Raw genomic sequence first — 144,179 nt, forward strand, 5'->3', positions numbered from 1 at the left:
CTACCACAGGTACACATTCATGTCTGCGTTATTGGAATAGCCCCTCTTACTCCTATCAATTAGATTGACTTCTTATTTAAACTGATCAGTTCAAATGGTTCAAATGGCTCTGAGCGCTATGGGACTTAACATCTATGGTCATCAGTTCGCTAAAACTTAGAACTATTTAAACCTAACTAACCTAAGGATGTCACACAACATCCAGTCAGCACGAGGCAGAGAAAATCCCTGACCCCGCCGGGAATCGAACCCGGGAACCCGGGCGCGGGAAGCGAGAACGCTACTGCACGACCACGAGCTGCGGACACTGGTCAGTTAATCAACCTCACCCACTCTGGTAAACCCCCTCCCCTCCCACCCTTCCTCTCGGAAATTGGCGGGAAGAAGACTCAGCTGATCGGTCGTTTGGAGGGAATTCGATTGTAGTGTATGCAATACTGTTTATACAATTTAGACAATGTATAGAATATTGTTTAGTTATTTATGGCAGTGTATGGAATACAATTAATTTATTCAGTTAAAGAATTTGTCCAGAAATCGATGGCTGTATCTAGAATATTGCTTAAACAATTTAGACAATGTGTGGAATATTGTTTGGAGTGGCCAAGTGGTTCTAGGCGCTACAGTCTGGAACTGCGCGACCACTACGGTCGCAGGTTCGAATCCTGCCTTGGGCATGGTTGTGTGTGATGTCCTTAGGTTAGTTAGGTTTAAGTAGTTCTAAGTTCTAGGGGCTGATGACCTCAGATGTTAAGTCCCATAGTGCTCAGAGCCATTTGAACCATGTTTTTGGTATATTGTTTGAATAAACAATTTACGGAATTCAAGGCAGTGCTTGGAATATCTGAAGTTTATTTAAAGAATTTTTCAGGAAATCGATCACCAACCCCGCCACCCCATCCCTGACACTCTCGCCCCCTCCCCTCTCTCCGTCCCCTCCTACACCTGGAAATTGGCGTCTCTGCAGTGGAGTTGCAAGATCTCACGAAAGATAATTAAGGGTATGAAGTTGTTTTATAAAATAAAATCAGTTTGCGGGACTTGGATTTCTCTTGCTCATCATTCTCTGCTGTTTGGAAAGAACCAGAACTTGTGAAAAGTAATTACATTGATCGCATTTCTTTTGATATTCTGATTGCACGAGGAATACCGCCATGAAACACACGTCACACGTAATTACACACAGTTAAAAATCTTCCGATCGCGAAGCACGCACCGCCCTCCATCCCCTGTCCATTGGACAGCACAGGACGTTACCACACACACTCCCAGAGGTCGGGATGCACCGGCGGCCTCCGCAAAGTGACGACGCGGCCGTCAGCTACCCAAACACAAGCAGTTGTCAGTTCGGGTCCCGCAAGGATAAGGCGGCGGCATCCCTTTTACACATGACACCTGAGAAATATCTGCTGAAATACGTGTTCACCTAGGCACCGTCGCTGGTGGGATCACTCAGAGCGGCTGGTCCAGCGCTCAGAGAGATGTAACGGGACTGTCTGTCCGTTACTTATCAGTCCCTTGCCGCAATTCGTGAAGTACTGCAGAAATAGTTAACCGTCGCTTTTATAGGAGATTTCGTGATGTCTCAGCTTGCCTGCATGGGGATTCTTGCTCTAACAGGATCTGTTTACAAAAATAGCCCAAAAATGGTTCAAATGGCTCTGAGCACTATGGGACTTAACATCTGAGGTCATCTGTCCCCCAGAACTTAGAACTACTTAAACCTAAATAACCTAAGGACATCACACACATCCATGCCCGAGGCAGGATTCGAACCTGCGACCATAGCGATCGTGCTGTTGTAGACTGTAGCGCCTAGAACCGCTAGACCACCGCGGCCGGCGCCATGTAGTTCATCATCCTTGTCGGACAGGGAACCAAAAATCCCGTTTCCAGTGAAATACAGTAAAGAATAGTCATCCCAGGAGCGGGTGCTAAATATAATTATGTACTTGGAAGATTATCCGCAGCATAGTAAGAAAACAATTACGAACAAATTTAGAATGACTGTGCAATACGCAAGAAAAACTACAGGTATTCAAGGGAGAAGAACTGGTGTTCGCGTGTTTCAAGGAATCTCAATGCAATGCATGATAGGGACATACTACGCTCTGCATATCAAATTACGGGCGACGTAGATCACAGTGATTTTGAGGGAAGTAATGCACGGCTGCGTAACTTCAAACAGTGCTACAGAACTGGAACACGTAAGATAACGAAGTTTCCCAGAAATCGTAAAATTGACGATGCACAGCAAACTGCGCAATCAGCCCAAAAATTTGTAGGTGAAGTAAGAGAATTTACCCCCTGTACAGTAAGCATTTTGTTTTCAACTCCAACCAATCGGGATCTGAAGAGGAAATGTATATGAAAGAAAAATTAGAGGTGCCAAGAGAATTGTATCAAGATTAGTTAACATCAATGCCTTAACGCGTTCGTGTACAATTACGCCGACTGTTCACCTGGATGGTCCGTTGGCTGGAAAGTTATTTATTGTACTGCGAGAACTTGGAGTTGCTGTGCCCCCTACCATTGCTCCTGTGACTCATTTTGCAATGGCAGTAGGGAATATTTATGTCACAGCAAGCAGGAGAGGGAAAATGGGCATACGAGAACTACAACTATGATATGAACATTGCTTTTGGCCAATAGCTGATCAAAAAATAACTTGCTTTGGCTTGATTTCTGGTTTGCATGTAAAAATTGTACGACCTTAGAGCAATCTGTCACTCCTGAAAAGCGTATAACATTGCAGTTCATCCACCTGGAACGGCTGGACAAAATTAAGCCTCTGGATGTGCCTATAAAACATAGTATCTCACTATCTTCAACTATGGCTTGAAGGATAGCCAACTTCACGATAAGCTCCACTATATACTGCTTGGCATTCGGTTGCATGCCGTCACATGCCATTAGTTCTCATCATCTCGTTACACTAGTAACATTCTACATGCATTCTTTAAGAGTGGATACCTATCTGCACGCCCTGCACGGTTTGTAACTCCCAACGGGTTCGCCTTCAATCTTGATGACGCAAACCTTTGTGATCACCGTGGCGTGCCAGTTTTCATTCGGTATTCATGGTGCAAAAAAATGGTTCAAATGGCTCTGAGCCCTATGGGACTTAACATCTGAGGTCATCAGTCCCCTAGAACTTAGAACTACTGAAACCTACTGATCTAAGGACATCACACACAGCCATTCCCGAGGCAGAATTCGAACCTAAGACCGTAGCGGTCGCGCGGTTCCAGACTGAAGCGCCTAGAACCGCTCGGCCACACCGTTCATGGTGCCAGTTAATGGTTTGCATTGAACATTTCTTGAATGTTAACGATGTCCGTTTTGCGAAATGTAATATACCTACATGTATCTCATAGAAGATTGGTCACTGAATCTCCCAGACACTTATTTCCTGTCGCCCTCCTGATACACATGATGAATAATTAACAGCTAACGTTTTTTCTGTTACAATTGTTAACACAGCACATTCAAATGAGCATTATTGAAGAGTGAACTTGCGTTCTCGCACTCAAGGAGTTCCTTGTGAGCTGCTCCCTCGACGACGGCAACCGTATCACAGAACTTTCATTTCAGGGTGTTTGCTCTTCTTTGTGTTGTACGTTTTGGCGATTGCAGATTACATGCGCCTTCAGTGCTGGGAAGGTACTTTCACAGAATTAAAAGTAATTGAAGTAACGAACATAATAATTCAAAATTACACGATTTCTCGTAACGAGCCGACGGAGACAACGAAACGCTTATACTGAAATACACAGAAAATATTCCTGAACAATCTCCGGCATTTTCTCCACGAAGGTTGGCGTCAACCTGCATAGTTTCGTTCAAGACTTCCGTTGTGTTTCACGCAGTTATAGAGCCAGCTTGTTCTTTCGCCTGATCGCATGTTTGCTTCTGTGCGGTTGACGATACTTTTAATGCATATCTCACAGATCATAAAGGAAATATTGACAAATACAGACTTTTTTATACCTAGCTTGACTCTTTTCTTGTAACGTACAAAAATTACAGCATTTTTTTTTAGTTTTCGAAGATTCTCATCCTTCGCCGACATTGTGTAAACAATTTAGTAAGTTTCTCCTGGTTTTCTGTAACTACGGTTTTAATACACACATCAAAAAATGTTTCCCATCATCTCGGTTCCGAGAGTTCCGGAACCTGTACAGGAAATGGAATAGAGATCAACATAAAATCATTTCCGTCCTTTTTATTACTCATGAAAACCACACATTGCACGTTGTACAACCATACAGCGAGACCTTCAGAGTTGGTGGTACCTCTAATACCCAGTAGCACATCCTCTTACATTGATGCATGCCTGTATTCGTCGTGGCATACTATCCACAAGTTCATCAAGCACTGTTGGTCCAGATTGTCCCATTCCTCAATGGCGATTCGGCGTAGATCCCTCAGAGTGGTTGGTGAGTCTTGTCGTCCATCAACAGCCCTTTTCAATCTATCTCAGGCATTGTCGATAGGGTTCATGTCTGGCGATCATGCTGGCCACTCTAGTCGAGCGATGTCGTTATCCTGAAGGAAGTCATTCACAAGATGCGTACGATTTGTGTGCGAATTGTCGTCCATAAAGACGAATGCTTCACCAGTATGCTGCCCATATGGTTGCATTATCGGTAGGAGCATGGCATTCACGTATCCTACAGCCGTTACGGCGCCTTCCACGACCACCAGCGGCGTACGTCGGCCCCACATAGTGCCACCCCAAAACGGCAGGGAACGTCCAGCTTGCTTCACTCGCTGAATAGTGTGTCTAAGGTGTCCAGCCCGACTGGGTTGCCTGCAAACACGTCTCCGACGATTGTTTGGTTGAAGGCATATGCGACACTCATCGGTGAAGAGAACGTGATGCCAACCCTGAGCGGTTCATTCGGCATGTTGTTGGACCCATCTGTACCGCGCTGCACGGTGTCGTGGTTGCAAAGATGGACCTCTCCATGGACGTCGGGAGTGAAGTTGTGCATCGTGCACCCTATTGCGCACAGTTTGAGTCGTAACACGACGTCCTGTGGCTGCATGAAAAGCATTATCCAACGTGGTGGCGTTGCTGTCAGGGCTCCTCCGAGCCGTAATCCGTGGGTAGAGGTAATCCACTCCGAGACACCTGGACACTTATCTTATTGAGAGCCATGGCTGGCACAAAGTAACAACGCGGACGCGATCGAACCTCGATATTGACTGTCTAGGCATGGTTGAACTACAGACAACACGAGCCGTGTACCTCCTTCCTGACGGAATGACTGAAACTGATCAGTTGTCGGACCCCCTCCGTCTAATAGGCGCTGCCCATAGGTGGTTGTTTACATCTTTGGTCGGGTTTAGTGACATCTGTGAACAGTCAGTGTCTGTGATACAATATCCACAGTCAACATCTATCTTCAGGAGTTCTGGGAACCAGGGTTATGGAAAACTCTTTTTGATGTGTGCAATTTTTTTGAAACAGAAGTGATTTCTGACGTTCGCAAAGATAGTGTTATAGGGCCTCTGGTGCTCTCTATCTATATAAACGATTTGAGAGACAATCTGAGCAGCCGTCTTAAGTTGTTTGCAGGTGCTGCAGCCACTTACCCTCTAGATAAGTCATCAGAAGATCAAAACAAATTGCAAAACAATTTAGACAAGATATTTGTATGGGGCGAAAAACTATCAGTTGACCCTAATTAATGAGAAGTGTGAGGTCATCCGCATGAGTGCTAAAAGGAATCCGTTAAAATTCGTTTACACAATAAATCAATCAAATCTAAATGCCGTAATTTCAACTAAATACCTAGGAATTACAGTTACGAAGAACTTAAACTGGAAACAACACACACAAAATGTTGTGTGGTAGGCAAACCAAAGATTCCATTTTACAGGCAGAACACTTAGAAAATGTAACAGATCTGCTAATGAGACCACCTACTTTACGCTTGTCCATCCCCTTTTGGAGTACTGCTGCGCGGTGCGGGCTCCTTACCAGATAGGATTAACGGACTACATCGAGAAAGTTCAAAGGAGAGCAGCACGTTTTATATTATCGGGAAATAGGGGAGAGAGCGTCACGGACATGATAGAGGAGCTAGGGTGGACATCATTAAAATAAAGCCGTTTCTCGTTGCGGCGGGATCCTCTCGCGAAACTTCAATCACCTATTTTCTCTTCCGAAAACAAAAATATGATATTGATGCCGACCTACAGAGGGTGAACTGATCATCGTAATAAAATAAGGGAAATCAGAGCACACACGGAAAGATATAGGTGTTTCTTTTTTCCGGAGCGGAATAATAGAGAATTATCGATGAACCGTCTGCCAGCACTTAAGTGTGATTTGCAGAGTGTTCATGTAGATGTAGATGTAGAAGCAGATTTCTAGCCCTTTCTCTTTCATACTTCGAATGGACATCATCTAATACAGTGGGTGCAGAAAATTGTGGAAACATCAAAAGCACAATAAAAAACCTGCGTAATAACGTTTAAAAAAATCGTTGCCATTCAAAACAGCTTCCCGTCGTCTCGGAATGGGTAAATACAGGTCCTGTATGGTTTTCAGTGGAATCTTATACCATTCATTGAGTGAAAAATAGCTGCAATGTGAGGTAACGATGCTGGAGACGAATGGCAATCACGCACCCTCCTCTCCGGGCTTCTGAACAAGTGGTGTGTCGTCTTGGAACACATCATCACCACTGGGGAACAGGGATGGACGGCAAATGGTTCAAATGGCTCTGAGCACTATGGGACTCAACTGCTGTGGTCATCAGTCCCCTCGAACGTAGAACTACTTAAACCTAACTAACCTAAGGACATCACACACATCCATGCCCGAGGCAGGATTCGAACCTGCGACCGTAGCAGTCGCACGGTTCCGGACTGCGCGCCTAGAACCGCGAGACCACCGCGGCCGGCAACAGGGATGGATCTGATCAGCCAAAGTGGTCACATAATCCTTGCAGAGCAAGCAGGGAGTGCATGGAATACCACGATATGGGTGCCCAAATCATCACTGACTTCGCGCCACGTTTCACTCTTCGGACTCTCAGCCTAAAGCTGGAAACGTTGCAACAAGATTCATCCGACCACACGACTTTCTTGCATTGCTCCATACTGCACGTTTTACGGCTTCGGCATTACCTTCTCTTGTCACGGGTACTGGCATCACTGAAGGGTGGTTTTCGAATTCAAGATCGCCCTGCTTATAGAGATTTTTCGTGTTGTTTTGGTGCTGGACGTGAGTGCAACATTCAGCTCTGCAGTCGTCCGCTTTTTTCTTCACTGTCCTCTTTAATGAGCGTTTGTCACGATCGCTCATCACGCACTATCGTCCGAGTTGTGGGATAGCGGATGATGTTTTTCCGCTTTTCCCCGTTACGGTGTAAATCTTTGATACGGTGCCTCTTGAAACATGAGACACTTCGGCTCCCTTGGATACGGAAGTGAAATAGAAGTGGATAGTTCCTGAGAATTATTATGGGTGAAGGTTATACTCAACAACTGAGCTAGGTTAATAATTGGCTCCTTTTACCGACCTACCGACTCCGCAGCATTAGTGGCAGAACCACTGAGAGAAAATCTCGCATACATTTCACATAAATTTCCTCAGCATGTTATAATCTTAGGTGGAGATTTCAATTTACCAGATATAGACTGGGACACTCAGATGTTCAGGACGGGTAGTAGGGACAGAGCATCGAGTGACATTATACTGAATGCACTATCCGAAAATTACCTCGAGCAATTGATCAGAGAACCGACTCGTGGAGATAACATCTTGGACCTACTGATAACAAACAGACCCGAACGTTTCGACTATTTAAGCGCAGAACAGGGAATCAGTGATCATAAGGCCATTGCACCATCCCTTAATATGGAAGTAAATGGGAATATAAAAAAAGGAAGATTTATCAGTTTAACAAGAGTAATAGGAGGCAGATTTCAGACTACCTAATAGATCAAAACGAAAATTTCTGTCCCGACACCGACAATGTTGAGTGTTTATGGAAAAAGTTCAAGGCAATCGTAAATGCGTTTTAGACAGGTACGTGCCGAGTAAAACTGTGAGAGACGGGAAAAACCAAACGTGGTTCAACAACAAAGTTAGGAAACTACTGAAAAACTAAAGAGAGCTTCACTGCAGATTTAAACGCAGCCAAAACCTCTCAGACAAACAGAAGCTAAACGATGTCAATGTTAGCGCAAGGAGGGCTATGCGTGAAGCGTTCAGTGAATTCGAAAGTAAAATTCTATGTACTGACTTGACAGAAAATCCTAGGCAGTTCTGGTCTTACGTTAAATCAGTAAGTGGATCGAAACAGCATATCCATACACTGTGGGATGATAATGGCTTTGAAACAGAGTATGACACGCGTAAAGCTGAAATACTGAACACCTTTTTCCAAACCTGTTTCACACAGGAAGACCAAACTGCAGCTCCTTCTCTAAATCCTCGCACATACGAGAAAATGGCTGATATCGAAATAAGTATCCAAGGAATAGAAAACCAACTGAAATCACTCAACAGAGAAAAGTCCATGGGACCTGACGGGATACCAATTCGATTCTACACAGAGTACACGAAAGAACTTGCCCCCCTTCTAACAGCCGTGTACTGCAAGTCTCTAGAGGAACGGAAGGTCCCAAATGATTGGAAAAGAGCACAGGTAGTTCCGATTTTCAAAAAGGGTCGTCGAGCAGCTGTGCAAAACTATAGACCTATATCTCTGACATCGATCTGTTGTAGAATTTTAGAACATTTTTTTTTCTAGCTTATCATATCGTTTCTGGAAACCCAGAATCTGCTCTGTAGGAATCAACATGGATTCCGGAAACAGCGATTTTGTGAGACCCAACTCGCTTTATTTGTCCATGAGACCCAGAACATATTAGATATAGGCTCCCAGGTAGATGCCATTTTCCTTGACTTCCGGAAGGCGTTCGATACAGTTCCACACTGTCGCCTGATAAACAAAGTAAGAGCCTATGGAATATCAGACCAGTTGAGTGGCTGGATTGAAGAGTTTTTTGTAAACAGAACACAGCATGTTGTTCTGAATGGAGAGACGTCTACAGACGTTAAAGTAACCTCTGGCGTGCCGCAGGGGAGTGTTATGGGACCATTGCTTTTCACAATATATATAAATGACCTAGTAGATAGTGTCGGAAGTTCCATGCAGCTTTTCGCGGATGTTGCTGTAGAATACAGAGAAGTTGCAGCATTATAAAATTGCAGCGAAATGCAGGAAAATCTGCAACTGATAGGCACTTGGGTCAGGGAGTGGCAACTGACCCTTAACATAGACAAATGTAATGTATTTCGAATACATAGAAAGAAGGATCCTTTATTGTGTGATTATATGATAGCGGAACAAACACTGGTAGCAGTTACTTCTGTAAAATATCTGGGAGTATGCGTACGGAAAGATTTGAAGTGGAATGATCATATAACATTAACTGTCGGTAAGGCGGGTGCCAGGTTGAGATTCATTGGGAGAGTCCTTAGAAAATGTAGTCCATCAACAAAGGAGGTGGCTTACAAAACACTCAGTCGACCTATACTTGAGTATTGCTCATCAGTGTGGGATCCGTACCAGGTCCGGTTGATGGAGGAGATAGAGAAGATCCAAAGAAGAGCGGCCCGTTTCGTCACAGGGTTATTTGGTAAGCGTGATAGCGTTACGGAGATGTTTAGCAAACCCAAATGGCAGACTGCAAGAGAGGAGCTCTGCATCGCGGTGTAGCTTGCTGTCCAGGTTTCGAGAGGGTGCGTTTCTAAATGAGGTATCGAATATATTGCTTCCCCCTACTTATACCTCCCGAGGAGATAACGAATGTAAAACTAGAGAGATTCGAGCGCGCACGGAGGCTTTCCGGCAGTTGTTCTTCCCGCGAACCATACGCGACTGGAACAGGAAAGAGAGGTAATGGCAGTGGCACATAAAGTGCCCTCCGCCACACACAGTTGGATGGCTAGTGGACTATAAATGTATATGTAAATGTAGATGTAGAAGCACCCACCTTATGAGCACCAATAATTTACCAACGTTCCAATTCACTTAGCTCCAACATAATGCACTCACACCTACAAATACTCTGTTCTGGCCACGACTGACACTTGCAACCTATTGAGGACACTGCACTGGTGCCGTTCGTGATCAGATACAACACTGCGACCTGCAAGCTTTATTCTACAGGTTTAACACAGTAAGACAAATACTACATTTAGAAGCTCTGTCTGTGTCTTCAGGCAGCGTAACTCAAGGCGCGCATGTTAGCCAGACTGAATTCATCCAGTATTTCACAATGAGAGACTTAACGACTTCCAACAAACTTTACAAATAAACGAAACTTTTTTTCTCTGATACCCCCTGCAAAATGATGAGAGGATAAGGTTTATCGCTTGCTGCATGACGTTTTAAAGGGATACTTCTTTACTACAAAATTATTATCTATCTGCAAATTATTTTGCAGATAGAATCCACATATACCACTGAATGTGCCTGCAAAACTGTATCTCATTTTACGCCCCATAGTTCAGGAGATATGACCTCATAAAAATCGAGATGCATGAAAATCCAGCTTTTGCTAAAAACGGAACATAAATTGCCCAGACTATTCTCGTCCAATGTTTGATAATGATTGGATTTAGGGATTTACAATAAACTTTAAACGTAATCTCAAATCTTTTCTGAATTGCCTGCCGGAGTGGCCGAGCGGTTCTAGGCGCTACAGCCTGGAACCGCGCGACCGCTGCGGTCTCAGGTTCGAATCAAAATGGCTCTGAGCGCTATGGGACTTAACATCTGTGGTCATCAGTCCCCTAGAACTTAGAACTACTTAAACCTAGCTAACATAAGGACATTACACACATCCATGCCCGAGGCAGGATTCGAACCTGCGACCGTAGTGGTCACGCTGTTCCATACTGAAGCGCCTAGAACCGCATGGCCACACCGGCCGGCAGTTCGAATCCTGCCTCGGGCATGGATGTGTGTGATGTCCTTAGGTTAGCTAGGTTTAAGTAGTTCTAAGTTCTAGGGGACTGATGACCATAGATGTTAAGTCCCATAGTGCTCAGAGCCATTTGAACTTTTCTGAATTTTTCCGGCTTTCATGCTTATCGATCAATATTTAGCATATGACCTGATTTCTAAAGTAACCAGACCCTTAAAGTTGTTTTATACATGGGAATTCAATGCCTTAGAGAACTGTGGTGGTTTTTTTTACTGATATTCGACGAGCAACATCGCGTCCTATGAAATATGGAAATGTAAGTACATTTCAGATGTCTGGGAAAAGTTGGAACATCACTCCTGAGGCAACGGCCATACATATCAGTTTTGGAAACTGGAGACAATATTACGCGCCCTGCAGCTGTTTTCTATCCACTGCAGAAACACCAATGTGTCCGCCAAATATCCTCAAATGACAATACATGTGACGCCTCACACCTTCTGGCTGACAAACAGGTTGTATAATCACTGCTTTCAGCTGGGAAAGGACTACAAAGTGGTCCGCAGTTCAGGTATTTCCGGGAAGCTAACTGTTTTCGAACCAGAGGGCGTGCATCGTAATGTTTACGTTAGAGAACCAGAGGGGCAGAAATACAAACTAGATACGCACGGGTTTTGTTACAAGCAAAAGACTGTCGCACACCATCCGAGAGTACGAGCGCTAAAGTGACTCAATGCAAACAGACATCTTTTTTCCACTGCTAATCGAAATGTTTAGTTGGCAGTCCCTGTGCACCTTGATCTGACGATGGTATTGTCAACTGCGACTGTGGAACTGCACAAACCATAACGACTCCTCGTGTCGGTACCACCATCATTAGTGTGTATTAAGTTAAATTGTAGATACAAGCATGTGTCATACGTCAGTCATAACACACTTTTATAGCACCATCTACTGATTACCATGTTCAATTGAAAAACTTACAACATAAAATCTGTAAGTCCTAAAAGATACGCGCTACCTGTTGTGTGATAGCAAATAGTCTATTTGCAAGATTCAAAGCAAATTGTTCCCAATATGTCTCCCGCTACAAATGCTGTCAGAGAGAGTTAAATATGGGGGATTGCCAATAGGTAGTGCAACACATTTTTTCCTTGGCGAATTTTGGTTGAAAAAACGCAAAAATAGTTGTGGGACATCGTGGAATATTCTCGCTTCAGCCTCTATAGTTTCATAAACTCCCGATATGTGACGAGGCTATCAGTAACCTTCAAAATGGCATCTGTAACCGAGGTGCGTTCCAAACAGAGAGCTTTCACTGAGTTTCTTTTGACGGATAATCAGAGCACCGCAGTTATTCGTAGGCCTGGCAGAATGTGTAACTAGGCCTGGCAATGAACAAAAGCTCACTGAGTCGTTGGGCGAGGCCCTTGTCATAATCGCAAAACGGTCGAGTAAACCCGTCCGATCTTCCGTGTACCGGCCAGCCGCACACGGCTGTGTGATTCCTGCAATGTTGCTACGTGCGGACACTCATTTGAAGTGCTCGACGGATCGCAATCAAACTCTTCGCTGCCCAACTGGGCATATCTGCTGTCAGTGCTTGGTAGTCCTTGCATTCTCGTCCACCATGTGTGGTACATAAAGATGTTTGGCCGGTGGGTTCCTCGCTATCTAACAGAAGACGATAAGGAACAACGAAGGGCCATCTGTGCGAAATTGCTTGCGTCTTAAGAAGCTGATCTAGGTATTTTTTTGTCGAACATCGTCACAGGCGATGAAACATGTATTCATCACTCAGAACCGGAAAAAATGGCAATCCCGGAGTGCCGCCACACCACCTCTTCTCCTAAGAAAAAGTTCAATGTCCTACTTATTCTTGGATTGCATGGCCAGACTAGAAAAGTTTATTTACTGACTGTTAATTTGTTGTTTAAACGTTTTCTGTGGGAGAATATCACGATGTATGCAAAGCTATCTAGTGGTTAAGTTCTTACGATCGGTGCGCGCCTACATAACGTCCTAGCGACCGACCCAACAGAGGGCGCTGATCATTGATCTGCGTTTCTTCAGCTGTCATAGACGACATTTTATCTTTCATTGGTAATTTATAGGTTGTTACAGGTAATGTATTACGTATATTAATTTTTGACGGTAAATTGACCATAAAAGTGTCAGACCTATTATCTTTATATATTTCCTTTTAATAATTTTACATGGTTAACTATATTCGTCCTTTACTGTATCACAATTGGTTTCTATAATAGTTATCAATGTTTAAAGTCTGTTAGACGTATTTTATCTAATATGTTTTTATCAAATTATGTTTCTTACATAAATGATGACTACATCTAAGCCCACAGCTAGCGACATCTATGTAGGAGTAGGCAAACATATTTCTGGTAGCTACTGTGCTTCAGTAGCCAGTTGCAAAAATGACTGTCTAAACATTCATGGTGATATCTGTTTGTTCTATATCGTGTCTCCCTACCACTTTCGCGCAACGACGCTCTGAGCGTGTTTTTTAGGGAATTGACTAGTTTGAACCTGGAGCCTGTTGCTGGTAAGGAGACGCCAGACCACACATGACATGTAGAATTCAGAAGAGTTCAGTGAGACTAGCGATGATATAACCAAATACTAAATGATCTCAGCGTCAGCTCCACTGCACTCCCTGTAAAAGAATCTTAATACTAACTAAATATAGTGGAAGGGGTTCAAGGCTTTCCTATTTTTAGTTAGCTGGTAAAATAACGTCGAAAAAGCAGTTAAGTTTACCATTGGAAATTTTATTCTACTCACAAAACATCGTTTATAAATTGCACTATTGATAAAAGGAAATGTTTTAATACAGGATGGTAAAAAGCAACTGCGTTCAACAAAAATGTGAACGAATATTCCCTGAATGGGTTTCCAAGTTCTACAAAGGATCGAAGGATGACCTATGCCATGTCACATCTATAATCTAGGTTTAAATTAGGTTTCACAAAAGAGAAAACTATCAAAATGGTCTACAGTGACCCTCAATTATCTTTAATAACTTATCTAACTTGTCGTAAATTACAGTGGCTGATGTGGCTTCTCAATAACTATATAACAGAGAAATCATCGCGTTTCAGATTTTTACTTCAAGTGGCAAATGTGAACACCATGAGCTTTAATTTACGATCGACACAAGTATTACGCAAAAAGGGGGTGTAACAAATGAGACTTCTGCAGTTCTGAATGAAGCTTTATGCTCTCAAAAATGCGGCATCGCGTGCGTTCATTACCTTGTCGGTGTGTAGGTAGGGTCAGGGCAGCGGCGGGCAGCACAGCTCCGCTCACCTCGCCATCTCGGAAGCTACTCCTCTCTAACTTCTCCTCACTGCATTTACCGAAGTTGGTTTAAAAAAAAAACTATCTGGCAATGTTTTCATCTGACCAATCAGGGTCTCAATGTTAACCTTAAGCTCCGCCTACAAAAATTCTGTCTATCCAATGAGAAACGTTATACTTTTCGTGGTGGGGCAATGTTTTTAAAGTTTGCAACGTAACAGAGACGAGAAAAAGTCTCACGCTAAAACCTGCAGCTGGTGTAGTCCTTTTAGCGTTATCGTAAGATCTGTACTGTTCTTCTGGAGGGCTCTATCTTTTAACATGGGCTGGAGGGTGGTCCTAATGTAACAGACACGCGAAAAAGTCTCGCGCTAAAACTTGCGGGTGGTAGTGGCCCTTTTTGTGTTATAGTAAGATCTATACTGTTTTTCTGGAGGGCTCTAGCTTTTAACATGGGCTGGGGGTAGTCCTTTACGTAACAGAGACGCGAAAAAGTCTCACGCTAAAACGTGCAGGTGGTGAGGCGCTAGTTGTTAGCTGGCGACGTGGGTGTCCAGTCCATCCCTTCTAGTTTAACACGGTTCTGCTCTCGGCTTCTGTTCTCGTTTCTCCCCTCGGAACTGCGTCGGTCTCGCGGTTGCAAGGTACGACATGCATTTAGACATTCTTGTGTTGGTCTGTGGTATTCCATTTGCTCACTCGTTACTCGTATTACTTTTGTTAATTTAATGTCACGATTTATTCGGAGCTATGTGACATACTACTGGGTTTGCTTATCATGTCAGGGTTTTCATGGAAGGTGTTGAATTTGACTGACACCTTACAACTGTGTGGACGATGTGGCCTATTCTACACCTTATTTTAGATCTCTGTGATGATGCTGTGCTGAGTATATTTATATGTTTTGACGATGTCATTACGGCCTTATCACTTTAGGACATGGTGTAGAAAAGGTACGTTTTACCGTATTTTATCTGTAAATTTCCCTGGTTGTATGATGTATATTATGATACATAATGCTGTATTGTGTTAAGACACACTGCTCACTAGGTGTATATGTTTTTATATTGTAGATGTGAGGATGGTCATTAGTGACTGAAACCGGTCACCGTCAAAAGGATTGATGTCGTGATCAAAGATTGGAATAAAAAACACATTTAAAAAGTTCAAAGGCGCACCCTCAGCCGGTACAGTAATGGCGACGGTCTTTTGGGACTCTGAGGGGTGTATTCTGTTTGATGTCCTCCTTTACTGTGTAACGATCGACTCTGAAGTGTATTGTGCTACCCTGAGGAAACTCAATAAACGATTGAAGCATGTTTGTTACCACAGTCCGCCTGCTTGGCTGAGCGGTAACGTACTCGCCTTCCATGCAAGCGGGCCCGGGGTTGATTCCCGGCCGAGTTGGAGATTTTCTCCGCTCGGGGACTGGGTGTTGTGTTGTTCTCGTCATGATTGCCGCGCGGTGTAGCCGCGCGGTGTGAGGCACCTTGCCACGGTTCGCGCGGCTCCCCCTGTCCGAGGTTCAAGTCTTCCCTCGGGCATGGGTGTGTGTGTGTGTGTGTGTGTGTGTGTGTGTTGTCCTTAGCGTAAGGCAGTTTAAGTTAGATTAAGTAGTGTGTAAGCCTAGGGACTGACGACCTCAACAGTTTGGTACCATAGGAACTTACCACAAATTTCCAAATTTTCGTTACCACAAAAACACCAATGAACTTCTCCTTGACAACGCAAGGCCTCGCAAATGTCAGGGCACGCGAGATGAGCTCACAACACTTTATTGGGTCACTCTTTCTCATTCACCCTACAGCCCGTCCAGACTGGATCACTGAGGAATGTACTCCTTGGAAAGCAGTAAGTGCGAGATAGGCAGGTTATTGATGCAGAGAGAAGTGGGCTCCGACATCGACTAGTGGAGTGGTACCATGCGGGGGCACAGGCTCTCCCAGTAAGCGGCCGTCGCATTGAACTGAGCCTCAAAACCAGTTTGTAATAATTCAGGGTTTCACTTCTTGACCCGTGGTTTTAAAGCTATTTTAACATCATACACGAATAAAGTGTACGAGGACGCTGTAACTGACATCATTAATGTGAAGTGTTCTGTAAAGACGTTTGGTAACAGAGGAACGAACATTGCAGAGAAGCCGAACAGCGGCTGTCCGACAACATCTGTCACAGATGCCAATCGAGGAAATGCTGATGAAGTGATTCGAAGAGACAGATGCGGTAAGAGTTCACTATCAACAGCGGAACCTGGGTTTTTAAAATCATGTGTAGGGCAGAAAAACCCTGAACTTTTCAAAGCTGGTTTTGATGCCTGGGCATAAGGATCGTGCTAATGTGTACATATGCATAGTGACTATATTGTATGGTGGTGTTGTGCAGAGGATAGTTAAGGCAATGATGTCTACTAATTCCAGTGTTATATGTTCATTGTAAATTCTTGTGTGACATGGGGAGCATTACTTTTTGATCCGCTTTCGTATATTTCATATGAATGACCTAATAAGCATTTCCAGCGTGACGCCAAATTACATCTTGGAACCACAGGTTGGCGATTAGGTCCTGCCGTTAGAACATTAACATTCGTCTACACTGGAACCTTTTAAAACGGAATGTCACTGCCAGAATTTTTGTATCATAGCTTCAATCCTTTCCTGTAAGACCACATAAATGAATGATAATTTTCCAAAAAATTGGTGTCTCATTGCACTGTTCAAATGGTTCAAATGGCTCTGAGCACTATGGGACTCAACTGCTGTGGTCATTAGTCCCCTAGAACTTAGAACTACTTAAACCTAACTAACCTAAGGACATCACACACATCCATGCCCGAGGCAGGATTCGAACCTGCGACCGTAGCAGTCGCACGGTTCCGGACTGCGCGCCTAGAACCGTGAGACCACCGCGGTCGGCTGCACTGTTCCAAATAAAAGAAAAACAGCTGTGTTTTCTCACAGTAATGAAGTGCAACTTTACAATATGTAAATGAATCTCATTTGATTTTGCTTTTCCCCTCTGAAAACGAAATTCGGATTCCAGTAGCCGTAATGCAGTACGCGCTGTTTCGTATTTTGCACTTAGCCGTCTTATAACATCGTAACGATCTTCCAGGCATTTTTAGTCTCATCCTTTTGCTTGATTGTGAAACCTGTAACCTCCCGCTACATCCATTTCTGTCTGAAATTTAGCTCAACTTTACCTCCAACTCTGCAAAATCTACGTATTGCCAAAACTATGCACCCACAAACTGTTATCCGACTTACACTAGTATGCTAACCTTTGACTAACAGAATCTAATCTGAACTGAACTGTAACTGATCTGAATGAAAATTGTCTTTATATTAAATGCGCAACTGAAATGAAACATCTGGCCCATGATCAAAATTTACACCTACCTTGCATTTTGACAACACTGTTACAGGTTTCTCGAAAGCACAATAGCAAACAGCAAGCAGACAGTGGCTAAGCTAGATTTATGTTTCAAAATAAAATTACAAACTATACTCAAAACTGTTTCATACCACATATTGTAATATGGTAACGCTTAATGATAAACAGTGGGATGGCAAGAGTAACTATCCCTATGAAACGATATTCCAAGACAAAGATTTTAGAATGAAATATATATTCAAAAAGACAGAGTACACCTACATCTATATGGATACTCTGCAAATCACATTTAAGTGCCTGGCAGAAAGTTCATCGAACCACCTTCGCAATTCTCTATTATTCCAATCTCGAACTGCGCGCGGAAACAATGAACACCTATATCTTTTCGTACGAGCTCTGATTTACTTTACCGTGGTGATCGTTCCTCCCTATGTAAGTCGGTGTCAACAAAATGTTTTCGCATTCGCAGGAGAAAGTTGGTGATTGGAATTTCGTGAGAAGATTCCGTCGCAACGAAAAACGCCTTTCTTTTAATGATTTACAGCTCAAATCCTGTATAATTTCTGTGACACTCTCTCCCATATTTCGCGATAATACAAAACGTGCTGCCTTTCTTTGAACTTTTTCGATATACTCCGTCAGTCCTATCTGGTAAGGATCCCACACCGCGCAGCAGTATTATAAAAGAGGACGGACAAGCGTAGTGCAGGCAATCTCCTTTGTAGGTCTGTTACATTTTATAAGTGCCCTGCCAATAACACGGAGACTTCAAGAAGAATATTATAATTTCAATCCCAAAGAAAGCAGGTGTTGACAGATGTGAAAATTACCGAACAATCAGTTTAATAAGCCACTGCTGCAAAATACTAACTCGAATTCTTTACAGACGAATGGAAAAACTAGTAGAAGCCGACCTCGGGGAAGATCAGTTTGGATTCCGTAGAAATACTGGAACACGTGAGGCAATACTGATCTTACGACTTAACTTAGAAGAAAGATTAAGGAAAGGCAAACCTACGTTTCTAGCATTTGTAGACTTAGAGAAAGCTTTTGACAATGTTGACTGGAATACTCTCTTTCAAATTCTAAAGGTGGCAGGGGTAAAATACAGGGAGCGAAAGGCTATTTACAATTTGTACAGAAACCAGAGGGCAGTTATAAGAGTCGAGGGGCATGAAAGGGAAGCAGTGGTTGGTAAGGGAGTGAGACAGGGATGTATATTCTCCCGGATGCTATTCAATCTGTATATTGAGCAAGCAGTAAAGGAAACAAAAGCAAAATTCGGAGTAGGTATTAAAGTCCATGGAGAAGAAATAAAAACTTTGAGGTTCGCCGATGACATTGTAATTATGTCAGAGACAGCAAAGGACTTGGAAGAGCAGTTGAATGGAATGGACAGTGTCTTGAAAGCAGGATACAAGATGAACATCAACAAAAGCAAAACGAGGATAATGGAATGTAGTCGAATTAAGTCGGGTGATGCTGAGGGAATTAGATTAGGAAGTGAGACACTTAAAGTAGTAAAGGAGTTTTGCTATTTGGGGAGCAAAATAACTGATGATGGTCGAAGTAGAGAGGATATAAAATGTAGACTGGCAATGGCAAGGAGAGCGTTTCTGAAGAAGAGAAATTTGTTGACATCGAGTATTGATTTAAATGTGAGGATGTCATTTCTGAAAGTATTTGTATGGAGTGTAGCCATGTATGGAAGTGAAACATGGACGATAAATAGTTTGGACAAGAAGAGAATAGAAGCTTTCGAAATGTGGTGGAAGAGAAGAATGCTGAAGATCAGATGGGTAGATAACATAACTAATGAGGAAGTATTGAATAGGATTGGGGAGAAGAGAAGTTTGTGGCACAACTTGACCAGAAGAAGGGATCGGTTGGTAGGACATGTTCTGGGGCATCAAGGGATAACCAATTTAGTATTGGAGGGCAGCGTGGAGGGTAAAAATCGTAGAGGGAGACCAAGGGTTGAATACACTAAGCAGATTCAGAAGGATGTAGGTTGCAGTAGGTACTGGGAGATGAAGAAGCTTGCAGAGGATAGAGTAGCATGGAGAGCTGCATCAAACCAGTCTCAGGACTGAAGATCATAACAACAACATATCAATGGTTCCTTTATCTATGTTCTTCCTGTGTTCAGCCTGCACCCTTTGTAACTGAAGCCCTTCTTGTGTTTTCACGAGACCCTGTAACTTAAAAGATCGCCCAGTCGCCCAGTCGCCGCCTGCATATAGTGGACACCTAACGTATTCAGATTGAACCTGAAACCCAACCACCCATTGGCCCAAGTAGAGGAATCTGCAGCCTACACCGTCGCAGAACCGTCTGAGCCTCTGATTCAGACCCTCCACTCGGCTCTGTACCAGAGGTCCGCAATCGATCCTGTCAACTATGCTGAAAATGGTCAGCTCTGCTTTCATCTTGCAAGCAAGACTGGCAGTCTTTACGACTTCTGTTAGCCGCTCGAAACCAGAAAGAATCTCTTCTGATCCAAAGTGACACACATCATCGGTGCCGAGGTGAGCAACCACCTGCAGTTGGCTGCACCCTGTGCTCTACGTGGCATCCGGGAGGACCTTTCAACATCTGGAATGACTCCACCCTGTATGCACACGGAGGTCACACTGGTTTTCTTACCCTCCTTGTCAGCCAAGCCCCTAAGGGGCACCATAACGCGCCTAGCGTTGGAGCTCAAAAAAATTCACGTGATCTTCAAGCATAACATAGGTCTTGAAAATACTGTGCTTAACAAAGTGAACCAAGACTTGAAGAGTATACAATGTTAATAGAAAATTTCTTGAAAAATCAAGCAGCTTAATCAGTTAATATGTTAATGCATGACTCAAGGAAGTGGGATCAAAAATCAAAATGACATGAGCACCTTATTTATCCTCCACCTTCCCACAATGGAATTTTGTACAAGGGCAGTTTCAGAGAGCAATGGGACGGGGACAGAATTCTAAACATTACTGTTGTGGCAAGTTATGTGGAAGTCGAATCAATGAGTCTAACACAGTTCTCAACTCCACACATGCACAAACAGCAAAATGTAGTACCTGCTTGAAGCAGACAGTTGATCCACTGATAACTCCGAAGCCATCCTGTAGTATCCCGGAGTTTCTTATGAAAGTCAGTAACAACTTGTATCAGTGAAGCGTGCCAGCAAGGTCCAGAGAATATTTCAACATATAATTAATGGACATGTTTTTTTCTAATTGGTTCAAATGGCTCTGAGCACTATGGGACTTAACATCTGAGGTCATCAGTCCCCTAGAACTTAGAACTACTTAAACCTAACTAACCTAAGGACATCAGACACATCCATGCTCGAGGCAGAATTCGAACCTGCGACCGTAGCGGCAGTTTTTTCTACCCTGACAAGTCTCAATCATTTGTGGTAAATGGTCAATCAGTTACAATTTTTTAAATTTACAGTATACAGTTATCTATGGTAAGACAGGAGTAATAAGATCTTATTTCTATGTCCATAAAAAAGTAAGAAAAAATGGCATCGTGGTTTTACAATGATGAGTTACGGAAACATCAGTGAAGTAAACCTTGTGAAACAGTGTACAGTAATAGGCATGACAACAAACAATGGTTATACGTGTACAAAATGACCTAAAAAAATTCTAAATCTATTCAAATAAATATGTATGTGTGGACATCAAATTCTAATTCTATTCAAGTAAACATGTTTGTGTCGACACAAAAGGGTGGACAGTAAGGAAGAAAGAGTCACTTAAGGAAAGTTATCAAACACAAGAAATAAACACATGAGGATACTGGTCATATACACAAATATGGAGAACATGAACATATAACTAGAAAAAAATGTGGATCAGGGAGTAACCAAGGTTCAGATCAAAGAATAGTATAAGTCAAATGTCAGTCTATTATTGCATCTAATGTGGTCAGTAATCAGAATGCTATCTAGTTATATTTCTTGCTTTAGTTTCTGCACCATTTAATCCTTTTGTCCATAATTTCATATAACTTCAACAGGTACCACTGTTTACTTTATCTCTTCGCTTCTTTCTGTCATATGTTTCATACATTCTCATAAGTTCATATTATTTAGCTCCGTTGCCGTACCTAACCATTTGTCATCTTTGCCCTACCTAACCATTTCTCATATTTGCCCGTCTTAATCGTTTCTCATATTTGCACTATCTAAACATTTCTGATATTTCGTTACCCTAACTAACCATTTCTCACATTTCATTTTTGTAACCGTTTCTTTGCTCTTTCTTATCTTTTTCTCTTTGTTTCCTCCTTAGATATCTTTCATGATTTATTGCACATCGTCCATGTCTTATGACAGCTCGCTACAGTAGTACATTTAACATAATTGTTATAGCAATGGCGCCGCATCCTACAGTAACAGTTTACCCAGAGAACATGCATTATGAAGAAACTCACTGACTGACATAATCATAAAAGGCAAATACAACGTGAAAATTCCTTAAGCTAAAGCAATGTTACATCATATGTAAATATAAGAAGACAGTTGGTTTTCAATGTCAACCGTGTTAGTAGAAACATATTTATAAAAGAATCTCATTCTATGCTATGGCAAAAAGAATAAAGCTGAAAAGCAAGGAAAAAAATATCATTAGTATCGCTTATACCTCATGCATATTGTCTGTCTATGTCACACCTTGCGACTGATCGAATTTCATCTACAATTGCAAAATTTAAGATTTCCCGAACACCTAGACTGATGGACGATATTTTATAACATTGTTTCATTTATATGTCAAGTTTATCCGTTAATCCAAGAAAAGGCAGATTAGTTCAACAGAATTCAGCATAAGTTATATATTGCGCGCATGGAGCTATATATTAATCAGAAAAAAGTCATTCATCAGCATAAACAAGAAAATAGACACTAACACAAAAAACAAGTCACAGAAAGTTCAATGAGGTACCATACGCTAGAAGAGTATGTTACAGTACAGTGTAGCAAACGATGCTGAGCCAAATCTTTGCAAAACATTTTTCTTTCACAAATGGAGACAAAAAGTGCGATGTTCGAATTATTCAAATTTTTCAAAACTGTTACATGTTCAGTTGCTCTGATGAAAAAAAAATTAAGAGTATATATTTAGTAAAAAGGTTGAATAATTTGCATCAGATGATTATAAACTGCATATCAAAGAAGTAACTGTATTGTCTCAAGTGACATTACTTTCGTTCCCTATTGTCATCCTGCCACATCTTTTCAAAAACTTAACTTATACGCTTATAAACACGAAATGCATCCACATGGCATGAAACTGACTACAACAAAAAACAGGGTCCTAATTCCCTAACCACTATTCACTCCCTCTTTCTCTTCCTTAATCAGTATAATCATTGCCTTATTCTGTTACAGTATGCAACATAACTCTTATAATTATCATCTCATGTACCTCACCAAGATGAATTCATTTTTCTGTTACATCAACAACAATATTCGCTGTCTTCGTCTCAATATGCACTTCAAATAACATTTCCCTGCTCTGTATCGTCCACTCATTTCCACATTGACAACACCTCTTAGCTATAACCGTAAATATTACAGTTCAGTAAACAAAACTTCACTTCCTCACAACAGATCCTGAAAAATTTCTTATCAAAACACCTATTACTCTTTCTTCCAAACAATACATTTACAATCTTAATAGTCTGAATATCTCATCAAAAGTGGTATAAAATGTTATATGTTTCTGTATTATCATCACGGTGTACAGCCAAAAATATTTCTCAAGTGAACAACATATCGCTGATAACCTGTATTTTCTCTCAGAACTGGTTTAAAAAATATTGTTACTGTTCATTTTATTAGAAATTATTTATTCTTATTCGGATTCTAGATGAAATTTCGAAGTTCGTAGCAGTTTGTTTAGCGTAAGCGTCGTAGCACCAAATCGCCGACTCTTGTCAAAAGTTGCGTGTCTCGCGACGAGAGTCTCATCGACATGCGGTGCAATAGCATTTCTTTTCGCTAATTGTTGCTGTGAGCTTTAATGCAAGAAATATTTTCGGAATGGGCGAAATGTAGTTTTATCATCTGCGTACAGCTTTGGTAAATAGAAAAATAAGGACGTCCCTTGCTCCTGTGTATCCGAATCGTTTCAGTTTCGTCCTGCATTTCTTCGTGGTCGTTGATTTTCTTGTGGATTTGGCGATTTGACTTCAACTAATGCTAGCTGTCTCGCTGGGCTTGTCCTTCGACAATTTTGTTGCTGTGAGTTATGACATTGATTACTGTGACTGCGTTGGTTTTGTCTGTGTTAGTTGCTGTATGTATAATTGTTGTTGTGCCATCTGTTTTGTGGATTTGGTCACCTGAATTATGCCCGTGAAAATACGCATGATTACCATTTGAGTTAGAGTACTGTCTTTGATTATTTTGATTGTTATGGCATTTGCGATTGCGTCTATTTCCTTTGGTGTAATTCCTCTGACGTCTGTTATTTTGTTCATAGTCAGAGCTCTGATAATTACTTCTATCACAATAATCATTCGTCAGCTGCGAGAACTGTGCGTCATACGCACGATGTCGGTTATCCTGTCTGGAATTGTTTCTGTGATTGTGTTTGCAATGTTAGTTCCCATAGTTTTTGTTTTCACATGGTGCAAAACCAATCTGATGTTATAGTATTTGTTGTGATTGTTATCGTGTTTTTTTGGATAAGTCGTTGTCACTATCGAATTACAATTCCTGAAGTAATGTTCGAAATGCTTCTAAATCATATTTACGTCAGCTGGCCAAAATTATGTGCCTGAAATGAGTAGGTAGCTTTGTTAAACAAATGCAGATTAGCTCTGACGGGCTGTATGGGTTTGATAAGTACTGATTTATACGTACCATGTCTTCAAAGATTTTTGCTGGTCCCGAGAAGTCAGGCGGTTCAAAGTTTCGTAACGTTATAATGCTATGTTTTATCCGATCCTGTGTGGCCGCGACCAGTCGGCTAACAAAAATGTTCCATATGAATCATTTGCGCTTTGGCAATCTCTCATTATTAAGCACAAAAATAAAATGGTTCAAATGGGTCTGAGCACTATGGGACTTAACATCTGTGGTCATCAGTCCCCTAGAACTTAGAACTACTTAAACCTAACTAACCTAAGGACATCACACACATCCATGCCCGAGGCAGGATTCGAAAGTGCGACCGTAGCAGTCACGCGGTTCCTGACTGAGCGCCTTAACCGCGAGACCACCGCGGCCGGCCATTAAGCACATTCTTACCATAGCTTCGTTTCCAAATAACTGCAGAGGTATTCTAATTTGTGTTCAAGTGGCTAATTTGGTGGCAAAGAACATAGGAACCGATCAGTCCAAACTTGGGAGTGAATTTCGTTACTGCAATTCCTGAAAACTTTGAATTTATGTAGTGTCAGAAAGTGTTTGTAATCGAATTTATCACTTCCGTGGGAACCAGATTGTTCTTTACTGCACAACGTCGGTGATTCATTGTCTTATCCGGATGTGTGATGTTGTTTTCGTGGAAAATCTCCTAAACGCCACAAATTTGTACTGTCACCAAAGTTTCCAGAATATGAACGTACACGGTCAAATTTATCCTTTTCGTAGTTGCAGTGAAGCTTAACTTTCAATACACTCGACCTTTTCATTCCTAGTGTTCTCATGGCTGTCTTTAAAATTTATTAATGACTGCAAACTGTACCGCATTGTGTCATTTGAATCACTATCTGTATTGGTTGGCAAATTTGCCATTTTCGTTGTCTGGTCAGCAACTTTTTCTTTAATTGTCCTTAGCTGTTCTTTTGGTTCCACAGAATGTCATAATTTCCACTTTTTTGCTAATTTCATTTGCCTTTCTGTTGAGATGTTCGTTCTGTTGTTTTATCTCTGTAACTATCGCACTCGGAACTACAACGTTAACTTTAGCTAACAATTCGTCCTTTTCATTACGGTGGTTTGCTTTCAGGTTTTCGTGTTCTGTTTCAAGGTCACGTAATCTAGTTGTAAAACTGCTAATTATTGCTTGAAGGTACTTTTAATTTCTTTCCTAAGTGATTTACGGTTTCCCTCCGGGAATTTTTTGTTTCTTCCCAATGTGATTTTCTTCCTTGATTTCCTATTTTCATCTAGTGTTTTGTCGATTTTCTTATTCATTTCGTCTTGTGTTTCTTTAAGCATCTGGCGAACTGATACTAGGAAATTAGTCGGATTCGTGCAGTGCGGTTCTATGTAACTTTTCACTGAAGGTGATGCGTGTTGTGTTCGTTCAAAACACACTGACGCAATACCTGTCTGACAACAGTTGTTGTAAGCTTTCACAGGACTGTGGCGACTTTTGCAAGCTTTCGCTAGACTGTGGCGACTTATCAACAGCTGACTCAATCTCAGATTTCACGCGTTAATTACTCATCGTTTGTTCTGTTACGATGTTGTTCGTTAAATTAGTTAATAATCATGGATCCGCGCAGATTCCTGCAATCTTATGTAAACTATTAGTATTTGCTAATTGTTCAAGGTGTTTGTCTCATCCAGTACCGATCGTTATTTTACAACAACAACTGTTTTCTTGTGCTATAACGGATCTTCATATTGTTTTCTGTTTTAGCAACACGATGAAACACTATTTATTGGAAAAACAGAATTGCTACAATGACCAAACAAACAAAAATTGTACTATTGTGCACACAAACACTCAACAAAGAATGAAATCCACACATAACTTGTACTATTATACAGACAGTTTATGTAATAACATAATTAATAATCGTCACACGACACAAAATTTTACGAATTGAACACAGAGTTTTAAATGGACTGCCAATGAAAGAAGTTCAACATTAGTAAAATTAGCACAGTGGTATTTCTTGCTTTTGAGAAATCCAGAACCAACGAGCCATCCTATAAGGAAGGTCAACATATGTAACTTCCGTACTTTATTTTGCCTCTGTATGGAATTTAGCCCATCTTTATCTCCAACTCTATTAAGTCTGCGTCTTATCAAAACTAGATGCCCACAAATCATTATCCAACTTAATTTCGTATTCTGATCTTTGACTGGACAGTACCTAATCGAACTGAACTGTAACTGATCTGAACACTACTTGTCTTATATTAAAAGCTCAACTGAAGTAAAACAGTTGTCTGTCCCATAATAAAAATTTCCAATTCCTTCACGTCTTGGCAACATTGTTGCAGATTTCCCGAAAGCACAACAGCAAATAAGAAGCATGCCATGGCCAAACTAGATTTCTATTTCTAAATAAAATTTTCAAACTATACTTAAACTGTTTCATACTATATATTACAACGCAGTAATGCGCAATGATAAACAGTGAGGTATGGAGAGTAACTATACCTGTGAAATGATATTCGAAGACAACGATTTTAGAATGAAGTATATATTTAAAGAAAAAGCAGAGTAAAACTTCGTGTGATCTTCACACATAACATAGGTTATGATTTAAAGAGGGTACAATGTTAACAGAGAATAGAAAAATCAAACAGCTTAATCAGTGAATATGTTAATGCATGACTCAGGGAAGTGGGGTGGTCTTTCTCTCAGCTCTTAGCAAGTTAACTAGCTGAAAATCATTATTCTACAAATTAGCTGCGCAATGCAGCAGTCTTATCTCAAAATTTTTCTCTTCAAAAAATAATATTATTCAAAATTTATATTATCTTCACTTTCCAATATATATATATGTATATCATACTCATCCTTCATGTCCTTTACAATAAATCTCTGTCTACAAGTCAACACAGCACTACTACGTCCATCACCTACCGCACTTTAGCTCGGTATATATTAAATTCATCAGAGACTTGGGAATGTGAATACAAGTCAATTTTGTTAATCAGTGAATAAAAGTCGATCTACACAGTGTGTAATAAATGCACTCAGCTAAAACTATTTGGTGACGATAATCTACTGTAGGATAGTATTAAAGTAACTAACATCAAAAGACAAAGGCAGCGGTTGCGAGAGCGGACACCATAAATATTAAACATTATATAACAGTTGTTCAGGATTACTTGACAGTTGTGTGAGAGTAATTGTAAAGAAAACTTATGAACTAGGACAGATGAATTCGATAAACTGCGCCTCGTTCAGGTGCAAGACTGAATTCAGGGGAAAGTCAGTATGATTTGGGGATGAGTTACACGCGTAGCACTTAACTGAAAAAAACATAACCAGTGCTATGTACGGCAAATGTAATTGGTCACGATACACTCTTCATAGTGTCCGATTTTTCAGGCCAATGACTGACTCTCAATGTGCACTAAGAGCGAAGAAAACATGCACTTCAAAGTACATAAAAATACTATAAAATGAACTGATTTGTGAAATCCTTCAGCAACATCCCGATATAAAGAATGCGAAATCAAATAAGAGCTCCACAGCGTAACACTACGACCGTATCTTTAGCTGAAATGGAAAATTTACTGATGGTGTTGGACAAAATTATTACTAGCTGTAATTATCGTAGCCATATCGTGCAATAGAAGTATGCGTTGCGATCGGCTGTGACATGCTTACGACAAACATTGTAGAAGCGAAATGAATCATCTTTACGTAAAACGAGTCACCAGCTGACCGCGTGTCTACTACACGCCTTTATACCCTATCATCTGCCGCAAACGCTGAGATATTAACATCGTAATTCATTTGTCAGCTACATAGATCAAAATAATGACTATACCTTGAAGGTTGCATTCAGAACTGATTTTCTGAAGCGTTATTAACAATGGATGAACGACAGCAATTAACATAACAATGGCGATGTAGAAAACGATGTTTTAAAAAAGTCTTATTGGCAAGCAAACTTTAATAAAGGACATGTACAAGAAATCTCATCCGAAATTGAAATACATAATTACTGATTTAATCGAGACATGCTATAAAGGAAAATTTAGTAGGGGAGAGTGCTGCATCTTATAATACGTTTCAGAGATTCTTCTGTAGTCATGCCTGTAACAGAAGTTTAACATATTTCCTAATTCCATTTTTAAATGACGGCATTCCACTTTTTATGTGGCGCATTTTTTTCTGTAATACCAGAAGTTAGCCCGAAAAATTAAGGTTTTTCGAGACGTGAAAATATGTTCCAAGGTATAAGATGCTTATATACCTAGGAACAAATATTATTTGTAAATTTAAATCGTTGCAATCGAGAAAACCTTGTCAATAATGTATTTAGTCGTCTACATGCGACTTTATTACTGTAATACACAGCAATAAGCAGTAAGTGAAATAAAAGTAAGCAGAACTGTTACCAAAAACCAGTAAAAACTTAAATACATTGTGAAATGGAAGCTGTTGGAAACTTACACAAATTTCCATTTTCAAGACAGCAAAACTGTTAAGAGATTAACTAAACTCATTTAATTGCAAATATTCCATGTTTCATATTAAAAGACTGTCCTCTATTTTAGGGTAAAAACTGATGCACGACCGAAGAAGTACGGTATTACCGTCCACACGTTATATAAGTTTTAAACGTGTATGTAATATTCCTTGCTGTAGAATTAACAATTTATTCCAGAAGATTTAGTTTATTATACAGGACTTAAATGTGTAGAAGTCGAAATACTTACAATGCTGACAAAAAACAACGTCATTTGTTTCAACAACAAAAACATTAAAAAAACGGCAGAAACTGCTTATAGTGATCTCTTATATGCATCCTTTCGCATGATTCTAAAACTAGTCGCTAGATGGAAACACGGACCAGGAAACATCCGGAATTCGGAGAATGGCCTTAGCTGAATTGTCCTCTACGATTATTTTGTGAAAAGTTAACCTTAGTTTGCAGACGTTTACAGGATGTCCATAAATTATCTTTACAACTGAAGACTAAGATTATTAAAACTATACTAGATATTAACGTATGATTTTCAACATGTGATAAGAGAACTCATAAAATTTTGTTTCCTCATTCACTCACATCAATGTGCATCCCCTTAGTGGCACGGATAATGTCTAGTTGGAATTTTATTTCTCCGCTCTTACGATTCAAGATCTCCACGGTCACATGTTAAGATGCCTTGTGAATGTATGCCTTCAAGTCGTGTAGATTTCTAACCCTAGTTCGATACACCGGAACTTTTACAAAATACCGCAGGAAGAAGCCTAGTGGTGTGAGGTAAGAGGATCGTGGCGGCCATCGAACTGGACCATCTAGTCCAATGTGCATGCAAGACAGTTCTTGTCGTTGAACCACGAAATAACGATTTCTTCTGTTCTATTTTCGGAAGTATTATGTAAGGAACAATTGTGTAGTTCTTATAACCCTCAGATCAATCTATTACAGATTTGATTTTGTTTCTGTGGTGCCTACAAGAGGAATACTTTGATTTGCACCCTCTCTCTTCCCCCGTAAGACTGATAAGTGAATTTTTCCGAGTAAATTAAACGGAACATTGTGCGCCTTTCTTTCTGAAAATGATTTCCATTTGACATGATGCAGCATTAATATCAGTCTCTCACAGCAATTAAACAAGCTTGGTATCACTCGCATCATTCTCCTTGGAATACACTCGATGATCCCTGATATAGTCCAATGTGATACGAATTTTGCTCAGTTGAACAATATTCTAGAACGGCATTGTTTCCTTGACCCAAATCGCACTTTCACAGAATCCTACCAAGAAACTGATGGCTTCATCTGATTCACGTGCATCCTGCGTGACTGTTGCGCTTCGTATCCTCAGACATTAATACTCACTTGTATTTGAATGAGATGATTCTGTTTGTGATTCATTAACTTGGCTGTTAAAGGCTACCACTTTTGCTCTTGATTAATACGTGACACCCTGATTGGATATTGCTACAGTGTAACTGGACATAGTTAACATAGTTAACCGCATCGTCTGCAGGAAGTATGGCACAGCAATTAATACTGTCCAATAGGTCATTAATACGTAAAATGTACGGTAAGAGCCCTGGTTGACAGTCTTTGGGTGCTACTCAATTTATTTGTGCCTGTGGAGGATTCTTCATTCAGGAGCAACAGCTGCGTCGTGTCTATCCCGAAGTTTTCACTCCATTATTACCAAAACCTGATTAGAAATACTGTAAAGGCACTTTTTCATTACTTTTTCTGATGCTACATCGCACACTGCTTTCGACATGAATATGTAACTAATGGCTACATCTCATCTGGTCCCCACCTAAATTGAAATGTAAATCGTCAAACCTTCTTACCATGCTAATCATGTTTCTGTTATTCCCCTGTGCATAAAAAAGTATTACGAACCTGAAACTCCGAAAATCCGTCGTATTCTACAAGAGTGTGCGGCGAAGGTATAATACGACAATAATTCCTTGTTGTAATAGCGCTGCACCGAAGAATACGCAGATTATATATTTAAGTTATATTGTAACGAGTAGTAACAGCAAGCAAGCCCCACCCCAATGAAAATCCCCAGTGTCAGGAAGACTGATTTCAGGACATCAGTACCGTTAATTCCATTCCATGACAGGATTCAACTCACAAGAGGCAGTCAAATAAAAAGTGGACAGATGAGAAAAAAGCAAGTAAAATGTTTATTGCTGCAAAAGTTAATGCCAAAACTTAACGCATTTATCCCACTATGAGACAAGATGGTCAATGCCTTCATGAAAAAATGTTTGGGGTTGCCTAAGGAACCATGATTGCACCCAGCTGGGGATCTCTTCCTCCAAAGCAAATCGATGGCCAGGGCTCCAAAAATATAACAATCGCATGCGGGTCCACTCACATGTAGCCAAGTTTATTTCGCATACACTGCAGAGGTTTCGCTGGCCAGCCCTTACAGATCCTCCATGCAGCGCCGATCTCCCCCAATGAGGTTTCCATATTTTTGGAGCCCCCGAAGAGAGACATTTGTGATTTATGTTCTGGTACAGCTGAAAAGAAACGTAACCACTTCGATACAACATTACCATCCTTGTTCACACTTTCATTTCAGAGAATTCTTCTCTAGATATTGAAGTAAAATGCAGTAAAATCTGCAGAATTTTTGGTAAGTAAGGAGATAAGCCATCGTTTGCCTAGCTGCCATAAAAATCATTCTTCTGCCTCTGTTTAAGCTTATCAGTTAGAAGACGTATTTGCTTAAAAGTCTTCAAGACATTCAAATCACAACCTTCTAATGTTAGGTTAAATGTATCCGGCAGATTTTCAATACTGCTCACAAAATGGAGGTATATTCTGGAATGATGTCTTGCTCAGGGTTTTCATTGAGAAAAACTAACCTCCAAAACTTCAGACACTCATCAATATTTTGAAAATAGCTCTTGATGGCATCCCAGTTCAGAAAATCCTGTTTGCAGAAAGCCGTCTTCTGGGAACATGTGTGAATATCTCTGTCCATTCCAGCTCCACGAACTGCTAAAAAAGATTTCAGCTCCTCTCTTCTTTCTGCAGAAACCATGAAATGATTATAAATCTTTGTAACTATGCTTTCCGTATCCATGTCTAATTTATCAGTCGCATTCCTCTTTGCATTGTGGAGTATTCGATTAGTGCCTTCATAATATTTTTATTCTTATTGAGAAGTGACTGCAAAACTGACTTACTTGTGCCTAAATTAACGCTTGCATTACCAGCACTGTGTGGAGACCCTTATTTGCACTCAACTTGTGAATACACAAACTTCGTAATAGCAAAGCAGTCACTCCAGAAGAGATTTCATCAGCATTTTCAATGACACTCAAAAGTTTATTTTGTACTCCTTACAGTAGGTCAAAATAGCGAATGCAGACTGGAAACTTCTTTCTGTTGTCCTTATTTCATGCTTCTGTTGCCAATGGAAAAACTGAAGTTTTACTCAGCCTCTTAAAATGTCTAAAGTCATTCACATTTTTAGGAGCCAGCACGTTCTTCCACATTTCCGTTTCTATTTGGCAATAGGAAATCTTTGAAGCCGTCGCAGAATCTTCAAAATGTATGAAACGAAATTATTTCCACAGTCCAATTTGGAGTTACCGTGACTGTGTTTCACTCCATGATACAGTAAGACATGTCTCCCAGAAGCGACATTGTGATGCTCCGTTGAATTCTCTTTACTTACAAAATAATTCTGCAGTTTCTTTCATTCAATACTGCATTTTGATTTTAACGCAAGTCCCTTTCATTCTGCGTATTGGCGAAAGTCATTTTGTCCGCCGTGGCAAAAGGTAAAATCCTTTCTGCATAAACCCAAAAGGCCCGATCTTCGTTTGGTTCCTATTTAACCCAAGAAAACGTATTTTCCTATCTTCAAGTACACTTGAGTGTGTTTTGGATTTCCGTTTTTACTTTGCGGAAGTCTTGTGCGAATCTTCAGTTCCATGTTAGCTCATTCTAAAAATAATTAAAACAGCCAATTTACTACAGTGGTACGTAAAGTATCTTGTTTAATACTGATGATGAAAATACGAGAAAATAGGCTACGCAACAACGGCTTGTGGCTGCTGCAGTGTGTGCACGGAATCCCGCCCACGACGTGCGTAATCGAAGGGGTAGTGATTGTTGCTGCGAGTTGACGACAATGAAACCACGAATAATTTCTCTCTCTCTGTCTCTCTCTCTTGTACGCTGCTCCCACCCCCTACCTCATATAACTTACCACCTCCTACGGTAGAAATGACGCGCACCTAACAAAGTTTTCGGAAGTGCAATTATGTTCGTGTGTAGTAAGAAATATGATTGAATAAAGCCTTCTGTATTAAATAACTGTTAGATCGCTACGGATGTCAGCAACCGAAAATTATACTTTGTAGTCTCGAAGCGTACCAAATTGTACCGATAAGTCTCAAGCAGAACATGGGCAAAACGCCTGCTGTAAGAGCACAGACTGTAGTCTGACGCTAACCGTTATGTATTTATTCTCAAGAAGTGACTGGCTGTATTACCAACTCATACTTGTAACCACCATGAACATTTATATATTTAAGCAAACAACCAACAACCACGTCATGGTTGAACTTTTCTTTTAAACCGGGATATTAGCTGCTCCGCGGTAAGAAAAAAATTGAAGACCAAAATTAGACAAGAAAAAAGGGTAACTCTGAAAGAAAACGGAATATCCGACAACTTTAAGACTTGGAAGTTTATGATTTGTTACCTTAGTTTTATCCGTATTTGTCCCTGTTTTCATTAGAAACAATTAATAATTATTTAACAACTAAGCTCCTCTCATGCTTTAATGTGGCTTATTTATTAGTCCTGTTTGTATAATTTGGCAAAAACTGTACGTTATTTGAGAAGTGAAATGTAAGCGAGGAGCCACTGGTTTGGGTGTACGGCTCCTGTCTTCTTGTTCAGTGTCCTTTATTTTATTTTACTGTCTAGCGTTTTAAAATCTTATACCAGTGACAAAGAGCGAAAAAAAATTAGTTACGTTAAACAACGTCCGTAGCAAATGCTTGAAGAAGACTGTAAATAATGAAACGCAGCAGTATATGCCAACGAATATAGTTCTGTTTTAATGAAAGAATATTCTGGAGAGTTTAATGACTGTTCGTTATATGAAATAAATAAGGTGTTCTTCATTGTAGTACGCAGTACTCTACTCTCCCGGCTTGCCCGGCTTGCTTAGAGTACGTTGCGGTTCTCCTGTAGAAAGAAAAAAATGATGTGAATCGAGATAGTAGTTCCACTATGGCTCACCAGATGCCACTACGAATCGGAAGCTTGCTCTGCTCTGCCATCTCTCAGCAGCACTCACTACTAAAACCACCAGTTGACTGCTGCTGCTATCCAGTGGCTGGTCGTGGAACTACGTAGACGGAGCGGAGTTATCATCGGACCGCGGCAAATTTTTGGAATCTTATACGGCTTTGTAATCCAGCTGAGTGACTACGGAAAAATATGAGAAAAGAAAAAACTATTTCAAAGTATGTATGTCGGTAAAGAATCGTTCAGACCTTGGTATCAGGAGATACGATCTTCACGTTCAAAGGGCAGCAGAGACAGCAGTGCTAATGATACCTTTATGACGGTGCTTGCAAGGAGAGTTCCTACTCTGTTCAGCTCATATACTGTTTGAGGAAAAAAAAAAAAAAAAAACAGGAAATTAAGGGGAGACACACCATTACACCAGGAGTAGCTGTCAGTTGTGACCGAATAAGAATGCAGCAATATCTGAGAGGCAACTGTTCCTGCAGGACTTGTGAAAGCAAAGTTAAATTCTTTGTATGTCACGAACGGATGTGCCTAGTCAATCGGTCCGGGCGGCTCTCCCCCGTAGGAGGTTCGAGTCCTCCTTCGGGCATGGGTCTATAAAACTTTTTCAGGTGAACAAATTTGATTCTATACGTTCTTGGTTTGTAGTACGTCATACATTTAGATGAACGACAGGAGATGAACCGAATTTGAAAATGTGAGGGATTGTGGCACCTCTTCCGCACAAATAGTGACTTTTGAGCGAATTGATTAAACGGTAACACTGGTGCAGCCAACACCCTGAGACAAGCTAACTGAGATTATCATTCATACGGCATGGCTTGTAACAGATGTAAATAAATTTCTCATAATTGTCCGTGTATTCCATCTGCCGTTATGCTACTACTGTAAATAGCAAGATGAACATTGTTGCCTTACTTTGATATTTTCGTATTTTATACTGGCTTCATACAATTCCGTCAAACGAACGTCTTGCAAACTTACATTTAATTTGAAACTACATGGATGAATGTTTCGCCTTTTCTTTCAATTGCATCGCAATCAGCGCAAAATCTGAATGTTCAGTCATCTTACAATAACTGACCTTAATGTCTGTCGACTGGAAAGAATGCAGTCTAGTAAACAACTGACTGATGCTCATTAGTAGAATCCTATGACTGTGAACAATCAGACACTGTAAGGAGAATTAAAGCACAGAGGATGAATGTGCTTCAAGGAAAATTGAATTTCTTTCACGAACGCCGAACTCGAACTGCATTTATTTCCATTTTTAGAATACATGTGGCACCAATTACTGCGTCCCCTGTTAAAATGCATAACTCGTGTGATTATTCGCGTAAACATTAAAGCTTTTACGAACCGCATCTCATCGTATGATAGCATAACGTTTTTCGGCTCTTCTCGTGTCTATTTTTGCGGAACAGTTTACGTCATGAATGAGTTATACATACACCGCAACATTAAAGAGACTGTCACAAAGGTATCACTCGAAGGTGCAATGTCATTGACGCCACACATGAATCAGAATGATAGACAAAGAGTTACGCTTTCAGATCAGTAGTATTAAATTCCTGCCAAAATTTAACAAACATCGCAGTACCAGGTGGGAGGTACTTTATGACCTCCTTTTGAAAATACTGTAATCTAGTCATGTACTTTATGTTTTAAAATTTTGAAAAAAAATATTTATTGTTTTTTATCATTTTATATACCAGATTTCGTAACTGTTTTGAATTTTTCAGTTAAATGTAACCCAATAAACCAAAAATTTAAGCATTAGTAGTAAATGTGACTTTTTGCAACAACTGTCATACTCTTCTTAACATCTGTACACCTTTAAAACGTATGTTGTGAATGAAACTTAGCGATAGTTAAGAAAATATAAATTTTGAAGCATTTTCTTTTTGTGTGTACAATACGGCAAATGCGTTGGTACTGCTAAGTTCGTATTAAAAGACATTTTAAGGTCCTGGACCGTTCTCTCATACATCAGCACCTCTTCAAAATAACAATGAAGTTGTTAGTAAAAATTAACAATTAACGAAATTTATTTCCTTTTTAATTTTTTGTGGTTTTACGGAAAAATTGTTGGTATTGTTTCGATTAAATGATGAAGATTCAGTGTGCTGATACAGTAAGTTATACACGTGACAGTAATGAATCACAAAGGTAGAACATAGAATAAATTGAAAGGTGTAGCTACTGTATGTTGTAATTCTTCCCTGTATTCTATTTATTACTTCAGTCTCGTGACCAGTCTTTGCTGCTTATATCTGTGGCACATTGACCGACTTCCACATATTCGGTTTGCTATTGCTACACTTGTTTCTCTGCCTGTAGTCTCAAAGGCGAGTGTGCCGTCGGCAAATGAGTAGCGACACACTGTATGCCGGTTTTTAAGGAAAACAGAGCGTTCTGATTCATGGCTAATCCATTCGGGATGCACTGAAGTGAACGTGTGTTGTACTCCTGCATGATATAGTGTACTCTTGAGCGACGCTGCACTAAATTACACTGAGAAAGATGGAGAGCGAAAACTAAAAGCAGCTTATGGTTTGTATTCATGTGTGGTACTGAGAACTGTATGTAATATTTTTTTATATATTGACTCCAGAATACACGGGAAAGTGTTTCTTTATTTCACGACCTGTAAGCTGTGTTGGAAAAGTGCGGTTGTTGAGAAAATGTCATTTAATGAGGAGTAGAGTGACAGTTGCTGTTACGATGGGGTCAGGTCCCGCTCTGATTAAGTGTTGCTTCTGATACGTGATCGGATTCAACAAGACAGTATTTCATTCACCAAAAGGTTTTGTGTCTTATATATTTTTCAAATATACTTCATGCAACAGATCTTTGTATGATTGTACTGAGAGCACAATGTCAATTGTTGTTGTAGTGGTCTTCAGTCCTGAGACTGGTTTGATGCATCTCTCCGTGCCACTCTATCCTGTGCAAGCTTCTTCATCTCACAGTACCTACTGCAGCCTACATCCTTATGAATCTGCTTAGTGTATTCATCTCTTGGTCTCCCTCTACGATTTTTACTCTCCGCGCTGCCCTCCAGTACTAAATTGGTGATCCCTTGATGCCTCAGAACATGTCCTACCAACCGATTCCTTCTTCTGGTCAAGTTGTGCCACAAACTCCTCTTCTCCCCAATTCTATCCAATACCTCCTCATTAGTTATGTGATCTACCCATCTAATCTTCAGCATTCTTCTGTAGCACCACATTTCGATAGCTTCTATTCTCTTCTTGTCTAAACTATTTATCGCCCATGTTTCACTTCCATACATGGCTACACTCCATACAAATGCTTTCAGAAACGACTTCCTCACACTTAAATCTATACTCGGTGTTAACAAATTTATCTTCTTCAGAAATGCTTCCCTTGACATTACCAGTCTACATTTTATATCCTCTCTACTTCGACCATCCTCAGTTATTTTGCTCCCCAAATTGCTAAACTCCTTTACTACTTTAAGTGTCTCATTTCCTAATATAATTCCCTCAGCATCATCCGACTTAATTCGACTACATTCCACTATCCTTGTTTTGCTTTTCTTGATGTTCATCTTATACCCTCATTTCAAGACACTGTCCATTCCGTTCAACTGCTCTCCCAAGTCCTTTGCTGTCTCTGCCAGAATTACAATGTCATCGGCGAACCTCAAAGTTTTTATTTCTTCTCCATGGATTTTAATACCTACGCCGAACTTTTCTTTTGTTTCCTTTACTGCTTGCTCAATATACATCCCTGTCTCACTCTCTTCCCAACCACTGCTTCCCTTTCATGTCCCTCGACTCGTATAACTGCCATCTGCTTTCTGTACAAATTGTAAATAGCCTTTCGCTCCCTGTATTTTATCCCTGCCACCTTAAGAATTTGAAAGAGAGTATTCCAGTCAACATTGTCAAAAGCTTTCTCTAAGTCTACAAATGCTATAAACGTAGGTTTGCTTTTCCTCAGTCTTCCTTCTAAGATAAGTCGTAGGGTCAGTATTGCCTCACGTGTTCCAACATTCCTACGGAATCCAAACTCATCTTCCCCGAGGTCGGCTTCTACTAGTTTTTCAATTCGTCTGTAAAGAATTCAAGTTCGTATTTTGCAGCTGTGGCTTATGAAACTGATAGTTCGGTAATTTCCACATCTGTCAATACCTGCTTTCTTTGGGATTGGAATTATTATATTCTTCTTGAAGTCTGCGGTAATTTCGCCTGTCTCATACATCCTGCTCACCAGATGGTGAGTTTTGTCAGGACTGGCTCTCCCAAGGCTGTCAGTAGTTCTAATGGAATGTTGTCTACCCCTGGGGCCTTGTTTCGACTCAGGTCTTTCAGTGCTCTGACAAATTCTTCACGCAGTATCATATCTCCCATTTCATCTTCATCTACCTCCTCTTCCATTTCCATAATATTGTCCTCAAGAACATCGCCCCTATATAGACCCTCTATATACTCCTTCCACCTTTCTGCTTTCCCTTCTTTGCTTAGAACTGGGCTTCCATCCGAGCTCTTGATATTCATGCAAGTCATTCTCTTTTCTCCAAACGTCTCTTTAATTTTCCTGTGAGATAAGCCTCTACATCCTTACATTTGTTCTCCAGCCATCCCTGCTTCCTGCTTAGCCATTTTGCACTTCCTGTCGATCTCATTTTTGAGACGTTTGTATTCCTTTTTGCCTGCTTCTTTTACTGCATTTTTGTTGTTTCTTCTTTCATCAATTAAATTCAGTATCTCCTCTGTTACCCAAGGAGTTCTACTAGCCCTTGTCTTTCTACCTACTTGATCCTCTGCTGCCTTCACTATTTCATCCCTCAAAGCTACCTGTTCTTCTTCTACTGTATTTCTTTCCCCCATTCCTGTCAATCGTTCTCTTATGCTCTCCCTGCAACTCTGTACAACCTCTGGTTTAGTCAGTTTATCCAGCTCCCATCTCATTAAATTCCCACCTTCTTGAAGTTTCTTCAGTTTCAATCTACAGGTCATAACCAATAGATTGTGTTCAGAGTCCACATCTGCCCCTGAAAATGTCTTACAATTTAAAACCTGGTTCCTAAATCTCTGTCTTACCATTATATAATCTATCTGAAACGTTCTTGTATCTCCAGGGTTCTTCCATGTATACAACCTTCTTTCATGGTTCGTGAACCAAGTGTTAGCTGTGAGTAAGTTATGCTCTGTGCAAAATTCTACCAGACGGCTTCCTCATGCATTTCGTAGCCCCAATCCATATTCGCCTACTACCTTTCCTTCTCTTCCTTATCCTACTGTCGAATTCCAGTCACCCATGACTTTTAAATTTTCGTCTCCCTTCACTACCTGAATAATTTCTTTTATCTCATCATACATTTCATCAATTTCTTCATCATCTGCAGAGCTAGTTGGCATATAAACTTGTACTACTGTAGTAGGCGTGGGCTTCGTATCTATCTTGTCCACAATAATGCGTTCACTATGCTGTTGGTAGTAGCTTACCAGCACTCATATTTTTTTATACATTATTAAACCTACTCCTGTATTACCCCGATTTGATTCTGTAATTATAAGCCTGTATTCACCTGACCAGAAATCTTATTCCTCCTGCCACCGAACTTCACTAATTCCCACTATATCTAACTTTAACCTATCCATTTCCTTTTTTAAATTTTCTAACCTACCTGCCCGATTAAGGGATCTGACATTCCACACTCCGATCAGTAGAAAGCCAGTTTTCTTTCTCCTGATAACGACGTCCTCTTGAGTAGACCCCGCCCGGAGATCCGAGTGGGTGACTATTTTACCTCCGGAATATATTACCCAAGAGGACGCCATCATCATTTAATCGTACAGTAAAGCTGCATGCTCTCGAGAAAAATTACGGCTGTAGTTTCCCCTTGCTTTCAGCCGTTCGCAGTACCAGCAGAGCAAGGCCGTTTTGGTTAGTGTTACAAGGCCAGGTCAGTCAATCAATCATCCAGACTGTTGCCCCTGCAACTACTTAAAAGGTTGCTGCCCCTCTTCAGGAACCACACGTTTGTCTAGCCTCTCAAGAGGTACCCCTCCGTTGTGGTTGCACCTACGATACGGCTATCTGTATCGTTGAGGCCCGCAAGCCTCCCGAACAACGGCAAGATCCATGGTTCAAAATTACATTTATCTGATTGCTCTGTGTAAAATCATTGTACTATCAGGATCTAACAATAACTACTGAATAAAAAGTATATTGCCGATCTTGATTTATATTTTGTTCATTTGATCAGTTACATAAATGAGGTGCCGGCCGCTGTGGCCGAGCGGTTCTAGCTTCCTCAGTCCGGAATCGAGCTGCTGCTACAGTCGCAGGTTCGAATCCTGCCCCGGACATGGACGTGTGTGATGTCCTTAGGTTAGTTAGGTTTAAGTAGTTCTAAGTCTAGTTGACTGATGACCTCAGATGTTAAGTCCGATAGTGATTTGAGCCATAAATGTTCAAACGTGTGTGAAATCTTATGGGACTTAACTGCTAAGGTCGTCAGTCCCTAAGCTTACACACTATTTAACCTATATTATCCTAAGGACAAACACACACACCCATGCCCGAGGGAGGACTCGAAACTCCGCCGAGACCAGCCGCTCAGTCCATGACTGCAGCGCTAGAGGCCGCTCGGCTAATCCCGCGCTGCAGAGCCATAAATGAAGTACGATTTTTCAAGGTGATAGTGTTATATATTCATGAATCTTTGCGCTAATACCTGGCATAAGAATAACTAGAGAATCGATTTTATGCCTTTATCTCACTTGTTACAAGTGGGGCTCATTAACAAATGCAACGATTTTTTTTTTTATGAAAGCAGGTTCGTTTTGCTCAGGATTCCAATACACCATATTTTCCCTACTCTTTTGGCTGCAAAACCTTGTTTTTCAACATTCCGTTCAATGTGGCAGCCTTATTCAATCTTACTGGGAAGACCTGTACACCCCCATGAAACCACTCTACTGGTCGACGCGTGAGCCAACGTCTTGTTGCATAAATAACCTCCCCATCATCCACGTACTGCTTCCTGCGGAGTGTATCCTTCGTCGGTCCAAATAGATGGATGTCGGAAGGTGTGAGACCCGGGCTGTAGGGTGGGTGAGGAAGAACAGTCCAATGAAGTTTTTTGAGTTCCTCTGGGATGCACAGCCCTACATCTACATCTACATTTATACGTCGCAAGCCACCCAACGGTGTGTGACGGAGGGCACTTTAGGTGCCACTGTCGTTACCTCCGTTTCCTGTTCCAGTCGCGTATGGTCCGCGGGAAGAACGACTGCCGGAAAGCCTCTGTGCGCGCTCGAATCTCTCTAATTTTACATTCGTGATCTCCTCAGGATGTATAAGTAGGGGGGAGCAATATATTGGATAACTCATCTAGAAACGCACCCTCTCGAAACCTGAACAGCAAACTACACCGCGATGCAGAGCGCCTCTCTTGCAGAGTCTGCCACTTGAGTTTGCTAAACATCTTCGAAATATTATAACGATTACCAAATAGCCCTGGGACGAAACGCGCCGCTCTTCTTTGGATCTTCTCTATCTCCTCTGTCAACCCGACCTGGTACGGATCCCACACTGATCAGCAATACTCAAGTATAGGTCGGACGAGTGTTTTGTACGCCACCTCCTTCGTTGATGGACTATATTTTCTAAGGACTCTCCCAATGAATCTCAACCTGGCACCCGCCTTACCAACAATTAATTTTATGTGACCATTCCACTTCAAATCGTCCCGTACGCTCACTCCCAGATATTTTACAGAAGTAACTACTACCAGTGTTTGTTCTTCTATCATATAATCATACAATAAAGGATCCTTATTTCCAGGGAAGCAGTACGTGGATGATGGGGAGATTATTGATGCAACAAGACGTTGGCTCTGGAGAAGGACAAATTCGTTTGCATTTTTGTAGCGACGAACACGGTGAAGTCGTTTCTTCAATTTCCAGAACGCAGCACATGACATACTGAGCGTAGCACAATACACTTCAGAGTTTACTGTTGCGCCATGTACAAGAACGTCAAACAGAATAACCCCTTTGGAGTCCCAGAAGACCTTTGCCATTACTTCCCCAGCTGAGGGAGCTGCTTTGAAGTTTTTTTGGAGGAGAGGTGGTATGGTGCCACTCCATGGCATGGTGTTTTGTTCCCAGTTTTCAGTCATGAAGCCATGTTTAATCGCATGTGACGATGTTCGACAAAAAATTGTCACGAATAAGTTCGTAACGCACAAGCAATTTCGCACAAATGGTCCTTCGTTGCTCTTTGTGGTATCCTGTTAGGCGGCGAAGAACCCAGTCAGGTACCCAAACTGGTGGACGAGTGTGTCAGTATTACCAACATAGATGTCCAGTTGATGAGTGAGGTGTATGATTGTGATCAGCAGATCACTTCGAATGAGAGTGTCCGCACGTTCCGACATAGTAGGAGTCACAGCTGTGTGCGACCGGCCGGCACGTGCGAAGCCGCACAGGTTTGCCGGACCTTGATGCGACGATGACAGATACCTCGTCCAACGACGCACTGTGATTTTATTCGCTACCAGGTCTCCGTAGACATTCTGCAAGCGCCTATTAATATCTGCGATGCTCTGGTTTTCTGTCACAAGAATCTTTCTGTACCTGGAACGCACATCCATTACAGAGGCCATTTTGAAGGATACGTGTAGTGCCTCCATCTATCGGTACTTCATGAAAATATAGAGTCTAAAGCGGGAGTATTCTACGATGTCCTACAAATAATTGTGCATTTTTTCAGCTGCAACTGAGCAATGAAAAAAAATGTTGCATTACTTATTGAACGCCACTCATAGTAAAAAGCTGATACATACTACGTACTGGGATCCTATGACTCAACAGGAATGTATTGGGAAGAGAATTGAAGCACCGAGTACAAAGGAGCTGTAAGAAGAACTGGATTTGTTTCACATACACAGAACTCGAACTGCATTCAACTGTATTTTGGAATACATCTGGCAGCAACTGCTGTGTCCTCTGTTAAAATGCACATGTCCTTTAATAATTTACTATAAACAATAAATCTTTTACGTGCCGCATCTCATTATTTGATACCACAGCGGTTTTCAGCTCTTCTCGGATATATTTTTGCGGAACGCTTTACGTCATGAATAAGTCATACATATACTGCAACACAGAAATGACTGTTTCCACGAAAATATTATCCAAAGGTACACGCACTGACGCCACACAGTGCCGGTTAGACTGTCAGTGAGAGAGCACCTCGAGTTCCTGCTGCTAATAAGTCGAGTACACCCTTCCTTTGTTACATATTTTTACGAGCTTCAAACAGGAGCGACTTATTTTCAGTTATCTGTGTAGTTACTAGTTTATTTTTGTAATTTCTTGCGCGTTTGAGTGATTGCTAGGCACAACCTTTTATTCTAACAACAGTGTAGCGTACAGTACTGCCTGTTATCTATCCTTGTTTCGACCCTCATACTGTACAGGCTTTTGTTTGTTTTGGTTTGGTTTGAAGAGCTTAGTCTCGGTTATTCCATCAGTGACAGAGCACCTCGAGTTCCTGCTTCTAATAAGCCGAGTACACCGTTCGTTCGTTACATATTTTTACGACATTCAAATAGGAGCGACTTCAGTAATGGATAGGAACTGTGACTGCTGTGTGCAGATGCTAGCTGAGTTGGTGACCCTTCGCTCACAGCTCCAGGCGGTGTTGGCTCCCGTCACAAGGCTTGAGGGTGTTACCAAGATGCACCATTGTGGTAGTCGGACCCGGGATGCGAGGGACGCCGAGCACGTTCCCGATCGCTCCACTGCTGTGCCTGCCACCAAGTGCTGCCTGCACAGAGGTTGACCCCTCACCTGAGGTCGAGTAGAAGATCATTCCAAAGTCTGGCAGGCAGCGAAAGACTTTCCGAGGGGCCGATCGTAGGCCCTCACCAGTTCGTTCGACGAACAGGTTTGGGGCTTTACCTGTAGGTGACGAAGTCTCTGAGCTGGATACAGTCGTCTATCCTGTTCCAGAGAAAGCTTCTCGGGCCGCAAGATCTGGGCATTGACAGAGGGTGGGTTTGCTGGTAGTTGGGAGCTCCAACGTTAGGCGCGTAATGGAGCCCCTTAGGAACATGGCTGCTCTGAGTGCATACCGAGGAGAGTTATTCCGGATGTGGAAAGGGTGCTTCCGGATACCATGAAGAGTACAGGGTGCAGCCAGTTGCAGATGGGGGCTCATGTCGGTACCAATGACGTATGTCGCTTTGGCTCGGAGGAGATTCTCTCTGGTTTCCGGCGGCTAGCGGAAATAGTAAAGACTGCCAGCCTTGCTTGCGAGATTAAGGCGGAGCTCACCATGTGGAGCATCGCCGATAGAACCGACTGTGGTCCTTTGGTGCAGAGCCGAGTGGAGGGCCTGAATCCAAGCTCAGGCGGTTCTGTGGGCGTGTAGGCTGCAGATTCCTTGACTTGTGCCATCGGGTGGTGGGTCTCCGGGTCCCGCTTAAGAGATCAGAGTCCACTACACACAGGCAGCGGCTACACGGATAACGAGGGCTGTGTGGAAGGGACTGGGCGGTTTTTTAGGTTAGAGGGTCTCACAAAATCACAGAAAGGGTGTCAGTCTAAAAGGAGGCAGGTAAAACACAGTAAGATAGTTGTAGAAGCTATCGGTATTGTAGTTGTAAATTGTCTTAGCTGTATTGGGAAAGAACCAGAGCTCCAAGTCCTAACAGAAAGCACTGAAGCTCAAATAGTTGTAGGTACAGAGAACTGGCTAAAGCCGGAAATAATTTCAGCCGAAATTTTTTCAAACGATCAAACACTGCTCAGAAAGGATAGATTAAATACAGTTGGTGGTGGAGTATTTATTGCTGTCAGAGGTGGTTTGCCTTGTAGCGAAATTGGAGTAGATAGTTCGGGTGAAATTGCATCGTTTTGGCTCTGAGCACTATGGGACTTAACATCTATGGTCATCAGTCCACTAGAACTTAGAACTACTTAAACCTAACTAACCTAAGTACATCACACAACACCCAGTCATCATGAGGCAGAGAAAATCCCTGACCCCGCCGGGAATCGAACCCGGGAACCCGGGCGTGGGAAGCGAGAACGTTACCGCACGACCACGCGCTGCGGGCTTGGATCGTTTTACCGACCCCCCGATTCAGAAGATATAGTTGCTGAATAGTTCAAAGAAAACTTGAGTCTAGTTTCAAACAGGTACCCCAATCACACAATTACAGTCGGTGGTGTCTGCAGTCTACCCTCGATATGCTCGTAAAATTATACGTTTAAGGCCGGCGGCAGGCATAAAACGTCATCGGAAATTGTACTGAATGCTTTCTCAGAAAATTATTTTGACAATTAGTACATGAGCCCACTTGAAGCGTAAGTGGTCGCGAAAGCATACTTGACCTCTTAGTAACAAATAATCCTGGACAAATAGTGAGTAGCGACAATAAGGCAGTTGCTGCTAGGCTGAATACCGTAACACCTTCAACCACCAAAAAGAATCGCAAAGTACGTATATCTGAAAAAGCTGATAAAAATACTCTTAACTTTTTTTTAAGAGACAGTCTCCCCTCCTTTCGTTCTGGTCACGTAAGCGTAGAGAAGATGTAGAATGATTTCAAAGAGATAGTATCGACGGAAATTGAGAGATATATACGACATAACTTAATAAGTGAGAGTATTGGTCCCCCATGGTAGAGAAAACGGGTCATATCGATGTTGCAGAAGCAACGAAAAAAGCATGCCAAATTTAAAAGAATGCAAAAACCCCAAGATTGGCAAAGTTTTGCAAAAGTGAGAAAGGTAGCGTGTACTTCAAAGCGAGATGTTTATAATAATTTCCACAACGAAACTCTGTCTCGGAATCTGGCAGAAAACCCAAAGAGATTCTGGTCATACATAAATCCCACCAGTGGCAAGACGCAATCAACGCCTTCACTGCACGATAACAACGGTGAAGTCACTGATAACAGTGCCACTAAAGTAGAGTTATTAAACTTGGTATTCCGAAATTCATTCACTAAAGAAGACGAAGTAAATATTCCAGAATTCCAATCAAGAACAACTGCCAAGATGACAAAACATAGAAGTAGATATCCTTGGTGTAGCAAAGCAGCTTAAATCACTTAATATAGGCAAGGCCTTCGGTCCAGTTTGTATACAAGTGAGGTTCCTTGCGGAGTATGTTGGCCCCGTAGCTCCATATTTAGCAAATATATACAACTGCTTTCTTACAGACAGATCCACATCTGAAGAACGGAAAATTGCACGAGCCACACCAATACCCAAAAAGGGAAATAGCAGTAATCCGCTGAATTACAGGCCCATATGACTAACTTCGATTTACGGTAGGGTTTTGGAACATATACTGTATTCAAACATTATGAATTACCTTGAAAATAATGATTTATTGACAAATAGCACGGATTCAGAAAACATCGTTCTTGTTAAACACAACTAGCTCTTTATACTCATGAAGTAATGAGTGCTCTCGACAGGGGATGTCAAATTGATTCCATAGTTTTAGATTTCCAGAAGGCTTTCGACACCGTTCCTCACAAGCGTCTTCTAACCAAACTGCGTGCCTATGGAACATCGCCTCATTGTGCGACTAGATTCGTGATTTCCTGTCAGAAAGGCCACAGTTCGTAGTAATACACGGAAAGTCATCGAGTAAAACAGAAGTAATATCCGGCGTTCCCCAAGGAAGTGTTATAGGCTCTCTATTTAGCCTGATCTATATTAACGACATAGGAGACAATCTGAGTAGCCCTCTTAGATTGTTTGCAGATGATGCTGTCATTTACCGTCTTGTAACGCCATCAGATGACCAAAACGAATTACAAAATGATTTAGATACGATATCTATAAGGCGAGAAAAGCGGCAGTTGACCCTGAACATAGAAAAGTGTGAAGTTATTCAAATGAACACTAAAAGAAATCCGCTAAATTTCGATTACGCGATAAGTCACTCAAACCTGAAAGCTGTAAATTCAACTAAATACTTAGGGATTACCATTACAAATAACCTAAATTGGAACGATCCCATAGATAATTTTGTGGGTAGAGCAAACCAAAGGCTGCGATTCATTGGCAGAACATTGAGAAGGTGCAACAGGTTTACTGAAGAGACTGCTTACACCACGCTTGTCCGTCCTGTTCTGGAGTATTACTGTGCGATGTGGGATCCGCATCAGGTGGGATTGACTGATGACATCAAAAATGTACAAAGAAGGGCAGATCGTTTTGTATAATCGCGAAATAGGGGAGAAATGATACGTCAATTGGAGTGGCAATCACTAAAACAAAGGCGTTTTTCGTTGCGATGGGATCTTCTCATGTAATTTCAATCTCCAGTTTTCTCCTCCGATTGCGAAAACATTCTGTTGGCACCCACCTACATAGGGAGAAGTAATCATCGGGATAAAATAAGAGAAATCAGTTCTCGCACAGAAAAATATAAGCGCTCGCTTTTCCCTCTCACCGTTAGAGAGACAGCTTGAAGGTGGTTCATTGAACCCTCTGTCAGGCACTTTATTGTGAATAGCAGAGTAATCAGGTATACGTAGACACAGAATAAACAATCATAGATGATAATGGTTGGTTTGTGGGGCACTCAGCTGCGCGGTCATCAGCGCACATACGAAGTCCCTATTTTTGCACAGTCCAATCTAGCCACTTTCACGAATGACGATGATGATGAAATGATGAGGACAACACAAGCACCCAGTCCCCTAGCGGAGAAAATCCCCAACCCGGTCGGGAATCGAATTCGGGACCCCGTGAAAAAAAAAACAATTATAAAGGGTAAAACTTTCAAAGTACCGGTATTAAATCACTGCCTATACTTATTAATTGACAAAGATTCCATGAGCTGGAATAGTGTGTTACATTGTGATAGCAATGAATCACAAAGGTAGACCAGTGAATAAATTGAAACGTGTCTTTTATAATTTTACATCATCCGCAATTTCTATTTATTGCGTATGTTTGTCTCGTGAGCAGTCTTTGCTATCATATCTGATGCATATTGATCAACATATGTATATTCTCTGCTGCGGTGGCTATACCTCTTTCTCTGCCTGAGGTCTTTGACGTGAGAGTACTTTGGCTAACGAGTAGCTAGAACGTGTTGGCACACCTAGCTTTCCGGTTTAGAAGGAAAGCAAAGCGTTCTGCTTCATGGCTATTCCGTTGTGGCTGCTCTGCAGTGAACATGTGTTGTGCTCGTGTGTGATATGGTGTGCTCTTCAACGATACTGCTTAAAATACACTGAGAAAGATGGAGAGCAAGAATTAAAAGCAGCTTGTGGCTTGCATTCGTGCAGTGGTACTGAGAATTATATATAACATATTCTATTCGCCGACTCGAGAATACACACACTAACGTGTTTCCTTATTTTTCGACCTGAAAAATTATATCGGAAGAGTGCAGTTGCTTGGGGAATGTTATCGAATGAGCAGCAGAGTGATAGTTGCTCCTACTATCAATTTGAGGCAGATCCCGTTCTGGTTACGTGTTGCTTCCTATTCGTGATCGGCTTTCATCAAAAGATTTTGGATGTTGTATTTTTTTAAAAATAAACTTTATGAAACATCTTGGTATGATTTTGTAACATTTATCTGACTGTTACGAGGAAAATATTTGTATTCTTAGGATCCAGTAACAAATGCTACATTAACAGAAGATCGAAGATACTGATTTGTATTTTGTTGCTTTCATGAGTTTTCTTAAGTACAATATGGTCTTTCAAAATTGTAGCATTGAGTGACGATGACGCTTTGCACTAATGCCTGGCATAAGAGTAACTTTTATGGCTTCAGCTCTTTTATTAGTTCGATGATAATCCTTATTCATTTTATGCGAATAGTGAGGCTCGGCAAGGAGTTCCTCCGCCACACACCGTCAGGTGGCTTGCGGAGTACGGATGTAGATGTAGATGTACCTTAGTAATTATTTCAGATTACTGAAGGGAAGGTCGCCCCGAGAGTTTCATGGTGTTAGCCGTTTCGTTGTCTGATTATTATTTTTTGTGAGAAAGTTACATTAGTAGGTAACAATAATCAACAGTAAATCACGTCAGATGTAAACATAATTTCCAGTGTATTACGTATGCGTATCTGTGAAGAATCGTTCCTGAGGGCAGTCAGATCGCGTAGTAATACTTTCTTTGGGTTTTATTCACTTATAAAGAGATAACCTTTAATCAGGACAATTTCCAGTGGAACTTTAAGGTCCACTGCTACTACCGAAGTCACACCCAATTTTAGTCACCATACAAAATGATCTTCCATGTTTCGATTTGTAGACGTCTTACTTTGTAATTGAATGTCAGGAGTATAGTGAATGAAGAATATGATTACAACATCTATGTACTCTAATTCTCTGTGATGACTGCACGAATTCCTTTAGATGACTGCAGCTTGAGTACTCATGATCGCCAGTAATATCGTGGTGCTACAGAATAACTATTTCTACCAACGGTCAAGTACTATGCTCCAAAACAATGCTGGACGTGACACAAAACCGAAACTCGTCAGTAACAGTATGTAGGACGGGCGCACAAGCGCATCGTTGTGGGATGCCGACAAGCACAGGGTTAAAAAAGTATTGGTTTTCAAGAGCTGAAATGCTTCCATTATACAGGTTTGGCGATCTATATGTAACGGTACACATCGCGCTGGTGAAATTACAGGTACATATCAGCGAAATATCATTGTAGTAAATGTTTCTAGTCATTGGTTGATGTCCTAAGGTTTAGATGAAATTTTGTTGGTAGATGTAGGAGGTATTTCAATACCCAGTTATGTCAGGTTGCCTTGAAGAAGCTATTGCACTCAACACACAATGTAAGAATTTTACTTATGTTTCACTTTATATAATTCTTATGCAAATTAGAAGTGGTTTACTTCCCTTGAAGCTTTTATACGTAGTTCACGTAGATGGCGCCATGTAACCAACCGATGCGTTCTCCATACAGCCTGCCTTCCGCAAGCAGTAGCATTCAATGTGGATGTAGCCCGACCAACAGGGAATTACATGCATTGAGCGAAAATAATAGTGCATTGAGAATGGCTAGCTTCTAGCCGAAATCTACATCTACACAATAAAATTTAAAAACGACGAGTGATCGCTGTAATCTGTAATTTACTACTCAGGTAGGTGTGTGTTCTTTCCTCGGCGTGGTGAAGTAAGTGTAGACCTTGGGCGTATAATTGACTGTGATGAGAGGTCTTGTAATCGAGTATTAGCTTCATGTTGTCAAGGGCGATTATAGAAAGACAGAAGAGATACTGAAACTCAGTCTCAACATAAATCGAAGTGACAAAACTCATGGGATAGCGATATACAGATATACAATGGCGATAGTATCGCGTACACAAGGTATAAAAGGGCAATGCATAGGCGGAGCTGTCATTTGTACTTAGGTGATTCATGTGAAAATGTATCCGTGGTGATTAGGGTCGCACTACAGAAATTAACAGACTTTGAACGCGGAATGGTAGTTCGAGGTAGATGCATGGGAATTCCCACTTCGGAAATCGTTAGGAATTATAGTAATCCGAGATCCACAGTTTGAAAAGCGTGCCAAGAACACCAAATTTAAGACATTTCTTCTCACCACGTACAAAGCAGTGACCGACGGCTTTCAGTTAACGACCAAGAGCAGCAGCGTTTGCGTAGAGTTTTCAATGTTAACAGACAAACAACGCTGCGTGAAATAATCGCAGAAATCAATGTGAGACGTACGACGAACGTATCCGTTAGGATAGTACGGCGTTTATGGGCTGTGGCAACATATGAAAGACGCGAGTGAGTTTTCTAGCAGCACGACATCACCTAAAGCGCCTCTCCTGGGCTCGTGACCGTATCCGTTGGACCTTAGACGACTGTAAAACCGTGGCCTGGTCAGATGAGTACCGATTTCATTTGGTAAGAGCTAGTGGTAAGGTTTGTGTGTAGCACAGACCCCACGAAGCTATGGGCCCGAGTTGACAAGGCATTGTGCAAGCTTGTGGTAGCTCCATTAATGGTCTTTGTTTTTCTTGGAATGAACTGGGTCCTCTGGTTCAACTGGAACGATCATTGATAGTTATGTTCGGCTACTAGGAGACCAGTTACAGTTCTTCATGTTCAAAATCAACTATGAAATTTTTATGGATGACAATGCACCACGTCACCAGGCCATAGCTGTTTGCGATTGGTCGAAGAGCATTGTGGACAATTAAGGAGGTGCGACACGACATTAGGAGGTATCCTATGACTCTCGTCAACTCAGTGTAAATTTCTAGGTTGTTCACTTAACGCTGTTTCTGAAACTTTGCAAGTAGGCTTCTGGGGATAATTAGCGTCTATCACGAATTGTTTGCCAAGTAAGATTGTTCACCAAATGTATGACCTTCTCCCGTGAGTTAACCAAAAGTTTTATCATTCGTATGGTTCTTCGTCGCATATTTCAGTATCTCAGTTCTATATGGTGGACGTCCCATAAACTTAAACAGTGTTCAACGACGACTTCATTTTTTTTTTTTTTTTTTTGCAGAATTATGCTAATAAACCAATGTCTGCCAACTGTCTTATCGACGAGAAAGCGTAAGTGGGCACTCCATTTCATACAAATTGTTGTACACCAGTATCTGAATGAGTTGACTGATTCCAACTGTGGCGCACTAACAATGTAGTCATGAGAATTTTGTAATGTGCAGAGTTTTATATTTCTGAATATTTAAAAGAGGACGCAAGCTTTTCACCAGTTTGGAATCTTATCGAGATCTGACTAAATATTTATACACGTTTCTTCAGATAGTATTTCACTGTAAAAAAGGAAATTACCTGCAAGAATGCTTAAGTTATTATTCATATTATCTGCCAGATCTTCAAAAAATAACGCCAAGATCAAGATTCATAACACACCTCACCGTGGCACGCCTGAAGGTGCTGCTATGTCTTTCGATGACTGTCCCTCCGAGATTACATGTTGCATCCCCCTATCGATGAAGACTCGGTCTCAATAGTACTCCGAAACAAATACTCGGTGTAGTCAAATATTTCGTTTAACATACCTTGTGATCATACTTTCGTTAATGTGCATTAGTGTGGGAGGAGTCAAATTCTTCTTTCGTATGTCAAGAAATACTGCTTTCACATGATTACGTTGGTCCATGGCTCGTAAAATGTCATACGGACATCCTGTTCAAGTTTTCCGTGATTTCCCTAAATCGTTTCAGGCAAATGCCGGGGTGGTTCCTTTGAAAGGGCACGGCCGAGTTCCTTCCTCATCCTTCCCAAATACGAAGGAACCGATGGTCTCACTGCTTCGTCCCCTCCCCAAATCAACAAGCCAGAATGTCGTATTAGAAATACGCAAATCGGGTTTCATATTATCGATGTTTTGTGAATCCCTGCTGGCTGGCGTGGAGGAGGTCATTCTGTTCGACGAACTTCATTGTGTTTGAAGTCAGAATGTTTTATAAGATTCTGCAACAGCTGGAGTTGCAGATTTTGGTCGTTAGTTTTGTGTATCATCTCTGCTACTCTTGTTGTAGACAAGAGTGACCTGTGCTTTCTTCCAGCTACTGCGCACAACTACTTGTTCGAAGAATTTACGGTATAGACCTACTGTGTTTAAGATGGGAGATAATTCGGCTGAATGTCTGTATAGAATCTGGTAGGAACTCCATCATGCCTCGAAACCTTGTTCAATTTCAGCTGTTGCTTAACACCAGTGACCCTAACATCTATTATCGTTCATCTTTGTAGCGGCCCGAGAACTGAACCCTGAGCCAGCACTTCTGCACCATCCATTGCAAAAGAGTGTTTGAAAACGGAGTCCACCATTTCTGTTTTTGCTTTACTAGCCTCATTTGATTTCTCTGTCATCCATGAGTGTCTGGAAATTAACTTTAATGTCATTGACAGCTATTATCGATGATCAGAATTTAGTTGTTTTGTGAGAGATCTTTCGATAGGATTCTGCTCTGGGAGTCACTGGAGGCTTCAGGCACTGCCACTTTCACACCGAAACGCATTTTATTCAGCATCTGCTTTGTTTTCACCCATTATCAGGCCTACCATATGATTCCAGGTCATGAGACTCAGTGGGTAGACCTTACGATTAACCTGTTACGTTCACACACAGAACATCAGCGAGGAACTGTGCGCCAGCACGTGTGACTTGTGTTTCCGGCTTAGCACTTCTGACAGAAGTTTTACTATCTATCAGAATTCGATCCAGCTACCTCCGATTCAGTATTGACAGCGTTATTTGGTAATCGTGATAGCGTTACGGAGATATTTAGCAAACTCAAGTGGCAGACTCTGCAAGTGAGGCGCTCAGCATCGCGGTGTAGCTTGCTGTCCAGGTTTCGAGAGGGTGACTTTCTGGATGAGGTATCGAATATATTGCTTCCCCCTACTTATACCTCCCGAGGAGATCACTAATGTAAAATTAGAGAGATTCGAGCGCGCACAGAGGCTTTCCGGCAGTCGTTCTTCCCGCGAACCATACGCGACTGGAACAAAAAAGGGAGGTCATTGACAGTGGCACGTCAAGTGCCCTCCGCGACACACCGTTGGATGGCTTGCGCAGTATATCTACATCTACATCTACATGATTACTCTGCAATTCACATTTAAGTGCTTGGCAGAGGGTTCATCGAACCACAATCATACTATCTCTCTAGTATTCCACAACCGAACAGCGCGCGGAAAAACGAACACCTAAACCTTTCTGTTCGAGCTCTGATTTTTCGTATTTTATTTTGATGATCATTCCTACCTATGAAGGTTGGGCTCAACAAAATATTTTCGCATTCGGAAGAGAAAGTTGGTGACTGATTTTTCGTAAATAGATCTCGCCGCGACGAAAAACCTCTTTGCTTTAATGACTTCCATCCTAACTCGCGTATCATATCTGCCACACTCTCTCCCCTATTAGATGATAATACAAAACGAGTTGCCCTTTTTTGCACTCTTTCGATGTCCTCCGTCAATCCCACCTGGTAAGGATCCCACACCGCGCAGCAATATTCTAACAGAGGACGAACGAGTGTAGTGTAAGCTGTCTCTTCAGTGGACTTCTTGCATCTTCTAAGTGCCTGCCAATGAAACGCAACCTTTGGCTCGCCTTCCCCACAACATTATCTATGTGGTCTTTCCAACTGAAGTTGTTCGTAATTTTACCACCCAGGTACTTAGTTGAATTGACAGCCTTGAGAATTGTACTATTTATCGAGTAATCGAATTCCAACGGATTTGTTTTGGAACTCATGTGGATCACCTCACACTTTTCGTTATTTAGCGTCAACTGCCACCTGCCACACCATACAACAATCTTTTCTAAATCACTTTGTAACTGATACTGGTCTTCGGATGACCTTACTAGACGGTAAATTACAGCATCATCTGCGAACAACGTAAGAGAACTGCTCAGATTGTCACCCAAGTCATTTACACTCCTGGAAATTGAAATAAGAACACCGTGAATTCATTGTCCCAGGAAGGGGAAACTTTATTGACACATTCCTGGGGTCAGATACATCACATGATCACACTGACAGAACCACAGGCACATACACACAGGCAACAGAGCATGCACAACGTCGGCACTAGTACAGTGTATATCCACCTTTCGCAGCAATGCAGGCTGCTATTCTCCCATGGAGACGATCGTAGAGATGCTGGATGTAGTCCTGTGGAACGGCTTGCCATGCCATTTCCACCTGGCGCCTCAGTTGGACCAGCGTTCGAGCTGGACGTGCAGACCGCGTGAGACGACGCTTCATCCAGTCCCAAACATGCTCAATGGGGGACAGATCCGGAGATCTTGCTGGCCAGGGTAGTTGACTTACACCTTCTAGAGCACGTTGGGTGGCACGGGATACATGCGGACGTGCATTGTCCTGTTGGAACAGCAAGTTCCCTTGCCGGTCTAGGAATGGTAGAACGATGGGTTCGATGACGGTTTGGATGTACCGTGCACTATTCAGTGTCCCCTCGACGATCACCAGAGGTGTACGGCCAGTGTAGGAGATCGCTCCCCACAACTTGATGCCGGGTGTTGGCCCTGTGTGCCTCGGTCGTATGCAGTCCTGATTGTGGCGCTCACCTGCACGGCGCCAAACACGCATACGGCCATCATTGGCACCAAGGCAGAAGCGACTCTCATCGCTGAAGACGACACGTCTCCGTTCGTCCCTCCATTCACGCCTGTCGCGACACCATTGGAGGCGGGCTGCACGATGTTGGGACGTGAGCGGAAGACGGCCTAACGGTGTGCGGGACCGTAGCACAGCTTCATGGAGACGGTTGCGAATGATCCTCGCCGATACCCCGGGAGCAACAGTGTCCCTAATTTGCTGGGAAGTGGCGGTGCGGTCCCCTACGGCACTGCGTAGGATCCTACGGTCTTGGCGTGCATCCGTGCGTCGCTGCGGTCCGGTCCCAGGTCGACGGGCACGTGCACCTTCCGCCGACCACTGGTGACAACATCGATGTACTGTGGAGACCTCACGCCCCACGTGTTGAGCAATTCGGCGGTACGTCCACCCGGCCTCCCGCATGCCCACTATACGCCCTCGCTCAAAGTCCGTCAACTGCACATACGGTTCACGTCCACGCTGTCGCGGCATGCTACCAGTGTTGAAGACTGCGATGGAGCTCCGTATGCCACGGCAAACTGGCTGACACTGACGGCGGCGGTGCACAAATGTTGCGCAGCTAGCGCCATTCGACGGCCAACACCGCGGTTCCTGGTGTGTCCGCTGTGCCGTGCGTGTTATCATTGCTTGTACAGCCCTCTCGCAGTGTCTGGAGCAGGTATGGTGGGTCTGACACACCGGTGTCAATGTGTTCTTTTTTCCATTTCCAGGAGTGTATATAGATCAGGAACAGCAGAGGTCCCAGGACGCTTCTCTGGGGAACACCTAATATCACTTCAATTTTACTCGATGATATGCCGCCTATTATTACGAACTGCGACCTTCCTGACAGGAAATCACGAATCCAGTAGCACAACTGAGACGATACCCCATAGGCCCGCAGCTTGATTAGAAGTCGCTTGTGAGGAACGGTGTTAAAAGCTTTCCGGAAATCTAGAAATACGCAATCAACGTGAGATCCCCTATCGATAGCGGCCATTACTTCGTGCGAATAAAGAGCTAGCTGCGTTGCACAAGAACGATGTTTTCTGAAACCATGCTGATTACGTCTCAACAGATCGTTCCTTTCGAGGTGATTCATAATGTTTGAATACAGTATATGCTCCACAAATATACGGCAAACAGACGTCACTGATATAGGTCTGTAGTTCGATCCTACTACCCTTCTTAAACACTGGTGCGATCTGCGCAATTTTCCAATCTGTAGTTACAGATCTATCGGTGAGCAAGCGGTTGTATATGATTGCTAAGTAGGGAGCTATTGTATCAGGGTAATCTGAAAGGAACCTAATCGGTATACAGTCTGGACGTGAAGACTTGCTCGTATCAAGCAATTTGAGTTGCTTCGCAACCCCTAAGGTATCTATTTATAAGAAACTCATGCTAGCAGCTATTCGTGTTTCAAATTCTGGAATATTCAGTTCGTCTTTCCTGGTGAAGGAATTTCGGAAAACTGCGTTCAATAACTCCGCTTTAGCGGCACAGTCGTCGGTAACAGTACCATCGGCACTGCGCAGCGAAGGTATTGACTGCGTCTTGCCGCTTGTGTACTTCACATACGACCAGAATTTCTTCGGATTTTCTACCAAATTTCGAGACAATGTTTCGTTGTGGAACCTATTAAAGGCATCTCGCATTGAAGTCCGTGCCAAATTTCTCGCGTCTGTAAATTTTAGCCCATCTTCAGGATTTCGCGTTCTTCTGAACTTCGCATGCTTTTTCCGTTGCCTCTGCAACAGCGTTCCGACCTGTTTTGTGTACCATGGGGGATCAGTTCCATCTCTTACCAATTTATGAGGTATGGATCTCTCAATTGCTGTTGCTACTATATCTTTGAATTTGAGCCACATCTCGTCTACATTTGCATAGTCAGTTCGGAAGGAATGAAGATTGTCTCTTAGGAAGGCTTCTAGTGACACTTTATCCGCTTTTTTAAATAAAATTATTTTGCGTTTGTTTCTGGTGGAATTGGAAGAAACGGTATTGAGCCTAGCTACAACGACCTTGTGGTCACTAATCCTTGTATCAGTCATGATGTTCTCTATTAGCTCTGGATTGTTTGTGGCTAAGAGGTCAAGTGTGTTTTCGCAACCATTTACAATTCGCGTGTGTTCGTGGACTAACTGCTTAAAATAATTTTTGGAGAAAGCATTTAGGACAATCTCGGAAGATGTTTTCTGCCCACCACCGGTTCTGAACAAGTATTTTTGCCAACATATGGAGGGAAGGTTGAGGTCCCCATCAACTATAACCGTATGTGGCGGGTATTTATTTGTTACGAGACTCAAATTTTCTCTGAACTGTTCAGCAACTATATCATCGGAGTCTGGGGGTCGGTAGAAGGAGCCAATTATTAACTTAGTTCGGTTGTTAAGTATAGCCTCCATCCATACCAATTCGCACAGAGTATCTACTTCGACTTCACTACAAGATAAACCACTACTAACAGACACAAAACACTCCACCACCAATTCTGCCTAATCTATCTTTCCTGAACACCGTCTGAGACTTCGTAAAAATTTCTGCAGAACTTATTTCCGGCTTTAGCCAGCTTTCTGTACCTATAACGATTTCAGTTTCTGTGCTTTCTATTAGCGCTTGAAGCTCAGGGACTTTCCCAGCACAACTGCAACAATTTACAACTACGACTGTTCCTTGATTTCAAGCACGTCCTGTATTTGCCATGCACCCTTTGAGATTGCAGTCCACCCCGTACTTTCCCGAGGCCTTCTAACCTAAAAAACCGCCCAGTCCACGCCACACAGCCTCCGCTACCCGTGTAGCCGCCAGCTGAGTGTAGTGAACTCCTGACCTATTCAGCAGAACCCGAAACCTCATCACCCTATGGTGCAAGTCAAGGAATCTGCAGCCAACACGAGCGCAAAACCGTCTGAGCCTCTGATTCAGACCCTCCAACCGGCTCTGCACCATAGGTCCACAGTCGGTTCTGTCAACGATGCTACAGATGGTGAGCTCTGCCTTCATCTCGTAAGCAAGACCGGCAGCCTTCACCAAATCAGATAGCTGTTGGAATCCAGAGAGAGTTTCCTCAGATCCAAAGCGACACACGTCATTAGTGCCAACATGTGCCACCACCTGCAGCTGGCTGCACCCTGTGCTCTTCATGGCATCCGGAAGGACCCTTTCCACATCAGGAATGACTCCACCCGGAGTGCACACTGGACGCACCTAGCATTGGAGCTCCCAACTACCAATAAGCCCACTCTCTGCGATTGCCCGGACCTTGATGACTGAGAATCATCCTCTGAAACAGGGCAGGCAGCTGCATCTGGCTCAGCCAGAGACAGTACCTGAAACCTGTTTGTCAGATGCACCGGGGAGACTTTCTGATCATCCTCCGGGGACGTCTTTCTCTGCCTGCCACGCCTTGTAACGACCTCTCAATCAACCACAGGCGAGGGCTCAGCTCACTGTGGGCACCAACCGGGGCAATCACAGCGGCAGACCGATCTGGAGACAGACGGGACTAGGTTGACATCCCCGTGATACCCAAGTCCGGCTCCCCACAGTGGTGCCCATTGGCAACAGCCTCAAGCTGCGCGACCGAAGTTAGCGCCGCCTGCAGCTGTGAGCGAAGGGATACCAACTCAGCCCTCATCCGAACACAGCAATCACAGTCCCTATCCATTCTAATCGATGTTGAACAACAGTTACTGAAACACGAGTCCGTGCATATACAACGCAAGGGAAACACAGAAAGAATGTATGAACTAACCTGTACACATGCCTAACGACTGCGCTGCAATCTGCCTGAATTTACTATTACAGTAACTAAAACCAGAAATTACACCTCCTATACGAAACTCCCCTGCAATTTAAGTAAGGATCTACGAAGTAAACACAGAAAAGAAGCTATATACGTATCTTGAAACGTCCCCTTAGAAAAATTTATACTAGACTGTGCTTAAACTGAAACACAATATTTTTGGTGCAACGCAATCTGACTTCCAAAAATCCCTACGAAAGAATGGCCCTGACTAACATTAACCTATACGCTTCACAAATCACTTACCTCACAAAAATCTTCGTTACTCAAGCTACTGCAAATCAGCGAGCGCCACTACTGCCAGCTAAATAAAAGATTCAAACTACTGAAGGCACTAACTACTGATAGGCATAGTTAGCAAATGAAAGATTTTAATACAGAACAAACAATGTATTTACGTTAATAGTCATAATATATATATCAGTTCGTGACACCAATTCTTACAAATTTCAAAACTCCGCCATCTCTCTCCCCACGTCCACCACTGCTGGCGGCTCACCTCCAACTGCGCAACGCTACGCGCCGCTAACAGCCAACTGCCCAAAGCTATAATGGCACACAACAATGCAAACCAGCCACAGACTGCACACGGCACAGCCTGTGATTTTCATACAGAGCGCTACGTGGCGGCGGCGTTACCAATAAAAACAGCCTACTTACAATATTTCTGCGCTGTCGGTGTGCACCAACTGGGAGCTCAGGCCACACTGGTCTCTGAGAGCCTACTAGAGAGACAAGTGCCACTGACGTACCAAAACAAAACAAATGCCTAACAACTGCGCTACAATCTGCCTGAATTTACGATTACAGTAACTAAAACTCGAAATTACACCTCCTATACGAAACTCACACGCAATTTAAGTAAGAATCTACGAAGTAAACACAGAAAAGAAGCTATATACGTATATTTCTGCGCTGTCGGTGTGCACCAACTGGGAGCTCAGGCCACACTACACAAATGTGGATGTAGATTTCTGGATTCCTCAGGTTACTGAGAAACTGACCTAATAAATTCTGGTGTAGGTGGTTGATGACTAGGATCCCTTATCATTTTCTTCACAGCGGCCTTTGTAAACCGCAACAGTTCGTCCTTAACGTACTGTATCGTATTTCAGTCTAGTGCTGACTCCTACTGAGTCGTCTACCAGCAGTGATGACTATTTTATGTCCTCGAGTCAAAAATCAACAGGCTCACACTTTAAATTAAAGAGAACGTTTACTCGAATGTATTTTCCGCTACCAGACACAATTTGGTGATAGTTTACGTTTATAGGTCATATGATTGCAAACGAGTGTGGTTATAGACTGTTAGCTCCGTCTCTCTTCCTGTAAGGAAGCATTTTTTTTTTTTTACTTTTTACTAAATCTGTCAAACTCGTTCTAGAACAAAATTTAAAATCTATTTATTACAGGTAACGCAGTTGCACATTCCACTTTTATGTGTTTTTTTTCTGCAATGCAATCCACGATCATATGTAGTTCGCGTGTCCTGTTTATGCTTAACGTCAGTTAACTCTGTTACTCTTTTCGAACGCTGTTTGTTTTTCATTTATAATTTATTTGCACTGTGTGCGACAGCTAAGATGAAAATACAGATTTAATTATTTTGGTGATAGCACTGTAGCGCAGAATATCGTCTAAATCAACAATTTAAGCGGACAGTGAGTTTAATCCGTTTAGTGTTTTAGTAAGATTGTGAGGTAAAGTAAAACCTCGACCTGTTGACAAGCCCATTATGACGTCATCTGCACACTACGAACAACTTGCAAACACTCGAACTTAAGTCCGTTATTTTATTACACCTAAATGGGAAGAGACTGCCCTACCTACGGAATACCTACGTAAATTAAAGTATTTGACCAGGATATGTTGTACGCATTAAGCGAGTGTGACAGTAAATTGTCGAAGTTTTACGGCATTAATTACGATCCCCTGTCAGTTTTCCTTGTATATAGAGGTTACTGTTCAGAATACAGTAATTTGCAACATGAACTTGACGCTTATTGTATGTGCTACTACAAGCAACCATGTGATGGAGTTGACAAGCTAGACTGACTACCGTGACGCCTTACTTCAACGTAGGGGCTACTAGACACGTATCCCAGAGAATATGAACGCGCTTTAGCGTTTTTTAGATGTGATAGCAGAAGGCCCATCAGTTCAGGTCACGCTAATCAGCCGATGGTAGCTGCTGGGAAAGAATACCCCTGTAGTAAAACGAAAAACGAGTCCAAAGTTGCAAATTTCACTTTCTCTAATTCACTCGATAACTCGTTTCCGGCCGGGACCAATCTTTAAATCACCGTAACACAGTCAAATATGATATTTTCGAAAATGCAAAAACATGTCAGATATGTGCAAACGAATAGTTGTAGCGTGTGACTATGTTACGATGATATGATAATGAGTCCCGGCCTGGAATTAGTCATCGAGTGACTAAAAAGAGTGAAATTTGCAACTGTGGACTGACTTTCCGTTGTACTGATTAACAGAAGTTGCTGACGCACAGGTATCCCAACATGCTGAAAGTTCATAACGCATTCACCAAGACTGTTTCCAGAGCTGCGCGGATGCAATTCACGTATCACTACTTCTTTCGAGAGAATTTAAAATTGCGTTATTTACCTGTGAGGTGTCTGGTCACTTCGCATCTGGATGTAAAGAAAAAAGAGCACGGAATATGCCCTTTTCGCGAAATGTCCCGCTAGTTTAGTTTCCTTGCTTGCTAACTGCGGTAACGTGCGTTATTAGCAAGTTTCTTTTTGTGAGTGTATTATGCACGAATTTAGTGAGTTTTACTTCTTTGCGAATAACAGCGTACCACGAGTTCGAAACCAACACAATATGAATTCAGCGTAGAATTTATCAGACAAAATTTTGGAAGATGCGGTTAGGATAAAAGTGAAAGAAGTTGGTGCGCCCAGACCCGATGTAAACACGAATCAGGAACAAAAGCTGTATAAGTCCAGGCAAGGGTATTACACGCAATTTTAACGCAGCAACGCACAATGCAGCTGAATGGTTGTGTGCGCTGTATCACTTAAAATACATATTTTGGTAGTACACAAGTACAAAAGCGACATATGTGGTGTGTAAATTTCCCTGGCAGGTGCTCGGGCTGATCATGTCAGCCAATCATAGCACAAGATCCATTAAGTAATGGAAATATCACTGTTTTGGCACATGAACTCATAAACATCGCGATTTAATTGCACAAAACATTAAACGTCTGAAGTTTAGAAACGAAAATATATAGAATATTAAGCATGCAACGAAGCTAACATACAACACATTAAAGATCTCTCCAAAACCCGTCTTTTAATACGATTTGTTGTGGTAAAATGTCAGGATATGTGACACTGAGGGATAAATAAGCTTCTTATAGACTTCATCTTGGAGTAAGTTTCTGATGTTGTTTAGTAGTTGATTATGAAACGAAAAGATACAGTATGTAAACGTTTGGGTAGAGTGTGTGCCCTGTCTGAAATCGTGGTTGTGCTCACATTGACCTGTTGCGTAGCCCGGTAGTTCCAATCAACAAATGCAGCCTTCCCCATTATGGAAACCACGAGCCGTCCCTTATCTTGTGGAAACTCTTCTTGAACTTCTGTCACTATCAGATGGTACACGACAAACGCTCGTGTCAGTACTGGGAACTGTCAGTGTGCTCCATATGGCAACCGATGTCCTTACTGCACAGCTGTTGTGTTGGAAGCAGTCACGGGTACACGGTACTCTGCTGGCATTAAAATTAAAATACCAGCAAGGGTAGAAGGTGACGAAACTTTGCTTACTGTGCAAATGCAGCATGGAAGGAAGAATTCTCGTAGATGATTAAACTTACACGTGATTAGAGGGAACGTTGGGTGAAAAATATAGTACGCAGTGCTGCCATTTCTGGCAGCACCAGTAAGTCTAACCCGGATGGGCTTTCAGTCGAAGAGAGCTTGGATGACAGATGAATGTGCATCATTTCAAGCTGCTTTAACTTTATGTCAGAGTTTATAAATTACAGTAACTGGTGAGTGCTGGTGATCCAATCTTTTGGCTGCCATGCTCAGGTATTTTCAGTGGATCAGAGATAGAGATATGGACATAGTGGCCTGGCCTACAGTAAAATACCCTCCGTCTCAATGCAGGTCAGATCAACAAAAGCGAGATATGATCGTGCGTTATCGTATTGAAAGATGTCACAGGTATCTCCAAGGTAAGGTGCAGTCACTTGCATTAACACGTCAGAATTGTAACAGCTGCTGTACAAATTATCCGTGCAAACCAGAAGGCACCACGGGTAGTGTACCTGTACCAGTTCTTGGCCAGTTAATGATCAAATCTCAAAGTCACTACATAACCTGATATCGCGACCAAACCTATAGGCCAACCATGTGCAGTAAATTGATCGTCAAGATGTAGCCTGATACCCAACACATATCAAGGTAATTTCCTCCCCCTACCTATTCTAGGCCAACTGTATGACTAAAAACGGTGGGAAATTGAAGGTCACCCTCACCCATTGAGCTAGGCCAATGGAATGATTTAAAAATGGCGAGAAAATACATAGTTATGCCAAAAGGATGACTTAAAACTGGCAAGAAACCAAGTCTCCCTATCCCTTCCCCACGTCTTTTTTCTCTTTACACAAATTGTGTGTTTTAGTAGTTTTAGGTCTGAACGCCATAGCACCATCATGGAGTGCCAGCAGTATTGTGTACCAATACGTATCAGTATGTTGTTTACTGTGGGTAAGTTCGCAGGTATGTCATGCACTAATTCCAAGGAGATAATACACAGGCCAAATATCAGTTTACATAGTGATAGAAAACTCTAAGCACTAAATCGAAGTCTTAAAACTTTACCGTGACAATTGGAAATATCAACAAAACACATAGAAGTTATGCTATGAAAATGCAGAAATTGGATGATTATTGAAAATGGTAACTGTAGAGATCCACGAAATTGCAAAGACTTCAGATTATATTAAAGGACTCCTGATGTAAATTTTAGGGAAAGAAATGCTCAGGGAAACAGCATAGGGACCCTTTTGGTGCTAATCAATGTAATAAATGCAAATGTTGATGAGACACAGGTTTATACATGTGTAAAGAAAGCCCTGTATAATTTTAAAAACTATATAAATTGTATTCAACAGCATGTTAACAGTGCGCAGAGTCATCGAGGTACAGAAGATTGTTTGTCGAAAATTATGACTGCTAAAACTAAGGCAGTTAGAGTGGGATCACTCTCTTCTGGAAATGTTTAAGAGAGTAATTTAATGTCTGAAACATCTCCCACAATCGATGGATAGAGGCAGAAAAAGAGGAGGAGGAGGAGAAGAAGAAGAAACAGAGGGTGAAGAAGGCTATACTATTACCGATTACATAAACCATCACAGTGTTAGTGAAATAGGTTAAACCTATACATCCAGCAGTGATAACTCATATATACTGGGTAAGCAGCCTATATATGTAATCAAGCTTGCAACAGAGGCTGGCGATGAGAATTAGAACGAATTCCTGGTTTAGTGGCTCTGATATCGTACAAAACTTCAAGTATTTGCCAAAATAGATACAAACATTTCCTGAAATATTACAGATGACTGACACACAAGCATAACAAAACCCCACATTGTTGCCTAAAAAAACCAAACAACAGAAAATATAAGAATATTATTAGACTGTATTAGCCTGTGTATGTAATGCATGTTAAGGTGTTACATTTGTAAGTAGGCTGTTTAGGTTTTTTTTTTACTGGTAAAGCCGCCGCCACGTAGCGCTCTGTATGAAAATCACTGGCTGTGCCGTGTGCAGTCTATGGCTGGTTAGCATTGTTGTGTGCCATTGTAGTGTTGTGCAGCGGCAGCTGGATGTGAACCGCGCGTAGCGTTGGGCAGTTGGAGGTGAGCCGCCAGCAGTGGTGGATGTGGGGAGAGAGATGGCGGAGTTTTGAAATTTGTAAGACTGGATGTCATGAACTGCTATATATATTATGACTATTAAGGTAAATACATTGCTTGTTCTCTATTAAAATCTTTCATTCGCTAACTATACCTATCAGTAGTTAGTGCCTTCCGTAATTTAAATCTTTTATTTAGCTGGCAGTAGTGGTGCTCGCTGTATTGCAGTAGTTCGAGTAACGAAGATTTTTGTGAGATAAGTGATTTGTAAAACGTCTAGGTTAATTTAGTCAGGGCTATTCTCTTGTAGGGATTATTGAAAGTCAGATTGCGTTGCGCTAAAAATATTGTGTGTCAGTTTAACCACAGTCTTGTACAATTTTTCTAAGGGGACGTTTCACATTTATCGTAAAAGAATAAACATCTCTGGTGTTCATAAATATTACGTTGATGCCTATGTAATAATAGAATGGCCATGACTGTTAAAAACATCTGCTGCTGCAGGTTATACGGATCACACAAATGAAATCATATGAAACATTTTGGAGCATCAGGAAAGATGCATTATTGAATAACAATAATTATGGAGATGGTGACTTAAATCTCCACAAACCAGTGCCCAAAACTTTCCCATGTAGATGTGGTACAGTACAAGTTTTAGTTGATTTATGGCAGGCAGATCTTGTAGATATGAGGGAACCTACACAAGCAAAGGTTTAATATACGTTTTAATGGTTATAGGAATTCCAAATACACCTGAACCCTACATGTGAAAGCAGAGACAAGGAAGATAGTTGCACATTGAAGTATTGACCGATATCGATGTATTGCTCTTTTAAAACATGGGATTCATGTGATACTTTACCAATGTGTCCACAGGTACGTCACTGACAAGGAGTGAAGAGGAGAACACAGCATCTGAGGATTGGAGTTATCACCCTATACTTGAATATAAAAAGATTTTACTGGCACACCATGTAACCGTATCTGCTGACTGAACAGTTCAGATGGCTATCTGATAATGAAATCGCTGGAACGGAAAAGTTGGAAGATGTGGCTGTGGCTTCTGTTGTAGGTGTTGTCATGGAGGCAGAAATGGCATATCCTAAAATATTGCATGATGCACACAGGGATTTTCATCTTTGACCAGAGTAAGTGGTTCTCTCCCCAAACTGATGACGATGACAGCTGATAGAGATACTTACTGCATAACACAAACCTCCAGAAGTGTCTCAGTTTAGGAATGAAACTGATTAGAATCTCCTACATTATCTTCTCTGAGTCAGTGTTACTGGTTGTAGGAGCATTTTGATAATAATGATAAGAAGGCTTTCGCAACATGTGATTAAGATTTTGTGTAACAGGTTTGTCGGTGTGTGCATATTGGACCTTTCCAAACCTCACACAAACCACTTTCATTACATGTTTGTGAAAGCTCATTCCGCTGATCCAAAGTTACTATGAATACAGACAATTTCATCTCTTGAGTGAAAGGCTGATCCATATGAAGGAATGCGGTGCTACCCAGACAAACTCGACACGTCTGGATATATGACCAATAATTCTTATGGAATAACTCCTCAAAACAAGAAGGTTATTGGCCTAATGAAAGACAAGGTGAAGATGTCGCAGATTGTGGAGTGTGTGGGCTTTAGCTTAAAAATACACGCACGCTGTACAGTCGACGATTACAGGTGCCTGCTTGGTGGTGTTGGTGCTGCTCTCTCTCAACCTCCGCATATGGTGCACCAAGTAAGCATTAGGTCATGAGACCATGTGATACATGCTGTATTGCAATTGAAAGTTGGTTTTCCACCCCATGGCAACAAATGCTTTATTTGTGAGGATGGGATAAAACTCTTCTGTACTCGCGCTATTCACTCAGGTGCCTGAGAGAAAGAGAGTGGATGGACATTTATTTGTAAATAGTGTATGTCTGTACAAGTATGTTGCACACCGTGTGTGTGTGTGTGTGTGTGTGTGTGTGTGTGTGTGTGTGAGGGAGGGAGAGAGATAGAGAGAGAGAGAGAGAGAGAGAGAGAGAGAGACAGAGATGTACATAGAGAATATGTATGTTGCATATATGTTTACTATTATGTATGTGCATGTGTGTATATTGATGGCTTTGTACACCTGCTGCTAGTTGAGTGAATCAGTTTTATTCCCATGTCTTGATTCCCATGTAAATAATAAAAGCCTGTATACTGAAACACTGGAATAAAAGAACGGTAACTATGTAAACCGAGTTTCTGTAATGTAAAACTACTATATCAGAAGAGAACTATTGCCGCAAATAACTTTTTTTTAACACTGCCATGAGAAATGTAGTATGAGGGGCCTTCAATAAGTGAAGCAATAATTTTTTTATGAAATCAGGGTGGTTTTGTTCAAGATTGAAATTCACCATATGATTCCCCACTCTTTTGGCTACAAAATAGTATTACTCAACATAATGTCTGTTCAACGCAGTGGCTATACGCCATGTTAGTGAGACGTCTGTACAAGTATGTTGCACTCTCTCTCTCTCTCTCTCTCTCTCTCTCTCTCTCTCTCTCTCTCTGTGTGTGTGTGTGTGTGCAGTGCTTCCCATGGAATGCATTCTTATTGGGCCAAACAGATGGAAGTTGTCAGATGCGAGATCTGGGCTGTAGGTTGGAGGAGGAAGAACAGCCCAATGAAGTATTTTTTTCGGGCGGAAGGGGGGGGGGGTTAGAACATGGCGAAGCCGTTCTTCAATTTCCTGACAGTAGCACAATAGACGTAAGGGTCGATCGTCGCATGAGGGAGGACATCAAACAGAATAACCCCTTCAGAGCCCCAGAAGATCGTCACCATGGCTTCACAAGCTGAATGTACAGCTTTGAACTTTTTCTTCAGATGAGAGATGGTGTGGCGGCACTCCATGGATCGCTCTTTTGTTTACGGTTCGAAGTGAAGAACGGGTGTTCCATCGCACGCCACGCAACGATGTTAGACAAAATGTTGTCATGATCAGCCTCGTAATGTCCAAGCAGTTCTGCACAGATGGTCCTACATTCTTTTTTGTTTTCTGTTAGTCAGTGAGAAACCCAGCGGGCACATCTTTGAGTACCCCAACTGGTACGGGATTTTGTTGAAGTTTCTAGAACATAACTTTACCGAGGAGTCAAGTAGTATATTGCTCCTCCATACGTATATCTCGCGAAGAGACCATGAGGATAAAATCAGAGAGATTAGAGCCCACACAGATTCATACCAACAATAATTCTTTCCACGAACAATACGAAACTGGAATAGAAGGGAGAACCGATAGAGGTACCCAAGGTCCCCTCCGCCACACACCGTCAGGTGGCTTGCGGAGTATGGATGTAGATGTAGATGACAGACAAGTGTGTTGGCACTACCAACAAAGACAACTGGCTGAATAGTGAGACGTTTGATTGTCATCCAATGATCACCTCAAATCAAGGTATCCGCAAGTTCCAAAACTGCAGGAGTGATAACTGTGTGTCACTGGCCGGCTCGTGGAAGATCGGACAGGTTTCCGCGATCTTGTTGCGATGACGACAGACCCCTCGGCCAATGGCTCATCGTGCTTTTGTTCACTGTCTGGTCTCTGCAGACATTCTGCAAGTGCCTTTGAATATCTGCACTGTAGGGGAGGAGTAATAAAACAGTTCCTACACTCACCCAACTATAACTCTCGAAGCTAACAGCTGTAGCTGCGACGTCATGTGGGGTCCAGGTGCAGAGGTATGTATCAGTGGTGGCTGATGCCCGACATTCTCTCCTGTCCCAAAATGTAGAGTCCCGAGACGGACGACCTTTACATTGGCTGGGTTCAGTTGAGGTCTTGGTTTGCTGTCAGGATGATGATTAATGACTGCCGAGAGAAATATCATTATTAGTCTCACACGTTATTGAAAATAAACTGCAACACTCGTAGTGATGCTCTGTCGTGGCAGAGCCCTCCTGGGCATGTGCTGAAGGCAATGGGTGGGAAGCCGCTGATGTGGCAGGTCAGCTGTGGCCTAAGTTGGTGAGCATTTTCGATGGCTCCGTAGGAACGATGACGTACCATCTGGGCACAGCCCTGCATCCTAGGGCAGGTTGCACTGAAAGCACGGAAATTCGCTGTGGCTCTTCTGGAGGAAGACGGTACTCAGGAGAAGGGACTGACCCTGCAAACGTAGGTGTACAGTGCCAGTACGCCCGCACAGGTGTCGGTGGTTGAGTTGCTGACCTCCAGGGTAGCAGACTGTTTGTGGTTGAATTGAGCCTGGAGCTGGTCCACTGGCTAGAACCCGCTAACTTCACAGCTCAAAAATGTTCAAATGGCTCCAAGCACTATGGGACTTAACATCTGAGGTCATCAGTCCCCTAGACTTAGAACTACTTAAACCTATCTAACCTAAGGACATCACACAGATCCATGCCCGAGGCAGGATTCGAGCTTACGACGGTAGCAGCAGCGTGGTTCCGGACTGTAGCACCTAGAACCGCTCGGCTACAGCTGCCGGCTAACTTCACATCATTGGGCTTTGAGGAAGCAGTAGGTCCACAGCTGGTGAAAGCCAAGTGTCGTGGTGGCTACTTGTAGAACCATGCTGCCTCAAGGAACGGTGTAGACCTCCCCTTATAGATGGCTACCGGACTGAGATATCTTTGACTAAAAATGACGAGCATTTATACTCGCCATTTTGCCATAGCAACACTTTCAATGATGTAGGCCACAACAAATTCATAGCTTGGACGCGTAGTAACGAACCAGCCGATGCCACTATCGTTCTGCCAGCCGGAGTGGCCGTGTGGTTTTAGGCGCTGCAGTCTGGAACCGAGCGACCGCTACGGTCGCAGGTTCGAATCCTGCCTCGGGCATGGATGTGTGTGATGTCCTTAGATTAGTTAGGTTTAATTAGTTCTAAGTTATAGGCGACTGATGATCTCAGAAGTTAAGTCGCATAGTGCTCAGAGCCATTTGAACCATTTGAACCGCTGTCGTTCTGCCTTTTCGCTAGGTTGTTGTTATTGCGGTGTTGGCCCCATGCCTGGCCCACAACGCCAAGCTGAGTGGTGGCATTGCTCTCCCGCTCTCATGACCTTTTGCAACCCTTCTGGCCTCGTCGTTATGTTACTCAGTAGTGCAGGAAAATGGTGGCTGTGCTACAAATGTAACATTTCTAATATGTGGCGGCAGCTTATATGTGGTGAATGCGAAATAAAGCATTTGAAGTGGTGGAAAGCAGTCAGCATTTGTGCGAGGAATATTCGTCAGACAGTAATGATAAATCAAAACCAAAACTGAAGAACAAATACGTTGGCCATTTTGGATGATAAAGCGATCTCTGCACTGTGGATTTTGGGACTTGAATTTATGACAAAATATTTTGATGTCTGAAATATACTGATCTATGACTTCTTGCACACTGACTCAGAGAATCCACATCACTAGGTGATAGATCGAACTGGCTGACGATGATGATGATCATAATGATCCGCAGGCTGAATGTATGGCATCGAATTATCCCCAAGTAATAAATGATAAAGTATAATTAAAAGTAACAAAGCTAGATTTAATTCATTTGAATACGCAATTTGAAACTCAGAGATAATTTCAAGAAAGTGTACTGCAGTCACTTAACATTTCTATTTCTCATGGTCATTTAATAGATAACAGCAAAAATCGTAGATGATGCTACTTGAAAAAATTTTAATTACGAGAAGACAAAAGTTATTGTGCCCCTCTGTTCTCATAAAGATTTACTAAATTCGACCCTGCAGCAGCTATCCTTCTTTAGGAACTGATAGGCTACCCCATTTGATTAAAGCAAATTATTGCCGAAAGTCAAATGCAAAACATTACAATGCCGAAATTACAGGTACGCATTGGATTGTAGCACTTTACATGGCTCCCAGATGGCAGAACACTATGCTTCATCTATCGCCCTTATGACAGAACACAAAGAAATTAGTACGAAGGGGAAAAAATATAATTGGAAAAAAGAGATTACATGGAAGAAAAAAGACCGTCTTGAAGAGGGAGGTGCGAAGATGAACGCCCAAGAACAGCGGAAGAAGAAGCTATTGGGTGGAGGAATGGATTGTTTTGTCCAGGTGGTGCTGAAAATTCTGAGGCGTTCAGCTGCAATCAAACTTTAGAGTCAGAGTGCTGAACCAAGTACAACACGTCACGATGAAGGAGCTGCAGCATTTCGCCCGCACTGTCAGCTGCCACCAGCAGTGCTCACACGTGTTGTGACTACATAGGCCTTCCCGGCGCAGTTAGTCTTCAAAGTTTCCTCGAGTTTGCTGCACGATCCTAACACCACCGTGATTCAGTATTTCGGCGATCCAACTGTCCGCCATCTTCAGAAGAACACTACTGCTGCTGAGTCCCGCTGAAAACTGCTGCCAAGGCTGCAAATCGTCGTCCTGTAATAGGCCGCCGTACTGCACACGGCACATGCGCCACCTTTCACAGCTGTGTCCCCCTAAGACTGGTCTGGTGGCGCCGCCCTTAGTACACCGGCGGCGAGGATATATCGCACGCAAAGAGTATTTTCAAACATTCAGGCTGGCTGCACTGAAGAACGTTCTGCTTTGATCCGCGATATTTCAGACTTCCACGTCCTGCTGAGAGGAAAACCATTGTCTCTATTAATCAAATTGTCTGTTAAACTAATTTCAGTTTTCTGTTTGAAAAAGCAGAAGTGTTAGCAACTATCACAGACTCGTCAGATTTCTTTCCGTATCCCTCGTTTAAGCAATGTTCTGCTACCGCCATTTTTCCGGCTCTTGTAGCTTCGTATGACGGCGATGTACCACGTGCCTATCCTGAACTCTGCCAATGTAAGCCTTCCCATGCTGACACGGAATTTTATATTTGCTAGGCTTCCTAGGACCCAAATGATCTTTCACAGAACCGAGTAGTGCCCTAATCTTAGAACGTCGATGGAAGACGTTCTTAATGTTAAAACTCTTTAAAATTCTTCTAGTCTTAAATGATACGCCACCAGCATAGGGAATAAAGGCCACAGATCTATGCTCCTCTTCAGGGTCACCTCCGTGGATGGTCCAAACTCAATAGTCCGACGAATCTGTTTATCAGAGTACCCATTTTCCTGAGAAACAGTCATCATATGTGCAAGTTCCTGCGTTAAACGGCCCGCGTTGGAAATGGCATATGCTCTGAGTACCACAGTGCTAAGGACGCCACTGCGTTGCTGTGGTGTATGGCAACACTTAGCATGCAGATACCGATTGGTATATGTGTCGGCTATCGGTGAACATTATGTCCCAGAGAACCATAATTTTTTATGTAGACCATGACTTCCAAAAATGTAAGCCTACCATCACTTTCAACTTCTATGGTAAATTTAAGAATGGGATGAAGAAAGTTGAAGTGGTCCAACAATCTGCTGAGAGCATCATACTTGCTACGACACTTCCGTCCGCATCAGTACGTAGTGAGTGAGATCGATAGATACAACTTTTGTTTAACATCCAGCGTCTGTGAAGTGTTTGCTACAATGTGTCTAAATAGGTATTTAGGTAATAGGGGATTAGGATAGACAATAAAAAGTTATTATTAGGACTATTACTTAAAATAATAATATTAACTGATTTTGTTGTGGGGTAGTAAATTTGGCCTAGCGTGTACAGTAAGCATCACTGTATAGTACCTGATTTGGATGGCCCTTATTATCTGTTCAATAATTTTAATTTCAGTCATATTTTAACTTTAATTTTAATCTAATTTATTCCCTCCTACTAACAAGAGGAGGCAACGACGTTGGGATCACGGATTCACTTCAAACTTTGTATACTTTTAGTGGGCTTTTAAAACGACGTAATGTGCAAGTACTCTTAGTATGGTGCACTACTTTGGCAATCCCGAGAAAATCGAAAGAGAAGTTTACGCGTCTGTTATATAACGAATGTATCCGTGCGTAGGTGCCGGACTTAATTGGAGTTCATACCGGTTAAGAGGTTAGCCAGCAAGGCAACTCAGCGTGTTCGGTCAGAGAGCTGCCTGCATTCTGTAATAAAAAACTGAGTGAAGGGATCACCAACGAACTTCAACGGATGTCATGTGACGTCCGCTACGACCAAACACAAAACAAAATGAGATTTAAAAAAAATAATTGGAAGAAGGAGAAGAAGTGGCTAGCCTTCGAGCTTCGTAAGACGAAGGTGTATGAACGACAGTTCGACTGCCGGTCAAACTTTAATTTTTGTAGTACAAGTAGAAATTCTGCGATATCCAAAAAAAATTGCACCCACACTGTTCGTTCTTGCTACATTAGCAACTTACCACTGCTACGCAGGTTGACTGCCAACAGGGGCCTGCCATTATGTCTGCAGATCGAAGCGTCGAGGCTCAAAGTAGTTCTGGGTACCTTACCTGATTGCGTGCATAAGGGATTTCGCAAATGACGACAAGCATACGTTTTCAGGAAAACTCTTTGCGTTTCTTCATTTAATTGTCAATAGTTATAAATTTAAATTTTGTGCTAATAATTAAATTTAATTAAAAATAGTAAGTGACACGAAATTTGCCAAAACTTCATGCAAATACACGTGTATTTTTCCTCTGAAATGTCACATAAATTAAATACTATCACCAATGACGAAAAATATATGGATTACAAAAATTAAGTGTAATGGGAGTCATACCACCACCTCGTACACGTTCATCTTAAGAGGCTCGAACGCTAATCACTTGACCACCATGAACTCAACCAACCAGTCCCGATGCACAGACACAAGGGTTGCATAATATAAGGGCAAAATTTCTCTAGAGGTTTTCTCAGAATAGCCACAGTAGTGCATCTTACTACTTGCACATTATGTTGTTTTAATGGCCCACTAAAGGTGTACAAATTTTGAAGTACATCTGTGATTCCAATGCCGTGGCCTCCCCTTGTTACTACAGGTTAATCAGTCCCATATTAGCCTTCTCCATAACTTGAGTTACTAGCGCCATCTATTGTGCTTTCGTTATGTTAGAAGGGCGCCATCCACCATTTAGTAATTCTAGCCCAGCTTTTGGCCAACGGCCTTGCCGCAGTGGTAACACCTGTTCCCGTCAGATCACCAAAGTTAAGCGCTGTCGGGCTGGGCTAGCACTTGGATGGGTGACTATCCAGTCTGTTGAGCGCTGTTGGCATACTAGATTGAGAAGTTGCGGCACCGGTCTCGGAACCTGAGATACGGCAGGTGTGCTAAACACATGCCCCTCCATATCCGCATCCCGTGACCCCTGTGGGCTAAGGATGACACGGCGGCCGGTCGGTACTATAGGGCCTTCAGTACCTGTTCGGGAGAAGTTTAGTTTTAGTTTTAGCGCCGCTGCCGGTTAGACAGCTCAGGACAACATGTACGCGTGGCTCTATTCTGTACACTACTTGGTGCTCTAATAGTGCAAAGGTATTTATAATTCTTCATTGATATCCTTTATCAATTCATCTGACCTCGTTTCCGTTGAGGCTGTGGGTTGGTTTCCGAAATTTTACGTGTGGATTCAAATGGCTCTGAGCACCATGGGACTTTTCTGAGGTCATCAGTCCCCTAGAACTTAGAACTACTTAAACCTAACTAACCTAAGGACATCAAACACATCCATGCGCGTAGCAGGATTCGAACCTGCGACCGTAGCGATCGCGCGGTTCCAGACTGTAGCGCCTAGAACTACTCGGCCACCCCGGCAGCCTTCCGTGTAGGTTCCCACAGTACCTTATAGTCATTCTGACTATTGGATTTTCATCCAGACGGTTTTATGTGTACGTAGCTGACGTATAGTTTCGGTAGCTTGCGTAATGATCTTCATTTGATAGTTTTACGTGAGTGTTATTTGAGTTTTTAATTACATCTTTTGCGCAGCTTTGAAACATGCCTCATAATGTTTATAGGTTCATTATTTAACTAGCCTCCTTTTCCCTTTCAGTAAATCTGATGATGCCTACCCAGAGCGAAAAGCGTTATTTTTAAGTAAGAATAACTTTTCAGCCATTACTGTTTTCTTTTTAATATAGAGTTAAATTGTTAGACAAGTCCATTGATGAAAGGTTTCTAATCGCAATGTTAAAAAAAAGCACCTGCCTATCAAGGTACAGGAAAATATGCTAAGGGCAGACCTGGATGAGGTTAAGAATATCTTAAACTGTGTAGAACAGCTAGACTGTCTGGATAGAGATAGAAACACAGATGGAATAGGGAATCCCGCATGGACAAAAATGGTTTTCATAACACGAAATAAAGTATAATACGGAATTCTGTGATAAGAAACAACCAGCAATATGGAGTAAAAAGGATGAGAGTTAATAGTGGAGAAAGTTTAAATCGTCGTGCAGTTAAATTTGACACACTAAAAGTCAAGGTTAGAGATTGGGAAGATATTCAAAAATTGCCTTAATCAATTGCAAGAATCTATAAAACTAAATAAAGACATAACACAAAATACTCCGGAAATGAAGTCTACAGTATGTGGTAGAGGAAGAGGAATGTGTAAATGCAGTAGGAAAAACTTAATCCAAATATAGTAGGCTGCAAATAGCTCATGTTAATTTTATAGAAGAGAAATTAGAATTCCATGTTGTGACGCAGCAACTCTAAGACAGCGGAGTGAAACTAGTAATAAGAAATCGACGAAGAAGAACAGTCAGCCGCTTTATCCACCACTCAGATCAGAAAGATGTGTGCGATACATTAAAACCTTAGTACAAGGAGAAACAATTATGCGTATCATAAGATTTGAAATGTTCACCATAAGACGGTGTAACTGAGCCCATTGTTAACAGAGCAGATGACACCAATCATGTTAGGCTAACTGCGATAAGAGTAGGCCTGCAGAAGTAAAGAAATTACAGTCATCAGATTTAGTAGCTGCAGTTAGATCCAACAGTAAAGAATGGCAGGTACAGAGGTGACCTGAGATATTCCATCTACCGATAAAAATTGACAAAAGAATGAAAGAAACGGTTGATGGAAGAGAAGAAACGCAAAAAGAGACAGTGTTAACAAAGTGCAGTGTAGAAAGTTATACCAGCCCATAATCGAAGTCCAATATATTTTCTCACTCTGATTGGAAAGGATAGCATTTATTTTGTGAATACTGTAGTCTTTTTATAAAATTACAGAAATTACTCAGGGAAAGTAAGGCTTTTGCTAAGATGAAAAGCTGAAAAACTGTTTCAGGATACAATATGATCATGTAGCTAAGAATAAACGTTCTATTTAAAAATTTAAAAGCGTTCCCGTAGAGGAAATCTTGTGTGTACTGTGTGTAATAGTCTGTGTGTTACATTACTATTGTACAACACACCAATATAATCAGTAAGCGAAATCAAAATAAGAAGTATCATCAGAAACCAGTTACAAGTGAACCATATTTTGAAATACAAGCTACTGGCAGTTAATAGAAATTTCCGTTTTTAAAGCAGAGAATTTTTTTTTAATCTTAAAATGAAACTCAGTTCATTTCCAAATATCACGTATTCCATGGTAGAAGACCTTTTTCCGTTCCCAGGTACAAAATGTGGCACGAGTGGTGAAGTATGGTTTAACCATCTAAACGTTATGTAACTGGTTATAAGAGTATAGAGTTTTTTACTCACCATAAAACCTTGTAATCGAAGAATTAACCATATCATCAATATAACTTAAGTATATTATATGGCAATTAAATATATATAACTTTTAATATTTACAAATGCTGCACAAAACACAACCTAATGTCCGCAAGAATTAAATCAATAGAAAATGCTGGAAACTACTTATGGCTGTCTCTAGTGCTCGTTTCTTCACGTGATTCTAAAATTAGTCACTACGTTGAAACACCGACTAGGAAACATGTGTCGTAGGTACCCTACCCACCATGTTACAACACGCTGCCCTACATGTGTTGAACTAGAGATGCGTAACTCAGGAGGAACAGAGAAGTCTGTCTAATGAAATAGTGAAATAGGCAACCCTACTTCTCATGCTGTTATGGCAATATGGGTACAGGTAGCTCCATTACTGATGCTGTTGTTCCAGTTATGAGTAGTTGCAAGTAGCGAATTAGGTGGCTGGTGACGTTATTCAGTGTATGACAGTATTAGATATAATTTGGATGTATGTTAGAAAAGCGTCAAACAAATATTGTGTGATGGAAAAGTGATACAAGGAGACAGAAAGCCTACACTTCTGGATTAGGAACTGTAGGAAGAGACATTACAAATAAAATTTTTAAGAAATTCAAAAACTGCAGCACGAAATCATAGGCTCAGAGGCTTTAGAATTATTAGAAAGTAAATTAGTACATTAGAAAATGTGGTCAAAAGTAAAGCGCTCACCTTACAGTCAATAGAAACTAGTTACTTCCATTAGATCACTTAATATAGGATTGCATCTAGTAAATACAACATGAAAGTTCTTAATGAGCACATCCGCGTACCTATTTTAAATACAGGTAAAATAGTTACGTTACAAGATCATGAACGCAAGGGTGCCCATGCGATATTGTGTGTGGAGGAGGGGCCAAACAAGGACGTATGGAGTATTTTTAGTGTTTTGGAAAACGAATATCGACTTGTACATAAAAATGTTCCAGGCATGGTCCAGTTAATACCGACTTTAAATTTTTTTGTTTTTTAAAGAGTAACACCTGACCATACTTCAGAGCCGATTTGTGGGGGAGGGGGGGGGGACGCAAAGACCAACTCCCCCTTGGTTGGTCCTAGGCAAGGGATCCCTTGCATAGTGGTAGGTCTTCAATTAATGTAAAAAGAGTGCAAGTCATGTTTTAAGCGATTAATAACGTATTCAGTATTTCAGGACAGAGAAAATGGAATAGAATGTGGGGAAGTACCAAACATTCCTTGTTCGGCATGTGGCGAAGTATATGGTTAAGTATTGATTACTTAATGCAACAAAAAAGAGAAAGCATATATTAAGATATCGTGTGTTTCTCGTACACAAAAAGAAAGAAAATGTAAGTTGGTACGATGTGCGCCATGTTACAAAAAGAAGAAGTAAAACTGTAATGCTTACAGTCGTTAAATATTTCACCCTAATGTTAGCGATCCCCCCATGAACCATGGACCTTGCCGTTGGTGGGGAGGCTTGCGTGCCTCAGCGATACAGATGGCCGTACCGTAGGTGCAACCACAACGGAGGGGTATCTTTTGAGAGGCCAGACAAACGTGTGGTTCCTGAAGAGGGGCAGCAGCCTTTTCAGTAGTTGCAGGGGCAACAGTCTGGATGATTGACTGATCTGGCCTTGCAACATTAACCAAAACGGCCTTGCTGTGCTGGTACTGCGAACGGCTGAAAGCAAGGGGAAACTACAGCCGTAATTTTTCCCGAGGACATGCAGCTTTACTGTATGATTAAATGATGATGGCATCCTCTTGGGTAAAATATTCCGGAGGTAAAATAGTCCCCCATTCGGATCTCCGGGCGGGGACTACTCAGGAGGATGTCGTTATCAGGAGAAAGAAAACTGGCGTTCTACGGATCGGAGCGTGGAATGTCAGATCCCTTAATCGGGCAGGTAGGTTAGAAAATTTAAAAAGGGAAATGGATAGGTTGAAGTTAGATATAGTGGGAATTAGTGAAGTTCTGTGGCAGGAGGAACAGGACTTCTGGTCAGGTGACTGCAGGGTTATAAACACAAGATCAAATAGGGGTAATGCAGGAGTAGGTTTAATAATGAATAGGAAAATAGGAATGCGGGTAAGCTACTACAAATAGCATAGTGAACGCATTGTTGTGGCCAAGATAGATACGAAGCCCACACCTACTACAGTAGTACAAGTTTATATGCCAACTAGCTCTGCAGATGATGAAGAAATTGAAGAAATGTACGATGAAATAAAAGAAATTATTCAGATAGTGAAGGGAGACGAAAATTTAATAGTAATGGGTGACTGGAATTCGAGTGTAGGAAAAGGGAGAGAAGGAAACATAGTAGGTGAGTATGGATTGGGGCTAAGAAATGAAAGAGGAAGCCGCCTAGTAGAATTTTGCACAGAGCACAACTTAATCATAGCTAACACTTGGTTTAAGAATCATGAAAGAAGGTTGTATACGTGGAAGAACCCTGGAGATACTAAAAGGTATCAGATAGATTATATAATGGTAAGACAGAGATTTAAGAACCAGGTTTTAAGTTGTAAGACATTTCCAGGGGCAGATGTGGACTCTGACCACAATCTATTGGTTATGACCTGTAGATTAAAACTGAAGAAACTGCAAAAATGTGGGAAATTAAGGAGATGGGACCTGGATAAACTGAAAGAACCAGAGGTTGTACAGAGTTTCAGGGAGAGCATAAGGGAACAATTGACAGGAATAGGGGAAAGAAATACAGTAGAAGAAGAATGGGTAGCTCTGAGGGATGAAGTAGTGAAGGCAGCAGAGGATAAAGTAGGTAAAAAGACGAGGGCTGCTAGAAATCCTTGGGTAACAGAAGAAATATTGAATTTAATTGATGAAAGGAGAAAATATAAAAATGCAGTAAATGAAGCAGGCAAAAAGGAATACAAACGTCTCAAAAATGAGATCGACAGGAAGTGCAAAATGGCTAAACAGGGATGGCTAGAGGACAAATGTAAGGATATAGAAGCTTATCTCACTAGGGGTAAGATAGATACTGCCTACAGGAAAATTAAAGAGACCTTTGGGGAGAAGAGAACCATGTGTATGAATATCAAGAGCTCAGATGGCAGCCCAGTTCTAAGCAAAGAAGGGAAGGCAGAAAGGTGGAAGGAGTATATAGAAGGTTTATACAAGGGCGATGTACTTAAGGACAATATTATGGAAATGGAAGAAGATGTAGATGAAGACGAAATGGGAGATACGATACTGCGTGAAGAGTTTGACAGAGCACTGAAAGACCTGAGTCGAAACAAGGCCCCCGGAGTAGACAACATTCCATTAGAACTACTGACGGCCTTGGGAGAACCAGTCCTGACAAAACTCTACCAGCTGGTGAGCAAGATGTATGAGACAGGCGAAATACCCTCAGACTTCAAGAAGAATATAATAATTCCAATCCCAAAAAAAGCAGGTGCTGACAGATGTGAAAATTACCGAACTATCAGTTTAATAAGCCACGGCTGCAAAATACTAACGCGAATTCTTTACAGACGAATGGAAAAACTGGTAGATGCAGACCTCGGGGAGAATCAGTTTGGATTCCGTCGAAATGTTGGAACACGTGAGGCAATACTGACCTTACGACTTATCTTAGAAGAAAGATTAAGAAAAGGCAAACCTACGTTTCTAGCATTTGTAGACTTAGAGAAAGCTTTTGACAATGTTGACTGGAATACTCTTTTTCAAATTCTAAAGGTGGCAGGGGTAAAATACAGGGAGCGAAAGGCTATTTACAATTTGTACAGAAACCAGATGGCAGTTATTAAAGTCGAAGGGCATGAAAGGGAAGCAGTGGTTGGGAAAGGAGTGAGACAGGGTTGTAGCCTCTCCCCGCTGTTATTCAATGTGTATATTGAGCAAGCAGTAAAGGAAACAAAAGAAAAATTTGGAGGAGGTATTAAAATTCATGGAGAAGAAGTAAAAACTTTGAGGTTCGCCGATGACATTGTAATTCTGTCAGAGACGGCAAAGGATTTGGAAGAGCAGTTGAACGGAATGGACAGTGTCTTGAAAAGAGGATATAAGATGAACATCAACAAAAGCAAAACGAGGATAATGGAATGTAGTCAAATTAAATCGGGTGATGCTGAGGGAATTAGATTAGGAAATGAGACACTTCAAGTAGTGAAGGAGTTTTGCTATTTGGGAAGTAAAATAACTGATGATGGTCGAAGTAGGGAGGATATAAAATGTAGACTGGCAATGGCAAGGAAAGCGTTTCTGAAGAAGAGGAATTTGTTAACATCGACTATAGATTTATGTATCAGGAAGTCGTTTCTGAAAGTATTTGTTTGGAGTGTAGCCATGTATGGAAGTGAAACATGGACGATAACTAGTTTGGACAAGAAGAGAATAGAAACTTTTGTAATGTGGTGCTACAGAAGAACGCTGAAGATTAGATGGGTAGATCACATAACTAATGAGGAGGTATTGAATAGGATTGGAGAGAAGAGAAGTTTGTGGCACAACTTGACTAGAAGAAGGGATCGGTTGGTAGAACATGTTTTGAGGCATCAAGGGATCACAAATTTAGCATTGGAGTGCAGCGTGGAGGGTAAAAATCGTAGAGGGAGACCGAGAGATGAGTACACTAAGCAGATTCAGAAGGATGTGGGTTGCAGTAGGTACTGGGAGATGAAGCAGCTTGCACAGGATAGAGTAGCATGGAGAGCTGCATCAAACCAGTCTCAGGACTGAAGACGACAACAACAACAAATGTTAGCGATAGTTGTTTCTTTTGAATTTTTATGAGTTTATTGGTTTTAACGTTAAGGGAAAGGGATTTTTAAATTTCTGCAAATCGTTTACTGATTGTTGACTTGGTAGTTATTTATTTACTGGGGCTGTAAGGTAGAATGTTCCATAACGATGAGCTGAGTAGTAATATTTTCTGGATAGACGCTCATGATTAAGACATAGTCACGAACATAACATCTGCAGCACAAGTATTTTACCGTTGCTGTCTAATATAGCAATGAGTCACAAAAATATAAACTATTAATTTAAAAGAAAAGGAAATTAAAAAAAATTCTTAATGGCAACTCCTTCTACACATCAGATGAACTTTTGGATATAGTAAGTGGGTAATTTCCCCAACACCCACAAAAAAATTAAAAAATATTAAATATTAAATGTCATGGAATATTTTGTGTAATGCAATATCTTGTGTAGACACCTTTTATTAACCTGACACGTTCCACATAATTAGGAAGTGCCGTATTCATTATCTATGGAACAAGTACTAATCTAATCTAATCTATTGCAAACACTATGACTGTGAATATGAAATCAGGGTTTAAGTGGGGAGCAGGCATTGCACTGAGTCACAGAAATGTGAACTACAAACAGTACGTCTCAAAATGTGAAATCAAGTTTAGAATGGAAAATAGGTATTACATTATCACTGAGCCTGAGAGACCAGCGGCAGTTTATTAGTTCTACATTATTTTATGTTGGGGCAGATAATAGCAGGGGTGATGGGTCAAAAATGGTTCAAATGGCTCTGAGCACTATGGGACTCAACTGCTGTGGTCATTAGTCCCCTAGAACTTAGAACTACTTAAACCTAACTAACCTAAGAACATCACACACATCCATGCCCGAGGCAGGATTCGAACCTGCGACCGTAGCAGTCGCGCGGTTCCGGACTGCGCGCCTAGAACCGCGAGACCACAGCGGCCGGCCGCAGGGGTGACTAATGAGGTTAGTACAGTATATGACATTAAGTTACGAAGGGACTAAGCTACGGACTGGCAGGGGCAATTAGTACTTCTCGTGAGGCTGTGTGAGTCAAAGATTGTCGTAGACCGAAGTAGACCTATAACATGTGTAAATTGTCCCTACTAGTCTAAAGGCGAAGTTGGTCAGGCCGTGTAAGTGACACGGGAGTTAAGAAAACACGTATCGTTGAGAAGGAGTTGTGGCGAAACAAGCTCTGTATCGTTGTGAGAGATACATAGGCGAGCGAGAGTTCCGGGACTTACCCCAGTTCATTGCTATTAGGGCCACGCCAGCATAACGTGCCTGTGCATTGTATACAAAGTACTGTGCCATAATCTAAGAGTGAAATTATAAACTGAAATAGCTTTTCGAAACTTTGTCAGTCTATGCTTCAGTATATTAATGTTAACACTGTTAAATCTCAGAATGATCAGATGAAAAAACTTTTCCTAAATATGTGATTTTAAGATAAATAATTGGAGCTAAGTAATGAAGCTGCAAAAGCAAATTTGTTCAGAATGTGCAGATGTATGTCACATACAACAGTTATAAATCTCAATTTGATCGGAGCAATATATTGGTCAAAATCGGCGTTTTTACGAAAATTTGAAGGCGCTAAGTATTCGCCTCAGAAAGATGAAAATTCCCACGTAGCCTCAGTTCGATATAAAACCGCTAACTTTGTGACTTCATTAGCTACCTCTATTAGTTTTCAAGTAATTTACTAAAAACTAAATCTGGAACGAAATGGTCCTTATTCTAACAGATTAAGTATTATTTGTATTAATAATAGAAATTTCTGGTCACAGCACTCGATTACACTAAGCAAATAATACAAAAAATGGCTCTGAGCACTATGGGACTTAACGTCTGTGGTCATCAGTCCTCTAGAACTTAGAACTACTTAAACCTAACTAACCTAAGGACATCACACACATCCATGCCCGAGGCAGGATTCGATCCTGCGACCGTAGCGGTCATGCGGTTCCAGACTGAAGCGTCTAGAACCGCACGGCCACACCGGCCGGCCAAAATAATACATTTGTACTAAGTTTTAAGACTTTAGTGTAAGTAACAGTCAATACAAGAGTGAGTTTAGAGGTCATGTCCTACTGTCGGTTCCGTTCTAAAAATTCTACCCAGCAAAGTTTAAACTCAGTCGAGCTAAAACGTTTTTAGTAATTAAGTCAACTTAACTCCATTCATACAAAAATTATGAAGCTGGTAAATTGTTATATGACAAAGTTATTAAATAACATATGTTCGAAAAAGCAGCTATTTTGATGCTGCTAGCTGTGTCTAAGGTGGTTGGCAGCAGATATTCCGTTTGGCGGCTGCTGCGTCCGCATATAAATACGGCCAGAGAGGTAGTGCAGGAAGACACTTGGCACGGAAATATCAATCTGTCCACATCAGTCAAACGGCGACACACACTGTGTCCCAGATGACTTCAGAACTAGGCACATACCACATGTTTTCGGTTAAAGTAGGAAATGAACTCACGAGCACTGTACACCGTCTTGGAGTACTTAGATATCACGGAAGTAACAGTTTGTGTGCCTCCCTCAAGGCAAATAGTGTGATTATTTTCCATTTTTCTGGCGAGCAATTAACTTTGATGACTAGAAGTCGGGGTGATAGACCGTTTTACTTGGAAGTTATTGTAGAGGTCGGCTCTGAACTTCTAATAGTGCTGTTTCCGAGAGGGACATTATTATTATTATCAGGAATATTATAATGTTTGCGCATGTGGATTGTTACTGACTATATTAATCAGTTATAACTCAAAATTTGTATTTATAATCGTACTTCGAGGTCCCGCTGAGTAAACAAAAAAAAATGTTCAAATGGCTCTGAGCGCTATGGGACTTATCTGCTGAGGTCATCAGTCCCCTAGAACTTAGAACTACTTAAACATAACTAACCTAAGGACATCACACACATACATGCCCGGCCCGAGGCAGGATTCGAACCTGCGACCGTAGCGTTAGCGCGGTTCCAGACTGTGGGGCCTAGAACCGCTGGGCCACTCCGGCCGGCAGTAAACAACAAACAGGAACATTTTCTCTCAGTGAACACAATGATGTGGTTCAAAATGGTTCAAATGGCTCTGAGCACTATGGGACTCAACTGCTGTGGTCATTAGTCCCCTAGAACGTAGAACTACTTAAACCTAACTAACCTAAGGACATCACACAGATCCATGCCCGAGGCAGGATTCGAACCTGCGACCGTAGCAGTCGCACGGTTCCGGACTGCGCGCCTAGAACCGCTCGGCCACCGCGGCCGGCCACAATGATGTGGACTTGCACACTGGAAATTATGGTCAGAATGTTCTCCATCGCTTTCTGGCTGACTGCCGAAATAGTTTTCAGGCTCTCGTAAACATGGTGACGAATATCTTAATTTACTCACCGCTCCACAGAAAGAAATGATGGGAAATTCATCGCTGGCCTGAGTGGCCGTGCGGTTCTAGGCGCTTCAGTCCGGAACCTGCTACGGTCTCAGGTTCGAATCCTGCCTCGGGCATGGATGTGTGTGATGTCCTTAGGTTAGTTAGGTTTAAGTAGTTCTAAGTTCTAGGCGACTGATTACCTTAGAAGTTAAGACGCATAGTGCTCAGAGACATTTTTTGAAATTCATCACCTCCTTCCATGTTCAAGGGGGCCGAGTTTGATTTTGATATGATCAGTTAATCTTATAAGTGCTCTAACACAATGACGCCAAACGGATAAAATATGTAGACAAATAGACTGCAGTGAAAAACAAAACAGTTGTTTTACAGAATAAACGTGCTCTAAACGCACCACCCTAGAAAATATATTTTGCTAGTTCCAGTAATAACGTAACGTAAGTTAACACCGATAGGAAAATTTGTACATTCGGAAGTGCTGAATACTAACATGCTTGTGTTTAATAGGGTTTTTATAATGGGGGATAGCTGAAATTTTCTATTAAGTTGCCAAACTTAGTAGTGCATTGTTCTCGAATTTCATATATTGTTTTCAAATGGTTGTAGCACGGAAATGGTACGTTTCTGGACATGGGTTTCAATTCAAACTATTATCTACTGTGTCCCCTCTATAAGTACTAGAAAGTCAGCAGCGGGAATACCCGAACACCCTGTATACTCGTTTAAAGTATATATTTCATCTTGCGAGTAGTATAGTCATACATTGTGTCTTTTCTCCAGAAAGGTACTTTATTTTGCTTTAATTATATTCATATTCTAACCCAAGACCAGTGCAACGTCGTAAGATTTAACGTACGAGATAGTGCATAGCCCACTCAAATAGTGGTTTTCCCTTAACAAAATTCTGGAAGTTCTTTTCTCAGCGCTTCTATACGTGTTCTGGGATGCCGAATTCGAATTTCATCTTTGCTGCCTTGGTAGAAGGTCGGCTTTACAACGAAAAAAAAAACATTAAAATTTTTCACTTTTTCTAATTTTTCCCTTATATCTCTAAAGATATGAGTTTCTGAAAGAAACTTCGAAAGTAGCAAGACTCCTTTATACGGTGAAAGTAAAGTTATGTTCTAATAAAATTCCAAAAGAACAACTATTTACCGAAAACTACGAAAAAAATTTAAAGTAAAAATATCGGCACTCGATACTGCCATATCAGTATCGATATATCGGGGGTTACAAATCTGCACAAAATTGTAATAGATTAAATTTACTGCAAAATGCACTAGCCAGGTCTGATTTTGTGGCCAGCTGCATTGGTGCTAGATCGCGCTAAGAAGCAACGATTTTTTGGCCCTTTTGCGAAAACGTCTATGACGCCCATTTCCATTCTCTACAACTTGAGAAGTATTTGTTTTATCAACAAAATCTCTACATCACGTGACAGTACATTAAATATCCTAGAAGAGACGTCTGTGGTATTCAATTTTCTCATAACGAGGGAGGGAGCAAAGCGAAAAATACGAAAAATGCCTTCTGCACCTTACAGCCAAACGACCGCTCCCACCTCATTATCTCCCACCGGTGCTATAATTTCTGTGTATCACGCCTAAGAGATGCTGTTTTGAATGAATTGGTGGAAAAGCACGTTTGATGAAAACATTACCAAATTATATTTACATCATGTTGGGTACATGACGCCGAATAGTAATATGAGTGTGAGATCTATGTAGTAATGTACATGTCATGAAATTAGCGAATCGTGAGCCCAGGACTTCGAGTAGTTCTCCGTCTGGAAAAGAGGGCATTTAACAACAGAATGTGGACGCAAAAGACAAATAAATTGTTCAGTGAACTAACGGCGTGTGAATAATTACGTACAGCGATGTCATGTGCGCTGATTTTTTACTCGTCTCTGTTAGACTGTTGATAACCCAGGCAATAGTTCTTGGTCACTGAAAGGTGAAGGGTCCCGAACAGTGGAAGGTCCAGGTAAATCGTAAGGGCCGTGGAAGGTCCAGTCTGAGCAGTAAGTTGTTGCTGCTCCTCAACTGAAAAAACTGTAAATGAATCATTAATGCCACGGTACAGAAAAATTGATTAGTAAAGATGCATAACGACGTAAGACGGTGGAAAATAGTACGTGACTTAATACCTTCTGTCGCCTTAGCTGCGTCAGACTGTGGTACTGCTAGGGGCTCGCCCAGGTCGTCTTCATCTTTTACATCCAAACTGGCGTCGATGTTGCTATACGACTCTTCACATTGCTGGCACAGTTTGACTGTAGCCCACGGAAGGCATATTTCGAAAGTTTCGCTTTGCTCCCTCAGACATTATGAGAAAATTGAAGGTCACCGACGTCTCTTGTAGGGAATAATGTAATTTCCCGTGATGTTGGTGTTTTGTTGATAACGTAAATACCTTCCGAGTTATATCGTGCAGGAGTGGGCGTTTTAGACGTTTCCGCAAAAAGTAGCTGCTTTTCAGCGCTCTCTAGCGCCAATAGAACCACACTTCACAAGCGCATTTTGTAGGAAATTTTGTTTACTCTAATTTTGTATATAGGATAATGTAAAGCCGACCTCCTGCAAGGAGATCATACAGCGTCGTTGAGAAATAAAAATTACGTAATTTTGTTACGAAACCGCCTCTTACAAACACCATTTGACTGGACTAATAGTACAGGTAAACCTTATAGCTATTGGCTGTTTATGTGACACCACCAGACGGTTAATGGATAATACTAGATATAATATCTTGTGACTTTGTAGTTCAAGGAAGGTACTTATTAGTATTAAGAACTATGAAGAGGGACACTGAACATACTGCATGACATTCAACAGAGGGGGAACACTGTAAAGACATCTGCTTCTAGCCAGGATTTAACAGAAGGTTATTATATTTTGTTACTCAATTTTTAAATGACGGCGTCCTCCTTTTATGTGCCGCAGTATTTTATGGAGTTACAAAAATTACTCCGGAAAACTGAGGTTTTTCCAAATGTGAAAACATCTTCCAAGGTATAACATGGTGTTTTACCTAGGAACAAATATTCGACTGAAATTTCAAAGCGTTGCTAATCGAGGAAATCTAAAGAATACAGTGATTAATAATGAAACTGTTACAGTATTACATTACTACACACCAATAATCAGTAAGCGAAATCAATTTAAGAAAAAGTATCCTGAAAACCAGGCGAAAGTTTAAAAATTTTAAAGCCGAAACTATTTGAATGTAGCTCATACCTCCATTTTCAAAGACCAATAAAACTGCTGAGACATTAAATAAACTCAGTTCAGTTCGTCACATGTTCCACAGATGAAGACCTCCTTCCGTTTGAAGGTACAGGGTGGTGCACGACCGACAACGTGTATAAAAATATTTCTGCAAATGTATAGCATTTTATTCTCTGTAAAATTCTGTAACTGAAGAATTAACAGTATATTGAAAAGTATGTATGCATTTTCGTAGAATTTTTTTCTTTTATTCTCTGGACTCGTACCCGTTTAGTTTGAATTGCTTAGACATGCGCGCACAGCCTCGGCAGAGTAGGTGCACAGCACAGGGATAAGTTGGAGGCGATTTTTGCTCTGCGAAGATGCGCACCAGATTTATCTGTTGATCGCGAGGAGAAGAGAAGAGACAGGACAGTTGAGCTTTGATGTTAGATGTGAACAGTAGAGTTTTGATTTACTAGTAGTAAGAAGCAAACAATGGAAATTTTTGGGAATTATATAATGGATTAATGGAAGATTTACTGTGCTGAGAAAAAGAACTGATCTTTACATTAGTACGATTAAACGCTTTGTGAAGAATGAATCACAGGTAGTGATAAAGTTGGTTTTATTTGCGGCAGCGGTTTGATAATGTGGCATTCTTGGTTCGTCAGATATCGAGATCAGGAATGTTTGCTTTTTTTGGGAGAAACGGTTTTAAGATTGAGATTTTGGAATTTGGTTCAATGAAATATTGCACTTGTGAAATTTAATGTTTGTTATTCTTGCACTCTAGTTGCTGATTTCAGAAAAAGCTTAACTATTATTGTCGTTTCATTAAAAGTCAAATGATATGAGATTGCTACTGAGTTCATTTAATCAAGAATCATTGTCCAGATCTCAAAAGTCAATTAATTTTCAGTTTATTTAAAACCATTATGAAAGATTATGAACCAAGAACCATAGCAATGTTTTTAGAGTACGCATTGCACCTTTGCGTATCTCAGTAGTCAGATTTGGCAGCTGTGTTATCTAGACGTACTGGAGCTACGAGAGAAGTTTGCACAGCGTATTCAGTGCGACACAGGTACGCCAAATAGAGTAGAAAACAGATTCTTTCTTTGATTAAATTTCACAGGGACCAACTTTATTTTCAAAGTCAAAAGCTTTTCATCAAGGTTCATAGTCATATTTTGTGATAAGTTTCAGGCAGGGCATGATATTCTTAGAATTCTCCAAGTTAGGTTTAACATTAAAGACACAGTCAACATCACAGATCCACATTCACTAAAATAAATTTTAACAGATTACTTTCAATATTCCAAATAGCTGTAATATACTACACGCCCGTTGAATGTGTAGAACGCGAAATATTTACAAATGTCTGAAAAATGTAACGTCATGTCTGACAACAGTAAGAAGTGTAGAAAATTTTGGAAGCTGTTTAAGGCGGTCTCTAGTGGGCATTCTCCCTTCATGTGATTCTACATCCAGTCAAAAAAAAAAAAAAAAAAAAAAAAAGTGTTTTTCTAGATACACTATTCCGTGGGTCGCTGACGAAGGAATTAGGAATTCTGTCTAAAGAGTGTATTTGCTGTAAAGAGAGTGTTTTCAAAGTGCATTATGGCTTCAGGTTACGGCTATAGTGCTTAAGGGGGGACGCTGGTAGCACAATGGTATGTCAATGACACCCTGCAACCTCGTACATTACCACTCACGTTGCAGTACCGTTGAACCATTTTTCAACAAGACAATGGTCATCAACACATTCATGTTTCTCTATGAACAGTTTGCGGGAGGTATTCCCGTGGACAATAAAATCCCCAGATCCGTCCCCGATGGAAAGTGTGAGAGATCAGCTCGGATTTCGTTTCCATCTCAGTGAAAGTACCCAGTGTATAAACAACTAGTTAAAACAGTCCTGGGCCAGCTTGCCTTAGGAGTGTATACAACGGTTATAGACACCCTTCTCAATCGGATCAGAACATGCACCCTGATCAGAGGAGGTACAACGTCATGCTCATAAGTGGGCTCATACTGCCAAGACCTTTGTAAATTTGACTAGATTTAGAAACAGTGAAAACTCTTAAAACCTTTTAAATTAACCAAACGTTATTAACATTCTACGTCTTTCTTCTTCATGTGTACATATTCATTTATCAGCGTAGTCACCATTGTCCCAGTGAAAGACCAGTTTATCGATACCGTCATTGTAGAATGTCTGACTTTGTTGACGGAGCCTCAGTCTCACCTCTGGTTCCACGGCTTCATCTCTCTTTCCTCCTCCCCTTTTGAGCATATCACTTTTTTTGTTAGACAGTGTAGCTACTGCAATACCTCAGAAGATAAGGAAAGTAAGTGTGTTGTTCGTACAGAAAGATACTCGACCTCCTGCAAACTTAATGATGCTAACTTTGATTCAATGTCTTGTGTGAATTACCTGTGATGAGAAGCTTACGTTACACAGCGCTCTTTGTAGGAGGGCGCGCTGAATAATAATGCTTCCGAATTTTTTATATGATAATTCTCAATTTTTTTAAATCAAATAAACATTACTATCATTATACGTCTTTGTTCCCCATGTCTACATATTTGCAGCCCTGTGCAGCTTGAGGGCTCCGAATTTTAGCGTGAAACATGGCGTTATGTGACTAACTATGACGGTGCGTGAGAAACATTGTGCTGTAATCGAGTTTCGAAATGGAAGACTTCGCCTGCACATTGAGCACTGTCTCCTTGAGGATGACAATGTCAGGTCACACACGTACTCGTCGACATCTGAAATAAAATGTAGTGGCGTGTGGAGCTGCACCCCCCTCCCCCCCCCCCCCCCGGTCGTTCCGTCGATGGACCGGTTGCCTGGTTCAAGCCTGATTAGTTTATTCCACTTCGGCGACTTGCGTGTCGATGAGGATGAAATGATGACGGAGACAACACAGCACCCAGTCCCCGAACGGAGAAAATCCTCTACCCAGCAAGGAATCGAAACCGGGCCCCTCGTATGGTATTTTGCCGCGCTACCCACTCAGCTGTAGTGGCGGACGACATCTGAACCCTCCGTACAGTCCCGACTTGGCTTCATTCAATTTTCATCTATTTCGAAAAGTTAAAGAACGCTTTTGACGACTTCAGTTTGATAGTGATTAATCGGTGCAAGCAGGGGCGAAACTGTGGCTCCGTCAGCACGTCAACCATTCTGTACCAACGGTGCTGGCAAACTGGTCTCTCGTTGAGAGAAATGTTTTTGTCGCCAGGGTGAGTATGTTAACAAGTGAATATGTATACGTGAAGAATAAAGAGTAGAATGTTAATAACATTTGTTTTGAAACTTCCTGGCAGATTAAAATTGTGTGCCGGACCGAGACTCGAACTCGGAACCTTTGCCTTTCACGGGCAAGTGCTCTACCACTTTCCCGCGAAAGGCAAAGGTCCTGAGTTCGAGTCTCGGTCCGGCACACATTTCTATTGTGCGAGGAAGTTACATATCAGCGCACACTCCGCTGCAGAGTGAAAATCTCATTCTGGAAACATTTGTTTTGTTTAGAAAGCTTTAAGAGTTTTCCCGTTAAAAAATTCGAACGCCGCACTTCCCAGCGCGCCCTCGTACATTCTGATTTTCTGTGTAATCTTCAAGTTTCTTTCCAATCCAGACATACCTATGAATCGGAAATATGGTATTAAATTCGTAACAGAAGATGCGCGATGAAATTTGTGTGAATAGGTGGTGTCATAGGCACTTTTTCGTTGGTGAGTACAGTGTCAGGCACGAAAAATATTTATCTCGATGTTACTGTAGCGCAAGGTGGCTGATAAGTCGAGTAATACAGTAAGACCGCGCTCGATAATACAGAAGACTTGACTGTCCTGCACGCATCATCAAATACTTTGCTGCATTTTTAGCTCGGCGAGGATAGCAATACAGTCGGACGCCTCCGAGAAACATCGGATTCGGCATCGCTAGAAATTAAGAAATAGAAGAAGATCTGACTGACGATGTGCTATTACAAAGGAGTCACTACAAACTGAGTGACGTAGAAGAGACGCCTTCATCTCACATCTCTTGGGCTGCGGCTTAACACTTTTGTGAAATTCACTGGGAGTTGCCAACAATACAAGGCTTCTGAAATTATGATTTTGCACGTTATACAAAATTATTTGTGTCAAAAAAGAGCTCAATCCGAGGAACTCATCAGCATATCTGCTACTCCTTAAGACAGTGATGCCAGTTAAAATGCATCGAGTTCTTGGAGAAGTTTTTTATTAATTAGCTAGTTATTTATCTTCTAAAAGCAAATGTGATAGTTTTATTTCGTAACTGTCATGCAAAAACTGTTTTTGTATGTATTGTAATTTTCAAAAACTTTGAGCCTTAACCTGATTTAACAGAGCATTACAGAAACCGACTTCTAGTTCAATTTTGTTTTTGCAGAAAAGTCATTCATACTTTTAATTTCTTAATTCTGTAATCTCTCTTATTGTGTTTAATAAATAACAGTTACTTGTTTATGTATGATGAAACTGCTGGTTTTCTTACATACTTTTTTTAAACATACATTGTTTTAAAAAAAGATCTTGATAAGCGAGCAATGACAGTTACCCAAGCATGCCAGATTATTTAAGTCCCACTGTATAGCGGATGAAGCCTATAGAGAATTGTATATGTTGTGCACCCACGAATTGATGTGTTACTCACGTAGTAGGTCTGTTAACTCTCTATTACAAATGCTAACAGGCGTATAACTAATCGTCTCGCACTGTATTAGCCCTAAATCCATTATCTGATAGGTCTCGGACTATCACCGTAAGACTGTCTGTAACACAATGGGACTCTGCACTGATCGTTACTGACTATTGGGGGTAGATAAAAGAATAAGAATTTCATCACTAAGTATTGAGAAAGATCACAAAATAACAAAATATACACATAATTCCAATGAAAACGAAAACTCGATTATGATAGTAAAAAGCAGACGTAAGACAACATTCAGAACAGTATGGATGGAACAGCAAATAGCTCGTGTCAGAAAATGTGGAACAGAAAACGAGGAAAACAAGTAAATTAGGACACAATCGGAGTGAAAGAAGTGATTACAAACGCACTGAAAATTTCCAAAACGGGCAGTAATGACGTTCGCTTGATAATGGAGGCAAGAGTTAAGAAAAATTCAAACATTTTCATAGGATTTGTCGGCTAACAAAATTGTTCAACGATGTGAAAATAGTACGAGCTGTTTAAAATTGGCAGGAAAGTAAGTAAAAGTATAGCAAAACACGGGTAACATACAGTAACTGCAGGAAACAATAAGGAAGAATAAGAATAGAAGACCAACAGAGAAGCGCTCGGATCGAAGAGGGCATAAAACAAGGTTGTAGTCAATCTGTCCTCCATTTCAACCTGTATATCGAAAAAATGACGACGGAAAAGGCCGATTCGGGATGAGAATAAAATTCACGGAGAATCACAATGCTGATGACATTGCTTACCTCGGTGAAAGAGAGAAAGAATTGCAGGACCTGGTAAATGAAATATACATCCTAATGAGCAAAAAATGTGGAATGAGAATCTACCAAATAAAGACGAAAGTAATGAGGAACGGTAGGAATGAAATTAGCTGTAAAAAATCGGAGAGCACGTCGTAGATGAAGTGAACAAATTCCCCTACTGTGGAAGCAAACTGACGCTCGGCGGACGAAGCAAGGAGGACATAAGAAGCAGACTAGCACAGGCAAACAGGGCCATTTCCCGCTGATAGAGGGCTGCTACTATCAAAAACTTCTGAAAATGTACGTCTGGAGCACAGCATTGCATGGAAGAGAGTCACGCGTTGCGGAAAAACTGGAGAAGAAGAGAGTAGAAGAATGGAAATGCAGATTTTAATTACATGAGAATGTAATTGCAGATTATCAAATCCACAAGGTTATGTCTATATTTATAGCCTATTTACCTCCGAGCGGGCACACCGACTGTTTTTTCATGAGTAGGCACGTGGGGTTTCAGTACCTCACCTTCTATGATAAGTTATGATTTCTTTAGGAATCAGTTACATATTTATATTTATACAATGCATTACAATTAGAAATCTTTTACAGCTGATTTGGGGCCTCGGGATATCCATACTTGTACCGTCTGATTTCCACAGCTCTTTTTCATTTACATGTTGATCTTTCTTTATACCTACCAAAAAAGAAAATGCCGAATAGCGCCATAATTTCACGCCTGTCCATAACTTAACAGTCTGTTGTATGTTTTTAATTTGTATATGAGGTACTACCCTACATATCATATCAGCTCAAAAAGCTTGAAAAACGCATCAGTTTTATTAGAAATGTTGTTCGAATAGTTCGTGAGACAGCATGAAATTCTTATTACGCTTTTTTGCTTTTTTATTTTAGAGGTTAGGTTTTTATTAATTTTGAAAGTTTCTCTTTTCCTAAGCATACTTCGATTTCTGAACTTCTTTCTCCCTCACTTCCACTTTCGTCTTCCTGTTCAGAGTTAGTAGATAAAGTTAAAATGGCACGCAACTTCAAAATTTTCAGAAAGAAACAAGTATAACGCGAATGGGTGCGTGGTGTACGGAGGGCCCCACTAGTCACTGCCGTTTTCCTTGCGTAACAGCGCACTACTGAGCTCTCTGAGTGAGGAGGTTGGTCAGGGGAAAGGGTGGGGGGCGGGGGAAAGAAAGGTCAGGTTAACAAATACAAAGAGCTGCCACGTCGAAGGGCTCTGTATTACGCTACAGCACTACGAAGTTCCGCAAAGGGGTACTCAATACCACAGCGCACGAACTAGATGATAGATACTAATGAAATATTCTTATATTTTAGATATAAAAATAATCTACTTACGAAATATTGACTGCATAACTATTTCACGTGTACGATAGAATTTGTTTTGTATGTTTCCTGCTAAATTTATCAAACATGGCACTTTGAATCTTGTCCCTCTTGGAAAAATTTCTGCGTACGCATGCTTTGAGATGAAGAGATTGACACAGGAGAGGAAGTCATGAGGAGAGAGGGTGAGGGGAAGTAACTGAAACCATTCTACAGACTGGTGACTCTCCCCCTCCCCTCCCCTCCACCCCCTGCTACCACAAAAAATGCAATAGAGATACTTTGGGGCATATAGCTTGGCAAATATATCGTACATTGCTCGACTGCAAGGGACGACCCATTGGATGTGGTGTAGACAGCATCAGAAAACATGGAGGAGCGACGTTGATTCGTATAGTTGTAGGTAGCAACGTATCGAAAAATATGGGTGAGGCCTTTATCTAGATTTTTATGTGACATGGCTCTAGTAATCGTGTCAGCACAGGCATTCGTTCACGCGGTCCATAAGTACGACAAACGAATAATAAATATTTGTCACATAATAATAGTCACAGACGTGGAGGATGGCGATCCTAATGGAGTTTCCTTTCTGAGTGAATTCAGGGAAAGGGTTGAAATGGACATGCATTTACTGACAAGGAAACCTCACCAAATCGATCTCATAATTTAAGAGAAACAAATACACTTTCAAGGTAACAACTCCAGCAATCGACCCCGCGCAAACATTTGCCATAATATGCGTTATGACCTTCCAAATGTATAGCTTTTAAATTTCGCGCCCACCTGTTGTATGTGATTCTCTCCGACTCACTGCAGCCGCTTAATGCCAGAGTACGAAGTACTGTACAGTGAAATGAATGGCAGGTTCCAGAAATAATACTGTGACATTGATAACACGCTTTTTACATTATGCCAGAGGGCACAGTTTCTAATCTGTAGCTTATGCCAGAGATCTCTTTGCTCTGAACATTTTTACGTTGTGATTCACGAATGCAGTGACCAGGATTGAAACGAATGAGTGTATCCTTAAAGAATGTACAAAGCGCTATTTCATTATCAACACCATTGTTGTTTTATTTTCTTTGGATTTTAAAACTGATGTTAAAGTGAAGTTCATACGCAAGAATTTCGATATTCTCCTGTGACTGTCAAGATTAAATTGTAAATAGCAAATAATGAACTTCATTTCATAATAACTGTTGAGTTGCTTCGTTTTACTCATTTCGCTTTTGAAGCGTATATATACCTACAAAATACAATATGAGAAAATTGTTGAATAATTCTGAACGTTTATAATCATGTGGTTGACTTATGTAGCTATGTACTGACATCACTCACCATTTTTCGCATAGAATAATACGTATTCTCGAAGGAGATTTTATAACACGTTTGGAAAATGTGTACATCTCGCCCCATCTCTTCCCTCGCCTTGAACTCCCGCGAACAGGAGGGCTTCGGTTGTCACTGCGCCGTACAGAACTAGGTGCACGGACATTAGACATCTGCTGTGGAGTGGAACGAGTGAGAAACAGTCAGTAGGCACGAAGTTTAATAGCTGTACGTTCAGAAGGTCATAACTCCGTCCTGTCAGCTCTAAAGTCCAAATTTTCGATTGGAATTGACTGCACGGGCTGATATCTTGCAACTGTACTTTTTTCCCCTTTAAGAGGACATTGTACGTGAAATTCCGTGAAATTCGTTGAAATTTGACATTTTCTGTTTTCTACTCCATAATGTACTGTGGACTTTCCTGAACATTTTGATATACAATACATTAAAATCAGACAACTGTGAGACCTTTAAACAATATTTTGAATGTTGACGTGTGACTATCAAATTTCGCGGCTATGCATATACAGTCATAGTTGAGCAGTCGTATCTTGGGAGATATACAGTCTAGAAGGCTGTGAATTGCTTTGTTTTGTGCTACTGCTACGCCTCAGAAGTTGGCATTACGACTAAACAAATCAGTCCTTTGTTTCTGACACTAGATTTCGTTGACAGCATGATTATCGGCTATTTTTGTAATAAGCTAACTTATATTGCTTTTTTACGTAAATATAATGACTAAGCGTAAAAGTAGCTTCAAGAAACGCAAATTTTCGGGTAACAGATATGTGAGACCTGCATTTTCTTCTAAAGTATTCGAATACACGTGTGTTACCAGTGAAATAAACCGCGATAATGTTTCTGAAGTGATCACGCACACTAGTGCATCGAAAAGCAAAGTAACTTTACGCATAAACATTCTCTTCCTTTGGCAGCAATGGTGGCAATCAAACGTATTTACAGAGATTTGGCAAATCCTGAGATACTAAAGAAGTGTTTACATGGGAAGACCCAGAATGTGAATGAGTCCTTCAGTAATGTCGTGTGGTGCCGTGTGCCTAAAAATGTATTTGTTGGTCTTATGACTCTAAAGTTAGCAGTGTCTGATGCTGTAATAACTTTTAATGGTAGGAACTATGAGAGGCATAAGATTCTGGAGAAGTTAGGGGAAAGATTTGGACAGAACACAGCTAAAGGACTGCGGGAACTGGATGAGCTTCGCGTACGTGAAGCAGAGTTAGCTGCTCAGCAAATGACAAAAGAAGCAAGAAGGAAAAGGAGGAGACAAACACTGGGCTGTTCTGACACTGGAGTAGACACAGACTTTGGGTTCAAAAATGACTCTGATCACTATGGGACTTAACATCTCAGGTCATCAGTCCCCTAGAACTCAGAACTACGTAAACCTAACTAACCTAAGGACAGCACACACATCCAAGACCGAGGCAGGATTGGAACCTGCAACCGCAGAAACAGCGCGGTTGCGGATTGAAGCATCTAGAATCTCTCGGACACATTGGCCGGCTACAGACTTCGCGCCAGGGCAATTGTAGACCATAAAAGACGCAGAAATGTAGTTCTGTGTAAGAATTTGTTGTAAAAAAAGTTTTAAACCTCAATATCTCTGAGCTACGGAATGGACTGTGTCTTGAAAGGAGGATATAAGATGAACATCAACAAAAGCAAAACGAGGATAATGGAATGTAGACGAATTAAGTCAGGTGAGGCTGAGGGAATTAGATTTGGTAATGAGACACTTAAAGTAGTAAAGGAGTTTTGCTATTTGGGGAGCAAAATAACTGATGATGGTCAAAGTATAGAGGATATAAAATTTAGACTAGCAATGGCAAGGAAAGCGTTTCTGAAGAAGAGAAATGTGTTAACATCGAGTATAGATTTAAGTGTCAGGAAGTCGTTTCTGAAAGAATTTGTATGGAGTGTAGCCATGTATGGAAGTGAAACATGGACGATAAATAGTTTGGACAAGAAGAGAATAGAAGCTTTTGAGATGTGGTGCTACAGAAGAATGCTGAAGATTAGATGGGTAGATCACATAACTAATGAGGAGGTTTTGAATAGAATTGGGGAGAAGACGAGTTCGTGGCACAACTTGACAAGAAGAAGGGATCGGTTGGTAGGACATGTTCTGAGGCATGAAGGTATCACAAATTTAGCATTGGAGGGCAGCGTGGAGGGTAAAAATCGTAGAGGGAGACCAAGAGATGAATACACTAAGCAGATTCAGAAGGATGTAGGTTGCATTAAGTACTGGGAGATGAAGAAGCTTGCACAGGATAGAGTAGCATGGAGAGCTGCATCAAACCAGTCTCAGGACTAAAGACAGCAACAACAACCAACATTTTTTGCTATAAATGACCCGTTTTCTAAAAAGGTACTGACGGTAGAGACACGAAATTTTCGCAGCATGCCAAGTGTGATATTTAACATATATGGAACTAGAATAATTAAAATAACGGGAGTTGTTTTGTTTTTATGTTCAATTATTTATAAAATTCTGTCAAGAAATCGAGTGTTTGAAAAAAAAGATAACATGCACCACGATACTATTTTAGTAATAATTCTGGTTCAGTGTATCTAAAAAGGTGCAGTCAATAATTATGGAAAATTGTAAGTTGATTTCTTAAAAAGTTTCCAAGATAATGGGTCACAAAATTCGATAGCGTAACATTGGCGGCATAGGAGATACAATGTCCCCTTAAATTCACGGTGCAGTCACATTAATGTTAGCCCCGCATATGTTAGACGTGAACGTGCAATAATCACTCACGGTCGGGAGGGCGAGGAAGAAAGTACTGGCGTTATCGTAATGCGAAAACGGAGCCATTTATCTGACGTCCAAAGGGACATGAGCATTAGTTTTTGGGCCAAGGGTGGAAGCATTTCCAAGAGGTCTAAGTTTGTAAACTGTCCGCGTGCCACCTTGGTTAAAGTATACCGTTCATGGCAAAATGCGCTATCCAAAACTGGCCCACAGGCAGTTGTGGTGCACAACAGTGCATACATAGGGGCTGTGGAGACGGGTATGGGCGAACAGACGTGCAACTGTTTAGCAACTGACTGCCCAGGTGAACTGAGGGGATACCTAAAGTGTCTCCTCAACGAACGATCAGCGGGCGTTGCTGCCCATTGGCATCTGCAGCAGTCACCTGGTTCATGCACTCATTATGGCTGCAGTTCATCGGCGACGAAGGCTGGAATTTGCACGCCAATACCGCAACAGGACGTCCATCGAGTGGCGACAGGTGGTCTTTTCAGATGAATCACGTTTTTCTCTCCATCAGAGAGAAGCGCTTTGGCGTGTACGGCGCTGCAACAGTCGTCGGAAGGGTCCAAGCTGGAAGAGGGAGCGTTATGGTCTGGGCGATGTTTTCGTGGTGATCTCGTCATTCTGGTGGGAATCACGCCCACCACTATAAGTAATTGGTTTTCTTCTCAGCACGATGGCGTCTACCAATAGGACAATGCAAAGTGTCACACAGCTCGCAGCGTAATGGGTGCTTCGAAGAGCACCGTGATGATTTTACTGCACTCTCCTGTCCACCAAGCTCGCTGGATGGCCACCTTGATTGGCCTGTTTGCACCATGGATACTCAACCAAGCAACCTAGCTTAGCTGGCTACGGCATTGGTGCTCCACATTCCTGTTGGTACCTTCCCGAAACTCAATAACTCTCTTCCTGCATATCCGCACGGCAGAAGGTAGTCATTAGGGCTTTTGACAGGTGGTCACATTAATGTTACTTGACCGTGTGTGAGATCGAGTTGGCGATGTTATCGTGTCAAAGCACCAGTGCTTCTCGGATTTCAAACCGTTTCCCACTGAGAAGGCGTTGCAGTCCTTTTAGTATTTTTTTTACGAAAACTGTTGTTTCGCCGTGTTACATGATTAGGAGTGGTACACTACTCCTTGTAGATGCGTTGCACAGTCCACGTACACCAAGAAATCAGCCATCTTCATTCTCTGTGTGGTTATGGACTCGACCAAAACCCTAGGTCCCTTCTGCCATGCTGTCACGTGCCCATGTCGACTAATATTACAGCGCTGGTTCCATACATTCGAATACAACATAAACCACTTCACTGACATGAGTTACTTCAGCGGTGGAGTGTCACGTGCCCGCCTGGCCAAAGATATACATGGTGTACAGCGCTCCAGAGCGAAGCGACCATTACGTTCCTGTAAGGGACCAACATTTTCATCGGTGAGCTTAAATAGAATAATTACAGTCAGTTCAACAAGAAAGCGTACGCCGTTATTTGTATGAAATAAAAGACACTATCATGAACATATCTTTACATGAAAATACATTTTATTATTCAATACACAATTACCTAATACAAAGGTTAGAATTTTAACAGTGGCAACTATTTATTTACAGCTCGTACAAAATAGATACCTGTTTCAAAGCTTTACTGGCCTTCAAAGTAGTTCAAAATGTTCAAATGTGTGTGAAATCTTATGGGACTTAACTGCTAATGTCATCAGTCCCTAAGCTTACACACTACTTAACCTAAATTATGCTAAGGACAAACACACACACCTATGCCCGAGGGAGGACTCGAACCTCCGCCGGGATCAGCCTCACACTCCATGGCTGCAGCGCCTTAGACCGCTCGTCTAATCCCGCGCGGATTCAGAGTAGTCACCAGCATTGTGTATAACCTGTAGCCAACGATGTGGAAGTCGTAGGACACTCTTAGCGGTACCAGTTGAGTTGACAGTTCGAGCGGCGCGGTTTATTGCCCAACGAATTTGTAGCAGTTCTAAAGCGAATGCCGTGAGGTGTTTCCTTCAGTTTAGAAATCGAGCTGAACTCACGACAGCCTAAATCAGGGGAGTGCAGTAGGTGGTATAGCACTTAGCAGCCACAGCAGTCAAACAAATCAGCAACAGCTTGCACTGTAGGTGCTTGTGCATTGTCCTGCAAAATGATGGTCACCATTTCTGTGTATAAGCTGATCGTAGGTTATGTTCCAAAAATGAACAGCACAGAGACAGAAGTGATGCCATTTTCTATAGGGCCTGACCATCATTTTGTAGGACAATGCTCAAGGACGTACAGTGCAAGCTGTTACTCATTTGTTTGACTGATGTGGCTGCTAAGTGCTGTACCACCTACTGCACTCTCCTGACTTAAGCCCTCGTAAGTTCAACTTGATTTCTAAACTGAAGGAAACACTTCACTCCATTCGGTTCAGAACTGCTACAGATTCGTCGGGGAATAGATCGTGCCGCTCAAACTGCCAACACAACTGGCACTGCTGGGAGTATCCTACGACTTCAACATCACTACCAACTGCTTATGCACAATGCTGGTGACTACTTCGAAGGTCAGTAAAACTTTGAAACACATATCTATTTTGTACGAGCTGTAAATAACTAGTTGCCACTATTAAAGTTCCAGCCTCCAAATATTGTTTGGACCACTTCGCAACGAATGTCTTTGACTTTCTAAGAATTTTAGCAGCAGCTCCATGTGAAACATTTGATCCCTTCGGATGATTTACAAGGAACACTGCCTTGTGACGCCTCAGATATTTTGCACTCATTTTAAACTGCAACCGACAAAACAAAACATTCAACTCTCGCACTCTTTATCTATACACTGTGCAAAAGCGCATCGATTACAGATTCGAGAACACTACCAGAGATGTCGCTGCGGACGTTACATTTAAAATTATGGTGTACACTTTCTTGTGGAACTGGCTGTATATCCGTCATGTCTCTCCTTGGACTTCTCTCATCTTGAGCAAGCCTACAGTAAATTTGTTTCGCTTATCATTTTGTGGAACATCTGTTTCCAGACCATGTTTCTCTACCTCAGACTAATACGAGGGGCGTTCAGTAAGTGATGCAACTACTTTTTTCTAAAAGCAGGTTAGTAGATGCTATTTTCCTAGACTTCCGGAAGGCGTTCGATACAGTTCCGCACTGTCGCCTGATAAACAAAGTAAGAGCCTACGGAATATCAGACCAGCTGTGTGGCTGGATTGAAGAGTTTTTAGCAAACAGAACACAGCATGTTGTTATCAATGGAGAGACGTCTACAGACGTTAAAGTAACCTCTGGCGTGCCACAGGGGAGTGTTATGGGACCATTGCTTTTCACAATACACATAAATGACCTAGTAGATAGTGTCGGAAGTTCCATGCGGCTTTCCGCGGATGATGCTGTACTATACAGGGAAGTTGCAGCAATGTATTGCGAATACATAGAAAGAAGGATCTTTTATTGTATGATTATATGATAGCGGAACAAACACTGGTAGCAGTTACTTCTGTTAAATATCTGGGAGTATGCGTGCGGAACGATTTGAAATGGAATGATCATATAAAATTAATTGTTGGTAAGGCGGGTACCAGGCTGAGGTTCATTGGGAGAGTCCTTACAAAATGTAGTCCATCAACAAAGGAGGTGGCTTACAAAACACTCGTTCGACCTATACTTGAGTATCGCTCATCAGTGTGGGATCCGTACCAGATCGGGTTGACGGAGGAGATAGAGAAGAGCCAAAGAAGAGCGGCGCGTTTCGTCACAGGGTTATTTGGTAACCGTGATAGCGTTACGGAGATGTTTAGCAAACTCAAGTGGCAGACTCCACAAGAGAGGCGCTCTGCATCGCGGTGTAGCTTGTTCGCCAGATTTCGAGAGGGTACCTTTCTGGAAGAGGTATCGAATATACTGCTTCCACCTACTTATACCTCCCGTGGAGATCACGAATGTAAAATTAGAGAGATTAGAGCGCGCACGGAGGCTTTCAGACAGTCGTTCTTCACGCGAACCATAGGCGACTGGAACAGAAAAGCGAGGTAATGACAGTGGCACGTAAAGTGCCCTCCGCCACACACCGTTGGGTGGCTTGCGGAGTATGAATGTAGATGTAGATGTAGATTCCAACACACCACGTTATTCATACTCTTTCGGCTACAAAACCCTTTTTAGCACCGTAATCTCCGTTCAATGCGATGGCCTTACACCACCTTTTTGGGAGGACATGTATGCCTGCATGCTACCCCTCTGTCCGCTCCGATAGCTGAGTGGGTGATCAGCTTGACGGATTGGCGTCCTACGGGCCCGGCTTCTATTCCCGGCTGGGTCGGGTATTTTCTCCGTTCAGGGACTGGATGTTGTGTTGTCTTCATCATCATTTCATTCCCATCCGGCGCGCAGGTCGCTCAATGTGGCGTCGACTGTAATAAGACCTACACCAAGGCGGCCGGAAATGCCCCGTAAGGGGCCTCCCGTCCAAATTTTCATTTCCATGGTACCAATCTGTTGGTCGGTGTCAGAGCCATCGTCTTGCTGCATCAATAGCCGCCCTACCGTCCACATGCTGTTTCCCACAGGGTTCCTCCTTCATTGGGCCACACACATGAAAGTCGGTAAGTGCAAGATCTGGGCTGTAGGATGAATGTGGAAGAACAGTCCATTGAAGTTATGTGAGTTTCTTTTGGGTTCGCAGACTTACGTGAGGACTTGCGTGTCAGTGCCAGGTCTCCGTAGATATTCTACAAGCGCCTGTGAATCTCTGCGATGCTCTGGTTTTCCGTCAAAAGGCACTCAGCGATAGCTCTTTGCTTGGAACGCATCTCCGGTACAGACGCCATTGTGAGGCAAGGTATAGTGTCGCCACCAAACGGAACTTAATGAAACTACAGGACTAAAGCGAAAATACTCCACGATGTCCCACAACAAATCCTGCATTTTTTCAACCGTAATTAGCCGAGAAAAAAATGTGTTGCATTACTTATTGAACGCCGCAAGTACATTTTTTCTTCCTTACCGCCTCGGGGAGTTTATATCACCGCCACGTAAACAACCTACAGAGTATAGGTTGTTTATATTTTTAAGTACCTACTATTAAGGCAATATTGACATTTGATATTGATGTTGCCAAGCAGCTGAAATTTTTTGCCGAGGAAAACAACACTAGTTACGTCAGTGCTACATGCGTTAGCACTTCACTTCTGGTAAAAGCCAGAGAATACGTACTAGAGTAAAAGAGGACACAACAACAAAAAATAAGGAGATAGTAACAATACAGTTGCGCAAGTGTATGTGCGTCCTTTCTCAAGTGAGTATCAGCTGCCGTGTATTCCTGCAGTGTACAGTACCCAAACAGTTGACAGTTGTTTATTGGAACTAATATCACTACGGGCTTTCTTTCAGTCTCGGCGAATAAGGTCGCGTAAAGGCCTTGTAAAGCACACAGTTCTCGCATTCCATATTCACAGCTGTGTAGAAAAGGCCTTAGGGAACGCTACATTCAGAAGTCTGGTCAGGGCGTGCGAGCAAATAAAGAGAATCCGTGGCTTACTGCTCAATAAATAGTTTACGGAAGGAGTACACAAGCAGTTTAACGCAGCCGCGCTCCTGAATGAAACAGAGCGTAAGTGGCTTGTTGGTACAGAAGTCACAACAGCGGCCGAGTGGTTATTTAACCAGTGGTGCGCCGGCTACTACACGGCAGACACGCGGCCAGCCAGACAGTGTCAATAAATGCAGTTTTGTCCCACGCTAATTTTCTTAGCCGGCGGGGCAACTGATACGTCTTTTTCTACACCGGCACCGCAGCACAGAATGGACTCCACTGTAAACCAGGTCTGCACTCGCCACATCTCAATCATAACATTATGGAGTCGAAAACGTGTTGCTGTTTGAACGGTTTATGCTTGCTCTGTGTAACTTCTCAGCAGTCAGTCTGTAGTTTTCTACCACCCATTATTACTCACGTATATTCCTAATTAAACACAGATAAGACTGTCATCCTACATGTAGGACGTTATGCATTATTTACAGGTGGTACCTACAGTAAACCATTGTTAGAAGTTTGGAGTCTACAATAGTCTACAATGAGAATCGTGAAGCAGTGATTTCTATTGCTGACTGGAAAATTGTGTTAAGGTACCTATTCTTGGAAAAATGGCAGAACGCTGTCGTATTGCGTATGAAAAGTTCGTGCAATATGCATTGTATTTATTTGTTACTACTAGTTTTGTATCCACAACTTGAAAACAAGCCAATTTATTATGTTATAGTGTAAAACTACTGTACACCAACTATGATCCACAGTATTCAATGTTATATATGTTGCTGTATAACATAACACATACTCAGAAAAGGGAGTGGGTGATTCATAGCAAATGATAATTACCGTCATTTCTTTCATCCTGGAGTTTCAGTCTCGATCAAATTCTGAGAATAATTTAAAAAAGGTGATGAGAAAAGGTAGGGGCAAAGCAAGGCGGACAGGATGAAAATGGTGATACATAAAAGAAAGATACTTATCATGAGAGATATATGTTCTTACTAAGTGCAATGCTGAATGGTCACAACAATATTATGTTCAACAATGGAAGCCTTTCACAAATTTGTGGTCATTTTTTTGATGATGATATAATTGACGCGATTATTACATTCATGAACCAACAAGCTACTAGACTTAATAGACCGGGTGATGTGACTTCAATTAAGCATGAAACTAATTTAGACAGGTTATAAGATGCCAATATAACATTTCTGTAGAAAATACACAAAACTTTACAAGAAAATTATTCAGTCTTGTTTGGGGTAAACATTAGCAATTAATGGCAATGGTCAACGCACAATACATTGAAATATAAGGAAATTAAAGGAAATAAAAATCGGATCACTTACATCGAGATATTCTGTTGACTTATTCAGAAAGAACTTGTTAAGGGACTCTAAAAGGACATTAGATGGGCTTCTCACGTGTACGAGACTTCTCGTAATCTTGAGAGAAGTCGTCTATATCTCTCTGTCTAAGTAGTATTGAAAAGTAATCTCTTGTGCAGCAAATAGACTCGCGAGACTGGAAAATAGTACAGATCTCTAACGTTTACACAGAGCAGAATGGGTAGTACACTGAGGTGACAAAAATCATGAGGTACCTCCTAATACGGCGTAGGGCGTTCTTTTGCCTGGCTAGTGCAGAAACTCGACGTACATTGACTCAACAAGTCCTTGTAAGTTCCCTACAGACATTCTAGGCCATGCTCCCTCCATAGCCGTCCATAACTGCGAAAATGTTGCCGGTGCAGGATGTTGTGCACGAACTGACGTCTTGGCTACATCCCATACTCGATGGGATTCGTGTAGGGCGTCTGGGTCCCCTCGAACTGTCGAGAATGTTTCTCAAGCCAATCGAGCACAATTGTGGCCCGGCGACATGGCACACTGCAATCTGTAGAAATTCCATCGTTCTCTGGAAACATGAAGTCCATGAACGGCTGCAAATGGTCTCCAAGTACGCGAACACAACAGTTTCCAGTCAATGACTGGTTCGTACGGACCAGAAGACCCAGTCCATTCCGTGTGAAAGCAGCCCACATCATTATGGAGCCACCACCAGCTTGCACAGTGTCGTGTTGACAGCATGTGTCTATGCATTCGTGGAGCCTGCACCACACTCGAACCCTATCGTCACCTCTCACCAGCTGAAATCAAGACTCAACTGACCACGTCGCGGATTTCTAGGGTCCAACCGATATGGTCAAGAGCCGAGGAGACGTGCTGCAGGCGATTTAGTGCTGTTAACAAAGACACTACCTTGGATTGTCTGTTGCCATGGATTATCACAGCCAAATATTGCGCGCACTGTCCTAGCAGGTGCGTCAGTCGTACGTCCTGCAAGTGATATCGTAAAAACATTTAGGGTAATACTTTGATGTAATATGAAATGGAACAATAAGATAAAATTGGTAATAGGGAAGGAGAATGGATGACTTAGATTTGTTGTAAAGGTTCTGGGAAAGTGCAGTGCATCTGTAAAGCCAATCGCATACTAAAAACATGTATTCGAAATACTCTTAAGAGCCAGAGTAACTGGAACACCTGCCTAATATCGAGTAGGGCGCCCGCGAGCACGCAGAAGTGCCGCAACACGACGTAGCATCGACTCCAGTAATGTCTGAAACAGTGCTGGAGGGAACTGACACCATGAATCCTGCAGGGCTGTCCATAAATCCGTAAGAGTACGAGCGGATGAAAGTCTCTTCTGAATAGCACGTTGCAAGGCATTCCTGACATACTCAATAATGTTCATGTCTGTGGAATTTGGTGGCCAGCGGAGGTGTTTAAACACAGAATAGTGTTTCTGGAGACACTGTGTAGCAATTCTGTACGTGTGGGACGTCGCATTGTCCTGCTGATATCGCCCAAGTCCGTCGGAATGCACAATGGACATAAATGGACGCAGGTGATAAGACAGGATGCTTAAATACGTGTCACCTGTCAGAGTTATATCTAGACGCACCAGGCGTCCCTCAACTCTCCAACTGCAGACAGAGAATCCAGCAGCTTGAACAGTCCCTTGCTAACATTCAGGGTCCATGGATTCATGAGGTTGTCGCCATACCCGTACACGGCCATCCGCACGATACAATTTGAAACGGGACTCATCCGACCAGCCAACGTTTCTAGTCATCAACGGTCCAATGTCAATGTTGACGGGTCCAGCCGACGGGTAAAGCTTTGTGTCGTGCAGTCATCAAGGGAACACGAGTGAACCTTCGACTCCGAAAGCCCATCTCGGTGATGTTTCGTTGAATGGTTCGCACGCTGACGCCTGTTGATGGCACAGCTTTGGAATATGCAGCAATTTACGGAAGGGTTGCACTTCTGATACGTTGAAGAATTCTCTTTAGTCGTCGTCGGTCCCGTTCTAGCAGGATATTTTTCCGGACGCAGCGATGTCGGAAATTCGACGTTTTACCGGATTTCTGATGTTCACGGTACATTCGTTAAGTGGTAGTACTGGAAAATCCCCACTTCATTGCTATCTTGGAGTTGTGTCCCATAGCTCATGTGCCGACTATAACACCACGTTCAAACCCACTTAAATCTTGATAACGTGCCAATGTAGCAGCAGCAACCGATCTAACAACTGCGCGAAACACTTGTTGTCTTATATAGGGGTTCCCGACCATGCCGTATTCTGCCTGTATACATATGTCTGTATTTGCATACGCTTGCCTATACTAGTTTCTTTGGTGCTTCTGTGTAAAACTGTGTGACCTTCATTATGTTGCTAACTTCGTTTATCACGTGAGGGAATCTTGAGAAGAAGATGACAGAGGTTAGTGTGCGTGCAGAGACGTGTAGGCAGTTCCCGAATGGAATAGGACAGAAATTCGATAATGCTGGTGGACGTATCCACCGCCGTGCACTCACTGTACACTCTCTTACGGAGCACATAGAAACTCCGGAACCGACCGACGACCCTGTCATTCTCTGCCAATGGCGTCATTGGTTGGGATGTGGAGGGGTATTGGCTCAGCACAACGGTCTCCCTGTCGCTGTCAGTTTGGTGACCTAGAGCCACTATAACTCCGCAAAGTAGCTCCTTAATTGGCATCACGATGCTGAGTGCGTCTCGTTTCATTCCTCTCAGGAAAGAAATTCTCTTTGATACTCAATTCAGGCTCATAATTACTGTACCAATTTTTTAACGGTGACCGAAGGAGTATGTACAGAAAATTCAGTTTCAATTACTTACCATCAGTGTAAGATGATGTTGCAGAGCGACCAGTACTGTCCTACTGGCAATGAGGAAGTCGGTTAGTCACTCAAAGGCGCTGACGTTGTTTACGCCAGACATAGCTTTGTTCACGTCCAAAGATATTGTCTTTCCACCACTTCCTTTACCAACCTGACAAGGGGCGGACAGAACCACACCAAGGAGAAATTGCCTTAGAAATCGTATCTACCTACTCAGACGTTGCTCCAACTGTTCTCTAGCAAACAGAACTTCGCTGCTACCACCGGGACTGCAACTACAAATACTCACACTCATTCATCCTTTCACACCAGATGGAAAGGAGATGACAATATCTTAAGAAAAATTTGTGGTAATGTCTTATGGGACGAAACTGCTGAGGTCATCGGTCCCTAAGCTTACACACTACTTAATATAACTTAAATTGACTTACGCTAAGGACAACGCAAACACCCATTCCCGAGGGAGGACTCGAACCTCCAACAGGGGGCGCCAAATATCTTATGACATCATGTACACTATGTAAAGGAGGCGGATGTGGGTTTTATAGGAAACTGTATGATAAGAATTACATATAAAAATGTGTTTGAAAATGTTGTGTGACAGGTTGTTTGTGTTTGTATGTCAATATAACATATTCCATTGCTCAGTCTCTTCCCAGATAAATTTAGAAATACCACAATAAATTTAGAGGTGCAAATGTATTTCGTAAACAACAATAAATCTAGGAAAATAGCATGAAGGGAATCTAACAAAGACCTTTCAATGCATATCACTCAAGCTGCAATTCCTTCATACTAAGGAGAAAAGCCTACATTTAGTCACTCAGCAAAATTATGTACAGACATTCATGCAGGTATGGCTTCGCATTCGAATACATTATGTTAGATTTGGAATTGTAAAATATCCTTAATGCATCATTTCATTCTGCGCATTAAAACTATAACGTCACATTAAATAGTATACATCCCTTCAAAACCAACTCGTCTCGCAATAAATTATTCCGCATCATTCCCTAACAATTATATCACAGAAAATACCAGATCTTCAGAATAACTTACCTACTTCGAGCTTAGTGTACCACTAGCTGTGCTGTTGAGCACAACATAATGCTTTTCATGTCTTTCTAACTGCAAACTGCAAACTTGCTGCACTACAAAGCAACCTAAAACGTTGCTCAGCAACGTACGTCTTCTGCCTCCAGTTGTTGGAAGCGCTGCCGGAATATTATATCTTGCTACAGTATTGTGCCTTTCAATAAGGAAAGAAGAAATTTGCAACGCAAAAATTAATGCAATAAGGTCTTATTTTGCATTGGATGTTCAGCTGATGTTATCCGTTCCTTCTAGGTCAGAACTCTTTTACTCAATTTCTGCCAGTATCAGGCATTATCCGTTCACCGCTGCTGGTTCAGGAACAATGGGCGATATTTTAAAATAGTAGCTATAAGTCATCATGTGGTATTCTCGTAATGGCTATATTGGGCGGTCTGCCTCTTCCATGAGTAACGCTACTAAGAATAGCAGGGGTCTGCGTGAAGCCTCAGAAACAGCTTTTGCGTACGGGGAACTGATGCGTATCTCTCCAGGATGTGCGCGTTGGTTGAATTACCATCTTATTTTCTACCCTTATCTTGTTTTATCAAAAATATATTTGTGAACAATAAAACGATAGTTTTTCAGTGTGTGGTGACCGCGCTTTTTCGTTTAGCGTGTACGATTACTTTCAGATTCGGGTTAACGACAATGACACTATTTTATGTTAGTATTTATGAGCTGGATCTTAATATTACCGAGAGTTGTTCGCTGTGTATAGAAGCTGAAGGTATCTAATGCGCAAGTGGTAGACAGTTAAAATTTACTTCTAGGCTAAGATGTGTGAATACTTCTCCTAAAATATAAATATTAGCAGAAAGGAAAGTCATTACTAGAAACACAAACAGGAAAAGATGCTTTAAGTGGCTTCTGTGAAAAGTTAAATTTTTATTGAGCCAATTTCTATACAGCACCTTCTGTTGTCCGACTGAGTTGCCGAATTTCAACTTGGTATCGGTAATGTAAATACCTCCCGAAAATTACTCGAATGACGATAACTTTTGTTTCACCTTTCAGTGCCAGGAAAACAATATGCTTGGTAAAGACAAAGAAATCGAGACTTGGCGTTGCTACGGTTCCAGAACTACAGCTACGCCAACAAGTGGTTGCATGGGATAAAATACAAGTCGATGGTCAGCAAACGCATATCACCTCCAGGAGGACCATGACTCACAAAGATCTATTTTGTTCCTGCTAACCGCCAGATAATTGGCATCTTTATTTAATTTTTATTCTTATTACTATTCCTCTTCACCTTTCGTTTCGACCAACCATGGGTCACGTTCTTTCAATCAAGTCTTCTTTGGAATTTAATCTGCATTGCTTGTTCTCTCATTGGGTTCCTGTCCTTTATTTCTTTTCAACTTTTCCTGAAACGCTGGTGTGTTTCAAGATTTTTCCTTAAAAAAATCAGATTCCTGTGCAATCATCTTTCTGATGTCCTCTTCTTGAAGTTCCTATCCAACTTCAGTGATCTAGGGCCACTGACTAGTGTAGTAACTGATATTATTATTATGATTTAGTTGTTGTGAGGGTTTGGCACAGACCTTTACTTTCTTACGCACAAGGATGTCACCATTTGTTACGATTGCGCCGGCCACGGTGACCGAGCGGCTCTAGGCGCTTCTGTCCGGAACCGCGCACCTGCTACGATCGCAGGTTCGAATCCTGCCTCGAGCATGGATGTGTGTGATGTCGTTAGGTTTAAGTAGTTCTAAGTTCTAGGGAACTGATGACCCCAGATGTTAAGTCCCATAGTGCTCAGAGCCCTTTGTTACGAGTGCGCCTACTACAATTACCCTATACAAGAGCCCATTATCGGTTACTCCGTGTGTACAGGTCTTCCTCTCTGCTTATGAAATAGGTCGTCATGATCTTATATTTTATATAAAAAAATGAAGGACATTGTTAATTATCTTGTTGCTAACCTAATGTTTAAGGAGACCATAAAACTGTATTCCTCTCTTGAGAACAGTTTTTATTTCTTTCAGTAATCCTTTTATCTATCTTCGTGTACTCTGTTCTAATAAAATGGTCAAAGATTTCCTGGACTTTTTTCCCAGAGCTCTGAGCAGCTCTTTACTGGCAATCAAGTATCACCTCAATATAGAGTACTGGCTTCGAAATAGCATTCAGTCATGAATTTTCATGCATTAAGTTTGGAGAGCGCCGTGGTCTTCTTTTGAGAAGCTTTTTTAATTAACTTCGTTCGTGAGTAAATGTATATTTAATGCAGTGTTTTCTAAATAGAAAGGCACAAGGGCAGTTGTCATGCTTAATACAGCGGGCGGACAGTGCTTGCTTACTGCTTGCCTAGTGGCAGTGGGCAATTGGAGCTGCCGGTTCTTTCTTTCTGATGACTAAAAATCTTGTGAATGATTTGTGTTGCCGCTGTGCGGGGAGAGAGACGCTGTTGGGAGGGTTACTGAAGGCCGCTATAATAGCTGCAGTTCTATGAAGGCGGAAGCGTCTACCTGGGCTGCAGGTACAAGGTTATGGATCGTGTGGGGGTAGGTTGCCACTTTCACATCACGCGGGAGGCGAGCTGAAGATCTGTGCCCCCGGGAAGTAGCCCAGATACGTGCAATGTCCGTCCGTTAAAGCGCTGCAGTTTAATGTTCCAATTGCAAGCCATAGGGCCTTTTACAACTTTCAGGATCTATCACACGACGGGAGTAGGGGAACAAAGCGGAAATGAGCGCATTATTTTAGTGTGGGTTGCATTCAGTCAGGGAATTATGACCTCTCCCTCTCCCCTTAATCTTTTAATTAATTTATGACCCCTGGGAATAATCTGTCCTTCTGACAAAGACTCCCCAAGTCTCCCCCTCACCTATACCCCCACTTGACCTCCCCGTCACATCGCCGATACAAGTATGCTTTCAGGCCTGAGCTGTTCGAATAGCCCCAGCGAACTCTAACATTTCTACATCTACATCTACGTACATACTCTGCAATCCACCATACGGTGCGTGGCGGAGGGTACCTCGTCCCTCCACTCCCAAACAGACCGAGGGAAAAATGAGTGCCTATATGCCTCTGTACGAGCCCTAATCTCTCTTATCCATCTCTGTGATCTTTACGCGAAATGTAAGATGGCGGCAGTAAAATTGTACTGCAGTCAGCCTCAAATGCAGGTTCTATAAGTTTCCTCAGTAGCGATTCACGAAATGAGCGCCTCCTTTCCTCTAGAGACTCCCACCCGCTTGATGATCAACCTACCAGTAACAGATCTAGCAGCCCGCCTCAGAATTGCTTCTATGTCCTCCCTCAATTCGACCTGATAGGAATCCCAATGTAGACTGGCAATGGCAAGGAAAGCGTTTCTGAAGAAGAGAAATTTGTTAACATCGAATATAGATTTATGTATCAGGAAGTCGTTTCTGAAAGTATTTGTTTGGAGTGTAGCCATGTATGGAAGTGAAACATGGACGATAACTAGTTTGGACAAGAAGAGAATAGAAGCTTTCGAAATGTGGTGCTACAGAAGAATACTGAAGATAAGGTGGATAGATCACGTAACTAATGAGGAGGTATTGAATAGGATTGGGGAGAAGAGAAGTTTGTGGCACAACTTGACTAGAAGAAGGGATCGGTTGGTAGGACATGTTTTGAGGCATCAAGGGATCACAAATTTAGCATTGGAGGGCAGCGTGGAGGGTAAAAATCGTAGAGGGAGACCGAGAGATGAGTACACTAAGCAGATTCAGAAGGATGTAGGTTGCAGTAGGTACTGGGAGATGAAGCAGCTTGCACAGGATAGAGTAGCATGGAGAGCTGCATCAAACCAGTCTCAGGACTGAAGACAACAACAACAACAACAACAGGAATCCCAAACGCTCGAGCGTTGTTCCCAAAATTCTAGCAATGAACCGAAGACGACTATCCGCCTTCCCCACAACTGCCATTACATGCTTGTCCCACTTCATATCGCTGTGCAATGTTACGCCCAAATATTTAATCGACGTGACTGTGTCAAGCGCTACACTGCTAATGGAGTATTCAAACGTTACAGTATTCTTTTTCCTACTCATCTGCATTAATTTACATTTATCTATATTTAGAGTTAGCTGATGCATTGACAGCAACTTCTCTGTCTCAAGGAAATTCATTATATTGGATTGACTAATTGATTAAATTGATCATTTAACTAAGCACTCTCCTTCTGTTAAATCCCCTAGGTCTCCCTTGCGTTCCCCCTCTCCCCCTCCCCTACTCCCTCTGGAAGTTGGCGGGTCTGTGATGCAGAGGAAGGATCTCACGACAGGAAATTCAATTACGTATTTACAAAATTCAGTTTACAGGAGTTGAATTTCTCTTGTTCATCGTTCTCTGCTGTTTTGGAATATGAAGGTTTTGTCAAACTCAGCAAATGGATGTAATTAAACAGATCGCTTTTTTCCAATCGTGGAATAAATACCGTGAACATAGGTCAGTGCAAATAATTACACTGTTAGAAATCTTTTGATCGCAAAGCACATGTCATCTGCCATCGGCCGGATTGCACCACTTGCCAGCCACCTTGCGAATTCCTGCACGTGCAGGTCAGGACAGAGATTTGCTCATAGCACCGGCTTGTACTTCGCGCAGGCCAGAAGTCATGCTAAAACGCCAAAGAAAAGCTTCAGATGGCGGCGGCCCTTTGGTACTGATACCTGAGAAATTCCTATCGAAATACATGCTCGTCCCCTCTCTCTCTCTCTCTCTCTCTCTCTCTAGTGGTTACATCTTGTTTGTGCATGTGTGAACCAACTTGTCCAAACCTGTCGACCAAGCATCCCCGAATACTGCAATCTCATCGGTTCCTGTCAAATTAACAGGCAGAGCTTGAGTCTATACAAATGTTGCTCTTCCACTCCAGACCTCATTCTGCTATTCTTCACCTGTGTCTCAGGTCGTCTGCTGGATTGTGTGCATGCTTCCAGTTATTATTTGGAGAAATGAAGCTATCAGCGGCTTCAAGCAGCATTGTCAGTGTCAGTGGCGGCAATCACATGCGGCATTGGGAATTACTTTTCTTCCACTAAGAATTTCGTCTTGTTTTTTCAGATTACATCCACAATCTGGTGGATATTGTGCAAGAGTACATTTACAGAAAAAGAACATCAATAGATAAACACATCCTAAAATACAAGGATCAGTAGCAATTCGCATTAAAACATCATAGAACCAAAAATCTAATCGTTTGCCGATTTAATAAATTTGTGGCACTGATTTAATGGCTCTACTGTAGAAGATTCAGCAAAACAAATGGCCACTGTGTCGTCAACTTGAATCCAAAAATTATGAAGTGATTGTTACCCTTATGAGGTTCACCAGTATAAATATGCCCCATGTAAAAGCCAATCGACCACAGCTCCATAAGAATGAATTTCAATCATTCTGTCATGTCAGAAGTCTCCATGCCCCCTTGTCACCAGTCTATTTTCGTTTCACCGCTGTTACGACTGCTCTTTGCTGGTTAGCCGATTTTCGACTCATTATCGGTCTGTGACGGTGCCAATCTTTTTCTCAGTTGCCGCGGCCCTACAAAGGGTCGCACTGGAGTGGCTGCTCATTAGCTGCGGATCTAAGGGCATTTTGTTCCCGGCACCCTTCTTTTGTGGTTGAGCGCGCTCCAGAAGTGGCCTGGCTGCCAGCATGTTCCACTGGGAAGAGTTTAGCTGGTTCGCTTCTCCTTCTCAACTGCCTTCACAGAAATTGTTCATCATAGTTGTGTGATTACAAAATGTCACACATAATACCTCTCAGTAGTCTTTGTCACAACTTTTAAGAACAAAAGTGAGACAAATTCTGCAAATAAAATTATCTAAATTCACATCACTAATGTGGTGTGATTCAAAATTAAACACTTCAGTTCCATTTCAATAAACGACATGCTAATTTTTTATTTACTAATATAAATAGGATTATGCCTTGTGGAAGGATGGGTCAGGACAGCATAGGGTTCACACGTTATTTTCACACATGCATGCACACATGTTGTCTGTTCTACTAACTACCCATAAATATGAATTACTCAAAATTTTACATCAGACCACGACTAGTTAATCCAACAAGCTACTTCAATAAGAGTTTTAACTTTTTTTAGTACTAATACATTGTCCTTAATTCGGCCTCTTCTTGATGCAAGAGGCATATGTCTTGTCACATGATAAATATGGAAAAACTTTCCTTAAACATACATAGTAAAAAGAACAATAGTTATTTAAACGTAAAACATTTATACCAGTTGACACACCTGATAAGAGACTCCCAATTACACATTTACCATACTCATGTGTATGCTCCTACTCACTCAATGTATGGCTAGTTTTGCTAATTCCTGTTTGCTTGGTTGTGCCTTGGATTAGCCGGTCTAATATCTGCGTTTCTGTTTCCACCTGTTCTCCTTCGCTGCTGTTGTTTCTTCTGTTTTCTTATCCATTTCTCCAGTTTCTATATGACAAGCGCCGATTATTATTCTGGTAATACTGCGTTGACCAGTCACCGCGTTGGTTCCTTCTTTGCCCGTGACTGCGGTCGCGCTGCCGTGGCCCGTAATAATCTTGTGCCTGATTGGGTGGGCATTCACCCGTATCGTATTCCAACTCCTGAAGTAATGTTTTAAAGGCTTGCACGTTATCCTTGCATCGTACCGCAACAATGTTGTGGCGCAAATGAATCGGCAGTTTTGTAATGCATATTCAAATTAACTCCTTGGGTCTATACGGTTCATAGAGGAACTGATTTGACTGCAGCATGTGATGAAACAAACGTGCAGGACTACCGATATCGGACTGATTTAAGTTTGCCAGCATAATTATGCTGTACTTCACCCTATCCTGCACCGCGTTCGAACAATAAGCGAACAGAAACGCTTTTGAAACTCTAGTTGAGTTGCAATGTCGCGCTGCAGATCTCATGCGTATTGCTGATCGGCCTTCTAGGTACCCACACATGTATTTGATCTTATGGGAACTTGCCCAGTCGGGGGAAGACAAAATTGAAATTGTTCTAGCCATGCCATTGGGTATATTCCTTTTGGAGAATTCCTAAATATTTCGAATTTCCTCACCGATGTTGTTGTTGTTGTTGTTGTGGTCTTCAGTTCTGAGACTGGTTTGATGCATCTCTCCATGCTACTCTATCCTGTGCAAGCTTCTTCATCTCCCAGTACCTACTGCAGCCTACATCCTTCTGAATCTGTTTAGTGTATTCATCTCTTGGTCTCCCTCTGCGATTTTTACCCTCCACGCTGCTCTCCAATACTAAATTGGTGATCCCGTGATGCCTCAGAGCATGTCCTACCAACCGATCCATTCTTCTAGTCAAGTTGTGCCACAAACTTCTCTTCTCTCCAATCCTATTCAATACTTCCTCATTAGTTATATGATCTATCCATATGATGTTCAGCAGTCTTCTGTATCACCACATATCGAAAGCTTCTATTCTCTTCTTGTCCAAACTAGTTATCGTCCATGTTTCACTTCCATAGATGGCTACACTCCATACAAATACTTTCAGAAACGACTTACTGACCCTTAAACCTATACTCGATGTTAACAAATTCCTGTTCTTCAGAAACGCTTTCCTTGCCATTGCCAGTCTACATTTTATATCCTCTCTACTTGGACCATCATCAGTTATTTTGCTCCCCAAATAGCAAAACTCCTTTACTACTTTCAGTGGCTCGTTTCCTAATCTAATTCCCTCAGCATCACCCGACTTAATTCGACAACATTCCATTATCCTCATTTTGCTTTTGTTGATGTTCATCTTATACCCTCCTTTCATGACTGTTTAAAGTCAAAACCCCGGATTTCCTCCTGGGGAGACGCCCCCCGAAAGTTCCTACTTTTCCTTTTTCACCCACATCTCGTGGTCGTGAGGTAGCATTCTCGCTTCCCACGCCCGGGTTCCCGGGTTCGATTCCCGGCGGGGTCAGGGATTTTCTCTGCCTCGTGATGGCTGCGTGTTGTGTGATGTCCTTAGGTTAGTTAGGTTTAAGTAGTAGGGACTGATGACCATAGATGTTAAGTCCCATAGTGCTCAGAGCCATTTGAACCATCCTTTTTCTCCGTCGGAACACATTATTGGCTGTCGTCATATTCCTCATCGTGGCCGGAGTTCCTATCTGTACTGTCCAGACGGTTCTTTATAGTGCTGGCGCTTACTTCCGAGTCACACCCAAGCCGGCTTTCCATATGTGCCACGCATTCTTGCAGTTCGCCTGTGACATTTCTGTATCTCCTGATTACCTCAAACAGTTCTTTTTGAAATTTTAATAGCGAACGCACCTCTTTGGTCTCTGCAACCGCTACCGGTGTTGTGAATATTGACTGTCTGCGATCGTAATCGTCCCTACGATATCAGTTAATTTAGCGATCTTATCTCGTATTTGTTTATTTTCGTCCGCCCAGTCTCCTTCAACTGTTCCGTATCCTGTTCCAGGACGAGATTAGCTTGCCTTCTGTCTGTCAGCTTCTTGCTAATGGGCTCTGGACAATGTGTCCCAGCATCCTCAACACTAGACAACACCTGTGCGTGGTAACGTCGGTATTCAGCTTCTAGGACGTGGAATTTCCCGAGTAGATGTCCCTCTCTCTCTTTCACGTCCACATCGCCGCTCAGCTTACCCGCTTCTAAAGCATTCACACGCTGTTCGATTTGTTCCCTATTTCTGTCATAATATCCTTTTTTATCTCAACTGCAAGATTTTTTAGTTCTTGTGAGATATTATCCGACAGTTCCCGCATCGACTTTTCTACTTTTTCTGTCTGCTGTGTCAGTTTGTCGCCTCTTTCTCGCATAGAGGCTTTCATGATTTCTGCCAAATCAATTTGGGTGCTTGGAGGAAAATTAATTTCTGGCTCGGCTCTTACCCCGTTCCTATTCTTTTGATTTTCAGTCTCGCCTGGAGGAGCCGTATGCGCAGTTTCTAAGTTTAGAATCGTGGGAGCACAGCTAAAATCTGGTTCTATAAATTGTTCGTTCGCTTGTATGACATACGAAGTACTCCCCATTGCATTTTCAGACAAACCTCTTTGCCTTAGAAATCGTATCTACCTACTCGGACGTTGGTCATACTGTTCTCTAGCAGACAGAATTCTCTGCTGCCACCGAGCATGCAACTACAAATACTCTCACTAATTCATCCTTTCACACCAGAAGGGAAGGAGATGACAATATCTTAAGACATCATGTACACTACGTAAAGGATGCGGATATGGGTTTCATAGGAAACTGTATGATAAGAATTACATATAAAAATGTGTTTGAAAATGTTGCATGACAAGTTGTTCGTGTTTATATGTCAATATAACATATTCCACTGCTCAATCTCTTCCAAGATAAATTTGGAAATACTACAGTGAATTTAGAGGTGCAAACGTATTTCGTAAACAACAATAAATCTAGGAAAACAGCATGAAAGGTATGTAACAGAGACCTTTCAATGCATATCACTCTAGCTGCAATTCCCGACGAGGAACAGGAAGGGGTTTTCCCATAATCGTATTATGATAGTGGGCTACCCGACATAACTGCATTCACCAGCAACCTCACAGTCGATGCCATATCAGACGCAGAGTATGAGCATGCTGTGATTGTCTGTTGGAATTCGACATCACCACTTTAGGGCAGTACGCACGGCTTTAGATGGGCACAGACGTTCGTTCACTTACTTGCGGACCATTTCGAGAAATTGCAGAGTCTATGCATGACCACATATTCTCTGAATTCCGCCGTTTATTACATGTCACCTGGGTTGTCTTGGGACGCAATGTTCAAGAAAACGAAGTGCGGCATTCAGTTATTGACTGATGCTGACATGCTTCTTTTCTTTGAGCGAGGGATTCATGAGGTACTTTGTCAAAGTGTCCATAAGCACGCCAAGGCAAGTAACCCACGGATGGGTGACAGGTTCAACACATCCCTTGATTTGAGTTAGATTTTGTATCTGGATGTGAATAATTTATATGCGTATGCCATGCATCAATCACTGCATAAGTGAGTTTCGATGGTTGGCCAAAGGTGAACATAAGGGATTAGGTGGAAAAATCAAGGGATGTATGGTGGCTGAATGTTGTTCATTTTTGGAACACAACCTAGGACCAGCTTACAGGCAGAAGTGATGACACTTTCTGCAGGACCTGACCATCATTTTCCAGTACAATGCTCAAGCACGTACAGTGCAAACTGTTACTGATTTGTTTGACTGATGTGGCTGCTAAGTGCTGTACCACCTACTGCACTCTCCTAAGTTTAACTTGATTTCTAAACTGAAGAAAACACTTCAAGGCATTCTCTTCAGAACTGCTACAAATTCATCGGGCAGTAGACAGTGCCGCTCAACACAACTGGCACTGCTAGGAGTATCCTACGACTTCCACGTCGCTGGCAATGGGTCATACACAATGCTGCTGACTACTTTGAAGGTCAAAACTTGGAAACACGTATCTATTTTGTACGAGCTGTAAATAAATAGTTGTCATTATTGAGGTTCCATCCCTCGTATTACGTACATACAGCGATACAAATAAGAAAAATGTATATACTACTTACAATGCTGATGCTCCTGCTGCTGTTGCTGGCTTTCAACAGCCATCTCACCAATTATATGTTCGCCATATACTAAAACACTAAGACAACATGTATCCAGTACTACAAGATTCTTAATAAAAAAGTTACAGTTACTGATTTTTATTTTCGTAATCATGTACAACAGTAAAGACTCAATGACTGACCATGAAATAACATAAGCCTATTAAGTATACACTCCTGGAAATTGAAATAAGAACACCGTGAATTCATTGTCCCAGGAAGGGGAAACTTTATTCACACATTCCTGGGGTCAGATACATCACATGACAGAACCACAGGCACATAGACACAGGCAACAGAGCATGCACAATGTCGGCACTAGTACAGTGTATATCCACCTTTCGCAGCAATGCAGGCTGCTATTCTCCCATGGAGACGATCGTAGAGATGCTGGATGTAGTCCTGTGGAACGGCTTGCCATGCCATTTCCACCTGGCGCCTCAGTTGGACCAGCGTTCGTGCTGGACGTGCAGACCGCGTGAGACGACGCTTCATCCAGTCCCAAACATGCTCAATGGGGGACAGGTCCGGAGATCTTGCTGGCCAGAGTAATTGACTTACACCTTCTAGAGCACGTTGGGTGGCACGGGATACATGCGGACGTGCATTGTCCTGTTGGAACAGCAAGTTCCCTTGCCGGTCTAGGAATGGTAGAACGATGGGTTCGATGACGGTTTGGATGTACCGTGCACTATTCAGTGGCCCCTCGACGATCACCAGAGGTGTAGGAGATCGCTCCCCACACCATGATGCCGGGTGTTGGCCCTGTGTGTCTCGGTCGTATGCAGTCCTGATTGTGGCGCTCACCTGCACGGCGCCAAACACGCATACGACCATCATTGGCACCAACGCAGAAGCGACTCTCATCGCTGAAGACGACAAGTCTCCATTCGTCCCTCCATTCACGCCTGTCACGACACCACTGGAGGCGGGTTGCACGATGTTGGGGCGTGAGCGGAAGACGGCCTAACGGTGTGCGGGACCGTAGCCCAGCTTCATGGAGACTGTTGCGAATGGTCCTCACCGATACCCCAGGAGCAACAGTGTCCCTAATTTGCTGGGAAGTGGCGGTGCGGTCCCCTATGGCACTGCGTAGGATCCTACGGTCTTGGCGTGCATCCGTGCGTCGCTGCGGTCCGGTCCCAGATCGACGGGCACGTGCACCTTCCGCCGACCACTGGCGACAACATCGATGTACTGTGGAGACCTCACGCCCCACGTGTTGAGCAATTCGGCGGTACGTCCACCCGGCCTCCCGCATCCCACTATACGCCCTCGCTCAAAGTCCGTCAACTGCACATACGGTTCACGTCCACGCTGTCGCGGCATGCTACCAGTGTTAAAGACTGCGATGGAGCTCCGTATGCCACGGCAAACTGGCTGACACTGACGGCGGCGGTGCCCAAATGCTGCGCAGCTAGCGCCATTCGACGGCCAACACCGCGGTTCCTGGTGTGTCCGCTGTGCCGTGCGTGTGATCATTGCTTGTACAGCCCTCTCGCAGTGTCCTGAGCAAGTATGGTGGGTCTGACACACCGGTGTCAATGTGTTCTTTTTTCCATTTCCAGGAGTATAGGAAGAAAAAAAAATATATAACTTAAGATGCCTTTGCTGCAGTTGCTACTAGTAATGTATCTCAGCATTCATTTCATCCACAATTAGGTGTATAAGCTGCGGCAATTAGAGGATATATCTAATACTACTAAATTTTCAGTGGAAGAATAAGTTGCAGTATTTTTAGTATTAACTCACAAGGTAATTACTATTGCCTTAGGCATTTGCTGCCCCTGGTATTGGCACTACTGCATGATGCCACTGATCGCTTCTTTTTTCCAAATAAAGACTGGTAACATGCACAGAAGCCAGAAGACGACCTGAGGCATCAGCGAACAGTAGCAGATTGTGACCGGAGGTGGGATTGGAGAATTTAGGTTGATATAGACTCTGCCAGGTGATTTAGCGGGAATCTATTAGATTAAAGTATGTGCGTAATTTTTGGCCAAGTTGATTTATGCCCGCACAAACAGGATGTAACCACTTGAGAGAGAGAGAGATAGAGAGAGAGAGAGAGAGAGAGAGAGAGAGAGAGAGAGAGGAGAGGGAGAGAGGGAGGGAGGCCTACATCCTTCTGAATCTGCTTACTGTATTCATCTCTTGGCCTCATTCTACAATTTTTACTCCCCCCCCCCCCCCCCCCTCCGCACGCTTCCCTCCATTACTAAGTTGGTGATCATTTGACGTTCCAGAATGTGTTCTAGCAACCGATTCCTGCTTCTAGTCACGTCGTGCCACAAATTTCTTTTTTCCCCAACTCTATTCAGTACCTCCTCATTATTTACGTGATCTACTAATCTAATCTTCAGCATTCTTCTGCAGCACCACATTTGAAAAGCTTCTATTCTGTTCTTGTCCAAACTGTTTATCGTCCATGTTTCACTTTCAAACATGGCTATACTCCATACAAATACTTTCAGGATTATATCTATAGTCGATGTTAACAAATTTATCTTCTTCAGAAACACGTTTCCTGCCATTACCAATTTATATTTTGTGTCCTCTCTACTTCGACCACCATCAGTTAATATGCTAACCAAACAGTAAAGCTCATATACTTCTTTAAGTGTCTCAGTTTCTAATCTAATTCCCTCAGTATCACCTGATGGATGTTCATCTTATATCCTTCTTTCAAGACACTGTCCACTTCGTTCAACTGTTCGTACAAGTCCTTTGCTGTTTTTGACAGAACTGCAATGTCATTGGCAAACCTCAACGTTCATATTTCTTCTGCCTGGATTTTAATTCCTCCTCCAAATTTTTCTTTTGTTTGCTTTACTGGTTGCTTGTTATACAGATTGAATAAGGTCGGGGATAGGCTACAACCCTGCCTCACTCCCTACTCAGCCTTCCCCGAGGTCGGCTTCTATCAGTTTTCCTTTGTTCTGCAAAGAATTCGTGTTAGTACTTTGCAACCGTGTCTTATTAAACGGATAGTTCGGTAATTTTCACGTCTGTCAGCATCTGCTTTCTTTTGAATTGGAACTGTTATATTCTTCTTGAAGTTTGGGAGCATTCCGCCTATCTCATACGTCTTGCTCACCAGAAGGACGAGTTTTGTCATAGGTGGTTCTTCAAAGTCTATCTGTAGTTCTAACGGAATGTTGTCTACGCCCGAGACGTATCGATTTAGGTGCTCGGTCAAATTCTTCAAGCAGTATCATACCTCCCATCTCATCTTCATCTATGTCCTGTTCCATTTCAATAATATTGCCCTCAAGTATATCTCGCTTGTATAGACCCCCTATATACTCCTTCCACTTTTCTGCTTGTCCTTCTTTGCTTAGGACTGGTTTTCCATCTAAGCTCTTCATATTCATAAAGTGGCTCTCTTTTCTCCAAAGGCCTCTTTAATTTTCTTGTGGGCGGCACTTATCTTTCCTCTAGTGATATATGCTTCTAAATCCTCACATTTGTCCTCTAGCCATACCTGCTTTGCCATTTTGCACTTCCTGTCAATCTTATTTCTTAGACGTTTCTATTCCCTTTGCTGCTTCATTTACTGCGTTTTTATACTTTTTTCTTTTCATCAGTTAAATTCAGTCTCACTTGTGTAAGTTCTGTTTCTTTCAGTTTATCCATGTCCCATATCCTTACTTTCTTAGTTTTTTGCAATTTCTTCAATTTTAATCTGCAGTTTATTTCGAGGAAATTGTGGTCACAGTGCACATCTGTCTCTGGAAATGATTAACGACTTAAAATCTGGTTTTGAAATCTCTGTCTTACCATTATATAATCAATCTGAAACGTTCGGGAGTTTCCAGGTCTCTTCCACATATGCAGCCTTCTTTGATGATTCTTAAACCAAGTGTTACCTATAATTAAATTACGCTTTGTACAAAATTTTACCAAGCGGCTGCCTCTTTCCTTTCTTTCTACCGGTCCATATTCACCTACTATTTTTCCTTCTCTTCTTTTTCCTACTATCGAAATCCAGTCCCTCACGACTATTAAATTTTTGTCTCCCTTAATTATACGAAAGCTTCTTTCATTTCATTACACATTTTTTCAATCTCTTCATCATCTGCAGAGCTAGTTGACATGTAAACTTGTACTGCTGTGGCAGGCGTGAACTTCGTGTCTATCTTGGTTACAATAATGCTTTCACTATGCTGTTCATAGTAGCTTATCCGCATTCCTATTTTTTTATTGATTATCAAACCTACTCCTGTATTACTTCTATTTGATTTTGTATGTATAACCCTGTACTCACCTGAAAGGAACTCCTGTTCCTCCTGGCACCTAACTTCGCTAGCTCCGACTATATCGAACTTTAACCTGTCCATTTCACTTTTGAAAATTTCTACACTACGTGCCCGGTTAAGGGTCTGAAATTCCACGCTCCAATCCGCAGAACGCCAGTTTTGCATCTCCTGATAATGATATCCTCCTGAGTAGTCCCCTCCAGGAGATCCGAATGCGGGACTATTTTACCTCCGGAATATTTTACCCAGGAGCATGCCATCGTCATTTAACCATACAGTAGAGATGTAAGCCCTTGGGAAAAATTACGGCTGTAGTTCCCCATTTGTGGGATATCCTGTCTTCACGTCCATTTACAAAAATTAACGCGATTCTCATAATTGTTTCCATTCAGCTCTAGATGGAAAGGGATGAGGCAAGGGCGGAACCTGTGGCGATGGGTAATGCATGGGACGCTTTCCTAACTCGTCCCACTTCCTCTTGCGTTTGCACGCGAGCTGACATGCATATCAACTGCAACAGCTGCAAGAACATTAGTTTGCCCCTCTTCTGCCGTCACTTGTTTCCTTCTGTTACATCGTCGAAGGGTTTCGTCACCACTTTCAAATATCTGCTGGAAGAGGTTGATAAATAACTGCCGAGATGGTTGACGTCTATTGGGATGTCTTGTCGCATTCACCGTACAATAACGAACAGTTCTTCCTACGCACTCTATACACCATGAAAACGTGGGCTTTTTCTGCGTTGGTAAATCCCATCGTCCACTCACGATCTAATGCTTGGACTGTCGTACAGTAACTGACTAGCAAGTGGCAACGTACTCAAGGAAAACACAAGCACATTGCAAGCAAAAATAACATCATACCTGTCAACTACGCAGGCTGAATTCACAAACAAGTGTCGGCGTGGGAACTTCCGAATATGAGAAATTTCATAAACGACTCGCGCTAGTATTCTTCAACAAGGACCAATGAAATTGTAATTTTCGCTAATAGACATTGTTTCACTTGAAAAAGTGTATGTTTGTACAAAAAATACTCTTTCTAAATATTATTACACTATTTTTATTCACTAACAGTAAGAGCCCCCAAATACCAATTCATTCTGTGAAAGCTGAGCATTAGTAGTACTTCCCATTTCCGCAATATTTGCGGTGCACGTTTTAGGTGATTTATGCTGCGTATGTCTACACTTTGATCAGTCAGAAAATTATGACCACCGACCTACTATCGACATAAACCCGTCCAAGAGTTGGCACCGTCCCCTGGCGAGGAGTGCCTGCTAGTCAGTCACACCCACGGTGCGTATATCAGTGAAAGTGCTGTCTGTGTGTGGAATGGGGAAGGCACGCGATCTGTCTGTGTTTGACGGAGGGCCGATTGTGGTGACCCGGGGGGTTGGGACGAGCATTTCGGAAATTGCACGACTTGTCGGATCTTCAAGGAGTGCTGTGGTGAGTAGCTCTAACTAGTGGCGGAAACAAGGTGAAACAATATCCAGACGTTGGGAGGTTGGAGTGCCACCCCTCATTACAGATGTCGGACGTCGTAGGCTGGGAAGACTGGTAAAACAGGACAGGCGGCAAACTGTGGTGGAGCTAACATCAGACTTTAATGCTGGGCAGAATACAAGTGTGTCTGAACACACAGTCACCGAACACTTCTAACGATGGGTCTCCAGAGCCGACGACCCATGCGTGTCAATGTTAACAACACGACACTGGGAACTACGATTGAAATGACGACGTTATTGTCGACATTGGACGTTGGCGCAGTGGCAGAGCGTTACACGGTCTGATGAATCCCGATACTTCCTTCATCATACCGCTGGGTGGACGCAAATTCGTCGTCTTCTAGGGCACAGCTCCTTGACTCCTGTACTGCGGGTCGGAGACAAGCTAGTGGCGGCTCCATTGTGTTCTGGGGAACATTCATATGGGCATTCACACGTCCAGTGGAGTTCTTGCAAGGCACCTTGAAGCCCAAGGAGTATCCTATACTGGTCGAAGACCAAGTACACCCGTTGCTTCACGACGGTAGTGGTATTTTTTGACAAGATAATTTTCCATCTGGCAAGGCAAGGGGTGTGATGGAGTCGCTTGAGGAACACAGTAGCGAGTTCCAATTGACGTGCTGGCCCACCCAATCATCGCCTCCCTCCCCTTGTTTTGCGGGAATTAGATGACTTTGTGTGCGGATGTGTTATTAGCTGCCTCCAGCGATCTACCATGCTCTGCAAGTGTTAGTGTCGATTAGTGTCCGCATAGGGTGACGATAGTAGGGGCGGCTCGCAGTCATTCGGCAACCGTTACATCTTGGGTAGCCAGCTGCGGCATGACCTGTTTCACTGTCCGGGCGCAGGTAACGGTGGCTGCACCATTCGGGCCGCTAGGCTCGCTGTCGGTGATGGTGTGCAGAGTCTCGGCACATGGGGGTGTCCGTTCCCTCGCGCCTATGGTTGAGTAGACCAACTGCTTTGTCCAGAAATCTCTCTCTCACTTCAAGGCTGTCACGCAAGGCTGAAACGCATCAATGGAAAAATTACGTAAGTTAACTGACTCAGCCCTGAGTAGATATGTCAGCACAATATTCATATGTTTGTAGCTTGAAATGTGGTAAAACAGGAGCAGTCCAAATTTGTAATTGTATGAAGACTCTTGCCAGAAAGATGAAAAAATCTCGCATCACTAAAGACAAACTGTATTTACAGTAGTAGCTTTGTACCATTAGTGATTAATTCACTGAGCTTAAACTACATTAATAATAGCGATGGTTATTATAACGTGCTTGGATTTCAGACACAGGGTGAATCCGGGAGCGTTGAACCACATTTTTCTTCAGCATAAAATATTTGTTTTTTCCAACTTTTTCCTACTTCTGGCGGCATATTCGTATAGAATGCCATGTGAAATTAAGTACTGCTATATGAAATGCAAGATGTATAATAAAAATGTTTCCTGAAAGTTTGGCCGTACCTTTTTGTAACACCTTGTATATACTGTAACATAAGGATACGTCCCTACTTCTCTTAACTTCTTTTACGTTTCATTGTGAATTTCACATTACGATGGACACAGAGTTGAAATGTACTAGGCACTCCCCATGTTTTCCTGATTAATGTGGCCACACCGCAGATTTGTCGTCCACATACCGATAGAAACACATTCGTATCAACTTAGTCAATCACGCTGAAGAAAAATGAGAGATGTCATCACTTTGTCGGGAATCAGAAAGATTCATCAGATTTCATAAAACTGTATCTTCTGCGCCGGTGGTACTCAGTACAGTCCCCATCGCCCACTTCTGGGCGTTGTAGCTTTCTTGGTAGGCAGCACGAGGTAGGTGTATTATTTTATCTTTATGGGGGGATGATAGCCTCAACGTGTTATGAGAATGAAAACACGATCCAGGTAGGCTGCATTCTTTTTATTATCCACGCGACTGGCTAGTTTCAAGCGTTGGTTATTTTTAAACATGCATCTTAAAACGTAAAAGTAAAAAACTACTTTGCAAATCATTACTTCTTTATGACTAACTCATTCATTACGCAATGTGGGTGGTTTGCTTTCTTTAATCTCCTCAACTGAACGCGTTTTCAGAGGCCGCAATGGTTCCACGACGTGGTGGACAGAAAGAGGACAAAGCTAACCGAGCCGTTCACCTTGCTACGACCCAATCCGGGCCACTCTAGTAACCTTTCACTGACGAGAGAAGATAGCAGTCGTAGCGAAGACAATGTGTTCGTCTTCAGTCCTCATGGAGAAGAAAATCTATCTGTTCAATTAATGCTGCCGTGCACTTACTGGATACAATCTGCTATCAGTCAAACGAACTTTGATTTCCAGGTGCGTACATTAAGTACGCGTCAAAGTGTCACGACGAGGAAAGAGATTAATTATTGAGAAAAAGCAGGAATAAGGAAACCGAGAAAACTAAAACCAACACAAAAACAAGTTTTGTATTAACAATGGAGACAAATAAAAAACATTCTTGAACATAAGGAAGAAAGAAAGATTTTGTTCAAAACCTTGATGATGTTTCTGATGTACAATCTGCTAATGCTTCAAATATAATTAGTACTAAAGAAGATAAACAGTTGTTGAACAACAAAAGGTTAAATGAGTGGCTAGGGTGCACGCGTAGACTCAGTCACCAGCTGCTTGAGAAAGAGAGAACATCTGAGGGAGATAATCGGCACATGCGAAGAGGCGAGAATGAATCGAATATTAAACTCAGCATTTGGGTAGGTCATTTTCTTATGAATTTATAACATAAATTTTATGCGTAATTATTTGTAAAAAAAAAAAAAAAAAAAGGAAACATCCGTTCCTCATTCAGTGGTGATACCTTTACTCAGATTTTAGTCGTTTAACTTGTGATGACTACCAATAGGAATTCGACATTCTAATCCAATACAAATTCTTGTTCTTCGTGCTGCAATTCTTCTCGCATCAGGAGCAACAGTTGAATCTAACCGCACTTACGCATTACCTGGTTTATTCTTTACAGTATCATTAGGATCGTTATAATCTATAAAGGGTGACCATTAATAACACCGACAAACTGCAGCGACGGATTCCTGACTAGAAATGGAGGAAAAAAGGTTGCAATGAACAAGTGTTCGGAAATGGATGATTTGCGTGCAACGACAACTAATCGTCCCGAAACACAGGCCAGAGATGCATCGCATTCACATCACAACAAATGTTCGAAGTGGCCTTCATGGGACTGAAGCTGATAGGGTTAGTAATGGTTGTCATGCAGGAAACACATAATCGTACTTTAGCTTACACCTTGCTGGCGGGCTACTTGCTTAGTGCTTATACTAGGGTTCGTCTCAATATCCTGTAGAACCCGGTCCTCCAGATTTGGTGTACGCAAAGTCCACCGCCTCCCCGCATGTTCCTCTGTCCGAAAGGACCCATGATCACATGAACGCCCAAAAAGGGCTTCAAATGTTGTGTGATGTGGTTGGTATCTGTGAGGGTATTTGTATTGGTATAGCTGTGCTGTCTCTCGCCCCTCTCCGTCTGCTTGGGAGTAACAAACAATTCTCGGCTTGTTCCCGACACGAATACCGGACCATTCTGCTGCTTACAAAAGACTGCGTCAATCACAAAGCTTGCAACACGGAAGGAACACACGGCACGCGATCAGAGGAACTGTCATTCGTCAGCACCATCTAGAGTGGCAACGATGCATTTCCAGTCACATGTTCATTGGACCTTTTTTCCTCCCTTTCCAGTCAGGAATCCGTCGTTACTTTTTGAAGGTTTTATTAATGTTCAGTATGAGAATATTTTTTCTCAGACATTGCCGAGTCCAAGTAGTGTTGAATCCGAGTTACATAATTCCGAGGAAGCTCCAGGAACATCTAAATCCAATGCTGCAAGTAAAAAATAGAGGACGCCCTAGCTGTAGTGACTCAAACGTTGGCTGCTGCCTTTGATGAGTGTAGGATCGGTGACTGGGAAGCAGTTCACTTTCTGGTAGCTACGTTGAAGAAGTAAAGAGGTTTCTACGGTGAACAGATGCACTTTTCACAACCTCCGTGAGAAATTCAATGAGAAAATGACTACTGACATTATAAACCAATGTAGGGATATAAAATTGCAGGCTGCTACCGTCCATCGAGAAGGTAAACTCTTGCCAGCATTAACGGGTAACAATATTGTAGAATGATCTTCCGTGGTTTTTTTCAAACTGCATGACTCTGCAACTTCTTGGTGTGCCTTCATTACAGTTTGCGACTAGGCCAGAGAAGGCTACAGCCATCTATGAAACTCTCAGTGGATGAGTACGTCAGTGCTATATTTAGAAACAACATCGTCGAATATGGGTACTGATAAAAGCCTCATGTAATTTAGAAGAATATCTCATAAAATTTACCATGTAGGAATTACAAACTTATTCAGCTGCCCTTATCGACTCGTTCAATACAACCCGCACTACACCTGTATCAGGAAAGGTATCCAGACAGGTAACAGCCATGTCATCGATGTAAGTTCCCCGTCAGAGCTTTGGGCGATGTTGGTAAACGGAATCATACTGTGAAAGATACATTTTGGGATTGGCCATGAGTTAAACGATATTTTACGACCAAGGTATACCATACTTCTGCCATACTTATTCAAGTGTCTCCAATCCTCTTTTGTATAATCAGCGGTGTAATTTTACAGGTTTTGGAAGTCTCTGTAAGTTTATACCATTTATAGTAATTAATCTTTCGTAAATGGTTCAGAAACTTTGCGTTATAAAGTGTTTCACTATCGGAAACAACGAAATTAACAGGACATACCAAAACGTAAAGTGTGGAAGTAACAACTACATAGTATATAACCTCTGAATCACTTATGTCAGATTAAGTACTATAAATGCAATAAACTTGCAGAGACATCCAAAATCTTTATGTTACACCGATAATCAGACAAAGAAAGATTGGAGGTACTTGGATAAGTATGGCAGAAGTAAGGTATGTCTTTGCTAACAGTCATCCAAAGCTCTCAGAGGGAACTTACACCGCTTTGTGGATATTGCCTGTCAGGATATCGTTCGTGATACTGACATAGTGCAGGTTGCATAAAAAGAGTTGGTAGGGGCAGTTCAATCACTCTGTGTGCGAAATCATTCTCAACAGCTTTAGAGGAAAAGGTTGACTGTATATGTAAAGATCCGAACATAAAAGTCTTTAAAAAATCATAATACTTGGTTTTGAACTGATGTTAATAAATTACTAGCTGAAATTCGGTAGTCTATGTGAAACTCATGAAAAACTTGAATCATATCGATGAGTCTCGAATATTTGATGTTGTTCGTGATAATTTCACTTAAGAGCGACTAAGAGAGGATTATGGAGAATTTCTACAGTTACTTGCAACCTTTCTTAGCCAGGCACCATACCGTCGTGGTCCAAGAGATGTCTATCGTGTCAGGCGGATTGTGAAACCTATATGTTGCTTGAAAATGTTTATGCACCGTGAATCTAAATTATTACCACAAGAAGAGAATGCAATTTGTGTTTTCCATGTCAGCGTGATTGTGAAGCACAGATCTCTGTCTCTTCTGCAGCCAAAGCACCGTATACAGATTTCATTATTCTTTGAAAGCTTAATAAATAACGCTTGTCAATTGTGATCTCTCTCGTGTGACTTTACAGCTTGTGAAAAATCATTTATGGTACCTGTCTTTTAAAACTGTCTCTTCTGCAATTCTTTGACCCTAATTTGCCTTCTGATTTAAAAATGAATACGCTCAATGCACTGAATTGTGAGGTGGAACCGTCAGACGAAAATACGAAAGGATGTAAGTAGGTATCGATCAAATCCCAGAAATTATAAAAAATGAGGCCTTCTTTACCAGATTTAACTTGAGTAACGAGTTTCTTAAGTCAGATTCTTCCAAATGGCACGAAAATGAACGTTTTCATCGACGCTTTACACCTAATCAATAAACTAAATATTACAAGTGATCCAGCAGAAAGAGACGTCAACCCCACGGGTGACTGCAATAAACTACTTACAAAAACCAGCAATAGTGGCAGTATTTGCTTCTGGCTGTATGCAAATACCGCCTTTAGTTTCCACGCCATAATAAAGATAAAGGCGTAATAAACATTTACAAGAGTAAATTTGATTTTCCCGCTATACTTGTCTCTCTTACATTATATTTAGTAGTGCTATAAATTGACTTGTTTGAAGATAATAGAGAAAATTTAATAATTAAGTTCATTCATTGGTTAACCAGTTATTCAGTGTAATAATTTTTTAGATAAAGAGTAAATGAAATTTTTGTATGATTTTTCGCTAGTTTTTTGGAAGGTGTGGTCTTAGGGGGCACAGTTTTCCCTATTTCCACTGAGCACAAATTCCACCCAACTATTTGGTGTGTAGAGGAACTGAAAATTCAAACTGCAAAAAATAAAAGACTCACTTGAGACAGCTATATTACATTTATGTTCCTCAAAATATTTCGATATGTCTGTAATTTATTATAGTCAACCTGTAAGACTCACTGTTCAGTTAGTGTCTTGTATTTTAAGGATTAAACTTCTCAGGTAATCTGAAAATTAACTTTGAATGGTTATTGAACAGAACGCCACTATTCTGGATGTAATAATAATGGGGCAGAGGTTATTCATTCAATTGACTGTTGTGGTCGCGATCATGTGATCTGTAGTATTGCTCTGTTTTGGTACACTTCTAAACACATAAAAATCTTAAGAACTAAATGGTACAAATGCTGTCAGTTTTTGCAGCTTCTTATAAATAAATAAGTTTGGTTAAATGAATGTAGGAAACACGTGTTTATAAAATGTATCTATCAATTTAGAGATTTGCTGTAGAGTCTAACTTGATTTCCAAGATCATTTTCTCGAAATGCAAGGTCTTATTAATATAATAAGTATAGTGCATTCATGATGAGTGATGCTTACAGACTTTCTGCGTTAAGTCATCCTGTTCAGATCGAAATATTACTAAGAGGTCGAGAGCCCTGGGCTGACACATAGCTAGCAGTGGAACTGTGCTTTTTTGTGTTGGTATGTGTGTTACAGTCACGTAAAGTCAAGTATCGAGTTATTCAGTGGAATAGCTATATTTTTACGGCTTTTTAAAGAGGCCGGTTTGCGTGTGTGCTTAGTTAAAATTAATAACCTGGCACACGTACCGCAATATAATTCCTTGCTTTGGACGGTATGCTGGCTACTGAAATTCGTACCAAATTGGTGAAACTTGATTACGAGTCTGTTCAACATTTTTCAACGCTTCAGGAAGGGTCAAATGAATTTAATGTTACTGTAATCCTTTGTCAAGTAGCCTAATCCATCTGTAGGGCATTCCATGCCTGCTATCACAGATGAAAACATTGAGACACTACACAATACAGTTTGTTTGACAGCCAATTACAGGTACATGGCATATTTGGCGTCTTGGGCATGCACAAAAAGGCAAGACGAATTTCACAGAAATTTCTTTCAATATAAAAAGAAAAGTACAACTGACTGTGAGCGTAGTTCCTGTAAATAACAGTTAAGTCACCATAAATTAATTAATAATGAAAGCCTCGGATATCCGCCTCTGCAACTAAGGTAGGTAATATACGCTTGTTCAGAGCCGCTCGATTCTAAAGTAAGCCGGTTCGAACGCTGGTCGAGCATGAAATTTTCACTGCTCGTATTCGACGGGCAAGGGCAGGAGTGGTGGTGGCGTATGGTTCTTGATTACCATTACTTGCGCCAATATCCTGGCTTAAGTTCCAAACTTTTCCGAAGCGCCTCCTGAAATGAGAGCAAGTGACACTGTTGATGGCGATCCGTTCACCGGATGGGGATGTTAAGCACAGGATGTTCCATAGCTGATTTTCGAGAGGAATTTCACCCACTCACTTGTCTTACCATCATAATAGAACGAAAATGTAGCACTACGGTACACTGCACCAATTAAACTCACCTATATTCCACAAATTCACAGACAGCACAACTTTTAGGTATCCGCAAACAGAAGGGGCCAATGTGCGCAGAGAGAAAAAAAAAAGGCTCTGAGCACTACGGGACTCAACTTCTGAGGTCATCAGTCCCCTAGAACTTAGAACTACTTAAACCTAACTAACCTAAGGACATCACACACATCCATGCGCGAGGAGTCGAACCTGCGGCTGTAGCGTTCGCGCTGTTCCAGACTTTAGCACCTAGAGAAAGAACACCCGTTCCGCGTAGGCAACTGAATTTCATTGAGATATCCCAGCCGTCAACGCCATTCGCTATTTGAGCTGAAACTGTGAATAGGAGACTGCCAATCTACCGAAAAAAGGCGAAGTCGAATTTACCTGCGGAAAAGACTGCAGCCAGGTTTTTTTTCTTTTTTTCCTTTATTTAAAAGAAAAAATCCATTACACCACACAATCCATGACAGCGGATACGCTTAAAACGCCTCTGACACAACACGAAGTATGGGCCATTCTTTGCGGAGGAATAAAATTCTTTTCAATTAGGCTCCTCAACCCCTACTCCTAGGGTACACCAGCCAAATTGCCACACAACTCTTTTTCTCTTGTAGTACGCAAAAGGACATCTTGTAGGGTAATTGATTACGTTGCTATGAGTAACGTGATAACGAGCGAGTATTATCCTACTCTACTAAATCAGCTACTCAAAACCAGTAGAGAAGAAATTTAGATTAAAAAGAGAAAAGATCCATACAGGACAAGACACGTATTCGCAGAAGAGTTTTGTCAGTTAGTAAAGGCACGACTCTCTTCGACAAACTTATCACTTTTACGTAGCCAGCAAACGTGTGTTAAGTCACATGTAGAGGTAGATTGTAATCTGCACAGATTCCCAAACTGCAGGAACTCACTGGAAAACCAGTGGGGAAAGCGAACTGAGCTAAAAAGTCGAGAAGTAAGTGGATAATTGGACTAAAAAACAGTGTCTCGCAGTGAGGCTGAGATTCTTTCACCTTGCTCTCGTACTTCGGTCATATCGATGTCGTACTTTGGTCACATCGATAATCTCTTTCATAACGATATAAGTACCTAATTGGCGATATTACAGGATAGTGTGTCATCATCTATTGAGGGCAGATATTACCGCAACCTGCGACTTGATCACGAATAGGAGTCACTTGTTACGCGATTGGGTCTCGGAGAGCGGTTAACTTCGGATGTTCTCGGAATGCGTTGCAGGCAGGTCGCAGAGGGCGCGACTAGGGAGCCGAAGGCGGCTTCGGCGATCACGGACGCAGCCGAACGCCGGCGCGGGTGGGCGGCCGGCCTCGCCGGCCAGCCAATGGGAGTCGACGTCGCGCGATTGGCCCGCGGCGGCGGGGGCGCCATGCTGAGCCAGCACAAACAAACAGCGCCGGCGATACGCTGCCCTGCTCTCCATTCCTCTCTCCACGCGCCGCACACGCCTCTACCCCACCGGCGAGCCGTCGGCATACCAGTCGGTGCGGACACCGCGCCACGCATCGTCGCTGCTAAAAGCCCCGTGAAAGCCCCGAAGTCGCTGTTGACTGATCGAGTCGCTCCCGCCTGGCTTCGGCATCGTCATTATTGTTTGGGCATCATGTGGGCCATGTAAATAACTACATTTACATTTACACTCACCAGGCTAATGACGGTGTATGGTGGAGGGTAATTCTGCTACCACTATCTGTTGCCCCTCACCTGTTCCATTTGCGAAAGGCGCGTTGGAAGAACGATTGTCGGCAGAGATCCGTATTAGCTCTACCTTCTCAAATTTTCTCGTTGTCCTCGTGTCACGAGAAGTACGTGCGAGGAAGTAATAGAATGTTTTGTGAGTCTTCTCGGAACTGAGCAAGATGACGCAGTGTTTAGTACACTGAACTCGCGTTTGGGAAAATCCACGTCCGGCCATCCTGATTTACGTTTTCCGTGATTTCTCTAAATCGCTTCAGGCAAATGCTGGGATGGTTCGCTGTTTTGTTTGCCCCCCCCCCCCCCCCCCCCTCTCCCCCCGAAATCAACCAACTAACTCTTCACGGAAATTACTGTTTTAGAATTTGGGTAGTAATAATAATTTATTCTATTTACTGGCTGCTGAGGCCCGTGGTTCTGTAGTGCGTAAGTCTAGGGGACTGATGAACTCATATGTTAAGTCCCATAGTGCTTCGAGCCATTTGAACCATTTTTGTAGTACGTTATTTTCATAAATACAGCAACCAGCCGCTTTCTTATGTATTTTTATGTGAGCTAATACGCGTTTGAGGATTTCACCCCTCTTCAATTTGCGTAATACATGTCTGCGTCTTCAGTCAGTACATAGTTACTATATGATCAGTAAACTAGATGCTGCAGCTGCCCTATGGAAAATAACAATTAAGGTTAGCTACTACACTTCTTGAGTTGTATATTTACCATGTTTTGCTGTTTCAGTGTACTTATTTTCGGGTTTTCTTGTTGTTATTCCTATTTTAGAACTTTCTTACTTCTATTTTGCGCAAAACATCCCACAATCCGCCCTGTTCCGACTGCCATCTATATTTACACGGGAAAATACGTCTGTGGTCAAAGATTACATTTTGCTTACAGGTTCAGCTATGGTCAGAGTTATATTTTGCCGACAGTTTCCGGATGATAAAAAAGAATTGAAATTGTTTAACATAAGTGTGCTGAGTACTCTATGTAGTTATTAAATAAGTGCATTAGTCACTGTTTAGGTTATATGGTATATTATACAAAATAAAAATATTGTAGAGCATTTTATATAGAAGAATTACTATTCCTTTTTTTCAGTTTTCTTCTTTTTTTTATCTTACCGTTGGAATGGCATTGATGAACGATAAAGACAGCACAACAAATCTACATTATGTAGAACTATTTTATTTCCTGGATGGGCTCACATTCGGTTGGATGGGCTCATAGTGGATTACATTTTTTCATGGCTGTATTTAGTGCGTGGTTGTATGACCAAAATATGAAAATTACTTAGAAAACTTTTGTTTTTGGGGCTCTGTTTTGTCATTTAGGATGACATTTGACGACGCACATTGGTGAGAATGAATTTCGGGTTCTTGAAGTAGTTTCGTTCTTTTTCCTTTATTGGCAAGGTGGACTATTTGTAAGTTGTGAGCTTTGTACATGGCCGCCCTTTGTTTAAAAAAGTTAAGCAAATGGCATTTGCCCTGCATACAGCTGAAGATGAACATCAAGTGACAGACATATATTGAGTGAACACTAAAATATGTATAAGGGTAATTGAAGAGGTGTGAAAGCCCGAAATGCGTATTAGCCTAAGGAAAGATACATAACAAAGTGGCTGGTTGCCGTATTTATTAAAATAATATGTCAAAAGTAAGCCTCTCGGTGATGTACAGCGCCTCTGTTGCAGCCTCTGCCACTGGAGTTTGTTGAGCACCTCCGTCAAGCTCAAGCACCAACTAAACGATCCCGTGACGAAACGTGCCACTCTTCTTTATATATTGTCTGTCTCTTAATCCAAGCTGGAAAAGGTCCCACACTAATGTACGATACTCAAGAATCTGTCGAACAAGTGCCTAGCAAGCCATTTATTTCGTGGATTAATTACACTAAACGATTCTTCATATGAATTTCACTCAGGCATCTGCATTTACTGCATTTGTTTTATGTACCAACTCCACTTAAGATTGCTGCGGTTGGCTACTCCTAGACATTTTACATTGGGTACTGTCTCCAAGTTTGCCACCACCAGCGCAATTGTGCAGTAGTGGATTTCTGCTCCTACGTGTGCTCAATATGTTACATTTCAGTGTCAACTGCCAACCCCTAATATATACATCAACACTCTGAAGGCGTTCCTGCAATTGGCTACCGTATTATGGGATTGTTACTTTCCTATACAGTACTGCATGATCTGCAAACAGCCCCGCTGAGTTTTCGACGTAATCCACCAGATCATTTATGTATAAGATACTTCAAGCAGTAACTGTCCTACCACGTTTCGGCGGATTCTCTTGAAATTATCTTTTACATCTGTCAGTTGTCTTCCATTAACAGCGACGTGTTGAGTTCTAACTGCAAGGAAGTCATGAATCCAGTCACAAATCTGGTCCGATACTCGGTAAGCTCCTACTTTTTTCCACAAAATGTCAATGCGGTTTTGTATCAAATGTCTTGCTGCAATCAAGGAACACATTATCAACTTGAGTCTAATTTACCTTCTGGTTTTCTCTCATAATTTTTCACTCAGAATTTTATTGTTTCCCGACTCATATTTTGCTCCAGTTTTCCCTTTTGGTTTTCTCTAGAGACAGTAATCTAAAATCTTCATACGAAACGTATCTCTGTTTAGAATTTAATATTCTACAGTCTTCATCTCTTTCAAATCACTTCTGATTTCTTCGAGCCACTTGGACCAGGGAGATTTTTTTGTGGTTGATGGGATATGATAAACAAATCTGTTCCATATCCTGCTCTCATTCATCCGAAACAGATGGCTGTAAAACATCATTCTACGCTTTCTCATCGTTATATTTGTCTGATTTTCTTGCACAGATCTTTATTACTTCTATTCTTGTATTTATCGTTGTCTTTTATTGTTCGCAATATTTTTCTTAGGATTTTCATTTCTTTTCCATGCTTTTCCTTTGTTTCTCTTCTTAGCAAAATACAGGTATTGCCCTTATAATAAACATTCATGAATAATCATTGTTTTTTTTCGTCTTAAGCATTTTATGGAAAAACCAGTAAATGTTTTATTACAACAGCTGCTATCGATGATCGCCATGCAAACTAACATATTACACGTTCTGTAACCTTTCTTGAGAGGAGATAAATCTATTATTGTACGCATTTACATTCAACTGAAGGCTTCTGTTATCTTACTAGTCCTAAGTTTGGCAACTTCTGTGTCTCTACTGTTCTTCTATATTGCATAACCATCGTCCCGTTATGGTTGTTGCAACGTATTATCAAACACAATTTTAGTCATGTTGCTTGCTCGAACAGCCAGTGGTCGTCTTCAGACGAAAGGCTCACGTTGAAAGCCGTTTCTGTTGCGTTGTTGAAACCTGTTACGGCATTATGAAATGATCAAGTGACTGTATAGTAAGAAAATATAAAGTCAGACACTTGACCTCCAATAGAGTGCGTCATTATTATTTGTAATAATTTTCTCATGTTGGTAAGCGGCACGGTTTTTCTGTATCACGATTTTAATTTATCCTACACTTTTAACATTAACAATATTTCGATCGAACAAAGTAAAAATGGACCTCTTAAACTGACACAAAAGGGGGGAAAACGTGCGGTAGCCTCGAACCAGAAGCATCTCTGTCAGGGTACCTGCCTACAGGAGAAGGCGTCGCGTTTCGGAACATACTCTGTTGTCTGTAACACCGAGTTACAAGAAATTCCATCGTATAAAATAAAAATATAAATTCTGTTGGCTATACAGTTGTATAAAATGGTTCGTTTGTGAACGTACGTTTCACGAAGAGCAAAATGAAATTTACTCACATGTATATTAGCTCGACGAAACAATTAGTAAAAATTCGAGCTCACACGGATATTTACCTGCAGCCGCCTTACCGACTCACCACTCGAGGCTGGAAAAGGAAATGAGGAAAACGGTAGCACCACAGAACGTTACGTAGCAAGGCGCCTTGTGGAGTGTAAATGTATATGATACACACAAGTAAGAGAACTGTACCCTGGACTTAGCCAATGTAAGCCAAGTACTAAACGTTTCTAAGAAAAATCCACTAGACATTGATGTGGCCAGAGTAGAGGAAAATTGACCACTATTATTCTTAGACAACAACAATGAAAATTTTCTCCTGTGCTCGTTTTCAATAGTAAACAGTTGTAAACAGTAGTACGAAATGTGGGCTCTCTTTATCACTGAACGCTATATTTGTCTTCATTTAAACCTGATACAGCAAAGTTTTGCCATTGTCATATAGTATTTATTCGTCTTTGATGAAACACCATCACTAAGAAGTTCTCAGTTCCCAGTAGTGCTTCTGGTCAGTCACATTAACACTCCAGTACCGATTCTGGAAGTGCGAGTTTGTTCACTGGATTTCAGCTCCCACAGCCAAATTTCACTCCGTGTAAACGCCCTAGTCCATCTGAGCCGCAAGTAAACTGTCAGGTTGCTACTTGTTTTTAAAATTATAATTAATGATGGTGAAATGAATTTATGGGCATTGAAGGAAAGGAACAAGTAATGGACTGACTTGGAGTTAATACTTTCATTTATTTAACCGCAAAGAAACGCATTTTACCTTCGTCAGATGGAAAGAGCTATAAAAACGTTGATATATTTGCTGAATCACGGAAATCGAACTGCGTGGTAACATCGTTATATCATGTGTAGCTAACAGATTTGTAAAGTACTATACACTAACTGCTTGTATTAGTGACAAAACGCCTCGTGGAGATTCAATGGCTGGTGACAAAACATTTGCCAGATCTGAAGTCGTGAATAGGAATGTATAATTCTGCTTCGAAATTCTTTTAACCATTGCCTGTCTCCAAAATGTTGACTTCAATAACATCCCAACAGTAAACACTTAGCAATCTTTTCGGAAATATGCGTGATTTATCTGGATATAATAGCATGCATTAATTAGTGACGATAAGATTTGTAAAAAATTATTCTTTTACAATCTCAGTCTTCATCCTACAAATTTACTAACACGATTAAGGAATTCGTAGTCTTTCTTTCTTAAAAAATTACGAAGATGCTGGTAACTACATTTCGTCGAATTGACGAAATTGGAACATCCAATTTGTATATTCTATTTTTGCGAAACAAGTAACGCTTATAAAACCTATACGTAACATGGCTACCAAATTCAGTCTAGAACTAACAAGCAAACATGACAGATAAAATCGGTTTCCGGAAACCGGATTTTGTCTTGTGCAATTTGTGTTACTCGTAAATGTGATGAATAGGCTGTCCAAATACGAGCTAAAACAGTGTATTCACACCCTTTCAGCATTACACAACGAAGATCGTGTTACATTGTCACTAGCTATTCGTTAACAGATGCCGTTGTTAGTCTCTTTGTTTTGTGCGTGAACTGATTCCAAAATCTGAGAAAGAGACCGTTGTTTACCTCTTCTCTTATTATTGTGAGGCCCAATGGATTTTTTTGATGATATTCGAACTTCAAACATTTTTCTTCCATTGGCACAAACCCTGACTACAATTCTCTTACGAGACAGCTTACACTACACTCGTTCGTCCTCTGTTAGAATATTGCTGCGCGGTGTGGGATCCTTACCAGGTGGGATTGACAGAGGACATCGAAAGGGTGCAAAAAAGGGCAGCTCGTTTTGTATTATCACGTTATAGGGGAGAGAGTGTGGCAGATATGATACACGAGTTGCGATGGAAGTCATTACAGCATAGACGTTTTTCGTCGCGGCGAGACCTTTTTACGAAATTTCAGTCACCGACTTTCTCTTCCGAATGCGAAAATATTTTGTTGAGCCCAACCTATATAGGTAGGAATGATCATCAAAATAAAATAAGAGAAATCAGAGCTCGAACAGAAAGGTTTAGGTGTTCGTTTTTCCCGCTCGCTGTTCGGGAGTGGAATAGTAGAGAGATAGTATGATTGTGGTTCGATGAACCCTCTGCCAAGCACTTAAATGTGAATTGCAGAGTAGTCATGTAGATGTAGATTTGACTTTTAATATCAGAATACGAGACAAGATGCTAAACAAGAGTATCGTCAGCAGTTTTATACTCTGCAAAGTCCGTTACAGTGTGCGGTGGAAACTATTTTACGTGCCACGGTCGTTTCTCCCACTCCAGTTTCCTCTTCCATTAAAGAACAACAACTTTTCCGAGAAACAGTCTACATTTCCAAAAGCGGATAGCCCAGGTAGAACTGGTTCTTGTTTGAGTCTATCACACGTTTTCAGTGGTGTTTGAATTGAAACAATGTATTCATTTTTCTTTATGTATACCCTCGAGGAGGTGGGTACTTGGATTTGCTCCGTAGCTTATTATTAGGGTAAGGTATTATTACGGTAAGAAAATTCATTGAACAGCTACAGTTTTTCTTTAAATTCGACAACCTGATGACGGAAATATAAGTTTATGAAACTGGTTTGCAAGTGACGACCAAATAACAATTTTAACTGTTTGCAAGGTTTGTAACACATTCTAATAATAATAATAGCAGAAATAACAACAACAAAAATAATAATAGGGCGATGCTAAAATTAATTACAAGACAATGGGTTCTTTTAGTTAAGATCGAATAAATAAATGTGCGATGTCTATTCCGTAGTGCAACCATATTTTCTGGAATTTTCTACAAATAAGAAACTTCCTGGCAGATCAAAACTGTGTGCCCGACCGAGACTCGAACTCAGGACTTTTGCCTTTCACGCGCAAGTGTTCTACCATCTGAGCTAGCGAAGCACGACTCACGACCGGTACTCACAGCTTTACTTCTGCCAGTATCTCGTCTCCTACCTTCCAAACTTTATACAAATAATTTAAAACATTCACAACATCAGCAAGTGCTGACAAGAAATTTCTGCTTCCGTTAAGATAGCAAAATACAAGTCGTTCTCATAGCGACGTCATTTGGGTCACTTGGTGCACCGTACCTCCTGCCATATTTCACCCTAATGCTGCACGATTTGTGGTCCGCTGCCTGGCACACGTTCAGTTTTTAAATCACTATTCGTCGCTCTCTTCCCCCTGCATTAACAGTTACGCGCCTGTTACAGCTCGTTGAAACGGAGAAGTGTAAGTACAAGTTATGGATATTGTAAACTATTTTTTGTTTATACATGTGCTTCATCTTTCATGTGTTTGTTTTGCGCGTATTTCGATCGGAAACGGCAAATCAGTTCCGCTTGGCTCTGATCGTTTGCTTACGACTGAGAAAGTCAGCCATTACTCTTGCGGGTTTTACACATTGAAATCACTTACCTTCTCCTACTTCTTCCTGTAAGTGATCCTATCTTGGGCGAATGTACTCCAAAGAATGCTGTTTTGTCTTTATGCAGTTTCAACGCTTTGCAAATTCCCCACCAGATCGAGAGATTAGGACTGTTATCTATCCTCGCCGCTGTGTAGAGGACGTCCGACTATTACAGGTACTAATGGAAAGGGCGAGTAGAGGACAATAAAACAAGCAAATAACCCTATTAAACTTAGATCTGGAAACCAGTGGTTTCCCCGATAGGAGATACACGATTATGTACATGAGCACCTTATAACGAGAGTCCCCCATAGATTCAAACTACAGATGCACTTGAGGACAAATGCATTACAACAAGTGATCCAAACGGCCAGCGTTCATGTGAAATTTCAGTACGTCTTCTCATTGATGGTCATAGTTGTTCAAAATCCCCTGGAGTGTTCCGAATGCATTCAACCACCATCCCAAAAAGCGTTCCCTGTCTTGATCGGCACTATCAACAAGGCTGGAGTACACTAAAATTTTTAAATAGCCCTACAAAAAAAAGACCACTTGTTGTCATTCCTGTCGAAGACTCGTGAAATGTTATGTATTCACGAACAGCCACATGAAAGTATGCACGTACACCATCATCCATGTATCACATAAACATTATTTCACCGTAAGGAATATCATCCAAATAGTCTGTCATAAGAAGACAACGGGACCAGTGCGGAACTTTCCCACTTTTGTAGTTATAAAGAATGACAGTATCTGGAATAACTGTAATCACCGGAATAAGGGTAGCCATGAGAATGAAGAGAAAATTCTTTAAAAATGAATCGAACAACATGAAATAATAACATCAATTTGTGATACATTCTTGTATATACATTTTCATGCATTGTTGATTGTAATATCTAAATTGCGACCGCAATATTTACATTTACCCGTTGCTGAAGAGAAATTTAATGAGAAATAGGAATACAAAATACAAAGAAGAAAATAAACGCGAAATATGTAGGAGAGAACGCGATGTTCACTTTTTATCTGATGTATCAAATGGTTCAAATGGCTCTGAGC

The sequence above is a fragment of the Schistocerca gregaria genome, chromosome 4, assembly GCF_023897955.1.
Source record: "Schistocerca gregaria isolate iqSchGreg1 chromosome 4, iqSchGreg1.2, whole genome shotgun sequence".
In the NCBI taxonomy this organism is placed as follows: Eukaryota; Metazoa; Arthropoda; class Insecta; order Orthoptera; family Acrididae; genus Schistocerca; species Schistocerca gregaria.